The sequence below is a fragment of the Babylonia areolata genome, chromosome 23 (genome assembly GCF_041734735.1).
Source record: "Babylonia areolata isolate BAREFJ2019XMU chromosome 23, ASM4173473v1, whole genome shotgun sequence".
In the NCBI taxonomy this organism is placed as follows: Eukaryota; Metazoa; Mollusca; class Gastropoda; order Neogastropoda; family Buccinidae; genus Babylonia; species Babylonia areolata.
The window spans coordinates 8,024,515-8,168,693 of NC_134898.1; the positions used below are offsets into that span (position 1 = coordinate 8,024,515).

The window sequence follows — 144,179 nt, forward strand, 5'->3', positions numbered from 1 at the left end:
TTTGTTGTTGTTCTCTTATTATTATTCTTGTTATGATTATTCTTATATTATTCTTATATTATTATTATTATTATTATTATTAATAATAGTCCATCAATCCAGCGAAAACCCAAACGTTGCTGTGCACCCTCAACAACAGAACCGCGAGCAAATCACCACCTTCTGTGTCACTCGATGGGATTCAGATCGAGAAAACTGAATGCCTACGCTACCTAGGAATACACTTCGACAGGATGCTGACCTTCAGAAAACATACGGAAAATACTGTTCTCAAATGCAAAAAGGGCCTTTCAGTCTTAAAAGCAATGGCAACCAAAGGTATTGAACAACGCCACCTCTTCCTGCTATACCAATCACTCGTCCTCAGTGTCATCGACTACGGACTTGGGCTAAACAACACCGTCTCAAAGCAACCTCCTAAAATCCAAAATGAAGCTATGAGGCTGATCCTTGGAACAACAAAAGACACGCCCACAGAAACCATGCGATACCTGCTTGACCTTCCTTCAGTGCAGGCCAGAAACAAGTTAGAACAGGTCAAGACCTACTTCAAAGCATTAGAAAACCCTCAAAACCCACTGCATGATGCAGTCAAAGAACCAAAAGGCAGCCGCCTAGGACGAGGAAGATCATGGATGGGGCAAGCAGAAGACACAATCCAGCTAGTATGCCGACTACAAGACCTGAAAGAAACAAAAGAATGGGAGAAAAACCCCGAAAACCTCAACCATCTGTTCAACACAGCCATTTCACCAACTCTAGGAAGACATTGTCGGGAATGGCCAGAGGGCAAAACTGATGCGGAAGTGAAACTACTCATAGAAGAAAACAGTAAAGAAGAGGACATCATCATATACACAGATAGCTCAGTCACCAAAGACCAATCCGGTTGGGGATTCACTGCGAAACAAAATGGAAAAACAGTTAGGGAAGAGAATGCTGCCCACAAAGTCACAACCTCCAGCCTAACGATGGAAGTTGAAGCTGTGACACATGCCCTCCAGTGGCTATCGTCCATCCATACGCCCGGAAACCAACATGCCATGATTCTAACCGACTCAATGAACCTCATACAGAAAATTGAAAACGGAATGGGAAGCCCAGAGTGGCATAAGGCAATGCGCAACTTTCAGATTAAAAAACTCACATGGTCATACTGCCCGGGACATGCAGGTGTTAAGGGAAATGAGCGAGCTGACAGGCTTGCTGGTAACGCAACACCAACGAGCGGCCTACATCTAGGAAAATCGGAAATCCTCAGAAAAGTCAAAGAATATCAAAAAGAACAGGTACAAGGCCATCACACCATCGATCGCCTCAAAGAAATAAAAGCAGAGAGAGGGAGTGGCCGTAAGTCTAACATGAAAGGTTAGAGCACGATGCTTTGCTAATCAAACAAATATCGGCATCATTTCCAAACCAACATTGCGCAAATTTCTTCAAAACGGAACAGAGTCTCTGTGGGCTTTTCCAAATGCAATAGACTGAGCAACACACTAGGCGCCACGTTCTTGGCATCAGAGATCTTTTCCCATCCCTCTTGCGGCCAATCAGTGGCAGCCTCTGTGCGTGTGTGTATGTGTGTGTTTGTGTGCATGTGTGGGTCTGTATTTTTGAGTGCGTTTGTGCATGCGCGAGAGTGTAAGTGTACACAAGTGTCAGTAGAGTTCTGTGCACGTGCGTGTGTGTGTGTGTGTGTGTGAGTGGGAGGTGGGGGTGCGGGGGAGGTGGGGTAGAGGATGAGGTATGTGAGTGTATGCATGCCTACACTGTGGGAGCAACAGGACATTGGAACGTATATATATATATATATATATATATATATATATATATATATATATATATATATATATTGTACATATGTGTGTGGAGATATGGGCACATGTGTGTGCGCTTGTACAAGTAAGTGTTCATCTGTGTGTGTGTGTGTGTGTGTGTGTGTGTGTGTGTGTGTGCCATGGAAGCTGTGATACGTAGACTAGAAATGAGTGTGTGGAGGAGGGGGGTAGAGAAGGTGCAGGGGTAATGTGTGTGGTGTGTGTGTGAGTGTTGGAGCTCATGTACGTTTTTTTGTATTTGACTGTGCTTTCATATCTGTGAAACTGCATGTTCGGTGCATATCTGCTATGCATGTGTGGGTGTATATGTGAATGTGTGTCTTCATGTTTTACATCTATTTGCTTATTTATCTTTTATCATTTATTCACCTTTTTTTTTTTTTTTTTTCCTTCAAGGCCTGACTAAGCGCGTTGGGTTACGCTGCTGGTCAGGCATCTGCTTGGCAGATGTGGTGTAGCGTATATGGATTTGTCCGAACGCAGTGACGCCTCCTTGAGCTACTGAAACTGAAACTGAAACTTCTTCTGATAATGATGATGATGATGATTATTATTATTATCATTATTATCATATAATGATTATGATTATTATTATTTTATTATTACTGTGATGTTGGTGTTCATCTTCTTATTATGACTATTATGATTATTATTATTCTTTCTCATCGCATCTCATCTATCCCTTGACCCGTGGGTGGGTCGTTGGGGCACCATGGATGACTGCCTGGTCAGCTCGCGCCACCTGCCTTGGTCCTCAGCGGCCCTTTGAGTTGTGGCAAATGGCAGGCCCGTCCACTCTTTGATGTTGTCCTCCCACCGCTTTCTCTGTCTGCCTCTCTTCCTCCTTCCTTGTACGGTACCCTGCAGGATGGTCTTGGCTAGGCCGTCTGATCGTGTGACGTGTCCATACCAGCGGAGCTTGCGTTCCTTCACTGTGGTTAGCAGGTCTTTGAATGGGCCAATGGCGTTTTGGACTCTTCTTTTCACTTCCTCATTTGTGATGTGGTCTCTGTATGTAATGTTCAGGATCATTTCTGCTTGCGGTTCAGTCGGTTGAGAAGGACCTTTAGCATGACCTTGCTGGGGTGGCTGATTAGGCTGATAGTGCGGTAGTTTTTGCACTGTTGTAGATTGCCCTTCTTGGGGATTGTGATGACCAATGATTGTGTCCAGGTGGTTGGCCACTCTCCCGTCTGCAGGATCTTATTACAGATGGTGGTGAGGGCATCAATCACCGCTTCGCCTCCAGCTTGAATCAGTTCGGCGGGAAAGTTGTCGACGCCAGCTGACTTCCCTGCTTTCAGTGTCTTCACTGCTGCCTCTACTTCTTCCTGGCTGCCGTTGTTGGTTGATGGGGGACAGTTCAGAACTGAAGTGTCACCTTTGGTGTCATGGTTGTACAACTCGGAGCAATATTCAGTCCAGCGCTGTAGGATGTCTTTTTCTTCAATGAGGCATTTCCCTGATTTGTCCTGGATGGTGCTGACTCGTCCTTGCTTGGTTGTTGTCAAGTTTTTGACAGTTGCGTACGCTCTTTTTGAGTTGTTCTTTTGCAGGTTGTCTTCAATCTCTGAGCACTGTTGTTCTATCCAGTTTTCTTTTGCTTTTCTCATGCTGGATTTGACCTTGTTGTTGGCGGTCCTGTATTTGTTTGTTCCTTCAGGGGTGCCTTTCTTGTTCTTCAGTGCTCTTCGTTTATCGCATAGGTCGAGGATGTCAGGGGTGACCCAGGGCTTCTTCACTGGTCGTTTTGTGCCCAGAACTTCAGTCACTGCAGTGTTAAATTATTAATTATTCTTTAGATTATTATAATGATGATGATGATGATGATGATGATGATCATGATGATGATTATTATTATCATTATTATTATTATTATTATTATTGTTCTTGTTCTTGTTGATGTTATTGTTATATAATTACTATTATTATATTATAATAATAATTATTATTATTTTCTTCTTCTTCATCATAATCATCATCATCACCATCATATTATTATTATTATTATTATTATTGTTGTTGTTGTTGTTTTTATTATTATTATTATTATTACTATTAATATTATTATATTTAATAATTATTATTCTATTATAATAATACTAATTGATATCATCTTCATTATCATTTTTTTTATATTATGATTATGATGATTATGATGATGATGATGGTGATGATGGTGATGATGATGATGATGATGATCATTATCATTATCATTCTTCTTCTTCTTCTTCTTCTTATTATTATTATAGTTTCAGTTTCAGTTTCAGTAGCTCAAGGAGGCGTCACTGCGTTCGGCCAAATCCATATACGCTACACCACATCTGCCAAGCAGATGCCTGACCAGCAGCGTAACCCAAAACATGAAGACATATTCAGATATACACCCACACATGCATAACAGATATGCACCGAACATGCAGTTTCACAGATATGAAAGCACAGTCAAATACATATAAACGTACATGAGCTCCAACACACACACACACACCACACACGTTACCCTGCACCTCCTCTACCCCCCTCCTCCACACACTCATTTCTAGTCTACGTATCACAGCTTCCAGGGCACACACACACACACACACACACACACACACACACACAGATGAACACTTACTTGTACAAGCGCACACACATATGCCCATATCTCCACACACATATGTACAAAGATATATATATATATATATATGTATATATATATATATATATATATATATATATACGTTCCAATATCCTGTTGCTCCCACAGTGTAGGCATGCATACACTCACATACCTCATCCTCTACCCCACCCCCTCCGCACCCCCACCTCCCCCTCACACACACACACACACACACACGCGCACGTGCACAGAACTCTACTGACACTTGTGTACACTTACACTCTCGCGCATGCACAAACGCACTCAAAAATACAGACCCACACATGCACACAAACACACCAACTGTATGGGCTATTAGTGCCAGCAGCGTACCGAGTGATTCTGATCAATCTGGTGGTAGTTGATAAATGGGGTATTTGATTTGTCGGCAGATTGATGTGTAGCTGAATTTACGTAATTCGGTAAGGGAACTGAAAGTGACGTTGTGCTTTGGGTTGTGGTCACCAGGCGTAGTAGCTTCTATAAATAGAGCTTGAAGTACTGGGTGGATTGTTTCAGAGGTTGGTTGTGAGTTAGCCTATTATTTAGTTATTTATTTTGTTTTATATACATACCCAGAGGGTCTGGTGGGTCAGGCGGGTAGTTGGTTGATGACGGAAAGGACTCGAGAGCAGTGGTTGAAGGAGAGTTTGAGGAAGCAGCCAGGTCGAGAACGAGTAGCGACCACAGAAGAAATGGCAGAGTCACACGATCAAAATACGGTGAAGAAGAGTGTAGAGCAAAAGCCCACAATAGAGTCCGGGAGTATGGAAGTAGGCTCTGAGACGATGTCCCAAGCCAGGAAACAAGTGCTGCAAGAAGAAATGGAACAGGCAGAGTTCAGGAAGGTGAAAGAGAAAGCAGAGATGGAGATAGCGCTCCTCGCTTTACAGGAAGCTAAGAATAGGGTGGCAAGGGAAAAGGAGGAGGCAAGGAAAGAACAGGAGAGGAAAGATGAGCAGTTGGCGTTAGAAAGGGAGAGGGTGGAGTTGGAAAAGAAGAGAGCGAATGAAGAGGCGGAAAGAGAAAAGGAGAGGGTGGAGTTGGAAAAGAAGAGAGCGAATGAAGAGGCGGAAAGAGAAAAGGAGAGGGTGGAGTTGGAAAAGAAGAGAGCGAATGAAGAGGCGCAAAGAGAAAAGGAGAGGGTGGAGTTGGAAAAGAAGAGAGCGAATGAAGAGGCGGAAAGAGAAAAAGAGAGGGTGGAGTTAGAAAGGGAGAAAGTAGAACTTGAAAGAGAACGTCAGAGGAATCAGGAGGACAGAGAAAGGGAAAAGCTGGAGTTGAAAAGAGGCAAACATCAGGCAGAGATGGAAGCCATAGATAGGAAGAATAAAAGAGGGGATAGGAAGGATGTAGCAATGTCACCGATGACTGATGACTGTGACGTGGATGAGTACCTTAGGCATTTTGAGAGTGTAGCTACACTATGCCAGTGGGAGAAGTCTGCGTGGGCATGTCGGTTGGTAGCCGTTCTACGTGGGAAGGCTAGAGAGGCTGTGCTGCAGATGACGCCGGATGATATGGCAATTTATGAGGAGGTCAAACAGACCTTACTCAAATATTTCAGGCTGGACGCTCATTCGTACCACAAGAAATTCAGGGACATGAAGGTTAGGGCCGAGGAAAGCTTTACTCAACTGCTGGAGAGGTTGAAGGCATGCTTCCGTCAATGGTGTACGTCAGCCAACAAGGATCTAAATAACGCTACAGACGTCTTGGATCTGTTCCTGCAAGAGAGGATATATGAGCAACTACCAGGAGATGTCTGCCAGCGGGTTATCGAAACAGAACCCGGATCGGCCTCGGAAGTGGCTAATAGAGCCACGGTCATCATGGATGCTAAGGTCACCACCAAAGGGATTCTTGCCGAAAGGAAAGAGAGATCAGGAGTGAAGGGGAAGGATAATGATACGGATAAGACCAAGGAGACTACCGTAACTGTAGCGGAACAGGAAGTAGGTAGTGAGGATGGGAATAAGAAAAGCGACGGGAAGGATCGAAAGACATCATATGGCAGGAGTGGAAGAGACCTCGAGTGCTACACCTGTGGAAAGAAAGGACACATTGCAAGAGTGTGTCCTGAGAGGGACAAGAAGGGAACGAGGACAGACGCGACGGGGGGAGTAAGAAGGGTGAAAGCAACTGTACCGGAGGTTGAGGAATCCAGTCTAAGAGGACCACCTGTACTCTGCATCCAGTGTGCAAAGAAGCCTTACACGCCAAGATGTACTGTGACCGTCAACGGCACAGCTGTGAAGGCTATCAGGGATACAGGAGCTACGCACACAGTTGTGGCCAGAGATTTGGTTTCACCCAACCAATACACGGGCCAGACCTGTGTGGTGACTTTAGCTGAAAAGGGAGCGAAGCATGAAGTGCCGATTGCAGAGGTAGAGTTCGACTCGCCTTTTATCAAGGGTAGAATGGCCGTGCTAGTTTTCTGCGACCCTGGAGTTGCAGTTCTTGTGGGAAACTGGGCTGCCAAACATTGGGGCGATGAGCCTATCAAGGTTCCTGTCTACGCGAACTCAGAGTACGTCATGGCTGTGCAGACCCGTGCCCAGGCGAAAATTGAGCAACAGGAAGCCAAACCATTGCCGGTCAGATTGGGCATTGAGGATATGACACAGCAGCAATTGGTGTTGGTGGAGAGCCAACAAGAAGACGCATCGCTTGATGCAGCGTGGAAAGCAGCGGAACAGGAAGTGGAAGTTCGCGTAGGGGATGGTCATGCGTCGTTTCGAGTTGGCAAGAGAGGAGTGTTGGAAAGAGTCTACCGTTCGAAACACCAGGAGACTACGCAAGTTGTGGTACCCAAGCACTTACGACAACAGATCATGCAGTTGGGACATGATGCGCCTATGGCAGGACACATGGGAGTGAGGAGGACGAAGCAGAGAGTTGCCCGAGACTTTTATTGGCCGGGTATGTGTGGGGACATAGCGAGATACGTCAGGTCATGTCCACAGTGTCAAAAAACTGTGGATAAGGGGCAAATACCACCAGTACCCGTGATGAGAACGCCCATTCCTGAAAACCCGTTCGACAAGGTGGGAGTGGACATTGTGGGACCCATACGCCCAGCATCGTCACGTGGGAATAGATACGTGCTGGTGCAGGTTGACCATACCACCAGGTATCCTGACGCAGTGCCACTCAAGAACATAGACACTGTGACTGTGGCGGAGGCGCTGTGGGGACTGTGGTGTCGCACCGGAGTACCTAAGACGGTGCTTACAGACAGGGGGACCCAGTTCACCAGCAACATGATGGGAGAAGTCCATAGGTTGTTGGGGATCAAAGGAGAGACTACTACACCTTACCATGCTCAATGCAATGGAGTCGTGGAACGATTTAATGGAACACTCAAGAAAATGATCCGGAAGCTGGCCATGGACAAGCCTACTGAGTGGGACAGGTGGATTCCAGCTGCGCTCTTTGCGTACCGTGAGACACCGCAAGAGAGCACGGGGTTTGCCCCGTTTGAGTTGCTCTATGGCAGGCAGGTGCGAGGACCTCTATCCATTTTGAAAGAAGGATGGACTTATCCTTCCTCTCCAGACGCCAGGAGAAGAGGAGGAAAACTGTACTGTAGCAGAGTATGTGGTTGACCTCAGGAATCGCATCGCACAGACCTGTGAGATTGCACGACAAGCAGTGAAGAAGGCTGCAGGAACTAACAAGCGGTACTTCGATCGCAAGGCCAGGCAGAGGACTTTCGACCCAGATGACCGAGTGTATGTGCTCCGCCCCACCAAGCATAACAAGCTTGAGCTGACGTGGCAAGGACCATACCAGGTCGTTGAGAGACTAGGGGAGGTGGACTACAAAATCCAAATGCCCCAAGGCACGACAGTGTGGCATGCTAATATGCTTAAGAAGCACGTGCCATGTGAAGAAACCAACCAAGAAGAACCAGCCATGCAAGCAATTGTACTGGAACCAAACCCAGAGGGGGAGGAGTGCTCGGTGAGGAGTGATGACATACCTCTTATTCCACTGGAGGCAACGGAGGGTGTCGATGATGTGGTCATCGAGACTGAGGATCCGGAGTTTGCGGAACAACTTCGCGTGCTTGTGGAGGAGTTTGACGATGTGTTCACCGACTTACCGACGTGCACCATGCTCGAGGAGTGTAGGATCAATCTATGGACAGACGTGCCAGTGCGTTGCAAGCCTTACCCAGTGCCGTTCTCACAACGAGAGGTGGTGGAAAAGGAGATAGATGCGATGCTGAAGCTGGGGGTGATCGAGCCATCGACTTCTTCATATGCATCACCCACTGTGCTCGTCAAAAAGAAGGATGGCAAGGTCAGGTTCTGTGTCGACTATCGGACGCTCAATAAGGTAGTGGAGTTTGACACAGAGCCCATTCCTGACATCGACTATCTGTTTGCAAAACTCGGAGACAAGGTGGTACTGAGTAAGATCGACCTGGCGAGAGGGTATTGGCAGATCCCGGTCGCAGAGGAGGATCGACCCAAAACGGTGTTTGTGACACATCAAGGGTGCTACCAATGGCGAGTCATGCCGTTTGGATTGTGCACCTCAGGAGCAGTCTTCACGCGCATGATGCGGAGGCTTATCCTTCCTCTCCAGACGCCAGACATCGACAATTTCATTGACGATGTGTTGGTTGCCACAGAAACCAAGGAGGAGCATCTTCAGACGTTGAGGAAATTGTTTCTGCGTCTGAGGGAATGTCATGTCTCGGCAAGACCATCCAAGTGTGAGCTGGGATGCCAGGAGGTGGAGTACCTGGGACATCGCGTTGGGGATGGAAGATCCAACCCACGCTTGAAAAGATGCAGAAGATCAGGGAGGCGCCCCGACCGGAGACGAAGAAGGAGGTCAGAAGCTTCTTAGGATTGGTAGGCTACTACCGGAAGTTCATTCCCAGATTTGCTGACATAGCCTTGCCCCTCACCAACTTGACGAAGGGCAGAGAACCCAGGAAGGTGAGATGGACGGACGAATGCCAGGAAGCATTTGATGCGCTGAAGGACAAGTTATGCTCTGCGCCAGTGTGTAGGTTACCAGTGGCCAACAAGCCATTTGTCCTACAGACAGATGTGTCGGAAACTGGTGTAGGAGCCATCCTTCTGCAGGTTCATGACGGAGAGATGCATCCAGTGGCGTGTGCAAGCAAGAAGTTACTCCCGGCCGAAAAGAACTACCCCATCATTGAAAAGGAGTGTTTGGCACTGGTATGGGGAGTCAACAAGTTTGCCCGCTACCTGTATGGGACAGAGTTCGTGGTCCAGACAGACCACTCGCCACTCCAACACCTGGAGAGAGTCAAGTCGGCAAGTGGGAGAGTGATGCGCTGGGCCTTGCAGCTCCAACCCTTTCAATTCAGGGTTGAAGCGATCCCAGGAAGCCAGAATGCAGTAGCAGACTATCTCAGTCGATATGGGTTGTGATTGTGCTGTTGCAAAAGGAGTGCTGATGGATGGATACTATTGTGATTGTAGCTGTCCATTTTGTGGTACCAGTAGAAGGGTTGGTACCGTAGGAGGGGGGTGAGTTATATCAGTACGTAGTGACAGCGCTGTCTACTTGCTGTACGTCTGGTACGATGTCAAAGGTGTTGATATCATAGGAGGGGGGTATGTCAGGACTGAGACAGTGCTAAGCGCCAAATGCTAGTGTGGTTGTTGCCAAGTTAGGCAGCGAGTGCAAGAGTCTAGATCTGTAAATAGACTTGTGTATAACCAATCAGCTGTAGTGTATTTTAACCAATCAGAATGTAAGGTGGATGAACGGTCAACCAATCAGCTGTAGTGTATTTTAACCAATCAGCTGTAGTATATTTTAACCAATCAGAATAGGTTTTCGTTGTCTGGGACGTTATCTTAGAGTTCTGCGTGGGGAGTAGTTAAAAGAGAATACCTATGCATGTGCTCCCTGCGGAAGGCAGGCGTATTTTGCTCCATGTGTTTAGGATGTGACTTAGTGCATGGTGGTACTGTGTCCAGAGGTGATGGACTATTCCTTGTTTTCCTTGTGCCTGAAGCACTTGTTAGAAGTGTGCTGAAGGATTGTGTTGTTTGTTTTGGGACTGGGGTACTACGCATTGCTGTGGGTGAGCTACATCTTGCGTTACTAGCACGACGTTGCTGTGCGGCGAAGAACGGTGTTATTCCTTTGTCACCAGAGACTGTGAAGCACGGGGTGTGAGCCAGTTCCCTTTTGTGTTCGTCGTCCTGGGAAAGCATGGCCAGCTGGCGTCGGCGGACGTTGGATGCGTGAAATTCCCATTGTGCATCTCCGTTCCTGTACATAGCCCCATAACCTTTTCTTCTGGCTGGATTTGCCTAATCATATTTTGTTTTACCGTCTAGATCTATCCCACCCCTGTACATTCTCCCTGTGTGAGTGGTCCAACGTGTGGTAGGGGAAGCTGGATTGTGAATGTTCTTTGATTGGTGACCTATGTATGTGGTGGTTGAGAGGTTATCAACCAGGCATTGAGATTGTTGCTCGCAGGATTGCGTGGAAAGATTGTGGGTTTAGTGTGGAGTGTGCTGAAGTTACCATTACGTCGGAAGCGAACGAGAAGGCTGAGTGTTGAGTGTGTGATTAAGTGGGCTGTGCACGTGTTGTATGAAGGGAAATAAAAGGTTAAATTGCTTATTTTGTTGGTGTGATTGTTGGTGGGAGCCAGCCTTTAATTTTATTATTTACTGCCTGCCACTCCAGGTCGTCAAGACCTGACACAATGCCACAGCTGGATGAAGAGCCACAACATGTCTTGGATGGTGGGTCACTTTTGCATCGACTCCCATGGCCTCAAGGCTCAACTTTTCATGAACTCTGCACCATGTACAGAGATTTTGTCAAAAGACACTATACCGACTCCATTATTGTTTTCGATGGATATGGATTAGGCCCTTCAACAAAGAGCATGACCTATCTTCGACAGACAGGAGGAATCATGGGCACAGCAGTAAATTTCACACCTGACATGGCTGTCTCAACAAAGAAAGAAAGAATTTCTTGCTAACCCAGTCAATAAACAACGTTTTTTCATGATGCTTAGTGACAGGTTACAAAGCCAGGGACAAAGAACAGTCCACAGTGATGTGGATGCAGATGGTCTGATTGTTCAGACAGCTGTCAGGTGTGGAGAAAGTCGGCCCATTGTTGTTGTAGGGTAAGATACAGACCTTCTCATACTGCTGTGTCATCATACCAGCCCTGTGTCCCACAACATCACATTCAGGTCTGGCACACAGTCAAAGACTAAAAAGAATTGAGTATGGAACATTCAGTGGCTGCAACAGGTGCTTGGAATGCAGACTTGTAGACGGTTGTTGTTTGCACATGCCATAACAGGTTGTGATACAACCTCACGTTTGTTTGGGATTGGCAAGGCAGCAGCACTGAAAAAACTTCTGGATGACAGAATCTTTCAACAGCAAGCAGAAGTGTTCTGTAACAGTGAAGCATCTATTTTTGCTGGAGAGCGTGCTGTTGTTTCCTTCTACAATGGCAGTCCTGCCGACAGCCTTGATGTCCTTTGGTACAAACGATTCTGTGAGAAGGTGTCAATGAGATCAACATTTGTTCATGTTCATACACTTCCCCCAACTTCAGCTGCATTGAAATACCACTCCATGCATGTTTATCTGCAAGTGCAGCAGTGGCATGATATTGACTGTGGAATGAATCCAGAGGATTGGGGGTGGTATCTTCTCAAGGGCTGTCTATGTCCTCATCAGACTGATCTCCTGCCAGCTCCAGAGGCTTTGCTTCACAGCATCCGATGTAACTGCAAAACAGACTGTGACTCCAGGCGATGCAGTTGTAAGAAGCATGGACTTTCTTGTTCAGTAACTTGTAAGGTGTGCAAACTCACCAGTGCCGGACCTGACTGACATCACTGATTTTGACTGATTCCGTAAGTCTACATTTTGTATGTTTATTGATGATAACTGTCTGCAGTTAATGTTTATCTTATTTATTTAACATGTAATGTGTGCAGAAAGCAAGATTTGCGTCTTCTACCAATGTAGAATAAAATACATGAAATTGAAAATGTTTGTTTGCTTTTGACCCAAAAGAGTTGTCTTGTTTTCTGTATGGTATCTGTTGTCTGCCTGAGGTGTTCCACTAACAGAGGTATAGGTCAGTATCAGCGCAACAGCAGTCAGTCACATGTACTGTACCGTGCTGAATGCTTTCCTCTGGTGACCCCTTTTTCCGCGCTTGCATAATCTTCGCATGTGCTTGCCTTGCGAATCTTTGTAAGGTGCTCTCACACAGGCAGAAGTAATAAAAATATTCGATTCTGGACATTAAAAATCAAAATCTACCTATGTTCCCGCCCCCCTATAGTGGTCAAGTTTATATCAGTGTGATCAGTATGATTTATTCTATTTTATCGTAAAAAGAACGGTTTTGTTGCAGACATTTTGACCTAACGCAAATTTTAATCTAAATTTCCTGGCCTCTGGGCCCTCTTCTCTCTCTTTTATCCTCTCTTTTCACTGCTCCTGTCCCCCTGCAATCCACCTTCACACACACACACACACATTCTCTCTCTCCCCCACTTTTTCTCTCCTCCAGTCTCTGTCTCTCCCTCCCTCTCTCTCTCCCCCCTCTCTTTTTCTTTCTCTCCCCTTACACACACTGACCAGCACACACACTCTTACTCCTTTTCATCTTTTGGCAAACCACAACCCTTCTTTTCCTCCCCTCCACAACCCCCCCTCACCCCCAGTGTTTAACCGCCCCCCCCCCCTTCTTTTCCTTTGTAAATATTGCTCCCCTTTTTCTCTTTTTTTGTCCTTTTTTTCTTTTTGATTACATCTCACAGTTTTTAGTTTTACCTCTGTCTTGGTTTTGTCCTGTCTTTTCTTCCCCATTCTTTACTTTTCTCCCCATGAAGAAGAGCCTAGGGCCCAAAACATAGGGAAATTCTTCCATCAAAGGACCAGTCACCACCTACAGGTCAGTTTGACCCATTTAGTCCAGGACAGATACAAAAATGGTCAAAATGTCTGCAACAAAACCATTCTTTTCACGATAAAATAGAATAAATCATACTGATCACGCTGATATAAACTTGACCGCTGTAGGTGGGCGGGAACATGATTAGATTTTGATTTTTAATAATTATTTCTCACAAATTTGGCCATGAGAGAGCGCCTTACAAAGATCCGCAAGGCATGAGCAAGTGAGGGTTACGCAAGCGCGGTATAAGGGGTCGCCAGAGGAAAGCGTTTAGCGCGGTACAGTACTTGTGGCTGACTGCTGCCGCGCTGATGCTGTCCTATACCTCCGTTAGTAGGTCACTGCGGCAGATGACAGATACCGTACAGAAAATAAGAGAACTCTTTGGGGTGAAAAGGAAACAAAATTTTTTATTTCATCTATTACGTACTAAATTGGTAAACTCAAGTTTGCTTTTATGAATGTTTTACAGTTTCTTACCAGTCCTGACATTTCATAAAGAATGAAATCGGTATTATACTGACTGCAAAGGTGAATTTAAGAAGGCAGCACGGGATCATTTAGTTCGCAGGAACAATTATGTTGACATTTTACGCAATGCACAACTTGGAAATACTTCATGCTCTGCTTATCAACGTGTAGTATATGAATATCTCAATACCTGTTTACTAGGTTTGTTTCAATGAACATTGTTGGAGCACTGTCCAGACAGTTAATTCAGAAAGCATGGAAGGCAGATGATGGCAAAATCGACCAACATCATGTCTCGATGTAAAAAGAACGGTATGAAATATATATTTTTCTTTGGAAATGAAGCGGTATTTGCAAATGTGGCTCACGAACCCTGCCGCAGTAGACACGTTGGTTTAGCATGGGAAAGAAAATGTATCTGGCTGGAGTATGAAGGTGGCAAAATGAAGTGCATCAGATAGTCATGAAGAGCAAAGACTGCCTGGAAAATGAAAATGGGTCAGTCTCCAGAACTTTGTTGGAAATGGGGGTCTCTCAGTCTGATTCAGTATAAACATGTGTTTACAATGATTATTCAAATGTTTCACATGTTATCAGGATTGCAATTCATTAGAGAAATGTCTGGAACAATTTTGTGAGAATATGGTTTGTTCTTGTGTCTTAAATGTGTTGAAAATTATTAAAAACATCCAAAATTTCGGCTCCATTTTGTGACATGGCAATGTGTCTAAACATGAAGTTGTCAGAAACAAATAAGTACAAACCTGACTAAAATCCAGTACATACAGACCTGATCTATATTCATTCGTTGTGATAATGAAACATTGGTCATCAGTAAAAATGGTACATTAAGTTTGAGATATTACGCAAAAAAACCCGCGTTACAGACGTAAACAACCCATTCCTCTTGACGTATTTTTATTCATTCAAAGGCAAGCACATTCATGAATACGCTACACGTTCTTTACTTGCAACAGGTGGTCAACACATCTATCTTCTGCAGCACATACACTCACTTTCTGAAAAAAAAATGACTGTTCAACTATTTAAATGCAATCGACGTCGCATATTAATTTTCAGTTCCGCTTTTCTGTGTTACTTCAGTGCATGTAAACGACCCAATAAAAATATACATGTAAACAAATTTAGAACTGTTTCCACATAAATCATGCGGATTCATTGCGGGAAAGCGTAAATCGGTTTGACAAACACCCTTCAGTCGTGTGTGTTTGAACACAGATTCAGAGAATGTGTTGTTTCCGACAGCGTGTGAGATGTACATATGTTACACGGAAATCTCTGATATGTTCATTCGCACCCCGTGGTTGCTATATTAAAAACAACAACAACAACAACAATAAAACTGTGTATGTTAATTTTGTCGTTGTTATGGTTTGTTTGTACTTTATCTCTGATCCTATTAAGTTTAGACACAATCACTGTTTCTGACACATGGCGAGATGCGGTAATATACGGATACTGGCGTAAGATTTCGAACCAAGTCAACGCATGTAGTTCAGTAAGACTGTTTTCAGTTGAAGACTTTGTTGCATCAAAAGTTCCAAACAAGAAAGTTCAAAGCAGAAAATCAGCCCCTTAAATTACCTTGATTTTGGTTTTTGCTGTCTGGTGAAGTTTTACCATGAAATGATGTAAACTTGTTTATCAGTTCACAAGACAGACGAAGTGTGGAACGAAACACTGGGGAGAATTGATGTGAAAATGGAGTGCCTGTAGTGTTTCTGAAAAATAAAATCATCCAGGGTGGGGGAGTTAGTTCAGGTATTTTGGGTTCCATGTCACATATGTCATAAGGTTTTAGGTATTCATTAATAAAATACATAATTTTGCAAAGGCTTTGTTTGAATGCATTGCATTGGCTAAGGATCACGTGATAGATTCATTACTATCATTATTATAAATCCAGTAATTCAAACATCTGCGTCGGGAAAGTTAGTTTAGGTAACTTGGATTCAATGTTACACGTGTTACAAGAAAGTTTTACATAATCATTTATAAAATTTATGATCCATTGTTATCATTTTGATTATTATTTATATCCCACGCTAAATCGACGTCTACTGCGCCAGGATTCGTGAGTCACATTTGCAAATACCGCTTCATTTCCAAAGAAAAATATGTATTTCATACCGTTCTTTTCACATCAAGACATGATGTTCAATTTTGCCATCATCTGCCCTCCGTACTTTCCCAGTTTATTGTCTGGACATAGCGCCGATAATGTTTATTGAAACCGAAACGGGTTAACACATATTTAGATATTCATATTCTACACGTTAATAAGCGGAGCATGGAGTATATCCAAGTTGTGCATTGCGTAAAATATCAACAAAATTGTACTTACGAACTAAATGATCCCGTGCTGCCTTTGTAAATTCACCTTTCCAGTCGGTATAATACGGATTTCATTCTTTATGATATGTCATGAATGGTGGGAAACTGGAAAACATTCATAAAAGCGGATTTGCGTCTTCTACCACTTTAGTATAAATTCATGAAATTGAAAATGTTTGCTTCCTTTTGACCCGAAAGAGCTCTGTTCCTAGCTTATTGTTCAGATTCAGTGACCTGCTCACAGATCGTAACCTTCGCCTGTGCTTGCCTTGCGACTCTTTGTAAGGCGCTCTCGCACAGGCAGAAGTAATAAAAATATTCGATTCTGGTCATTAAAAATCAAAATCTACCTATGTTCCCGCCCCCCTATAGTGGCCAACTTTATATCAGTGTTATCAATATGATTTATTCTGTTTTATCGTAAAAGGAACGGTTTTGTTGCAGACATTTTGACCGAACGCAAATTTTAATCTAAATTTCCTGGCCTAATTGTTTCGCCCTACTATCGTAGTTAACAACTTCGCCATAGTTGGCAACTTCATAGTTCCCTACTTCCGTTGTCGGAATGTCGGTACGCATGAAGCTTTTCAAGACGCTTACAACCAAGTAAGGTACGCTATTTTTATCTTCGGGAATACACGAAACTGTCAGCCAGATACGTTTTCCAGTCATTTCCTGTCACACAGATAGTTTTTCCTGTCATTTCCTGCTTGCAGACGAAGAAACTCAAGACATCGAAAATCATAAAAAATAATTATATATCGCATCAAAATGCAGTAAGTTTGGAAGTGCTGCATACAGACTACAGGATGACACAAACAGCAAAGACTGCAAACATCTGAGGAAGAAAACATGGGCACGGATAACGCTTGCCGTGAACGCTGACTGACGGGCAAAACTGGTAAGCTGCCAAGTTCAACTTTCGAAATCAATGATGAGTTGTGTTTACATGTGTTCAATTTTAGTATGACCTAATTAATGTGTGTTTGTTTCACAACAGCAGTGGAGGTAATATAAAAGCTTCTTGTAGTGATTTGAATGACACAAAGTATGGAGTACGGAGTAAAATGCCACGGAAACATCAAACAAAATCATTATGACTTAGATAAGTGAATTGGAATAAATGAACTTGATGAAACTTAAAGCTGAACAGAAGATCGTTTCAGAAACAAGCATGAATCTTTGACAACAATAAGATGCTTTGTGATGGGATCAGTGGAAGGAGGGGTAGTTTGAATACATGAAAAGGTAATCCTTCTCCATGTAAAAAACCACCACCACCACCACCTTGCAGTTGCACACTGATAAACTCCTCACAAGTGATCTACAGGAACTCACAGTGTTGAACCTGCTGGAAAAATAAAGTTTACAAACTCGTCCAGCTCAAAACAAAAGTGACTTTAAAAAGTAGAGCAGAGCACAGTTTCTATTTTTGTGTTTAATGATACTTTGTTTTTGTTGCTGTTGACTGTCTAAAATATTATAAAAACTTCTCAGTTTAAGATCATAATATGTATTGCTCATTATGACTGAATTATCAATACCATTGGTATGTTTATACATTTTTGATAGCTGGTTATGCTTCAAAACTATCTTTGGATGATTTGTTTCCCCAGTCCTCATAATTGAGCTCGTACAGATAAGATAAGATAAGATAAGAATAACTTTATTATCTCCAACTGGAGAAATTTGGTCAGGTGCATTATCACAACATAGACAAGTAAACAACATGGGGACCATAACTGTAAAAGCCAACAACAGCCCCTACAAATATTACGAAGATAGCTCGACCTGACCGACAAGAAGTCGATCCCACTTGTCGGGGCTGTGTGTGTCACCCTGTGAGATGTGCTGGGTTGGGTCCGGTGGGGAGCGGACAAGGGGCTGGCCCTTGGTGCTCCCGGCAACCCAGTGTGCACCCTAGGTGCACCCCAGTACGGGTAGAATGGGGGTAACCACCCGTGGGCACCAGCCATACTGTGACCCGAACCCCAAGGGTCACTGGTGCGTTGACCTCCATGAAGGGAACAACCTGGCCAAGTCGGAGGGAGGTCAGGTCCGACTTGGGTGTCAGTCCCGCCCGAAGACGAGCGGGCTGACTGCCCGGAACCGCCTGACACGCACGGGCCTCCCCCAGCAGGGGAGACCGGCCGGATAGCGGGAAGACCTGCAGAGCAGGTTGCCACGCGCCCCGAATCCCCTCCCGTGGGGAGACTGGGGTGGCTTGGTCCGGGGTGGGCAAAGTAGAGATCCCCCCCCGGAACCAAATTTTTCTCCCCCCCCAAAAGGAGGTGGGGGAGGGGGGTCGACAGAGAAGGGAGGAGGGGGAACAACAATGGGGCACGTGAGGGCCGTCTCCGAGTGGGGACCCGGGTAATGGCCGGGCGCGGCCTCCCCTTGGGAGTCCGCGCCTAGCTGCGAGTCCCCACAGCACGGAGATGACTTGCCATTCACCCTTCTCCCTGCCTCGCGCTGGGACACCTCGGGAGGCGACGCTCGTACCTCTTTCCCCCCGGTCCCCTTCATGACCGTTTTACTGGTACGAACGTCGCCTCCGCGATCAGCGTCTAACGACGCATCGCCGCGGTCCGTATCGGGAGGAATCATGAGCTCCGGGCCTGGGAGAGTCTCTTACCGAGTCTCAATCCCAGCATCATGATTCCCTGCCTTCGTGGTATGGCACACGAGGCATGGAACCCGCGCTTAGGCACCCAGCGAAAATCCGACCCCCAACAGAGAAAGGAAAGACAGGATCGACTTAGAGGCAGAAAAAATCGAACGAATCGAGGGTGCCGAGTCGAATCGAGTACACAGAATGTAAGAATACAATAAACACAAGCCGCATGCAACAAAATAAGGCCAAAAGGATACGCTGAATAGCCGAAAAAAGCGTAAGACGAGACAGAGCGTAAACCTGACAAGATGGCGTGGAGAGCCTTGGCCAAAGGAATGATTAAGCGCTTATAGTTTTTAGAGGCGTTTGATTGGCTGAGAGCGGGTGGGCCCGTCTTTTCACCGTTAGCCGCGCGAAATTTGGCCAAGCAGAGCAAACCAATAGGCCTAGTTTGCATCAGTTTGACATGGTACAGTATATGACACCAAAAAACTCCTCACAAGTGATCTACAGGAACTCACAGTGTTGAACCTGCTGGAAAAATAAAGTTTACAAACTCGTCCAGCTCAAAACAAAAGTGACTTTAAAAAGTAGAGCAGAGCACAGTTTCTATTTTTGTGTTTAATGATACTTTGTTTTTGTTGCTGTTGACTGTCTAAAATATTATAAAAACTTCTCAGTTTAAGATCATAATATGTATTGCTCATTATGACTGAATTATCAATACCATTGGTATGTTTATACATTTTTGATAGCTGGTTATGCTTCAAAACTATCTTTGGATGATTTGTTTCCCCAGTCCTCATAATTGAGCTCGTACAGATAAGATAAGATAAGATAAGAATAACTTTATTATCTCCAACTGGAGAAATTTGGTCAGGTGCATTATCACAACATAGACAAGTAAACAACATGGGGACCATAACTGTAAAAGCCAACAACAGCCCCTACAAATATTACGAAGATACAAATGTAAAAAATATCACATACATCGTTTCATACATACATCCACACACTGCAGGTAATAACTAGTATTCTTAATGTAAAAACCGAAAGAATTAAGAAACATTATTTGAATATAATTATAAACATAGCCTACTATACTGCACACTGATTATAACAGACAGATAAGTATAAAGATGAATTGCGGAAAACCACAACCAGATAATCAGCACACACCTGCACCCCCCCCCCCCCCCCCCACCCCACCCCACGCGGATAACTTGATTAAACAAGAGTAATAAACATATTTATGTTCTCAAATAAAAGCATTTCACATATTCGCTTTTAAAAACATTGCAATTAATTATTACATCGTAATTATTAAAGAGATAAATTTAGAATATGGACGTTAGCATTAGACATATTCCATTGTACATTCATCCTGCATATTGCACATGATTCTTCCTACATATTGCACATTCATTATAACCAATTGTCACGTTTTAAGCTCAGTAAACACACACACACACACACACACACACACACACACACCACAACTAGAACAAGGTTTGACTTGATTCTGTCACTGCATAGCCTAAGAAAAAAAACAACTGAAACCTGAGACTGGTCTTTGGTGATCCAATACCAAGCATAGCATGTACTTGCACAGAAATTGTGTCAAACTAATGAATAATAGATCAGAGGAAAAGGGAGAAATAATTCTGAAATGTGACATTTTTAAGGACTGACAATCAGTGTGATTACTGCAGTTGTTATTGTTGCTTGACATGTACTATATGCAGATAAAGTTTTAAGTTTACCATCAGTCTCGTTTTCTATTTCAAGGTGACCCCATTAAAGTGATGACAATCTGGTTGGTCTTGTGTGTAAACCCTGATATGACTGATTTTCCTTACATAGGGAGTGAAAGAGTAGTGCAAAACGCTAGAACAACATGCAAGACAATTTTTTTTTTTAAATTAAAAATTTTTTTAAAAAGACCAAAAAGGGTTGCACAGACATGGGCAAAACCACCAGACAAATTTATATCAAATCATGAATGGAAGCATCAGTGCAGTTAGTTAGTACTGCATGTTTGTGGATTTTTCAATAGAAGTATCAAATCAATTTATATAACAATCTTGGTGCAAAACATTTTGTTTTCATTTCGATATAATTCAGTCTAAGTTATCATTTGATAATCATTTTAAAAGCCAATTAAATATTGGTTCAAACTTTACAATAGTGCCTGACCAGCGTGTATTGATCAGTTATTTGGAGAAAATGGGAATGTTTTGATTCAAAATCTAAAGAAGGATATAGTTGCTCTTGGCAGTGACATATTGCATATATCTGGGATGCCTTGATTTGTGTCAAAGATTTATGATCAGTTCTGTGTATAACCTAATCTAAATTGATAATAATGTATTACAAGAATAGAATTGGTGTGCTCTCTTAATGTTATTCATTTGAAAGTTAAAGGTTTATTTGTGTTTATAGATCATGTACACGACCATAAGTACATTGGTACTTGCAGGTACTGAATGTGTTATTTCTAAACACACAACATATTTTTGGACATCAACTGAGATAAGGAATGTTTGCTAATGCAAAATATTTTTTTAAACTGCAGTTGAATTCCAACTCACACTCATTCTCAGTCTCTTGCATACAGTGATACATACACGATGTGCACACACACAGTGAAAAAGACACACTCATTAATAATATCTGACATTTAATTTTACAACATTGATTTCTTTTTCAGTTAATGAGGAGTATGGGGACACTGTGGCTGAAAAAAACAGCAAAACATCAATAACTTGCATGTTTATCAATGTATACAAATGTTACAAGACACAACTCTGACTCACACATTTACAACATGGAGAAATATGTACAGTTTATGAAGACTAAATATGCAGAAAAAAAAATTCTCACAAAACAAAATCATTGGAATATAAGCTGATAATTGTTAGATATGAAACTGGCACACAGTGAACTGTAATTTTCATGCTTGGTCTTTTCTTGTATACAATGTGTAAGCTTCATTTTTTGTCAGATGGATAGCACTAATTCAGTGGACATAACTCTTACTTTCTGTGCCATTTAAGAATAGTTTATTGTCACTGCTGTCATTGTCTTTTGATGAAGCCTTCAAGTATAAAATATTACTGAATCAGTAAATGATTTAATCACAGCAAATCACACTTTTTGAGTGCAGCAGTAAGTTTACCTTACTGTATGCATAACTCGATCATAACACTAATATTTAATGCATGATCATGTTTGCAGAGAGAGTAATACAGCCATTTGAAAATATGATGGAAGTGGGTATTGTGAAGACCCCCAAAATAGATAAATAACTATGTATGTAAAGGTGGGGGGCTGTATGGGTAGAAGGTGAAGAAGGAAGGGGTAGGATAAGATAACAGGCAGAGGAAAGGTGCACAATCCACTCTCTCCTCGTACCACAGCAGGGTCTTTTAGTAAGATGAATTGAGGTGTTTATTTCCCTAACTTTAAACAGCACACCCAGAACACACACAATATCAAAACCCAGGTTAAATCAATACCAAAACATATGCTAGACATCATTGCATTGATGAAACAGAAACATCATTATGTTGTCTGAACAAGTAAACAACTCCACAGATAACCTTTCTCCATTCTGACACTCAATGTCTAGCCGTACACTCTGTTGTCAAAGAGATCAAAGTAAAGATGTAAAACAAGCTTCATTTAGCTTACCGTCAACAATCAGTGACATAAGATAATGTGCACCAAATATATGACTGACCAATACTAACTCCAGTGTTTAACTCCTGTCAAACCACCATACGATGATAGCTGTTGCATCAAGTACGTGGTAGACAATTACAAACTCCCAGTGTTACTCATGTTAAATCACCATACAATAAAGTAGGTAGCGGCAGCCCCCATGGCCGATGCCGGGGAAACCGATGAACGCCTAAAAAATCGACTAATTTTGAAGTGCATTTTCTCAAATTTGATTTCATTTTGTGAAAAACTATCCAACTGAAATAATTATTTATCATCCATATTTTTAATTTTTATTGTGTTTGCTTTATGCAATGCGTGAATGAGTTCGCGGATAGAAGAAAAAGAAGTGTACTGTAACGCAAAATAGTGATCCTTGTTCAATGGCGGCCGGCGTCTTTCTGAGCGCGACACAGTTAGTTTCAACCACATAGTGGAAAAAATCGCATCCGTTGTTTTCCATTCATTGGTTACTGTTCGAAAAACTGGGAGCCGTGAAAGGCAAAAGTTAAAGGAGAACTTTCGTGTGGTTTTTTCCAAGCCTTGGGCGAAGTAGGGTAGTTAGATCTGAGCGCAAAGATACGGGAATTTTTCGGCTATCTTTCAACGCCTCGCGCAGTTCGAAATTGAAATCCGAGCCTGCGTGATACTGTATGAGCGGTAAAGAGCATTTTCTGCTGATTTCAGTGGTATCCGAAACTAAGATTTTTGATCCATGAGCAATTTGCTCAAGCGATTCAAAAGCAGGTACCCCTCTTCGTCAGCTGCGTCGGCCCAATCAACATTCGACACAGGAGAGCGGCACTTCATCTAACACAAAAATGGCATTGTTTCTCCAGAAAATCTTCAGTTTCATCGGTAAGTTTTATATCATTTTTGAAAACGAATGTCTTTAGCACTTTCATGCACAATATTGAGCTGAAATTCTTTGAATCAGGATTTTGATTGATGTCAGTAACTGAGCAGCTTGGATCTATTTCATCAGTGTTTTCGTAACGTGACACCGTGTTTCAATCGGAACACGATTTATTTTTTTCTGAGTAAAACACACAAAAACTATTGACACAGAATGATAAATGGACATGTTAAAACGGAGCCCATGAACTCCAATTACTATTATTTGATTGATTTTTGCTTTAGTAAGCAAAATGTTACCTGGGTCTAAAACCGGAAGTGCTCGGGACAGCATTAGCGTCGTCTGCTACAGACTCGGTGAGTGTTAAATAAGTGCGTAAAAAATTGTGATGTGGTTTCTTTTTCCATAAAATGAGCATTTCATTCAACATCACACAAAAGTCTGATATTCTAGTTGCATTTTGCTTCGATAGCTGTGAAACTTTATATTAATATATACAGATAGATACTATGCTCTCACATTCCAAAAAGAACAAGTACACCAATTCATACTAACCTCCTGCTTCCCGCCCCCCCCCCCCCCCTCCCCCTGCAAACTTCACTTTAATAATTTGCTGAGAGTTTGTATAGTCATTCCCCTCACTTGTCTCTGAGTATCTCCCACCAATGGTAAGGAGAGGGGAGGAGGTTGTCAATGGTTGTGACAAACTTGGCACTGAGCCAAATCATTGACCACTTGCTTGGGCTGAGAATCCCTGACTGCTGACAGTGATATAACCCACCACCTCCTCCATCCAGTCATCCCCCTTCCCCATTTCTTTCCTGTCAGTGGAGTAGGTGTGTGTGTGTGTGAGAGAGAGAGAGAGAGAGAGAGAGAGAGAGAGAGCAAGTTTGCATTTGCACATGTATGCTTGTGAGTATGTGTATGTATATCTGAGTATGAAAAAAGTGTAATGTGAAGAGATATATGATTAATTTGAACAGTGCAGTCAACATCCTCTTTCTTAAAATAATTAACACCAATTTTTAACAAACTAAAATTTGTAAAAAGAAAATCAGTACAATAACACCCATAGCCTAAGCTGCACATCAGGTTCAGTCAAACTATATAACACTATTTGGGATCCAGCAATTGAGAGTATGATGTGTGTGTGTGTGTGTGTGTGCGCGTGTGTGTTCATGAAACCCATGATATGCTATGCATCTCGACTGCATAAAACAGAAAACAAAGGGATGATTCATGAAATGATAAAATGCAAAATACCATGCACATATTGTGAATGAAATATTCACTTTGATATATATATATATATATATATATATATATATATATATATATATATATATATCTAAGACATGCATTCTTACCTGTTAGTATGCCATTTTATAATTCTGTTATCACAGTGTTTTCCTCCCACTAAAAACAAACCGAAATTGACAAAATCCTAAACATATATTAAACTGAGAGCTCTGTTTATGGTTTAATGTTTTAAATTGAATATAACATTTGTTCTTTCTTATGAGCTGATCTGTGTATCTAACATGTTGCAGAAACGGCTGCTCATGACACGGCATGCAAGACCTATTCAATGATCCAAAAAGGCCAGTATGAACATCTCAGGTAGCGAGCAGCATGTTATTGCTGATGCCAGGAAACCTGTGAGTGCCAAAAAAGAGATTTTTTGGTGTGCATTTTCTCTCTTGTGACTCGAATGCCATTTTGTGAAGAAATAAAGATGCATCATCCACATTTTATTTCTTATTTATTGTGGTTCTTCTACAATGAAATGCATGACTGAGTTCATCACTTCATGGATGGAAGAAAAAGCTAGAGAGCTGAAAGAAAATAGATTCATATATCTGTCATTTTTGCAAACAACATGTAAAAATTGTTGTTTTATGTGGTTCGATTCTGATAGAAGAGAGAGGGGAAAAGACAGGGGGGATATGGGATCAACTAATCATGCACTCACTCGCTCCAGTCTCTCCTCACATCAATAGCAGGGCCACATGGAGTGGTTTTTATAGAGTGTTTACTTTACAATACAGCACACAGTAAAAAGATCATCCTACACCTAAAGCAGCACCTATAAGCAGCACGGTAAAATTCACCCTAAACCTAAAGCAGCACACCTGGAACACAAACACACAACCAAAACCCAGGTCAGATAAAATCTCAAATATCTGGATATCACTGACATGAAAGGCCTTCACCCTTTCAGCACCTTTCATCACATGCCCACCAGTATGCACTACTCTCACACAAAGATCTATGTGAGGTACAAGCTTCATCAAGCTTACCTGCCACCAGCAGTGACATACCAATTACCATACTGTGTACAAAACATATCACTGACCAATACAACCCTGTGTTCCAACTCATGTTACCCATCATTCAACTTAACTGTGTGCTACCATTACCAAACAAATCTCTTTGTCTTCACAAAGTATGCCACCGACACAAGTACATGAAAGGAAATCATTACTTCCAACATACCTCTGGTAAACAGCAATATGCAACCATATAGCACTGACCCTCAGTGCTCTCATTGTTAACCAACTCATTAATCTCATTAAAATGTGCTTTCCCACTTTGTCTGAACAAAGTAAACCACTGACACATAGCACAACTCCTACACATGTTACCACAACTACCAACAAATCAAACATGTGTTCCACAACACTTGCTGTTACCCCCATGTGCACACACACATGAAAAACCCTCAACACACACTGACAGTGTGTTAGCCCATAGATCTGTTCAGTCCACACTGAACCAACACCACCTATTATATACAAAACAAGTAAGTAATACATCAAAAAATATAGAACAAGATATCTGTAACCAAATAGAAGGGGGGGGGGGGACTCAAAAGATTTAGGCCAGTACTTCTCTCAGTGGGTAGCTTTCACACATTAACCCCTTTTCTTTCCACAAGCCACAAGATCAACTTAAACTGGCTGTCCACTGACAAAACAGTTTCCCAACACAACTAAGTTATCAACATAACATAAAACCATTACAAGTCATGTACTCACAGCCCAACAGGGATTTCCTTGTTCCTCACATCACTGATCAGTCAGTCACCCTGTGTCAGTCAGTTCTTCTGGGAGACAGCTAAGAACTGGCTGTGCTGACTGGTTTTATCCCTTCCCCCAACATACTGTGTATACTAATGCAAGCTACAGAATGATCTGATTCGCTACTTCAACCCACTTGTCTATACACATTCTATGATGACAAGTTCACCCGTTTACGTCACAAAGAGAATGGGGAGACGGGACAATACAACTCTCGGCATGTTAGCCGGCTTGATCAAAGTTCGAATTAGCATAACTTTTCCCTAGCTTTCGTTCCGAAGTCCCACCATCTACGTCGGCTGCGTTCGTGGAAGGAGATAAGAAGGAGGGGGGGGGGGGGGGGGGGGTGAAGGGATGGGGAGGGAAGGGGGACAGAGTGTGGGTGGTGGGGGGTGACACTGCTGGCACACTATAACAAACTTAAGTAATATTTGCTCCCTCCTGGGAACCTTTGTCATGGAATGCCCCATCAACCAACCCATTCTGTATAATGTTCTCAAGTTGCATTTGTTAAAAAATTTGCAGTAATTTTGCAGAAGCTGATCAGCCAAGACCACTGGTAACTTACTGTGGCTGTAACTTCAATATTTTTTTCAAAAACAAAAATTTTGAAGAAGTCTCATCCACAATGTGCACCCCTATATATGAGAAAATCAGGTATTATTCCTTTTCTGCAAACTTTAGATGGAAGTTTTAAGGTTGATTTTAATTTATTTTGAAAGCTGACATTTCACTTAATACACACACAAACTTTCCTGGTCCTACTTGTGACAGTTACTGAAATATTCATCTTTGCAGCATGCTACCCCAATAAACAGTCTTTTTTCCACTGGTCAAATTGAAGATTTTTCAAAGTTTGAGACTCTGATACTTAAAATTCAATTATCCTGCCTGAAAAAAATTCAGTGCACTTTTTTGATGTATTCTGCAAGATATTTTATTATGAAATGCAACTGTCTATTCTTTTCAGTGCTGTAGACCTTCAAAGTTGCTATTCTGTGCAGATTGACATGTCTTGATTTTCTATTTCCCCCTACTATGACAGGCATATTTTCCAATTTCTTTGCTGCTGAAGTGTTATTTTTTTCTTGTGCAATATGCCATTATCATATGGTTTTTAGAAGTATATGAGTTTTCATTACAGTACCCTCATAGACAGTACAGTATGACTTTGAAAATGTGAAAATATTAAGTACTAATAGCATGTACGCATCGTCACATCTTTAAAATGGAATATCTTCAGAACCAATCAAGATATTCACTTACTCTTTTTTTTGATTTTCTTATATTATCATGTTGTTTGCCAAAAATCACATTTCAGTCATTGTAATGAATATTTAAATTTTCACTGCCGCTACCTAAATAAAGGAAATTTTCTTCCTAAAATTATGTTTAAGTAACATACTTACCGTGACCCACTAGTGCAGACTCCAGCAGGGGTCTGATTCCTGTCCTGTGCAAACTACTACCCGCCTATGTGGAGAAAATGAAAGTAGCTACGGCCGATAACCTCCTGAAGTAGGTTACCTCCCCTGTGTATCCCTGACTAGCACCCACTTTTTATGGCAATTCGCCGCAACCAGCGCAGAGTGCAGGGAGAACAGAAAGCGGGGAGGAACGGTAGGGTCTTAAATGTGGGTCATGGTAAGTATGTTACTTAAACGTAATTTTAAGAAGAAAATTTCCTTTTAATTACACATACTTAACCGTGACTCACTAGTGCAGAATGGCATGACAAGGTGGAGGGCTCATCTGTTCTATTGTCAGAGTGCTGCGATGGCCTGTTGTGTGACCACTGCAGAGGCAATGCCTCTTGAGCCATCATCCCTGAAGCGATAGACGTTCCTCAAGTAGAATTCAATGACGGTAGCAGGGTTTTTCCAGCAAGCAGCCTCCATGTCTTGTAGCCATGCTGAGTAGGCAAAGGCAAGGGAAGAGGACCATGCTCTGACTTCGTGAGCTCTGGCTGAGGGGGCATGCGCTAAGGGGTCTGAGTTTGAGTGGGTGAGCTGGTGACACAGCTCGCCAGGGGCGATAGGGCTCAGAGATAGGGTGTACTGTGTCACCTAAGGATATTGGTGGGGGCAAAGAAGACTGAGGCCCGCAGCTGTATTGTGGGAGAGGTCTGTGGACCACAGCTGTGCTGATAAATGCAGCACAAAGAGAATCGGGGTCAGTGTGTTGAATCCACACTTTATTGAGAGCCCTTCCAATCAAAGGAAGGGAAGGAAACACGTACCCTATAGGGTTGTCTCACTTGAGTGCGGTTGAGCATCAATGCAAGGAGGTGCACATGTGGCTTGATCTGATGATTCCACATCGGTTGTGGGCCGATAGTGGAAGTGATTGATATATGTGGATGTGACAAGGCTGTGTAATTGCCCAGGTAGGTACCATCACGAAGGGGCATACAGAAGGCTTGGTGGCTTCTCTTCCTGAGTGTGGCAACCAGCAGAAAGTTGTCGGCAGTCAATGGTTGGGTTGGATTAGGCTGTGGGAGTGCCCTTCATGTGCCTCCAGGTCATTGAGTCTCATTCTGTGGTGGAATTCCTAATGGAAGAGGGTTTCCATGGGGAAAATTTTCGCGGAAGGTTCTTTAGTGAGAAAGGGGACCAGATCCACGACAGGCCTCTGGCTGTGTGGTGCGTACTAAGTCTGGAATGGAGCCGAGCGGGGGCAGGGAGAAGAGTGGCATAAGATGTGTTGTACTGGCCAGTTACATCAAATCAATGATCTGACATACGTTTACAGTATGGCCAACAGCAAAGTGAGAGCTGTATTATCAGTGGTTTCTTAATTGCAAATGGAAATCATTTGCAGCTTAGTCTTTCATGAAGGACTATGTCTCTCACACTAGAACTCAAATTGCACTGGGACTTCAGTGCTGTAGCTTTGGGGGCTAATTAGCCTTTGGGATCCGTCCCAATGGTGACAGTTCTAAGGCCCTCTTGATCGAGGGAGTGGGGATGCACCTTGGGCAAAACACTCTCTACTATAAGCAGTTGCCTCCTCTGCTGTTCTGATGGTCATTGTCGTACATGACTGATTATCATATACTGGTTCTAGGAGGACACCAACCAGCATGGGTAAATCAGGAAACAGCTGCTGTGTGCTTGAGGGATGAAGGTGTCTACCATGCAGGTTCTGCTGAAATGTTAGGAAGCTGGAAGGATGTGACGGGGTCTTGTGGTGCAACCGTATGTCTGAAAGACATGGTGCTTGCTTCCAAAGTGACAACAAAGTCATCCTCTGACAGGCCCTTGACTGAAGGCTGGGGCTCCATGATGGGATAGCCTGTCTAGGCTAGAAAGCCCTGGAAGTGTCTCATTGGAAAGAGCATATGTTAAGTTTGCGCGAGACAGTTGTCTTCGTATGTAGTAGTCCTCCAGAATGGAGTGAAGAAACTCTATACTAAGATGTGTACAAATATGTACATAGGATAGAGATGATGTCAGGGAATGTGGAAGAATGCATGCACAAGCATATATGTAGTAAACATGGATATGCTCAAGTAAATGGGAATGTGAACTGAAAAAGTAATGCAAAATGTCAAACAGATACGTACCTACACATGTGAAGATTGTGCCTGAATGTAGATGCACAGTCCTGAGCCTCATGTGCAGAAGTGTGCAGAAAAATATGCGCATGTATTGTTGAGATAGAAAATCTTAATGTATAGAGAAAGAAGTGTAATGGTACCTGTCGATATGGAGAATGTATGAACATATCGCTGAAACGCACGTACATATGTATATATATACCGAGATATGTGCGTGCATGGATTTGTGCGTGTGCCCCCCACCCCCACCCCCCTGTTTTTAAAAATTATTATTATTTATTTTTTTGTATTTATTTTATTATATATATATATACATATATACACACATACATATATATATATTTATTTTTATTATTATTATTTTTTTAAAGAATACATCATTAACAATAACAAATGTATTATTGTATCTGTTTTATTTCATTGTTATTGTGTTTGTCAAGAAAAAATGGTAAGTGGGTTGGTTCCTTGCAGAGCAATATGTGTCTGCAATTGCTAGGGGGTGAAGAGCCCAAAAATTTGAGTGGCACATAGCCTGAGAAACAGAGGAAGGAAAATAGAGGTTGTCAGCAGCTGATAGGAGTTGCTGCATAAAACCCTCAGGTAGGCAGCAAGGTCCTTTGAGAATGTAAAAGAACATCGCTAGTGGTCAGTAAAGGGGGCTAGATTGACTTGCTGTGTAAGTGCAAGGGAAGTAACTGCATAGCCTACTGCCCAAGTTTCAAAAGCGGAGTTGCCTCCCTTGGTGTCGCAAAAGTTGGCGAAGGGGAGGAGGCCTCTTTAGCAAATATCCCCTTTATTATGCTTCCGCACTGTAGAGGGAGAAATGTAATGTCACGTGTGGGAGTCCATGGTTCGATGCCACCATAACCGACTGATTGTCAGTTGGGGCTTGTGTCTGAGCCACCACTGGTTGGGTAACAGCAGAGTCCAGCGATACGTGACTGGAACAACCTGCCTGAAACCGCAATAGCAGCAGACACCTTGGACACCTTTAAGTCTAGGGTGCCCCCCAATCAGTAGTTAATTAGATAATAGGTCCCCTAGCCCCCCCCCCCACCCTCCTCTTCCCCACCCCCTCTCTTACCCTAATATTTTTGGGTTTTTTAAATTTATTTTTGGGGTCCTGCTGTCTTAGATCAGCAAGGGACCGGCTAGCTCGGAAGGGCAAAAAGTGAAGTGATAGTAGCCTGCCGGAGAACCCACTTAGAGTAGGACTAAGTTTTCATCCTCACTAATAGGTCTGTCACTTTCTGTAGCTTGTTTTTCTTTCATCGCAACCCAACAACAATAACGGCGTAAAAATCAAATTGATGATTGTGGCCGTCAACGCAGTGAAAGTGAAAGTGTTAGAGGGAACTGCCACCGCCGAGGTTGGAGGGACCGTGCATGCACCCGCGGTGTGGGCGAGGGCAATGCCAGTGCAAGGGAGGTAACCATGGCGCTAGTGCCGAATTGGGGTTGCCTCCCTTGAATTTGAAAATTGGAGTGAAGGGGAGGGTGCGTGCATGTCCCCTAATGGGTCACCTTCCTCCCTACCTAGAGGGAGGGCTTCCCTACCCAAAATGGTCCGGGTGTGGACTCCAGACGGTCAGGGTGTGGCGCGCGATCTGTGGTCACGGCCTTGCTCACGGACGTGGGATATATATATAGCGGACCGAGTGTGCGAAGTGGAGGACGTTAAGTCCGTGTTGGATTCCCCGAGAGGGAGCTCACTCGCTCCTTGAAATTGTGGGCATGGGGAAAGAGATAGAGGAGGGCGACTTGCACACTGCCGACTGGCAGGGCCGAGAAAACACGGAAGCAGAGGCAGAGGAGGCGGTGGAGGGTTAGTGTTGTAGACAAAGCCCGAGGTTGAGGGCCCAGTGTCAGATCATATCGTGTCGCTATGAAGGCCCTTAGGCCTGTAAGGCCTATTGCCCGCTGAAAATGGGGGGAAGTGAGAGACCCCATAATCGTATTGAGAGATTTTTATAATCTAATAGTGCCCAAGGCTTATTAATGATGCAAGGTTGAATTTCTGCCCCCAAATACTGTACCTGTACTTGTACCTACCGAGGTAGAGGGCTCTTACGATTGAGATTGCGCCATAATTTTAGCTCGATTGGCAAAACGAGCTAAATAAGATTGTGACCTGATACAAAACTTCGTCAGATACAAAACATGAGTACCAAAGAATCGATAGACAGACAGAAATATGAAAAAACTTAGCCTTATGAAGAGCACAGGATCAGGAGTCAAGATGGCTGCCGGAAACAGAGGGTGCTAGTCATGGATACACAGGGGATTAATTTAACCTACTTCGGGAGGTTATAGGCTGCAGCTACTTTAGTTTTCTCCGCATAGGTGGGTAGTAGTTTGCACAGGACAGGAATCAGACCCCTGCTGGAGCCTGCACTAGTGAGTCACGGTCAAGTATGTGTAATTAAATACTGTTTCCATTAAGACTGAACAAATCTGTACTTTGTCTCTGCAAAGTATCTCAGTGTTACAATTATTACATGGGAATCATATAGTTACCAAGTAATTTGGTAAATATATAGCAACCTGTGTGCACCAACATAGGACTGCCTCTCAGTGGTCTCAAATACCCAAACCAGTACTCCATTTAGTCAAGTGTTGGCTACATAGGCCACTTTTACTTCAGTCACTAGTCTCAAATGCAATTAAGCCACACACACACTGGCTATACTCTCTCACAAGTCATGGTATCTGTGTCAACACATTCCAGCTATATTAACTGTGCAATACCACATTAGCCAAAAGTGTCTAGATGTTCTTGTGATATAACATTACATTTCAACAGACACCAAACTGTTTTCAAAAGACCATAAAGTAAATTGCCAACAAAACAATACAAGCATTACTCACAACCCCCATGTTTCAAGGTTTACTTTATATTCATTTAGCAGACCACAATCCAGCTGAGCCAGTGTGTTAGTCACAGAATCCAATACCAGGAATCAAGCATTCAACTAAGTCTGAAAAATAGATGCTAGTTTGACACTCACAGCCCGCATAGTACTGTCTTTCCTGTCCGGCTCTCCCGGCCTGCTGCATGCAAGGAAAAAAGAAACCCCACTTGCCTATCCATTTTATCCTCCTCACCAGTTGGTGCTGTATGCAAACTATCTTCTGACCCAGAACCTTCCCAACTGGTTGAAGTTAACAGACCAATCTGGGACCAACAGTGCTAGACTTGCACATCCAACTAGTAGGGGGCATTAAATATAAATCCTGCACTTTGTGATAGAGACATAATAATTGACATACATGTACAATAAGTCCTAATGAACCCATTAAGCGAGGGATCCACTTTTCCAGTTGCTTGTGGCAAGCGTAAAAATTAATTAAAATTAATTACGAAGACCATTTATACCACTCACACGCGAATGGGTGACGAAAAGAGTAAGGGAAGGAGGAGGAAAGATCGCCCAGCCCTGATTCTGTTCTAAACAGCTCATGATAAACACACCATACCATGCGGTGACCATTGAGGCAGATGCCATCCTGCCAGAGATCTACATGGATAGCACACACACTACTGGTAGTGTCATGTGTGGTAAATATCAGAATCAGAGAGGAAGGGTTAACAAAGGAGGAAACAGGGTTGTGGGTGATGGAAAGGAAAGGGAAAAGGACAGGGGACTGTAAACATTTGTGGCCTGGCCTCTGAGGAGACACCATCTTTAATTAGTATTTTATGATAACTTGCTCCCTCTGTACTCCGCCAAGGGAAGGGGGGAAGGGAGACAGGGTATGGGGAGGGGTGTTGATGGGGATAGATGCCATGGAAGAGGGAGGGAGAAGAGTAGGGAGGTAGGAAGAAGGGGTCCATCAGTAAGCAGTGTGTGCTGGGAAAATCCTACGCTTCCACCACAGGTGCCTGACACACTATAACAACTACATAAGTGAAGGGCGTATGGGAGGTAGCTGTTTCCAGTGGGCACCTGCACAAAAAAAAAAAAGAAAAGAAATGAAAGCATTCTATCATTGCTCAAGGTTAATCTTATATATGCATGTTGTCATTTGACATTTGCTAGATTCAGTATACAATATAACTGTTATTTGAATGAAGTGGTGGCCTAGTTGTAATGCACCTGATTAGTTTGGAGTCGCATGGACCAAGATGGCTGTAGCATGCACTCAAAAGAATCCATGGCAGCAAAAGGGTTGTCCCTGGAAAAATCATGTACAAAATCTACTTTGATAGTAAAATCCACTTGAGACAGGGAAAAAATACATGGGTGGCACTGCACTGTGTGTGTGTGTGTGTGTGTGTGTGTGTGCCCACTATCTAGGATTAAGAACATACTTTCCTGAGCCAATACTTAAGAAAATAAATAAAGTCCAACAGCAACACACAAAATCCACACCAAACAACTGATAATAATAACTTCAGCTTCACTTACATAGTTACAAATACATGCACTCTTAGTTTCTCTTTTGATGAATACTGAAGATAAAATGATTATAAAATGTTTCAGCTACTGCTCCTTGTTGACCAAACAGTGGGGGTGATGCCATCAACAGCCAGACCACACCCACAAGGACTGCTTTTTTCCACAGTTGGTCTAACCCCAGGCAGCGGGTGATCAGTGGCTCACTTTCTTCACACACAAAAAGAAAAATGACTGTCAGTGTATCAAAGCGAAGATGATGATATAATGAAAGAATGGATTATGCTTGATTTTTTTAAACATTCATTAGGAATTCTATGTTCCCCTGAACATGAAATTGCAGCCAAGAAATGCAGGCTCTGAAAAAAACCATAGTATACATGAGCTCTGAAACATGACAATATGAAATCAATAAAACATTAATAAACAGGCGTATCAGATGTATATGTGAGTGAAAAGAAGTCGTCCCATCCCCTTGTTTATCTAACTTTGTGGAATACATTTTACAGCATACTGTATATTAATAATCTGCAGGAGCAGAAATCAGTCTGATGTCAGTTTAACAATTTCTAACATTTTCATCAAAATATTACATACATACATATAACCACACACCTACACACACTCAGTGACCAACACAGTCAGTGACTAACACCTGCGTGCACATCATACACTAACACACACACACACACACACTGTCACACACGCACGCACGCACGCACGCGCGCGCACAAATTCATTTAAACTACCGATTTCCTTACCACATATGACATAATTTCAAACTCACTTATACTGGATTCAGGATTGGGGTCATCAGCTAGGTTACTGATCATGTATCCAACTGTTGCAAAGCAAAATACAGTCCAGTGGAGGCATATTTCCCTCTTAAGCTGTAAATAGTGGGCTCAACCTCAATACCCTGACATGAACAGATCCAGCTCATCTTGTCACAATGCTGATGAATCTCCAGTCTGCATCGCAGGCAACCTGGCAAACAATAAAATTGCAATAATTTATTTTCTGTAGTATAATCCACACACAATTCATGCTTTTAAAAGTTAACTCTCTCCATACGAACGGCGAAAGAGACGACGTTAACAGCGTTTCACCCCAGTTACCATCATCAAATTATTGCAAGCGGAAGGCTGTTATACTGAAGAGGTGAATGTTGACAAAGAAGACCACAGTTCTGACAACGGAAGCTAAAGGGATGGGGGTAGGGTGGTGGTGGTTGGGGGGGGGGGGGGGGGATGCTCATGAATCTATCTGTGAGTGCGCTGAATAGAATAGATGGCTGAATAGTCCAATCTGCGCACAAAATGTTCGCTGACAGTTGGGGCAGACACACTCTGGACATCCGAGGGGTTTGTGTAGAGGAGAAGAGAGGACTGGCCGTACTGAGTGAGTTAACAGACCTTTGTAAATCAACAGTGGACAATGTGGAATCTGAAACATTCATATCAATCAATTATAATTTGCTAACAGATGGTTAAAAACAAAAACTGTCATTTCAGATATTTTCATAAACCTTCAGCAAAAGATTGTTTCTTTGGAAAACACACGCTATAAATTCTTTGTAAAATGATTATGAATATGGGCTTCCAAAAATACAAGACACAGCTGGAGGGTTTGGGTGTGAAGTGGGCCATTATATTTTTATGATTTATTATTGTATGTGGTGTGTGTGTGTGGGGGGGGGGGGGGGGGGGGGAGGGGGGGGTGTAAGTGTTTAAGAGCACTGGTAGGAGTGGGGAGAGGTTGATAAGATGGATAAGAGCTGAATATGTGTTAACAGTATTTCTAAAATGCCAGAAACAAATTGGCTGTATAATCAGTTTTTCATAATTATGATTATGCACATGGTGGTGTGTGTCCATCGATATTGATGATGACCATCGTTGTCATCCAGCTGGGGGATGGGGATAGGGTGGTGGTGGTGGGGGGGGGGGGGATGCTCATGAATCTATCTGTGAGTGCGCTGAATAGAATAGATGGCTGAATAGTCCAATCTGCGCACGAAATGTTCGCTGACAGTTGGGGCAGACAAAGACAGGCATATCATTGTCAGGGAGCTTGTTTGCCTGTGACTTTCTGGCCTGCCTCTTCTGAACAGCTGCAGCAGTCCTGTTGGCCTCGCACAACTTGGCACCTTTGTGCACAGCAGCGCACCATTTGTCACGGTCCACTGCAGATTCCTCCCAGGAGTCGGGGTTGATATCAAACGCTTTCAGAGAGACTTTCAGAGTATCTCTGAAGCGCTTCTTCTGACCTCCATGTGATCTCTTCCCTTGTTGCAGCTCGCCATAGAAGAGCCTTTTGGGCAGCCGATGGTCTGGCATGCGCGCCACGTGTCCAGCCCAGCGAAGCTGGGACTGCATCAGGATGGTGAAGATGCTGGGAAGGGTGGCTTTAGCAAGCACCTCCGTGTCTGGGGTCCTGTCTTGCCACTTGATGTTCAGTAGCTTCCTTAGGCATGTTGTGTGGAAGTGGTTCAGCTTTTTGGCATGTCGTTGGTACACTGTCCAAGTTTCGCAGGCGTACAGTAGTGTGGGGAGAACTACTGCTCTGTAGACCTTTAGTTTGGTCTCAAGACCAATGCCTCTTCTGTTCCAGACATTTGCATAGAATCTACCAAAAGTTGCGATGACGTTCACTTCATCGTCGATCATCGCATTTCGTGACAGTGTGCTGCCAAGGTATGTGAACTGCTCCACCGCACTGAGTCTCTGACCGTTGACTGTGATGTTGGGCTCAACGTGGGGTTTCCCTGGGGCTGGCTGATGGAGAACTTCAGTTTTCCTCGTGCTGATGGTAAGGCCGAAGTTCCTGCTGGCAGTGGCAAACGTGTCGACGCTGAGTTGCATGTCAGCTTCAGATCCAGCATTGAGGGCACAATCATCAGCAAACAAAAAGTCTCTGATGATGTCTGTCATGACCTTCGTTTTTGCTTGAAGCCTTCTGAGGTTAAACAGCTTGCCATCTGTACAGTACTTTAGGCCAATTCCAACATCGCCATCTCTGAAGGCATCAGTAAGCATTGCAGAGAACATGAAGCTGAACAGTGTTGGAGCCAGGATGCAGCCTTGCTTGACACCATTTGTGGCAGGAAAGGGAGCAGATGTTTCGCCATTGTCCTGGACTCGAGCCTGCATGCCTTCATGGAATTGGCTGACCAAGGAAATAAATTTCCGAGGGCAGCCGTACTTGGCCATGATCTTCCACAGTCCCTCTCTACTCACGGTGTCGAAGGCTTTAGTGAGGTCGACGTAGGTGGAGAACAGATCAGCATTTTGCTCCTGACATTTCTTTTGCAGCTGCCTTGCAGCAAACACCATGTCAGTGGTTCCGCGCTCTTTCCGGAATCCACATTGGCTCTCAGGCAAATGACCTTGGTCAAGGTGTGCTGTGAGGTGGTTTAGTAGGATCCTGGCAAGTATCTTGCCTGTGATGGAGAGCAAGGAAATGCCCCAATGGTTATCACAGGCTTGTGGGTTCCCCTTTCGCTTGTACAAGTGAATGATAGATGCATCTTTGAAATCCTGGGGGATCATCTCTTCTTTCCACATGAGTGAGTACAGCTGATGGAGCTTCTCAGTCAGCACAGTGCCTCCATCCTTGTAGACCTCTGCTGGTATGGAGTCTGAGCCAGGTGCTTTGCCACTGGATAGCAGACGGATTGCTTTCTGGGTCTCAAGAAGTGTTGGTGGATCGTCCAGTGCTTCGTTGATGGGGACTTGTGGGAGACGGTCTATGGCTTCATCATTTATGGAGGAAGGGCGATTTAAGACACTATTGAAGTGCTCAGCCCAGCATTTGAGAATTTTCTCCTTCTCGGTGATCAAGGTGAGGAGGGGGGATGATCCTGAGGATGTGGGGCCGTAGACTTCTTTTAAGGCATCATAGTACCTCTTCATATCGTGCCTGTCAGCATATCCCATGAACCCATGAACACACTCAAAGTGTCCTACAATGTCTTGCATTTTAAATGAAATGACACCATACTACAGTACATGTCACGACCAGTATGCCAAGTTCACTGAAGCAGCTTGAACCAGTGTTAATAATTATTGGCTGCAGTCCACACACACACACACACTCACACACACACAGTGACTGTGGTTTCTATACTTACTTGTACTTATACTTGTATATTGCGGTGTTGAAGGCCTAACCGGCCTGTTCACCGATCCAGAAAATATCTCCCACTTGTTATGCAGCATGCGTGGCATATTAATGGTGATAGGCTGGGTCGTACAGTTTAGGCAGGCTCTTCCAATGCGTGTCCAGTCTGTTTTTAAAGGCGTTTACTGATGGGGCGGTCACCACACTATCAGGGAGGCCATTCCATACAGTGACGACTCTCTGGGAAAAATACCCAGCACGCAAGCTCAGCCTGCAATGACCCTTGGCCAGCTTGAGGGTGTTTCCCTGGGTGTCCCTGCCTTGAAAGAGGTGCAGCATGGGTCGATCTGTGTCGTATATTCCGTGTACGTACTTGTACACGTCTATCATGTCACCTCTTGTTCGGCGATGTTCCAAGCTAGGCAGTCTCAGACTAGCGAGACGCTCTGGGTAGGAGAGCTGCTTCAGGGAGCCTATCAGGCGGGTTGCTCGCCTCTGTACATCCTCTATGTCAGTGCGTAGGGTCTTGTGTCTTGGCTGCCAAACTGAATGACCATATTCAATGACTGGTCTCACCAGGGACTTATAGAGCGAGACAAAGGTTTCTGGCGTGAGATGGTCGAAAGACCTTCTTATGACCCCTAGGACTTTGTTGGCTTTTGCTGTTGCATGTGCCACATGATTTTTGAAGCTTAGGTCTTTGTCCACCAGTACACCCAGGTCTCTCTGTACGTCACTCTCCTCCAGCCAATGTGTGCACTCCACTCCCAGAGGATCCCGTCCTCTCATGCAGTAGTGGGCTGCTTCCTTAGGGTTGCCCAATCTTAGGACGCTGCATTTATCTGGATGGAAACGGAGTTGCCAGTCCATGGACCATTGCTGTAATCGATTTAGGTCCTCTTGAAGCATACCCCTCGACTCACTATCGTCACTGCATGAGAAAATCTTGGTGTCATCTGCAAAGAGCTCGACATGACTATGGACATGACGTGGCAGGTCATTGATGTAAATGACGAAAAGTAGAGGCCCTAAGACGCTGCCTTGAGGGATGCCGCTCGTCACCTTTGCCTGCTCTGATCTTACGCCGTTTACTATAACACGCTGTGACCTGTCAGAGAGAAAGTCTCTTATCCATTCAAGGACCTTTCCGCTGATGCCATGTGCTTTCACCTTGGCCACTAGTCTGCGATGAGGCACGCTGTCGAAGGCTTTCATGAAGTCCATGTACACTGCGTCCACCCCTCTGCCTGCATCAATCATCTCAGTCCAGATATCCAAAGTCTCCAGCAGCTGAGTTGTGCATGATCGTCCCTGCGTAAAGCCATGTTGTTGCCTGCTGATCAGTTTATTTTCTTGTAGATGTGCTGTGACCTGTTCACGGCCAAGTGTCTCCAAAATCTTGCAGAGTATGCAGGTTAGGCTTACTGGCCTATAGTTATTTGGGCTGAGACGACTGCCTTTTTTGAAAATTGGTGTAACGTTTGCAGTTCTCCATGTGTTGGGGATTACTCCAGTGTCCAAGGACCTCCTGAAGATCATTGTAATAGGGGTAGCAAGGACGTCAGCTAGTTCTACCAACATGCGCGGAGTGATTCCATCGGGTCCAGGTGCTTTACCAGTCTTCAGGTTGGCGAGGTGCTTCCTGACGGCTTCTTCTGAGATAACAACATCGAACAGCTCAGAGTTAAACTGGTAGTCTGGTATCTCTGGTAGGTCACCTTCCCTCTCTGTGGTGTAGACACTCTGAAAAAAGTCATTCAGGAGATCTGCTTTCTCCTTGTCCGTTGTTGTTTTTGATCCGTCTTCCCTCTTCAGGTCAGCAATGCCAGTTCTGGCCTGAGTAACTGAAGACTGACGTACCTGCATATTGAGAGAATGGTAATGTTTTCGACTGACAATTAAAATAATTCTGGAATAGTCACCTGATGACGCCTGCATGGGGGTGCTTATTCCACCCTCCGTCATTTGTAATGCCTCTCATCGCAAATTACTTTCGTTTTTTACCGACCTCGCCAGCTCCCTCTTGTTCGCGTGTCAATTTTCCCATACAACAGAAAGCGTTGGTCACTCGCGTAATTGTGCGAAATGCTGTCACCTGATCCACACTGATCCAATCTGCCACAGCATTTTGAAATGTTCCTTTTGCGTAAAATCGAAGTGTCAGGCAAATTTGCAAAACGGGGGTGAGCGATTCTCTCGGTTCTTAATACTTCGATGTCGTCTCCTGTTTTTTCGTGCTGACCAAAAAATACACGTCTTGGAAATCGAAAATTCAAGTAGATTTGTGCGTCGTTTAACATTTTTTATTGGGTATGCATGGCGGTCCATTGGTACGCGTTCTTTGATTGCACGCATGTTTTGTCGCTTCAACACCAACACGCCATTTTGTCGGATAGTTGGCAACTAAAGGATTTCCACCACCTCCTTCGGAGATGCAAATGTAGGAGCCAACTTCGGTCGTTCGGAAGTAAGGTTTCATGCATTCGTCACTTTGAGATTTAGTTGTCAACTTTCGTTTAGTTGGCAACTGTATGCGTTTAGTAAGGTTTCATGCATGAGACCCCAGGGGTCTTTTACTAGACTGTTAATATGAAGATCTGCTGACATGAGTTAAAGAAAAAAAGCTATACGCTGGCATACAAGATCCTCCAAGGATCTGTAGAGGGAGGGAGCCGAAAAACGCACACACACACACACACACAAACAACAAAAAAACAAAAACAAAACAAAAACAAACAAACCAGAAGAAAAAGAAAAATAGATTGACTGACACCATTGCAAAATGGACAGAATTCCAGACTTTTACACAACCGACAGACCAGAGGAATCTGGTGCACAGTTCTGTGCGGTGCCCCCGCGTGACTCCTCACAGCCGGAGTTGAGGGGGGAGAAGGCTCCTCACGAACAATCTTAAGAGCCCTCCTTGAACACCAAACACCCAGGACTCGCCCCATCAAACAACAGAAAGTTCCGCACAAAACTTAGACTCAAACCCTGAACAACTTCAGGATCAGGATCAGGATTTGGGGCGTTGTTTTATACAACTTGGCCATTTTTGGCTTTTTATGCCCCTTCAGATTTACTCCTTTACATTGTTGGTCAGATCGTTGACTAGCTCAGTCATTTTATCCATCAAAGTCATATTTCGCTTTTGTCAATAACTCGTGTTTATGAGGTTCTTAAAAGTATTTATACTAGGTGCACGTTTGATATTGTTTGTTAATTTGTTCCAATAATTTGTTACTCTGTTACTAAATGTAAATTTTCTGAGATTTGTTCTGGAATACTGTTTAAATATTTTGTCTGTACTGTTTCTTGTAGTGTCTACCTTTGGAGTACAAAAAAGCATGCTTTGTTTACATTGTCAAACCCATTTAATATTTTGTACGTCTTTATCAAGTCCCCTCTTACTCTTCTTGCTTTAAGTGATGGTAGTTGTAAGTACTTTAATATTTCTTGATATGAATAATCTTTTATGCTATAGACCAGCTTTGTTGCTCTTCTTTGAGCCCTTTCTATGGCTTGTGACTGCTTTATTTGCATTGGGTACCATACAGTGTTTCCATATTCTAGGATAGGTCTAACTGATGTTTTATATAACCGTAAAAAAGTAACCTTATCTGTAAATGTAAATGCTCTTTTTATTATTCCAATCATTCTGTTCGCTTTGTTTATACTATCTGTTATATGTTTGTCAAATGATAAATTTTTGTCAAATGTGACACCTAAGTCTTTTTCCTCATCACATTTTGATACTTTTATTTCTTTGTCTCCGATTTTCATTTTGTAAATCATGATAGAATTTTGGAGAGTTGTATAATTTTGTGTCATCTGCAAAAATTTTACATGTACTCTTTAGTTTGCAAGGGAGATCATTTATGAATAAAGTAAATAGTACAGGTCCTAATATACTACCTTGTGGTATGCCACTTATAACATCAGCTTTACCGGAGAAGAAACTACCAATCCTAACCCTTTGAGTTCTTTTTGTTAGAAAGTCCCTTATCCACCCAAGTATGTTTCCTGTTAATCCATAAGATTACAGTTTCTTTAGTAGTCTTTCAAGTGGTACAGAGTCAAATGCTTTTTGGAAGTCTAAATATAACACATCTATGTTTTCTCCCTTATCTATCTCTTTTGTAAAGTCCTCCATCACTTCCAGAAGTTGAGTCACACATGACCTATTTTTGCGGAATCCATGCTGGCACTCAGCATACAATTTATTATCAGTCATATGCCTAACAGTAGCCTCTCTTATGAATGATTCTAATAATTTACATATGATAAATGTAAGCTCACTGGCCTGTAATTCCCTGGGTCTGTTCTTGTTCTTTTTTTGAAAATTGGTATAACTGTTGCTGTTTTCCAGTCTATGGGCACAGTCTTCTCCTCAATTGATTTGTTAAAGAGTATGTATAATGGGACTGCAATCTCTTCACTCATCTCTTTTAGTATTTTTGAAGGAATGGCATCAGGACCACAAGCTTTGTTTGGATTCGGAGTTTTAAGTTTCTTTTTTTATAGCTTCAACTGAAATATCTACACTATCCAAAATCTTACCATTTGACTTTGAAGCTGCACTTAGAGAAGGTACAGTACTTATATCTTCTTTTGTAAAAACACTAGAAAAAAATGAATTCAAAATATCTGCATTTCCACTGCCTGTTTCTACTGTGTCTCCATCTTTAGTTATTAATGGACTCACTCCTGTTTTCATTTTAGTTTTTGATTGTACATATCTCCAGAAAGCTTTAGGGTTGTCTCTACATTCATATGACAGTTTCTTTTCAAATTCTTTTTTGGCTTCCCTTATTTTTTATTTTTTAATTTTTTATTACATACATTACGTGCCTTTATATATATTTTGATAGTCTCTCCTTTGTTTGGTAACTAGGAACGTTTGGTACAATTTGCGTTTCTTTTTTACAAATTTCAATGTGTTTGCATTCATCCACCTTGGTTTCTGTTTATTATTATTTTTGGTGGTTTGCTGTGGGACATTTTTTTCTATTGTAGAATGTAGAGTGGTTTTTATTTCTTTCCAACATTGTTCCACACTGACTTCATTTGGTTTTTGCCAGTCTATCATCTTTATTTCTTCTCTCATTTGTTTAAAGTTCCCTTTCTTAAAGTTATATGATTGCTTGGGTTCTTCGCATTCCTGGTCATCACCTAAGTACAATGAGAACATAAGCACATCATGGTCACTTTTACCTATAGGGGCTAGATGTTCTGTATCTGATATTTTGTCTTCATCATTAACTATTACCAAATCCAGTATATTTGCTTTTTGTCCTTTTCTTTGTCTTGTTGTTTGCTTTACTACCTGAGTCAAGAATGCATCATGTAAACTATTTATGATTTTCTGTCCTCTTTCACCAGAACATGTGCCTTTCCAACTGATATCTGGGAAGTTAAAATCACCTGTAATGCAGACAAAGTCAAACTGCTTCAATCTTTGCTCACTCAACAGATCAAATATTTTTTCTTCATTTTCAATTGTTGTACTTGGGCTTTTGTATATAGTTCCAATCAATACCCTCTGTCTATCTTTAGTTGTAAAAGTAATCTACAAGCTTTCTTCAAAGCTATTTTCCATTAGTGTGTGTTCTTTAGCATTTATGGTATCCTTAACATACATTACTATGCCCCTCTTGGGTTTCTCATTAAAAAATAGTTCATAGCTTGGAGTTGAATATTCTTGTAAGTTTACATCTTTTTGGTTCTTTGCTATAGATTCTGTTACAATAATGGTATGTGGTTTACTCTGTTCTATCAAAACAAGTAGTTCATCTTTCTTGCTTGACCCCAAGAGTGCAAGTCAGACTATATCTAAGGTCCAAATCAACCACCAAAGTACACGGGGCCGCCGGTTCACTGCAAGCGTATCTGCCTTCCACAACTGGCATCTATGTCGTTTTGTTGTTGCTGTTTTTTCCCCTGTCCGATTGCATGCTCTTACAAGTCCGTTGCGCCGATGGCCAAAAGTGGCCCCTGCAATGTATTTGATCCTATGCTGATCCATCGGTGCTTTTGGACTCAGTGTTGTGATGGTTCGCTTCGTTGTTATGCTGGTTTCCCAGTACAACATTACAAGTTCTTTTTTGCATACACATGCATTTGATTTTTAAATAATAACAGGGCGGTCTTGTTTATCGGATTGGAATTCGGATGCAGAATACCTGTGGTTCGTGAAGCAGACGATGTCAATTAAGTTCTAATCCACTTTTTTTGTGTTTGCATGATTATCGTCGGCAACACCATGGATGCACCTGGAGATTAGATGTAGATGGATGATCAGACATGACGTACGTAATGCGATCAGGTAATGGGACAATGATGGAACAGTTACAGATTAAAAGCGCTTTTTCTCCATTATAACCTACCGACATGGATTTCTGTAGCATGATGTGTCCACTTGATCCCCTGCATGCGCACGAGTATCAAGTGTATGTAAAATTTTTGCAGACGACACTAAACTTTACTGTTCACCAAGTTCACAACCCATAATGCAAAATGACATTGACTCCTTGATAGAATGGTCTGAAAAATGGAACTTATACTTTAATGCTTCCAAATGCAAAGTATTACACATTGGTCGAACTAACCCAAAACATAACTATGTAATGAAAAACGACGATGAAATAACCAATATTGTGAAATGTGAAGAGGAGAAAGACTTGGGGGTGACGTTTGATAAAGACTTACTGTTTGACAGACATATTAACCAAGTTGTTAACAAGGCAATTCAAAGGCTGGGTATTATTAAACGTACTTTTTCGTTTGTTGATAAGGATATTTTTCTCCGACTTTATTAAGCTCTTGTAAGACCTCTCTTGGAGTATGGTCTCCCTGCCTGGTGTCCTAGACTAATACGTCAATCAATTACTATTGAAAGAGTGCAAAGACGTGCTACTAAACTGGTGCATGAAATTAAGGATTTGTCTTACGAAGAAAGACTGAAATTCCTAAAGTTACCCTCAATGAAAGCAAGACGAAAAAGAGGAGATTTGATTCAAGCCTATAAGATCTGTAATGGTATAGACGATACGAAAAAAGATCACTTCTTTGATTCACTGCCAGATACTAATATGGAAACAAGAAACAGTGTTGATAAAATTTATAAACAGAGACATAACAATAACACAAGGAAATTTGCTTTCACTTATAGGGTTACTAACGACTGGAATAAACTAACCACTAACATCAAGTATGCTTCCAATACCAACAACTTCAAGAACCTTATCGATAATCACAAAATTTTAAAAGACATTTGGTTTGACTTTGATGGTCCAAGATAATTGTAACTGGGTCTACTTAGACTGAGACAAGACAGATAACGACATAGCATAAAGAAGGCCGTGAGGCCTTGTGCTAATCATAAATGAGACGGGGCGTAAAAAGCCGTGAGGCTACGATGATCAACATCAGCCCCTAACCTGAACCTGAACCTGAACGAGTGAAATTCAGGCACAATTAAATATAGTCCGCACATGATGACCTGGGAAGTCTGAACAGTCTGTATCCATCTATTATCCTTCATATGCCTAAACACCGGGTATCCGTTCAAGTTGTCAATTATTTCTTTCGTGGACTCTTGTTCATATACTATCCACTACCCAGTTCAGCTGCATGCATGTCTCTCACCCCCATTCCCACAGCTAATCTCCTTTTCCCCCATGCCTCTCGATCCCATGTCTGTCATGGTCTACTGGCTCTACGGTACAACTCAAGACTTTTTTGACTCACTTGTGTAAACAAAGTGAGTCTATGTTTTAGCCCGGTGTTCGGTTGTCTCTGTGTCTGTGTCTGTGTGTCTGTGGTAAACTTTAACATTGCCATTTTCTCTGCAAATATTTTGTCAGTTGACACCAAATTAGGCATAAAAAGGATCGGGCAGGGAAGACTAAGTGCAGAAAGTGCTTTCAAACGCCAATTGTTTGAGACGTTGCTGCAAATACTTTGTCAGTTGACACCAAATTAGGCATAAAAATAGGAAAAATTCAGTTCTTTCCAGTCATCTTGTTTAAAACAATATTGCACCTCTGGGATGGGCACCAAAAAAAAAAAAAAAAAAAAAAAAGAAGCCTAATAATATGCAAACTGCATTTACTGTTATATTTATATTTTTTATATTCTCTAAACTTGGCACTTTGATCTGATATTCTGACCCAACAACAAGAGCAGTCATTATTATCATTTTTTGTTCAAACAGGAACTTCTTTTGCTAAGCATGGAAGTTTTATTTATTTTGCAAACGTTTTGGTGCAGATAGTAAAAAAAGTGAAATTACTCTGTAATTAATGCTAGGGGATTAATTCACTTTAAACTGATCTTTCTCATCTTAAACATTACATTTTGAAATTATACTCTGAATAAAAAGCTTGGGTTTTTTTTTAAAGTGTATCACAAGTGAGTCTTGAAGGCCTTGCCTCTCTTGTTTTGTTTGTTTCGTTCATGGACTGCGACACCCACGTTTACTTATACACGAGTCGGCTTTTACAAGTATGACCGTTATTATCCCTGTTATGTTCACCTTACGACCCTAAAGTGTGTTATAAGTCATAACAATGACAACTACCAGCACACGCACACGCGTGCGCGCACACACACACGCACACACGTGACACACACACAAACATACACACACACTCACACACATGCTACAGTTGGGGTGTCCCTTGATATTACGGTAAATCAAATTGATTTTCCTCCAATTTCATTGTGTGTGACAGTTCAAACACATATATACTCATACACACACAGTAAAGCATACGTAGGCACAGTGCATACACATTTTTGCCCATCTAAAATCACTGAAGTTAATAGACATTATGACCACACACACACACATACACACACACACACATACACACATGCACACACACATGATGTTGAATGTATGGAAGCATACCAGCAGTGTGTGCATATGTATATAACATTATTTTATGCAGATGAAAATTTAATCAAGTCAGAAAAACAAATGAAATTTGTGTGTGTGTGTGTGTGTGTGCTAATGGTAATGGGCTATGCACTGTGAGTTAATAGCAGGTTATCTTTCTTCTCTTTTTTTTAATTTATTTTTTTTATCCACTTCTTTCTGGACAGGTATATAGTTGACAGATCCATAATTACAGCTTTAGTCAGATGTTTGAACATAATTATATGTCTGCAGGAAGAACAGTACCGTACCAGGATCAGGTAGCCACCAGTTTAGGTGGCACTGTGTTGATCCTTGTCAATACAATAGTGTGTCAGGTTCAAAGGTGTGGGTGTGTTAGGAGTGAAGATTGTTTTAGTGGGAAGGTGTATTCAGAAAAAAAGACTGCATTAGATATGGATTCTGGTAAGAAAATGTATAATGTTTGCTATGCTGTGTAGATAGCCAGAACTGCAAGTTGCGAGGGATTACTCACAAGACTGATTGTTGATACCATATGATAAGAAAGCTAATGGTATGCTTCACATCTGTGTGCTTGTAACTTTATAGAAATTAAGATTGAAGTTCTCTGCATTGTGCAGCACATATGTGCTGGTTATCAACAGCTGCCAATTTTAAAACTATGCTGGAAATCATATATTTTTCTGCCATAGTATGATAGTATGTAATTTCATAAATGTGTAGTTCATTCTCTACATTTTTTAAATCCAGGTGTATGTATGTAAATCTTTTCAAATACATATATGATGTACGTTTCCACATTGCAGAAGCTGACTAGCACTAACCAAAGATCAATTCTACACATCCATTTTTGAAGAGAATTTCATTTATGTGTGTTTGAGTGAGATCTTATTTTAGTAAAGAATGAGTGCATGTTTTGAAATAGTATGTGAGAGCATAGTGATGATAGTGTAGACTAGAAACAGAGCTAGTATGACATTCACATGACTAATTTGTCTAATTACTGGCAGATGTTTTCTGTTTACTTTGATTAGGATTTATATTTATAAAGATAATTTATCTAACATCCAGTGTAGAACAAAAGAAACTAACCTTTTTATGACTGATGTTAAATGTCAACCGTGTGTGGTTGACAAAAAACAATATTTCACTGTTCATTTTATTGGTGAGTGACAAAATTGTTTTATACAGGAGGCACAAAGAAATACCTGTACACAGGAGGCAGGAGAGAGACAGAGGAAGAACAAAGCACATTCATCCCTAAAACCATAGACAGCAAACCCAGTAAGAGACACACACACACACATATATATATATTTCTATCTATCTGTCTATCTGTGGCAGTGTCTGCCTGTGTGTATGTGTGTGCGTGAGAGAGGGAGAGAGAGAGAGAGTGTGTGTAAGTGAGTTTTGATAACTGTGGAATGATTGGACCATTTTGTCTTCTGGTATGTTCCAACTTGCATAAAGCATCTTCCCTGATTAAAATCCATAGATGGAAAATATTGTACAAGTTTTAGAGTATTATTACTGTTGTAGCCGTGTACCTGAGTGGTTTATTTATAATGAAAGGGTATGGTACAAAAGAATTAACTGAATGTTGATTTACTGAATTAAAGGATAGTGTCCACTTCGTCGCCGGCAGCCTGATGATCTGCTGGCAAGCTCTGCCGGCAAGGGCTGAGATCAGCCAGAGAGAGGCTGTCATGTCATCCAGGGGCTGTAGCTGGAGAATCAGTCCGGCCTCACTGATGAAGTCGTCGACCTCACTGCCGCTTTCCTCTCCAGATAGCGTCAGGAGTTTGGGCAGGAAGTCGGTTGAAGCCATTTTGATGGGGCGACGTTTCTTTTCGTGGACTTGTGTACCTGCTGCACTGTCTTCTCTCTTCTCCAATGTTTAACTATCCCCATATGACTGTTAATACAACCTCTTGTCCCTGTATGATCTTAGCTCGCAGCGTCATGTATGTGATAGAGTTAGAATGGCAAGGGCTGTGATTTATTATTAAAGATTAAAAAAGAATTAATATTCCTTGCTCACAGCACCAAGTTGTAACAAGGTACACTTGGTAGTAAAGGGCTGTGGTTTAGGGATGGATTTAATTTGGATAAAAGAATTGAAACATTAAAGGGAATAATTTTGGATCTATTTTGTAATGGATCTTTTTCCTGTCGTAAGAATATTTTGAAGGATCAAAATCCTGTTGGATCAAAATCCTGTCGGCGACGCCACTTTTGTAGCCGTGTACTGAGTGGTTTATTTATAATGAAAGGGTACGGTACAAAAGAACTAACTGAATGACGATTTACTGAATTAAAAGATAGAAAAGAATACCCGCACACAGGCCAGGAACATATAGAGGCCAGTCACAAAAGGGGTTTTTCTATTGTTTTATTTACAATAGTTATAAGAAAATAAGAATAAATGGAGAGAAGAAGAGGAAAACAGGGATAAGGAGAAGAAGAGATAAAACAGTGCACTGTTAAGACACACGTAAACAAAATAATGTCATTAAGCACATGTCAGCACAAGTGAATAGTATAGCACATGTATACATATTGCATGGAAAGACTTCCACTCAGTGTGGGATAAGCAACAACATAAGATAAGCTAATGCATATGTGTGAAGACCAAACACGGACATCAAATGACATTTCTAATACATTTGAATAGTGCAGTTACAGTGATTGAAGCTATGCTGATTTGGTGAAAGTACACTGACAGTATAGATTAGGTAAAGCTTATAATGTGTTAAAATGACCCAAATGATTTAGTTTATCGTGTAGCACTATACTGGAATAAGCCATATAGGAGAGGGCATGGTAACTAAATAACAATTAACAGACTGTGATACATGTCAGATGGTTTTAACCAATAACTGATATTAATCCAACGCTGTCTTGTAAGCACGACAGAATAGTACACACATCTTTGAGTACCGAGAATCAGTGAAACACCGTAGCATCATAACTGATATCAGCATGTAAAATAATACATGAATAATAAACAATATAATAGAATCAGTGGCTTTGATATGATACTGGCAAACCAAGAGAACAAATAGTCTGCGCTCAATACGAGATTGGAAGAACTGTCATGGCTTAACCATTAAGTGGTGAATGAAGTTACACAAGTAATCCATTGCATAAAGCCAAATTAATATCAACATAACTAAGCTTGTACTCGATGTTTAAATCTCCTCTGCTGAAGTGAAGTGGGATAAGTAACCTAACCTTATCAGTGACAACAAATGAGAAAGAACACATCATATGCATTCACTAGAACATTCTGGAACAAACTGTCGGTGTCCAGAGACGTCATTGACTGTGATGTTAAAAAGAATCAAATGGAACACTGCTCCAAGCATATGACGACATGGCAATTTTCTAGATCAATCATAGCCGAGCTGTGATGACATGTCAAAGCAATAACTGAACCAAGTAAACCAAACTAACCGTGAAGAGTGGAGAGGAGTGGTGGCCAGGTCAGCAGCGGTGCCCCAACGGTCTGAACCCAGACTACGGGAGAGGTGAAGGTGAAGGTGAAGAAACCAAACTAAGGCAATATCAACATACTCATATGAACACAAGCAATGTGTCGGACAATTTACATATCATCAACGCATTCTACACACTAATACTTATAGCGATACGTAGCGAGACATTGTCTGTTGGGGCTGCGACACACACTGTGGGTGACACAACAGTCGGTGGTCAGCTTGCTGGCTATCGCCGCAAACGGGTTCTGGTGAAAGTGACCAGAGATCGCCCACTCCATCAATTTATGCAAGTTAAGTGGACTGCAAAGACCATTGCGTGTGCTGCGAAGCAGATCGGGTAAAATCAGGCTAAATCTGATAAGAATTGTGTCCAAGTTGTTTCAAGGTGTTCAGTAATAGATTTCTAAATGATTCCTGAACCGATCTACATTGGATAGGTCGCAAAAGAAAGAGCTCAACACCTACTTTCTAATGAGCATAAAGTGAAGTGCTGATTACTTACGATGAATTTATAATCTTAATTTAAGTCACCTGAACTGATCAGTTTTAAAGAGCTCATCTCAGAAAATTACAAACTGCGATAAATCAGTTTAACGTAGGCAAACATGAATGGTATAGATTTAAAGATGGAATTGTGACGATTCTGCCAGTATATAATACTTGCAGTTTACTGTCTGACAAAAGAGATATTAATTAAATATGCTGCGTCAGAAACATAGATTCCAGCTCAACCAATGACGTACAGCAAACTGGTTGGACAAGTTGTGTGGCTAGAAGCACAAAATGACGTAAGCTTAGCGTCAGATGAAATCTTTAGACTGACGAATGATTAAACTGAAATCAAGTATGTTTCTAACTGATTAAAGTGTGTGTGTAAGCGCAACAAATATTATATTGGAGTGAACGATACAGAGACCGGATTTAATAGATGTTTAGAGAATAGGTTTAGAATGGGCTTTGCATTCCAACCGGGATTGGCGTCACACATTCTGCATGGGTCGTTGAAGGCCAGCGGTTAGTTATGAAAAAAGCGTCTGCTATTGCTCAGTGTGCGAAACAGTTTCTGAAGACTGAGCTGAGCGCTTGGCTACACTATAGTCATTGATAGATATGACAGAATGAATGAGTGGTACATTAACTGGTTATGTTCAAAGCTAGTACACTGTGCTCAGTAAAAAGTTTATAGATTTCTCCATGCCCCATCATTTTGCTGAACTTTCAAATTATTTGATGGTTCTCATTGAATGCTTCTGAATCTTGCAGCTAACTTTGATCTTGCCGAAGACAAAAAACAAACAAACCCCCCCCCCAAAAAAAAAATCAACCAACAAACAACACCAGCTCACTAAGCATCCTAGGTTGTTGTTGTTTTTTTCTTGTGAATTGTTATTAGAGTCCTTGTGTGTTGTATGACAGAAACTCAGATGACAACTCTGTGTTATATATTGTATTACTTTTTATCACAACAGATTTCTCAGTGTAAAATTTGGGTTGCTGTCCATGGGGAGAGTTCATCTTTATTGTACAGCCCCCCCCCCCTCCCCTCTTCCCCTCCCCCCTTTATGTGTGTGTGTGGCTTTATTCTTTCTGCAAGTGTATTCACTTTACAATCAAAGTGGAATTTTCAACAGGGTTTTGACAGGGACAACGTTTTTATTGTCATGGGTCCTTTTACATGTGTTAAGGAACCTTGGTTCATCATCTCAGTCAAGCGACTGCCACCCAAACTACTGGAGTTCTAATAGAAGGGAGGAGTAAAAATAACAGTTTGTATATGGGACTCAAACCTGTGTACACTCAGATCTTAGGCGCATCACATACACACACACACACACACACACACACACACACACATACATACCTACACATATCGTTTGTCTAACATAGTTGTTGAGGACCTCTGCACTGGACTCAGTATCTGAATATGTGTGAAGATGGCTGATCAATCCACTTTGGGCACAGAATGGCCTGCCACATGTTGGGCAAAAGTGTGGGCATTTCAGTTTGTGTGCAGGCTGCTCTGGATTTGCCATAGTTCCTTCCTGTGTAGTGCCTCAGCAGTTCTTTTGCCTGAGATATGACAACCTTTGTGGATGGGGCTGCACTATGTTGAGCAGTCCTGTGCAACGGTTTCCCAGGTGGTGGTGTCAGTGACATGTAAGGGAGGCCATCAGATTGAAGCACAATTTTCTGTCCTGCAATAACATGTTTTTCCTGTAACAGTTCCTCAGAGAAGTTGCTTGGCGATGCACTCATCTGACATTCTGAATGTGTGCCCTGTCCATCAAGTCTGGCAGTGAGTGGACAGATGGCATTTCAGCCCAAGAGAACTTCCATGTCTGGTATTTTGTCCTGCTATTCAGTCCTCTAGATCTTTCAAAGGCAGGTCATGTGTTAGACGTTCAGCTGCCAGTTGTGCTATAGTCTGTTTCATTACTGTATAGGAGGGTAGGAAGCACTGTTTCTTGCTAGAATTTTAGGTTTGTTTACAGGCTGATTCCTGGACATTCACATACATTTACACACATTCTACCAAAGGCAGAGCTGGTTTCAGAATTCCTACTGTCTACTTCAGCATCAACAGTCACTGGTCATGAGAGGGTGCTGCCAAAATATGTGAATTGGTCTTTCACCTATAGGCTCTGCCTGTTCACTGAGACTGGGTTTTGTGTGGGATGCATGAGGAACTGGCTGGTGCATAACACCCATCTTTATGCTAAAGGTGAGCCCAAAGTTGTCACATGAGGCACAGACACACATACTGCTAAAAAGTAAAATAAAGGATACTCTTTCAGTCTTTGGCAAATGTATGCATTTCACAAATCATAGAATGATGATGTCAAAACATAAGATAAGGGGGAAAGCAGCTCCTGTCTGTATACTTTTACATACTGATGTGTTAATTCTACAGTACCAGGTGTACCAGTGGATCTGAACGGTGTCTGGAGTATACAGAAAAACGTCAGCTTGGTCAGCCACAGCTCTCGAGCCCCTGATCGCCTCAACCACAATGTCAACAAGGGCTTTTACTCCAGACATGGCGGTATGAAAGGTTGGTTATTTCACACAGTAAGAGTTGATTGTAATCTTACTGTTGAAAACTTACTTACGTTGGGGAGGTGATGTATGTGTACTTCTTTCCTGTATGATACTAGTACCCTGTAGAACTATCAATTATTCTGATATGATTTTTTTTTTTTTTTTAAAGAAAAAAAAAAGCATTCTCTCAAAATTAGATTTGGAAAAAAAACTCACCAGAATCTACACGCATCATTTCTTTCTATTTGTTGACTTTCTAAATTTCAGGTACTGCCGACACCTTTCTCCTGAGAGGAGTAATGACTGTTTCAACAAAATCATAACCACCTTGACAACTGTAGTTTTTTTTTGTACAATTGACATTTTTTCAACCCATTATATAAATTCAAATACAGACATACAAGCATGCATGTAGACACTCACATTTACAAGTTTCAATCTCCATCTCTTCATCTTTCCACCTGCATCAGCATGGGTCTCTTTGTGGCCAAAATGCAACAGCAAAGAACAGTCCAAGGGAGATAATTTTTCAGTACAAGATTGGATTTTACAGGAAAGGCAAAGCATATTCTCTCCCTTGCACAGCCACACCTCCCACCACCAGAGTTATTTCCCTTCCTATTCTGTACCTGGCCACATCAAGATTAAAAGAGTAATAATCAATTTTGAATTCAGTTCGTAAATGTCACATTCTGGTTGGTGCAAGTGTATGGTTTGATTAATAAACAACAGTCTTTGTACTGTTTCATACAGCTATATGATTTTTTTTTTTAATTCAGCTAATGCACAATGGAAACGATTTGCATGTTTAAAATCCACGCAAGAAAAAAAAAAGACTTCACAGTGGCTTTGTATGTGCTCATGGCACTTATGTCCTGATTTTGGATGACTGCTTGACAAAGATGTCCATATGAGGCCGAAGGAAAAAGGAACATCATTGGAGCACTTATATTTTGGTCAAAATCTTGATTTTTTTATTTGTAGTAGAAATGTTATGGTTCATTTGTTTTAATACAAAGGTTTCAATGAATGTCTGACGTCTTCTTGTAATTTACATTGTTATGACTATTCTCCCATATATTTTTTTTTCTTGTGCCAACAGATCCTTTAAATCATGTGCTTTCCCCCAAAAAATCACATTGATTTAGACTAAAAGAAATTGAAAAAAGAGCACTTTTTCCATGTAGTTCTCGCATCAGTGTGCCACACATGCTGTCCTGCCTGTTGATGTGTGATGATGCTGAGCTGTGTTTTTCTCTCTCTCTTTCTCTCTCTCTCTCGCTATATACATGTGTGTGTGTGTGTGTGTGCGCGCACACGCGCGCGCATATGTGTGTGTGTGTGTGCGCACACGCGCGTGTTGCTATAAACAACAAACATTTACCATGCAAGTCCTATACTGGTAGAAAGGAAGTAACTCTGCATTATACACCATAATGTTTGTCACAGTTTCTAGGCCCTTGTTAAAGTTCCCTTTCATCCTGCTGATATGACAGTTGACTTCAAGAAAGTGAAAAGTGGTCAGTCATGAAGCAATTGTGATACTTGACTTTACAATTGAGCTTTAAAAGGCAGTTGCGGAGTGAAGAGTTTTTAAGAACATATAAAAACTGTTGTATTTATTTCAGTAAGAAAAGGTTTTCCTCCAGAACTTATGATATCAGTCAACATTTTAAATGCTGAAGGCAAAAAGTTATTATTTTGAGAGATGAATTTCATGCCTTATACGTTGAAAAATATATCGGTATCTTGATTTTTTTTGGTTTCTTTTTATGCTGAATGTGTATGAGGTATAATAGATAACCAACTGAATGATCATTTCATCAGTAGTGTCACAGTTACTGTGTCATTCAATTCAATTGTCATGTGGTAAGACTACAACTGGCAATGATTGTCACATTCTAGCCTTCAGGGTTTTTCACTGCTTGTTTTTGACACCTTTGTATACAAAATGAGTGTATACTGTATGTATCAACCCTATTTCAGTCATCCTTTTCTCAGTGACTCTATCAATCCTTTTTCTGCCATCTGTTTCTGCATCTCTGTTTTCCTTGCTTCTTCATATATATGATGGTGAATTTTTAAAATTCTATAATCTATTTAGCATTTCACCTGGGTTTTTTTTCAATGGAATTTGTGTAATTGTGTGTGTGCATATGTGTGAGTGTGCATGAGTGTGTGTGAAATGTTGGAAAATGTATGAATATTTATGTGTTTTATTGTATGCTTTTTATGTTTTAGCAAAAGATTATTTGTTTTTGTTTAGTATTGTGTTTTTACTCTGATGTTTAAACCAGGCCCCTCTCTTTCCCTCATTCTGTCTCTTTCTTCCTCCTTCCTGCTTCTCACTCTCTCTCTCTCTCTCTCGGTCTGTCATTCAGGTCATATCTGTATCCATAAAAAAAATATCCAAATCATTCAGGTCATATTTTGGGAGTGTTTTGGTGGGTGTTGGTGAATTCTGTTGCAGTATTTTTGATATAGTATAGTCAGTAAAATTTGTTTATGGATGTGTGTATTGTGCATGTGTGAGAGAGCAGGAGTGGGGGGCGGGGATGCGGATGAGATGGACAGAGTTATTATGAAGGTCATATTATAAACATCATATTATTTTGTCATATATGTGGAAACATTTTTGGTGTGCATATTCAAGTTTTTTCATGCGGTTGATATGCTTTTAATTTTTTTTTCTGATTTTATATAAATCATATAATCATTTGAAGTCCCTCCTTTTATCCCCCCATTCCTCTATTCTTATTTATTTTATTGCTTTGCTTGTGTGATGCATTCATTGATGGTGTTTCAGTCTTGTGTAATGTGCAGTGGTGCGAGAGGATGAGTGAACAAACAACACAGTTTCCTTTGTCTGTTAACATCGGTGCAATTAAATTTCTTTGCTGTTCATGCGTGTGTGCGTGTGTGTGTGTGTGTGCGCGCGCGCGCGTGTGTGTGTGTGTGTGTGAGATGACTTTTGGGATTTATCTTGAATTGCAGACATAAAAAACATATATTAATCTAGCCCATTCATTCTTTCATTATCTATTTATAATTGATATAAATAATGAAAATGAACATCTTTTGATACAGCTGTTCCACACTAGGAATGCATGAATGACCCAACCAGTTTCTCTCTCTCTCTCTTCCATACAGTAGATTTTAAGGTGGCATTAGTAGGAATCACTCTTTGTATTTTTGTGATATGTTAGTATAGTGCTACTGACTGCATATAGGATAACACTTATGGTAAAGAAAGCTTACAACTGTAATTTTGATGATTATTGTAAAAAAATCTTCTCTGTTGTATCTAAAACTAATGTGATATTTCAGGGGGGAAGAATGCCAAACCTCCAGAAAAAACAGGTATGTGTACTGCAGTGACAGTCAAATGAAGTTGTTCAGTTTTATGTTGTTATTCATCTTTTATCATGTGTGCAATGTGTTTGTTCAATGTATTGGTGCCTGAAAACATTACAAGGGTTTAGTTCATGTGTACAGTGTGTATGCTCCATGTACTGGTGCCTGAAAACTTTGAACAAGTGATCATTTCAATGGAAAATAAAGCTCTTAGGTCAAGTCCAGTACTAGGGATGTTCTGAAAGTCCTTAGATTAAAAATTCATGCACACAGTAGTCTCAGTGAGGAAACAAAATTTTATTTTCTTCGCAGTAGCCTTTTCAAGCCATTTAGCTCATAAGGAACTTCACCCATTAAAGTTTACATTTCTGTAATGAAGTTCCAAATGTTTTGGAGCTTTGATTATTTTGAATTATTGACAGGTTTATGAGAAGTCCACTTCTGTTTGGAAGTTACTTTTGGAAAGAACACATCTTTCAAAACAAGTGTTAACATCTGGTACAGTGCATTCAAACACGATGGAAAACCCTTAAACTGGAAAGATGATTCCTGTCTAGGCTGATCTGCTCCAGCAAGCATTGCAGTCAGTAAAAAGGTGACAAGCGAGAATGCACTGATCACTTTTAGAAATAGACAGAACATAATATTGGATACTGAATCAGCTACAGTGAATTTGATTTGGCACAGATATTTTGGGGCGCACAAGCATTGTACCCATTGGTGCCCCGTTGTTTTTATGAGCAGATGAGGATGCTTGTGTAGACATGCACTCCAAGTTTCAATATGGACATTTCAAGGCTATTTGAGAAGTTGCCTGCGATTAGACTTGGTTCTATCATTCATATTTGGAGATCAAACAGCAGTTAACTGTTTGGGTGTTCCCACATAGTTCCACACCTGTCAAATACTGAACAGCTCAGAGCATTGGCAAGAAGATGGTGGCTTTGTTCTTTGGATAAAGCTGGACATGTGGTTAATGTTCTTCTAAAGGAGCACAACAGTATGCTCTTGGCATTTGAAGCTTTGGGTTACAGCTGGTACTGGTGGATTGATACACATCAACACCTTTGCTTTCAAAACAAACAACTATCTGGCAGCTGAGGTTGTCCATGCTTACTGACCCATCAAGTGCATTCCCCGGACTTTGCTCCCAGTGACTTCTTGTTTCCATGTTTCAAAAAGCAGGTGCAAGGAACCCACTTTGAGTGTCCAGATGCTCTAATCTGAGACTTAACAATGTCTGTCAAGGGTATTGACCAAATCACCTGTGTAATATGTTCAAAGTGCATGTGTCACAGCTCAAGGGAAACAATTTAAGAAAATGGCAGAACCAAATACAGTAAACTCTGGCTATACTTGCCATTCTGAGGAGATAGATTTAGAGTGCTGGTATGTCTGATGCCTGCTATAGCCGACCGATCGGGTATAGCAGCCACTTTTGGCCTTGTGGACGCCATATCCGATATCTCTGGATATTACAGAAATATTCTGGTTTATCCGATGTCAGACAGCAGGCACTATATGCACATGCATATTAATTGTGTATTGTTGGTATAAGCAATTATCTCCAATGTGCTCTGTGGTTTGTGGTGTGTGTGTGTGTGTGTGTGTGTGTGAGTGTGTGTGTGTGTGTGTGTGTATGTGTGTGTGTGTGTGTTTAACATTTCTCATTCTCATAAATCCTGGCTATAAAGTGTTATTTATACTTAGCATTGGGCCAACATGCACTTTGTAAAGTTCTGTGTTTGCATGTGCAAATTTCAATGCAATGTTTTGTTGTTGTTGTTTATCAGTGGTGGCTGCGGTTGTGATACAGAGAACGAACGAACGAATGGTTTATTCATATATAGGCCATAGCCCCTCATGAAGGGGTATTAATTTGAACAGCAACAAAAGACAGTAACATAATTTGCTGAGAAATAAACAATGGAAATACGACTATGAAATGAGTGTTTCTCCAAACCTGAAAGCCTTGTTCAAAAATAAGGAAAGATTACGTATGACATCAGGTCTTGTGCATGACATCAATAAACTCAATCTGAACAAACTAGGATGTGTGTAATATTTAGGATGGATAAATTTAGCTCTAATCACATTAAGTTTTGGACAACAGAGAACAAAGTGTACATCATCTTCTTTTGCCATTCTGCACAATGGACATAACATATCACAGTCATTATGAAATTCATATCTGGAACGGTGCACTTTCAAGTCAGAAATACCAAATCAAAATCTTGTTGTTACATATTTCAACTGTCTATGTATGTTCATTTTCAAATATTATTTAAGATCATGATTACAACAGAATGTTCTATACAAACTAAATCGTTCACTTGTATTAATGTGATTTTTCCAGTTCTGCCACCTGCAATCAATCAAATGTTGATGAAATAAACGTATAAAACCATTCATATTGACACCACCTTGATTTTCCCAGACATCACCAAAATCATTCTCATACAAACAAATGCGGACATTTGAAACCCAGTTTTTCTTTCCATTCATATCCAAGTCATACAACATTCTATATGCTTTATAAGGTAATCTAAAAGCATCCATCTGAATTAACTTGAGCCAGTAACGAATACAGCTAACTGCAGAATTTACATTTATGGGATATCTGTCTGTCTCACCATAAACAAGATCATTCAGTGTTTGCATATCTAGACATAAATACTTTTTGATTGCACATAAATGAACGGACTCAGTAAACTGAAGCTTTCTCTAACCCCCATATTTTGGAACCATATCGTAAAACTGAATGTACCTGTGAATCAAATAGTTTGAAAAATAGCTCAAAAGAATTGTTATTAATACAGAGAGAGAGAGAGACAGGCAGACAGACAGGAAAAGGAGGATTGAGAGAGAGAGAGAGAGAGAGATTTTGCAAGTGTGTGTGTCTGGCGAATTTTGTTATGGTGTTGAAAAACATTAAGGACACAACCACATCAACAATAAAAACACAACATTGAAATACATGTAATCGTCACAGTGTTTATAAACATTAAATTCTAAAAGACAGAATGAATATGTGGGGTACATATGTATTTATTTCGTCTTTTACAAAGTCAGTCACTGAAATGAAGCAGAATACAGGCCCAGTATAGTGATTTAAGAAGACTTGGTATGTGCTAATTTTTAATGAAATCAGTCACTGGCATGAAATAAATGAAGAAATTAGGTGCAGTAATGCTCAGTGAAATCAGTCAGTAAACGAAATAGACACTATAGGTCTAATACACTCAGTAAAGAGGGATGTGGACATTGCATCTTAGTTAGTCATTAAGCAAAATATAAATTAGGTCCAACATACTCAGTAAAGAGGGCTCTGGAAACGTATTTTTAAGATAAAGTATAATTTAGGTCCAATACAATCAGTAGAGAGGGTTGTGGGTATGTACACCATTTTTGCCAGATTAGTCATTAAAGCAAAGTTGAAATTGGGTTATATACACAAACTAAAGAGGCTCTGGGCCCTGAACACGAGGAATATGGGATGGAGCAAGAGGTCAGTTTCTGGGTCAAAACTTACAGTCCACCTTCTTGTTCTCATTCTTCACCCATTACACCTCTTGCCCGAGACTAGTTAAAATAATGATGGGACTCTCCTCACTGATGATTACTGGTGCAGAAATTTGATAGTTACACGTGGCGATTGATGGTGCAATACGGTCATAGTGGTTGCACAACATCAAGTACTCAAGACCTCCGCTCGTGCTGAGCTGGAGTGGAGAGAAGAGAAGCCACCGGTATTCAAAGTCTTGGCCACGTGGCGCCATTTTCTTGCTACTGGGAATTGGGATCAGCATGCACACCCCTCGCTGCAGCAGCACGGCACTGGCGTAGATTTCACAGGTAGTGGTCCACTTGCCTAACTTTCGCATTTCCCTCACATGGCGTGTCATGTCACCACCGTCAGTGTACTGAGCAAACACCACTGACCAGGGTGCTGGTCAATCAAGTCACAAACTGATTGCCTAAACTCGGCATGGAAGCTCTCTGTGCCACAATGTTCTTTGGAGAGACAGTGGAAGAAACAAAATTTAATGATATCACCACTGACGCAGTCCACCTGTGTTTCCATACTGGATAGTACAGGATCAGTTAGTCATAGACAGGGTAGGAGGGAGGAGGAGTTATGTCACTGAGCGTGACAGTGTTCTCTTAGAGAAACAAACGGAGAAGCGGCAAGAGGTGAAGGAGAATGGATAGGCGGAGGAGAATGGAAAGATGGCGGAGGGCAAGGAGATGAGTTGTGAAGGGGGTGGAGGAGGGGGTGGAGGGGTAGGGTGAGGGGACGAAGCAAGAGGAGGGGGTGAAGGGGAAGAAGGGGTATGACGAGGAGGTTCGTTTCCTTTGAAGCATGCATGTAGATGACAGTTGCACCTATGCGATCTTTTCCAGGAAAGAAGGCAACAAAAGATTAATGTATGGATACCGAAGTATGGCAATGGATGATATGGAGGGAAGAACTGATGGAAATCGTGAAATCCATACATGCTACACCACATCTGCCAAGCAGATGCCTGACCAGCAGCGTAACCCAACGCGCTTAGTCAGGCCTGAAATCGTGAAAGGATAGATGTAATGACACAGAGCATAAGCGAGAGGAGGAAAAGTGACAGTGGAGGAAGTTTAAAACACAGGTTACATGGAATTGTATTTTATATTTATTTTGCTTTGCTTTTTGTTTATTTTGTTTTATATTGTTATGTCTCTTTCTTTAAGTCAGCTTTGAGTGAAATAGGCATGGCACTACACCTGAAAATGAGAATATTTACTTTAATATTTACTTTAATAACACTTTCAGGTGTCTGTATGTTTGTGTGACATAAACAACGTAATGTCTCAACAGCCTGTCTAGCAAAGCAGTATTTTTAGACCATAGTTAAAGCCTCAGACCTTGAGGTTAAAGAATGATGGGCCTTCACTGCTTGTGATATCTGACAATAATCAGAATTATTAGGTATTCCTGGGGACGGGACTAGGCATCATCAACAAACAACACACAACTGGTTTTGGACAAATAACACACTTGAGCATATTACTGACCCCTTTAAAAACAAATTCCAACAAAACAAAGACGCCGGACAAAAACTTATTCACGAGGACCAGACAGGGTTTATAGCAGGACGGTACATAGGAGACAATATACGAACATTGTACGACATGATAAGCTACCTAGAAAAAAGAAATCTGCCTGGTCTTTTAGTCTCCATAGACTTTGAGAAAGCCTTTGACTCTGTCAATTGGAATTATATTCAAAATGTTCTGAAAGCGTTTGGTTTTGGAAAGGATATTAGTCAATGGATACATACCTTTTATAATAATATCAAAGCCTATGTGATAGTTAACGGAAAAAGGTCTCGAAGCTTCCCCATAGGCAGAGGGTGTAGACAAGGGGATCCACTATCACCATATTTATTTGTATTGTGTGCAGAGATACTAGCGTGTAAAATTCGGGAAGATGAAGAAATTAAAGGGATACAGATTTCAGACGTAGAATTCAAAATAAGCCAGTTTGCAGATGACACTTCATTCACGCTTGACGGAGATAGAAAATCTTACAATAAGTTATTTGATACATTAAATTCTTTTGAAGAAATTTCAGGTTTAAAATTAAATATTGAAAAAACAGTTAATGTATGGTTAGGTAGAAATAAGAATTCAAATGTAAAGTATTTAACAGAAAAACGTATGAATTGGAATCCTAAGAAATTTAAAATCCTTAGCATTTGGTTTATGAATGATTTATCACACTTGACAGAATTTAACGTAGAAGACAAACTAATGGAAGTTAGAAATTTATTCAAGATTTGGTCTAAACGATCGTGTACACCACTAGGAAGGGTAGCTATATTAAAATCCCTCATACTGTCTAAACTAGTGTACCTGTGGATGTTGTTACCAAACCCACCAGACAGTGAAATTAAAAAACTTCAGAATATGTGTTTTGAATTTGTATGGGACAAGAAGCCGGACAAAATAAAACGAATACACTCAGTTCACAGTATTGAAAATGGGGGCATTGGATTACCAAACATACACGCATTTATACAAGCACTGAAACTGTCCTGGGTGAGGAAACTCTATGTAGGAAATTTCAAATGGAAAAGAATATTACAAACCACTTGCCCGGAAATAGCTAGGTTAAACTGTTATGGCTCAAAGAGGTTCTTAAAAGATAATTATAATAACTTTTGGAAAGACGTTATGAAAGCTTATGACAGTTTCAACACACATACTGAACTAGATAACAGTAAAGAGTTATTAGCTGAACCCATCTTTTTCAATGCTAAATTTAGAATTGACAACAATCCTTTTCATTTTAAGAACTGGACTGCAAAAAATGCATTTTTCGTGCGTGATATTCTGGATGAAAACTGCCAGTTTTTAAGGCAGGAAGACTTTTTTAAGAAGTGGGGAATAAGAACGAATTACCTAAATTACCTTAGTTGCATTCAATCAATCAAAGAATACATCAGAAAAAGAAATATAATATTAGAGAATCATGACAACAATGAAAATAGTAAGGCGTTAAAAACCATTTGTGGGGTAAAAAAGGGAACACGGATTTATTACGATATAATCTTGGAGAAAAACGAAATTTTTGACATGAAAGCTTTTATGAAATGGGAAAATAGGTTAGGTACACAGATTGACTGGAAGAAAACATTGAAAAAGATAGATAGAATCAAAGAAATAAAGATGAAATGGTTTCAGCTTAGAATATGTCATGGAATTTTAGTATCAAATATCATCCTAAAAAACATGGGTGTAGTTGACGATGACAAATGCAATTTCTGTTATATTGAAAAAGACACAGTGCAATATTATTTATGGTTTTGTCCAGTTACGCAAACCTTTTGGCAGGACTTTAATAAGCTATTGAGAGAGAAATGTGAAAACTGTGAACGACTGTCATTGAACTTTGAATTGGCATTGTTTGGAACTGATGATAAAAATACAATGGATGATACTTTAGATTTAATGTTATTATGGGCAAAATTTTTTATACACAGGAGTAGAATCAATCAAATAAAACCAACTCTGCAAGCATTCCTGCTTGACCTCAAGTATAGATACAAGTTAGAAAAGCATATACACACAATGGAAATGAATTACTGTGATTTTGTTAAAAAATGGCTACCATACTCTGTGTTGGTAATAGAACATTGAGTAAAATGAAAACTGCCATCATAATGCAGTATATGAATGATGCATGTTTGATAGAATTTTTAACAATATCAGAAATGAGTATACTGCAAAATTTGACATGTTTGTGCATCAATTTTTGATAAAAGAAGTAAGCTGCCACAGGTAATGGATAACATAATTATAATAATCCTCTAATAACACACTTTATAAAAACAACAACAAAAAACAAAAAACAACAGCAACTGGTGCTCCTTGAAACTATTTCAACATGTATACATGCCATGATGTGACATTTGGTATCTTGTTTATCTTGTTCTTTATTATTTGTTATTGTTCTTCATCTTATTATTACTATTATAAGTATTATCATATTGAAAAAACCCTTGTATCTCAACAGATTAATGATTTTTTTCTTCTTTTTTTTTTCGATGATCATTGATGGACCAAATGTTTTGCTATGTGAATGTTGAATCACATTAATGTCGTGAAAAGTCAAAATATAACCTTGTGTACAAGGGGAAAAAAAAAAAAAGAAAAAAAAAAAAAAAGACGCCGGACAAAGAAAGGCAGAACTGACAGCAGTATGATCCATTTAAGGGAGATATGCCTTATGAACTGCAGATCCCTTCAAGTTTCACAATATTAGTCAGTTGTTATAGCACTGTACCAGATGGACACCATTGCATGAGTATATTATTTTTAACGTAATCCTCTGCAAGTTGAATTATCAGTATGCCTGTTCCCAACCCTTGTCCTGTACCCAAGACTGTGCAAGTGCTAATTGTCATGCCCATTTGCCACACCCTTTTTCAGCCAAACCACTTTGCCGTAGATTTTCATAATAGCTTTTGACACTTAAATCTACTCTTTGTAAAAATCATATCCGCTCATCCAAAAACTGTTAAACATTTAGTACTTCTGTGCAATGTAAAAAAACCCAAAACTTAATTTGAGCTTATAGACATGCAGTGGTAGAGCAGTTTTTATACAGCCGAGGAACATCTTGAGCTCAGAGTGCTGTCAAAACAGATTAAAATCTGGCATTTCAATGGCAACTACTGTGCTTTTCTGGGATGTGTTAAATCAAGAAAAATACTTGTCATTGAGCGATGGAAGAACATGTTATGTACCAAGTCAAGACATACTGAGTAGCATGCGCATTCCATTTCATAAGACAATTTCAATATCTGTGTTCACTTTCTCACCATGGTTTGAGCTGGATAAAATGTACAAGGGTGAAATTGCAATCTCTGTCAGCTTAGAAAGAGAGACAAAACAAGACAAGACAAAATGGTGTATCGTACATCGGCCTCAGACCACTATACAAACACATGGGAAAAGGGTGGGGTGGGGGTTAGGGGGCAGGGTCTGGATGCGGTTGGGTGTCGGAGGGGGTATAAATAAATTTATACATACCAATAGCAAGAACATTGTTACGATATGAATTGGCGTGCTGGCAAATCTCAACAGAATCAGAAAAGCTGATAAAAACTCGTTGGGGATGTTTTTTTTTAGTTATTATCAATGATATCGTTCAGCCGGTAAAAACTTAAGGGATGACAAACTTCTTTAATGATCACACACACAAACACACACACACACTGATTTTAATAATGATAATAATAATAATCAATAATTACAATGATGATGATAATAATATGATGATAATAATATGTGGTGTGTCCATCGAGATCGATGATGACCATCGTTGTCATCCAGCTGGGGGATGGGGGCAGGGTGGTGGTGGGGTGGGGGGGAGGATGCTCATGAATCTATCTGTGAATGCGCAAATGGCTGAATAGTCCAATCTTCGCACGAAATGTTCGCTGACAGTTGGGGCAGACAAAGACAGGCATACCATTGTCAGGGAGCTTGTTTGCCCGTGACTTTCTGGCCTGCCTCTTCTGAACAGCTGCAGCAATCCTGTTGGCCTCGCACAACTTGGCGCCTTTGTGCCCAGCAGCGCGCCATTTGTCACGGTCCACTGCAGATTCCTCCCAGGAGTCAGGGTTGATATCAAACGCTTTCAGAGAGACTTTCAGAGTATCTCTGAAGCGCTTCTTCTGACCTCCGTGTGATCTCTTCCCTTGTTGCAGCTCGCCATAGAAGAGCCTTTTGGGCAGCCGATGGTCTGGCATGCGCGCCACGTGTCCAGCCCAGCGAAGCTGGGACTGCATCAGGATGGTGAAGATGCTGGGAAGGGTGGCTTTTGCGAGCACCTGTGTCTGGGGTTATGTCTTGCCACTTGATGTTCAGTAGCTTCCTGAGGCATGTTGTGTGGAAGTGGTTCAGCTTCTTGGCATGTCGTTGGTACACTGTCCAAGTTTCGCAGGCGTACAGTAGTGTGGGGAGAACTGCTGCTCTGTAGACCTTTAGCTTGGTCTCAAGACTAATGCCTCTTCTGTTCCAGACATTTGCATTGAGTCTACCAAAAGTTGCGCTTGCTCTTGTAATCCTGACGTTCACTTCATCGTCGATGGTCGCATTTCGTGACAGTGTGCTGCCAAGGTATGTGAACCGCTCCACCGCACTGAGTCTCTGACCGTTGACTGTGACGTTGGGCTCAACGTAGGGTTTCCCTGGGGCTGGCTGATGGAGAACTTCAGTTTTCCTCGTGCTGATGGTAAGGCCGAAGTTCCTGCTGGCAGTGGCAAACTTGTCGACGCTGAGTTGCATGTCAGCTTCAGATCCAGCGTTGAGGGCACAATCATCAGCAAACAAAAAGTCTCTGATGATGTCTGTCATGACCTTCGTTTTTGCTTGAAGCCTTCTGAGGTTAAACAACTTGCCATCTGTTCGGTACTTTAGGCCGATTCCAACATCGCCATCTCTGAAGGCATCAGTAAGCATTGCAGAGAACATGAGGCTGAACAGCGTTGGAGCCAGGACACAGCCTTGCTTGACACCATTTGTGACAGCAAAAGGAGCAGATGTTTCGCCTTTGTCCTGGACTCGAGCCTGCATGCCTTCATGGAATTGGCTGACCAAGGAAATAAATTTCCGAGGGCATCCGTACTTGGCCATGATCTTCCACAGTCCCTCTCTACTCACGGTGTCGAAGGCCTTAGTGAGGTCGACATAGGTGGAGAACAGATCAGCATTTTGCTCCTGACATTTCTCTTGCAGCTGCCTTGCAGCAAACACCATGTCAGTGGTTCCGCGCTCTTTCCGGAATCCACATTGGCTCTCAGGCAAATGACCTTGGTCAAGGTGTGCTGTGAGGCGGTTTAGTAGGATCCTGGCAAGTATCTTGCCTGCGATGGAGAGCAAGGAAATGCCCCGATGGTTATCACAGGCTTGCCGGTTCCCCTTTTGCTTGTACAAGTGAATGATAGATGCATCTTTGAAATCCTGGGGGATCGTCTCTTCTTTCCACATGAGTGAGTACAGCTGATGGAGCTTCTCAGTCAGCACAGTGCCTCCATCCTTGTAGACCTCTGCTGGTATGGAGTCTGAGCCAGGTGCTTTGCCACTGGATAGCAGACGGATTGCTTTCTGGGTCTCAAGAGGTGTTGGCAGATCGTCCAGTGCTTCATTGATGGGGACTTGTGGGAGACGGTCTGTAGCTTCATCATTTATGGAGGAAGGGTGATTTAAGACACTGTTGAAGTGCTCAGCCCAGCGTTCAAGAATTTTCTCCTTCTCGGTGATCAAGGTATTCCCATCTGCACTGAGGAGGGGGGATGATCCTGAGGATGTGGGGCCGTAGACTTCTTTTAAGGCATCATAGAACCTCTTCATATCGTGCCTGTCAGCATATCCCTGGATCTCATCAGCTTTGTCACTCAGCCACTTATCCTGCATCTGGCAACTTTTGCTGAACAGTCCTGCGAATGGCATCGTACGCATCCTTTTTTGATGTGGACTTTGGGTTGCTCAGGTAGGCTTGATGCAGACGGCGTTTCTCATCCAGAAGCTGCTTGATTTCATCACAGCTTTCATCAAACCAGTCTTTGTGCTTTCTGGTCATGGGTTCCAGGGTCTCTGAAGCTGTACTATAGATCAGCTCACGCAGGGTCCTCCAGTCAGACTCCACATTCTGGTTGTCCAGAGAGGCGGATTCCAGACGATCTTCCAGCAGCTCTACAAAGGACTGTTTGATGGTGATGTTTTTCAGCTTAGCGATGTTGAGCCGTTTTGGAACCTTCTGGCCTTGGGGTCGTCTCTTGGGCTGGATTCGAATATTCAGCTTCGAGACTACAAGGCGATGGTCTGTCCAACACTCGGCGCCGCACATGGTCTTTGTTACACGTACATCTTGCCTATCCCTTTTCCTGACGATGACATAATCGATGAGATGCCAATGCTTTGAGTGAGGGTGCATCCATGACGTCCTGTTACGGGTAGGGAGGCAGAAAACTGTGTTGGTTATCAGCAGTTCGTGCTCTGCACAGGTCTGAAGCAAAAGCAATCCATTTGGGTTGCAGTGACCCACACCGTGCTTTCCAATCACTCCATCCCATGAGATGTAGTCAGAGCCAACTCTAGCATTGAAGTCCCCAAGAATGATGAGCTTGTCTGCTTTAGGGATAGCAGCAATGACAGAGTGAAGGTCCTCATAGAACTTCGCCTTCACTTCATCCGGGTTGGTCATGGTTGGGGCGTAGGCACTGACAATGGTGAGGTGCTTCTGGCCAGATGCCAGTGGGAGTTTATGGTCATAAGCCTATCGTTGACTCCCTTTGGGATTCCAGCTAGCTTGCTGACAAGTGCTGTTTTTACTGCAAAACCAACGCCAGCCTCACGTTGCTCTTCGCTTCCTCGTCCACTCCAGAAGAAGGTGTAACCAGATCCCTGTTCACAGAGCTCGCCTTCGCCTGCAAGCCGAGTCTCACTCAAGGCTGTGATGTCAATGTTGTATCTGGCGAGTTTGGATGCAACTAGTGCCGTTCTCCTTTGGGGTCTGTCTGCGTTATCTCTGTCCAGGAGAGTCCTTATGTTCCAAGCACCAATAGTGAGAGGAACGATCCTTGTTTTTTTTCTTTTCTTTCTTGTTGTTTCGACCGCTGATGTAGGGTCCCCGCCAGCCGCGGTATGCTGGCCAGGGTGATATGGAGCAGGCAATTTTTAGAGCACCTTTTCTAGCCCCTTCCTCATGCCAGGGAGGTGAGCAGTGCATTCCTAAAGAGGGCTGCTCAGACGGCTGCCGAGCTCCATCGCTGCTCCTGTCGATGAAGAACGACCCTATGGCCTGAGCCGCCTGCGTGCAGGTCTGCGGCTGCGACTGCCAGTGTACCCACACCTGTCGTTTCGTCACTCGCCTGTCGCCACAGGACTTGGGGGTGATGAAATGATGAAGGATGAAAGGTCATTTTGGATGACTGATGACTTGCGCAATGAGTTTGTTTAAAGTGAAGAGGAGTTGCGCAACGTCGACCTCACTCTCTCGTCCGGGTCCACCAATTTCCAGTGGTAAGACTAAGTCGAGACGACTGGAGGATGAGCACGGATGCAGTGGATGACCAAGATATCCTTTCGGTGTCTCATCTTGCTCTCTGCACTCCACAGTGCGTTGCTGTAACCGCCTTCCTCTCCGTTGAACCGATAGGTTTCTTCCGCAGATTCTGCCGGATCTAGACTTCGCATGCATGGGTAGACACACCCCGGGGGCCAACTGCGTGTGGCATGCACACAGCACGGTGGAGCTAGATGGCCGTCAGTGGCTCTCCTGAGCCAACGCCCTTTTATGGATCTCCATAAGGGTGTCTAGCCACCCGCCTCACCAGTCCCGGAAGGGAGCGGTGGGAGTGCCAGTTTAGTCGCCGGCAACCCGACCCTGAACAGGTTGTACTGGATTGCAGGTTACCAGTAGCAGATCTAATGACCTGACCTGACCTGACCTAAATAATAATAATAATAACAATGTGTTTAAGATATACATTTGACATTGCCTCAGCATTTCAATCATGTTTACAGTGTCATTATAATGTTGCACATTCATCAATATCAACAAATAAAACATATAAAAGGCGTGAAATTAATGTCGTTGAAAGCATCTGTTCAGAAAGAACAAGTCATATGAGATCTTTTCTTGATACCATGAAATGTATATTGAGACAGATTACGCCTCTGTGGGTCATAGTCTGCATGGAGCAATATGTAAATGGGAACTTTCTTTGAATCTTAGAAATTTTGTTCTTAGAACTGCATGCACCAAGCCTGATCTGAGAGAGAGCAACTCTAAAGCAGTAAATACTGGTATTCATTTTGATTTTCCTCTCTCAAAGACAACCTTAAATCATCGATAATGTGAATATATGTCTCTGTCTCGAATAGCTCTGGACCATTCCCGAATAAATATGTCGACCAGACGCTGTTTGAAAATATTTCGGAACAATTTAACATCCCTAATCCCTTATCGGCTACACAATACCAAAACCAGTTTGACATAAAATTTCGGTTATTTGTGTAACCCAGCAATTTTTTTTTTCCTTTTTCATCTAAATACCGTATCATGTCATAAGCTTTTCGTAGAAGCTTAAACCAGTACCTAAGGCAGTTTATATACAAGTTCATACAATGGATAATGCCTCACTTCGCCATACATCATCTTATTGGGTGTGCGCACAGGAACCCCTAAAAATCTTTTGCATGCCATGATATGGACATTTTTGATATTATTCAGCCGTTGCATTCTCCATATTTCAGAAGTAATATTGGTTTTATTTTCATATAAACAATCTTAATGAAGGTATTGGGTGACATATCTTTATATTTTGGAAAGGCTCAGTTTAGGCTTTATAGCGCTTTCTTGCCTTTCGTTAACAAATGATTAGTGTCCCGTTTGAGACGGATTTTGGTGGTGAAATTAAAACCAAGATAACAATATTCGTTCACAATTTCGAGTGGTATGCCTTCATAAAGCCATTTTTCTCTTTTACCCAAGAATCCGCCTTTGCAAAAGACCATAAGTTTTGTTTGTTTTTTATTTACACTGAGTATCATACTTTTAGACAGTTTAACTGTGTTTGCAGACCAGAAGGAGTGGATGACAGGAAAAGAATATCATAGGCAAAAAGTAATGAAACAAGTCCATTGTTCCAGGGAAGCTTGTGAATAGCATGCTTTCCATTTGTTGATACCTGATCTGCTAACTGGTTCATAAAAAGAAAAAAATAAGTTAGGGCTTAATACACATCCTTGACGAACACAAACAGGACAGGCAAAATAATATGAGAGCTGATAGTTTATTCTTACACATGACATCAAAGAATCATACACAGCCCTGAGCTGATAGTTTATCCTTACACATGACATTAAAGAATTATACATAAAAACTTTCCTTTCCTTTTATTCCATTTTATATGCATTCTAACAGTCTACCATGTCGAATAGAGTCAAATGCTTTCATTAAATTCCACAAAGCAACATATTGGGCTTTTTTTTTTTCTTAAAAAAAAAAATTATCAGTTTTTTGTTTAGACTATTCTATACTATAGCAAAGAAAGTAGAAATGTGATGATAGCAGAGTGATGTTTTGGAAAACCAGCTTGACATTCATAGATTAGCTTATTATATTCTAGCCATAGATACAGTCTTGAATTCAGCAAGTTGCGTAACATTTGGATATGATACTAAGGAGGGACACTCCTCTGAAATTATCTGTATCTTCTATATCACCTTTTTATGGATTGGTATAACAACAATCTTTTCCCATTCCTGTGGATATTCACCCTTATTAAACATAGTATTAAATAGTTTTGTTAAGAAGGAAATCATTTCTTCCCCACCGAATTTCAACATTTCTGCACTTATACTATCAAGACCATTTCTGCACTTATACTATCAAGACCACTTGCTTTGCCTGTTTTTTAATTGCAAGTTATACCTCTGTACTGTAATAACTCTATTTAAGATTTGCTCTTCAAACCGATTAAACTGTGGAAGTTCATGACTGTTGTCATCAGTATTATTTCCAAGAACGTTCTTAAAATGTTCATGCTATTTATCAATCGTTGTATTGTTGGTAAGTTTCTTGCTATTTTTTCCACACACCATATTTTTTTTCTTGCCAAAATAGTTTTGGATCTAAGGAATTTGAGCCGTGAAAAGCGGTCTTATCTCCAGGAAAATCACGTTTCTTCATTTTTCTCAAACGTTTATATATCTTTGGTGCTTGAACGTAATTTTCTCTATCGCCCGCATCCCATGATTTTTGAAAAATGTAAAATTTTTCTTGTGGTATTTTTCTTTGCTTTTTTTTTACATCCACCATCAAACCATTCTGAGTGTTGTTTTGCTTTGCCAGAATAACATTTAGCAGCCATACAACTACCAGCATCATTTAGACATTTGACAAACATCATGTACCAGAGTGTCACTTGCTGTTTGCACCATATGAATATCACAACTTTTACAGTTTCTAACAAACTCGGCATCTTTCTCTGCTTTCCATACATTTTTCATGAACATTCCAGAATTCTTTGCTGATTCCTTCTTTTCTTCTTTCATCATATCATTTTCTTCCAGCAAACATGTCAAAACTAGTGGCAAGTGATCAGACTCTGACACATTATGAACATCCAATGAAACAGCATCCGCACTAACGTAAAGATCATTAGAAATGAAATAATCTACTCCACTGCATCCCGAACAAGATACACAAGTAAAACTTCCATCAAAACCTTTCTCACACGGTCCATTGAAAATAATGCAATCAAACATGCTACATAATTCCAGCAATTGATCACCAAAAGCATTGTGGCAGTCGTCGTGTGATTCACAGGGAAAATCACTCTGTGTGCGCACCATTGAACTTGAAAAATTGGTGTCCACAGAGCAGTAGTTAGCACTGCAAGTTCTGGCATTGAAGGCACCAAACATCAAAACATAAAAATCATTATACATATTTTGTAATTGAAGATAACAACCTTCCAGCAGCTCTATACCATATCCATCTAGATGTGTCTTCCAGTAGTTTGAATCCTGAGTGGGAATATAACATCTTTATTGGTTTCAAATACAGTTTTACTAAACTTAATAACTAGTGTTTTCCGTTGTGACCCGAATGTGCTTAATATATGGTGACAATATTTTCCTGATCATGACAATAACTCCACCTTAATACCTATCATAGTCTGACGATTTAGAACCCTTGCATAAAAGAAAGTCGCTGAATAGGTCAGATTCATATTCTGCAACAACAAATGTTTCCGTTAAATAAATAATATGCGATTGACTATAATCAATGAAATCACTATCGTCCAGTTTTTTGAGCAAGCGGTTTACATTCAGTGATTCAAATAATTATTGGTCAAGTACGTTTGTAAGTAAATGACGGAATGTCATTTCATGAGCCATGGGAGGATGTAACAGGGTGAAATTGTAATTTTTGCCTGCTTAGAGAGAGAGAGAGAATGTTCATGTCCCTGCGAGCAGTTAGAATGATTCATGCTTTAGTGTGATTATTTCATGTGCAAAATATTATTTATGTAGGATTGATGTGCTGCATCTTGATATCCTTTTACAAAGTGAGTTCTACCTTTCCTTTGGTAACCAGTAGCTGTAATGTCGTCAGTTCTCAGTTAGCTAGAAAGGGGAAAGGCAACAGCATCGTGTGTGGGTCTCTGTCAACTTGATTGGAGTATTGTTTTTTCTCTTCATGGTTGAGTTGCGCCAGTCCTTTCCCCTTTAACCACTCACTTTCCCGTTCCCTTTCCCATATGCCATCACGTTCCCCATCTTGAATAAAGGACTTTGTAAAGAACCTGAAGACTGAACTGAAGTGGTCAGAGGACCCTATCCAACCGGACCCAGGGTTGGAGTTGAAAGCTGGTAAGAATGACTGGAACAGATGGTAGAGATCAGTTATTTCTTTTTTTGTATTTGTCATCTTAATCTTGTTTGTTCTTAACAAAGAAATGATACTGCAGTGAATGGTTGTGAAGAATCTGATAATAAACTGAACTGCCTTGGAGACACCTCCCAGTGTATGACTCATGTTTGTGGCTCATGTCTTGTTTGTAGATGTGGGATCAGCATGGTCACTACCTCGAGGCAGCAGCTTGTCCTTCTCCTATACAGCCCAGGAGACAGGCAATTGTTCAAACCCTGCTTCATCCCGTCAGTCTGAGAGACGTCGGCAGTCTGAGGGGCCAGCTGGACCCTTGGATGACAGGGACTTGTGAGCAGACAAGTTTTTCCCATCCAAATGGATGAATATCTTATGTATATCCTTGGTATCTTAAAGAAGTTTGGTTTCACATTTTTCGTTCTTTGAATTGGTGTTTTGTGTTTTTATTGACCCAAAAAAGTGTGTGCCCTGTGCTTGTTTAGGTCATGAGCTAGCACATTTCATAATATCTTGTGGTACGATCACACATTATAACAACACTGGTATTATACACCAAAAAGTGAAATGCAAACAGCAAATAAAACAATGAACTTGGAGATAAACAGAAAAACAGCGGTCATATAATATTATAATATTCCTTTTTTGATGAATTTCCCAGCTTTTAAACACACTCTCCCACCTGCTTTCATTAAATTACAAAAATTAGAAACTGATTTTGGAATCAAATATTTCTTTGCGATGGTCTCATTATGAAGATCTGCAAATTTTGGGCATTCCATGATAAAATTAGATTCGTCCCCAAGAACATCCATATTGCAGTAACGACAGATGCGCAATTCATGTGGAATGTTGTGACACCCACCAGTCTCAACTGGTAATTTGTGACTACTACACCTGAACTACATTAACGATATGTAATAATCCGGTAGGTTGGAAATATACTCTCTTCCAACAGAAGTCTTAAAAGTTTCTATAAAATAAACATTTATTACTATTTTCTAAGACAATTTGCCATATTCGAATATGATTATTTTGCAGTTCCTGCTTGGTTTGAAATATAAACTTTTTTGGTTTAAAAATGATTGTGAATCCCAGACAGAATCAAATCCAGTTTCTGTTAGACTATTTCTTATACAATTCAACCATGGGTATGTAAAATTCCTTCTTTACATAGCTCAAACAAAATACTGTAGAATTTGCAAGAATATTTCTGTGTTGTAGATGATATCAGTCCAAAACCTGATAATTCTTGTCTTCACTAGCAATGATACAGGATAAATACCTGTCTCCTGATATATCATATGAGTCAGTATTTCTGTTCAATTGGAATAAATGCTTTAAAAACTGTAATTGCAACTTCTCGAAAATATGTACATTTTCATATCCCCAAATTTCACACCCATACAACAAAACCGGTATTACCTTGGTATTAAAAATTTCCAAACAAATTCCATGGACAATTTTTGCTTTCTAGTTGTCTCTAGCAGAGAATACACTGCTTTCATTCCTTGCTCATAAACGATTTTCTTTCCTTGACTAATTGGATTTTCTTTCCAAGATTTTATTGGACAATTTGAAGTCTTTCTTCCTGTTACCTTTCTCCAGTACTCCCTTGGTTTACTTTCCCTAAGCCCACAAAGCTCTCTGTGCCATTTGTGTTTTGCTTCTCTCTCTGATTTCATCAAAGCTTTTTTTTTTTAATATTCTTTGCTTTTAAGAATCAACAAGAACAGAACAAATGTACTTGTTTATGTCATGAACAGAAACATTGTCCTGATCCAACAAATTATTCAGCACATCAATGTCATATTTCGCTAAATGTTCTTGGTACAGAGTAAACTTCTCATTATCCCATTTTTTAAATTTTGTCAGTGTAATTACAATCCAAATGAGGTTCAGTACAACACGGCTGATCGGTCATACAAATATGACTCGTTTTCGATTTTGCTTTATCTAAAAGATCAACAGACACATCATTCTCACTGTTTCCCATTCCAACTGATAAACACAAAGGGCAATGGCCATCGGATAGCACTGCATAAAAAAATCAACTTTAAAGTCTAGCACTTGTTCCATCAGAAATGATGACCCAATCATTTAGTCAACCATGGTGCTACCATTACTTGTGCATATTCCAACATCAGCATCACACCCTACCCTGCCATTGAATATAAATAGCGATAATGTTTTACACATGTCCATTAAGCTATAACCGTAGTTGTTCGGTCTTTGTCTATCTTGTGATGTTCTTTGACGAGGTCGAACATAATCTTCATAGTATTCTTGAAGCACGTCATCAAAAACTAAAGTATTAAATTGACCAACATCTATATAATCATCAAGACATTTTGCATATGCATTAACTCACTCAGTACGGCCAGTCCTCTCCTCTCCTCTACACAGACCCCTCGGATGTCCAGTGGGTGTCTCAATGACCCAACCTTTAGCTTCCGTCGTCAGAATTGTGGTATTCTTTGTCAACGTTCACCCCTTCAGTGTAAGAGCCTTCCGCTTGTAATATTTTGATGATGGTAACTGGGGTGAAACGCTGTTAACGTCGTCTCTTTCGCCGTTCGTATGGAGAGAGTTAAAGTCACACATCAGAAGTGTGTAATAATTATCTTTTAAATCATATAGTTCATTTTCTAACTTGGCTGGAATATAAACACACCACAGTCTTTTTCATATCCTGTATAAATTTCTTTAATAAAACCCATGCATAACAACCACCTGTGTAAGATAAAATATCTACATCATTATGTATACTACGTTTCACTGCAATACCAGTTCCGCTCGAACGACGGTTAGAAAGACAAGTACGGTTAAAAAGCTTAATACCATAACCCAAATTTTCAAAACAACATGACACAGAAGAATTTTCCACATCACTAGTCTTTGTTTCCAAGAACACAATAATATCCAACTGCTGTATGTAATCTGTAAACTCTTTGTACTGCAGATGCGATCGTAAGCCGCACACATTTAAGGACATATAATATAGTAACTGACGGTGTTTTGTCCGTGGCACTCCATTGCATGAAAGTTTGTTTGTTACCTTATCTTCCCGAGAAGATACATATGAACAGTTATTTCCATTGACAGTTGTTACTGGAACACTAGGTATATACGGTGTATACGTTGAGGAAACAGCAGAATAATCAGAAACATTATCAACAGAAGAAACGTCTGCGTCACTAACAGGTGACAAGACACAATGAAGTCAAGGAACGAAACGGTGGGCAACACCGACGTCATTCTATGCGATGATGAGATGACCAAGGCCAAGAGCGTTGCTGACCCCAAACTTTAACAGATCGTCCAGTGTATCCACGTACCACACCGTTGGGGAGTCTCCACTGCGGCTGTTGTCTGACTTGCTGCTGTTGGCGCTCGGGGCTGTCTTCATGTGGCAGGCGATCTTTCCGTCACCGCTCCACCCCAGGGTTCTGCTTACATATCTTAAGATGTTTAGACCTTAGCGGGGTCAGGTCGTCAAGAAGGTACACATCCTTCAGCTGCGACTTTTTCTTCATCTCCTATTTCTTCTCCGTTACCCTTGATTTTGTTTTCCAGGTCACAAATTTAACAAGCACTGGACGGGCGGCACTTCTGCCTTTCCGTCCAGTATGGTGGATGACAGTTATGTCCTCAACTGCCACACTGGCACCAATATTGTCACACAATTTTTTGAAACATGTTCTCTATGTTTTCAACCATCAGGTTTAGTAATAATGCTGAATGGTGGTTTGAAATTTGTTTGCTTATGTGAGAGGACTGTTGGTTGCATTCAACGGGCGCAATAGCTGAATGGTTAAAGAGCGTTGGACTTTCAATCTGAAGGCCCCGGGTTCGAATCTCGGTGATGGCGCCTGGTGGGTAAAGGGTGGAGATTTTTCGGATCTCCCAGGTCAACAAATGTGCCTGAACCCCCTTCGTGTGTATACGCACGCAGAAGATCAAATACGCACGTTAAAGATCCTGTAATCCATGTCAGCGTTTGATGGACTATGGAAACAAGAACATACCAAGCATGCACAGCCGCGAAAACGGAGTATGGCTGCCTACATGGCGGGATAAATAAACAAAACGGTCGTACACATAAATTGTTACATGTTTTAGTGTGTATGTGTGTGCCTGAAACCTGATTGAATGACACGCTGGGAACGAATGATGAGCGCCCAGTAGCAGCCGTCAGTCGGCTCTACCCAGGTAGGCAGCCTGTTGGGCAAATGACCCCGTGTTTGTAAAGCGCTTAGAGCTTGGTCTGCAACCGAGGATAGGTGCTACATAAGTATCTGTATCAATGAATCATAATCGAGTATTTAGCATCATTGGACAGGCTAGCATGAAAAGAAGACTTTTAGCAGTACTAATTTCTGTTTGTTGCACTATAATGGATTTCACTTAATCAGGTACAGGAGCTGGCTTGTGAATCAGCTACATTTTTGCATTATGAAAATTGGGCACTAAAATTTATTCTTTAATGCTTTCTTCTCAGAAAATCCGTTGTGAAAGGCTCCAGGATAAACTGTATCAATTAGTCATTGCCCAATATTTTGTTCTTCTTGTTTACAGTTGGTTGAAAGAGGACATGCATTAATGGAATAAACAAAGAAGATTCCAGAAAACAACTAAGTGAAAAGAACATGGATTAGATGGCTTTCAAGTTTACTCTGCTTGACCCTTAATGAAAGGGCTGAATCTGAATGCTGTTTCACTTAAATCTTATTTAAACAGATATGCAGTCTATTTTTGTCTACACGTTACACTTACAAATGTAAACATTTAAGTTTGAAAATGTGTGTGTGTGTTGGAAGTTCTGTTAATTGGGACAATAGATGCTCAATGTAATGCTTCAAAGCATATTGTCTTTCAATTCCTATAATCAGTCCTTACATGGTGTCTTTGCAATGCTGTGCAGTTCACAGCACTGTGGGCCTGGTCATTTCAAAGAGTATCAGATGAATGTCTTGGAAATTAATCTGTGGCGAATTGCAAGCTAGAGCACATTCCCAGTGTGACCAGAAGACATACTTCAGAGACACCCTGACTGCTGCCATGCATAAAGTTGGGAGGTAGTTTGCTCAGAAATCATGAGCATGGTTTGGCACAGTCTTCAAGCAGAGAACTGAGGCAGTCAACATTAAGTGTGTTTATGAACAGCCAAGGTCAGCAGCAGTTGCACATCAAAGATCTCACAGCTGGGTTGTTCTGACCTCATAGCCCCAGTCTTCTGAAAGCTGGCACTGGCTTTTCAAACATGTCCATCCCCCCAACCCCCTCCATTGAATCTGAGCAGTGGTCTGAGTGCTAGTCTTTAAGAAGAAATGATAAACCTAGCGCTTTTTGCATGCATAATACACTTGGTGCACGTAAAAGAACCCAGTTCAACAAAAGTGTTTTCATGTTGAAATTATGTAGAAAACCCCCCCACTGACTCTTGGTATTTTCGTTATCGATATTTTTGTTTATTTTCTATAAATGTGAACAAATACAGACAGCATTGTTTCCAGGTTTTGTTTGATAATGTACAGGCAGAATGTGGTTAAGAATTTGGATCTGGACTACCATATTTTATGGACTGAAGGGCGATACTTTTTTGCCTCAGCTTCAACCATGCACCTTAACATAGTGCACTTAATGTATGGTTAAAATTTGTCGAAATACTATTGTGAATCTGATTCAAGTTTGACTTTGGAATGCAGAAGTATGACAGGTGTGGTGATGTAAATGAAATAAACTTTATTAGAATAAAATCATCCCACAAACAACTGACTAGGTCGAACAGGACAGATTCGAGAGGTCGGAGATGGCATAGAAGACAAGAAATAAGATTACACATGCAAAGGAAGATTTGATGATAACATCAGGGCTTCAACATTGCTTCAACATGGCTGTGATAGCGACAGCGAGCAACCCATCAATGCTTGACTTCTTGTCTTGTTTATCATTTTACTGTTGGCTTTATAATATGCTGCGCCTTATGTACTGTAAGATGAGAAATTCTTTAACTTGGAGGATGTGCCTTATAATCCAAAGTGCCCTGTAGTCAGTAAGATATGGTTCATTTAACTGGGTTACTGGGTAGTGTATTTTATTTCATTTAGGAAAGTATGTTTAAATCATGTTAGGGCATTGGTTTATTTAGCACATTTTGCTATTTTAATGAATGGTGTTCAGCCTGACATTGTCCTTTCAGGATAAAAAGAATTGTTTCCTGTATCTGCCAACAAAAAGAAAAAAATCTAAATTTTACTGCAGAGATTGTTGCAGTTATACTCACCAGCTGTTCACTCACTCTGATCCATTGTAGCTAGCTGAAACCAAGCAGTAAACATGAAAAATACTGTGATGAAAAGTGGAATGAATTCGCACTGACTACATCTTACTTCTTTACAGACAATTTTCTTCTTCTTTAGTATATATGTGTGAAGCATTTCTTTAATTTGATACTTAGCTTTGACATTTGTTATTATTTGTTACAATGGGTAGCATAAAACATCCACGGACTCCCGATACCACAACCACCACTAGAACATGTTTGTGAACTTATCGTTTATTTTGTGGAAGTTATATTTCACATTCTTACAGCCATGTTATTCAAACAGTTTCCACAATACATCATTGTTTTAAACAGTGGGAAGAGATCAGCTGGATAATGCTCAGATCTTGTCAGCTGGTAAAGACCTGCTTTATTTTGCTTTGCTTTATCATGTTTACCATTTGTCTTGAATCCTGCATCACATAGAATGATAAATGAAATATGGTATTGTATTCATTATTATCATTTAGTCCCCTTTTGTAATTAGATTATCATTTAGCAAAAGGTGTGTGTTTGTGCGCGCGCGCATGTGTGTGCGTGTGTGTGTGTGCGTGTGTGTGTGTGTGTGTGTGTGTGTGTGTGTGTAGGAGGAGGAAGGAGGAATTTTGTTTAATGTCCCGTCACACATATCGGTGATTGAAGACATTTTGTTAAAGTATTTATGAATACATTTGAGTATTATCGGTTAGAAGGGGTGGGAGATGTGAATGAATAGAGAGTTTGGGGAAACTGAGCAAATGAGGGTGAAATGAGGCTGAAATTTGAAAAAAAAAAAATCTTAATACAATTACAGGAAATTACTTAAAGGACTTCGTAAAAGAGAAGTCGTTAAACTGACAAGTGAAACAACTGATAATGAATGCAAAAAGTCAAAAACATCAACGTTCTCAGTCACTTGTGAAGACACACTTTCGTGTACGTAAGGCTTCATCAAGCTACAGTCAAAAATTATATGCTTAATTGTCAGGTTACAAAAGCATATGCTCTTGACAGAACAATACTTGGTCCATAATGAATTTGATAATAGTCTGAGAGTTAAACTTAGAATTGGTCTGCGAATCAGACCAAAGTCTGAGAGAGTCAACTGACGAGGTTTTAGACTTGAATTCTAGCACCTATAAAAGTCTCTTTCTAGTATATTGCTTATTTCCTTGTATGACAACGGGCAGTATACTTTTATACTATCTGTATGATTCTTTGCTCCCCTTTTTGCTGCCCTGTCTGCTTGGTCGTTATAAAGGAATCCAGTATGGGATGGTATCCAACAAAAATCAACATTTCCACCCTTCACAAATAGGGAGTGCAATAAATCCCTAATTTCAAACACTAAATCTTCTCTTTGATTATTCTCAAAAAGGAGCAAACTTTTAAAAAACAGATTGAGGATCAACACAAAATAGGATATTACTTATCATCACTGGTATTTCAACAAGATGATTTAAAGCCATAAGAATGGCCACCAATTAAGCTGTAAAAATTGAATATCCCTTACCTAAATAATATGATTTTTCTGTTTTTAGGCCAGGAATGACAAAAGCAGATAATGCACTGCTATCAGCCAGAACCGAACCATCAGTGTAAACTTTTAAATGATAATCAAAATTTTCTTCTAATTCAATTCAGACAGGTGCTGCTATTGTATGTGGAGGTTCTCCTTTTGTTGTGTCAGAAGCACATTTGTTGGCGTGCTTGTGTGTCTGTGTGTGCGTGTCACCATTTGTAATTAAATTTTCATAGAAACAAAAGGTGTGTGTGTGTTTGTGTGTGTGTGTGTGTGTAGATTAACAGTCAAGTTGGAAAAATATACTTCAATAATTTTGGCCAGTTGTATTATGTAACAATACTGTCAGCAGATCCATTTCAGTATGAAACCAAAGAGACAACCGTCATCGAAAAATTAAGACGCAGAAGAAACAAAAGAACGGCACCGAACAGGATACAAACTATTCAGCCCCCATGGTGGAATACTGACACACAGAGAGCCTGGATAAAAAAAACATGCGCCTGTCAAACTTTGGCAAAAAGAAAGAACAAAACCATCTCCGGACAAAGATATTGAAACAAAAATGAAAGAAAAAACTAAACAGTTTGAAACCATTGCTCAAGAGGCCAAAAATGACAAGTGGAAACAGTTTTGCGAGGCACTCAGTTATGACTCAACATTGACAGAGTTCTGGCAATTTTATCGTCGCATGGAAGGGAAATCGTGCACAACAACAACCCCAGACATGGTAGACACTGACGGAACCAAGCTTAAGACAAACGAAGAAAAAGGATCCGCCCTGCTCAAACGTTTCATACAACAGAGCGATCAAAGAAACTAATATGAGAAAAAGAAATATGTTGAGGAGTTAAACCAAACCCTTATGCAGACTGGACCTGATGATGACTTGACAATAGATGATCTAAATGAAGCAATAGCTAAATGCAAGAAAGAATCAGCCCCTGGCCCAGACAAAGTTCGCTACTCGGACATCAAGGTACTATCGGAAGAAGACAAGCAAACTTTTCAATCTATATCAAAACAGTTTCCACAATGGACATGTGCCGGAGGACTGGACACACAGCTTCTTAAAACCCATACCAAAACCAGGAAAGGACCATCATCAGGTAAGCGGCTACCGGATCCTAACCATGCAAAACATTGCTGGAAAGCTCATGGAACGCATGATAGCCAGGAAACTTGCAAGGGATCTTGAACACAGGCACATTCTCCCTTCAAATCAAGGTGGTTACAGAACAGGCAAGTCCACATGGGGAAATGCAGCTGCTTTTGCATATGAGGTGTATGAAGGATTTCAAAGGAAAGAAGAAACACTAGCAGTAGCAATCGACCTTGAAGATGCCTACAATAAACTCCAGTTTGCACACCTCATGGAGCTGCTACTAAGGTATGGAGTAAGTTTGACACTGACAAGATGGATAGCAGCAGCGCTTCAGGAAAGAACCGTCGTCCTACGCCTTGGAGATTGGATGTCTGCACCTTCTAAAGTATCCATGGGACTGCCACAAGGGTCTCCGCTCTCTCCTGTCCTCTACAATGTCTACACGAAGGGCCTTGCAGACTTAAATAACAATGGAATAGCTCGGGTGCTTACTCTTGCGGATGATGGCCTGGTCTTCAAAACTTCGAAAGATGCTCAGGAAAGAACCAAAGCCGTCCAGAAACAACAAAACAATATTGCTCAATGGTGCAAAGACACAGGATCTTCCATCAATCCAGTGAAAGCCCAAACGTTGCTGTGCACCCTGAACAACAGTACCGCGAGCAAATCACCACCTTCTGTGTCATTCGATGGGATTCAGATCGAGAAAACTGAATGCCTACGCTACCTAGGAATACACTTCGACAGGATGCTGACCTTCAGAAAACATACGGAAAATACTGTTCTCAAATGCAAAAAAGGCCTTTCAGTCCTAAAGGCAATGGCAACCAAAGGTATTGAACAACGCCACCTCTTCCTGCTATACCAATCACTCGTCCTCAGTGTGATTGACTACGGACTTGGGCTAACAACACCATCTCAAGGCAACCTCTTAAAATTAGAAAGAGTTCAAAATGAAGCTATGAGGCTGATCCTTGGAACAACAAAAGACACGCCCACAGAAACCATGCGATACCTGCTTGACCTTCCTTCAGTGCAGGCCAGAAACAAGTTAGAACAGGTCAAGACCTACTTCAAAGCATTAGAAAACCCTCAAAACCCACTGCATGACACAGTCAAAGAACCAAAAGGCAGCCGTCTAGGACGAGGAAGATCATGGATGGGGCAAGCAGAAGACACAATCCAGTTAGTATGCCGACTACAAGACCTGAAAGAAACAAAAGAATGAGAGAAAAACCCTGAAAACCTCAACCATCTATTCAACACAGCCATTTCACCCACTCTAGGAAGACATTGTCAGGAATGGCCAGAGGGTAAAACTGATGCGGAAGTGAAGCTACTCATAGAAGAAAACAGTAAAGAAGAGGACATCATCATATACACAGATGGCTCAGTCACCAAAGACCAATCCGGTTGGGGATTCACTGCGAAACAAAATGGAAAAACAGTTGGGGAAGAGAATGCTGCCTACAAAGTCACAACCTCCAGCCTAACGATGGAAGTTGAAGCTGTGACACATGCCCTCCAGTGGCTATCGTCCATCCATATGCCCGGAAACCAACATGCCATGATTCTAACCGACTCAATGAACCTCATACAGAAAATTGAAAACGGAATGGGAAGCCCAGAGTGGCATAAGGCAATGCACAGCTTTCAGATCAAGAAACTCACATGGTCATACTGCCCGGGACATGCAGGAGTTAAGGGAAATGAGCGAGCTGACAGACTTGCTGGTAACGCAACACCAACGAGCGGCCTACATCTAGGAAAATCGGAAATCCTCAGAAAAGTCAAAGAATATCAAAAAGAACAGGTACAAGGCCGTCACGCCATCGATCGCCTCAAAGAAATAAAAGCAGAGAGAGGGAGCGGCCGTAAGTCTAACATGAAAGGTAGAGCACGATGCTTTGCAAATCAAACAAATATCGGCATCATTTCCAAACCAACATTGCGCAAATTACATCAAAACGGAACACAGTCTCTGTGGGCTTTTCCAAATACAATAGACTGAGCAACACACTAGACGCCACGTTCTTGGCATCAGAGATCTTTTCCCATCCCTCTTGCGGCCAATCAGTGGCAGCCTCTGTGCGTGTGTGTATGTGTGTGTATGTGTGGGTCTGTGTTTTTGAGTGCGTTTGTGCATGCGTGAGAGTGTAAGTGTACACAAGTGTCGGGAGAGTTCTGTGCATGTGTGTATGTGTGTTGTGTGTGTGTGTGTGTGAGGGGGAGGTGGGGGTGCAGGGAGGTGAGGTAGAGGATGAGGTATGTGAGTGTATGCATGCCTACACTGTGGGAGCAACAGGATATTGGAACGTATATATTATATATATATCTTTGTATATATGTGTGTGGGGGTGGGAGATATTGGCGTGTGTGTGTGTGTGCTTGTACAAGTAAGCGTTCATGTGTGTGCGTGTGCCGTGGAAGCTGCGATACATAGACTAGAAATGAGTGTGTGGAGGAGGGGGTAAAGGAGGTGCAGGGTAATTTGTGGTGTGTGTGTGTGTGTGTGTTGGAGCTCATGTACGTTTATATGTATTTGACTGTGCTTTCATATCTGTGAAACTGCGTTTTTGGGGCATATCTGTTATGCATGTGTGGGTGTATGTGTGAATGTGTGTCTTCATTTTCTATATTTATTTGCTTATGTATCATCATTGTTGTCTTATTTATTTAATTATTTATTTATTATTATCATTATTATTTTATCATTATTTTCATTACTACTACCTCTTTTTTAATATCATATTATTATTTATTTATTTGTTTATGTAAGCTTATTTATATATTTTTTTTTTCTCTCAAGGCCTGACTAAGCGCGTTGAGTTACGCTGCTGGTCAGGCATCTGCTTGGCAGATGTGGTGTAGCGTATATGGATTTGTCCGAACGCAGTGACGCCTCCTTGAGCTACTGAAACTGAAACTGTCAGCATTAAAAAAATGTTTTCATAGGAAAGGGAATTGAGTCATCATGTATGTTTTCAACATAAAGCTTTTATGATATTAGCTGAACTTGGTTATAGGCAGTATCATGACTGGTACAAAATTGAAACAGAAAACTGATGGAAGTTGCTTTCATTCTTTCCAGACGTGAACAGTGTCAAGTAAACTTGTTGGCATGCCTGGTATTTAGAATATTGTTTGGTTTGTATGATTATACTTATGTTTAGTTTCTTTTTATCCTCCAATGAAAAAGTGATGGAATTATCAATGTCAAAGGATTCTGACCATGAATGTAACTTACCTTAACCTAATTTTCTTTTCCAAATGTTCTTATTTGTTTGTTGTTGTTGTTTTTTCAGGTTCTACATGACCGATATTTGTAGTTTTTCAGCCCTGTGGGCAATAAGCAAAAAAACAAACAAACAAAAGCTTATTACTGTATTTATGCATTTGACTGATTGATCGACTGATTTATACATGGCCATAAAATGTCAGATATGAATAAGAAAAAAAAAGAAGAAGAAAGAAACCAAATGGTAGTGAAGGCATCGAAAGATTTCAAAATGTGAATGAATGAAACCGATCGCATAATGAAATAGAATAATTTCCTAATAATGATTAATGATGATAATTCGTAACTTTTCTATGGCGATATATTCATTACTAATTCTGCTCAAAGTGCCTTACATCATACAGACATATATAAACATAACATAAAAACAGAAAATGGCAATGTTAAAGTTTACCACACACACACACACACACACACACACACAACCAAACACCGGGTTATAACATAGACTCACATTGTTTACACAAGTGAGTCAAAAATATCACAGCAGCTCTTTGTCAATCCAGTGTGTTCACAGTTGAGAATCAAAAACCATAATCCATCAAACAATAAAAAGCGTCAAAGTAAATAATGCATAGATTAAAATGAAATACATTCCATAAAACACATTTCATAAACACACACACATGCGCGCACTCACGGACGCACACACACACACACAAACACACACATACGCACACACACACACACTCCCAGACACATTAGATATCAGCTGCGCTAAAACAGGACTACATAAACATTACAATATCACAAGTATAGAACTCCGATTGGCGACCAGACTTTGGACTATCCATTCTGCTGAGTACAGAAATGTTAGTGGAAAATGTGTGTTTTCAGTTCTCACTTAAAGAGCATTTCTGAGGGACGATGGTAAAGAATTACAAACTCGGGGTACTTGAGCGCCAAAAGACTTTTTTCCCTGTGCATTTTAAATTAGTTCATGGGACTTTAAGGAACCTTTCAAAACTGGATCTTAGCGTTCTGCATGTTTTGTATGTTTCCAGCATACAGGAGAGATGCGAAGGAAGAGATTCATCAAAATGTCGGAAGGCAAGTGTCGCTAGTTTATAGTGAATGTGTGACTCAAAATGAAGCCAGTGTAACTGATGCAAAAGAGGTGTGACATGATCAGACTTCTTTTTTGTTAGGACAAGTTTTGCAGCATTGTTCTGTATTTTCTGTAATCTATTAAGAGCGGATTATGGTAAACCTGCTAGAGTAGAATTGTAGAAATCTAGACTGGACAGGACAAAAGAGTGAGCCATGTTTTTCTCTGTTAAGTATGGTCTGACTGAGGCTAGTTTGCGAAGATGGAAATCACGTGAGGTGAGGGATAGGGTGGCGTGGAGTGTGGGAGGGGGGAAAGGCTAGTGATGTGTGCTGAGCTGTTTGCATCCCGTTTATCAATTAACAATGGATTCTGCCCACTGAGCTGAATTGGAAGGAGTGGCAGCCGTGGTAATATAAACATGCGGCGGGCGGTTCTCCATCTTACTAGAGGCAGGCAGCATACATTTCACTGCTGGACAGTATTAGAGTGCAGGCATTTTCAGCAAAATGGTTAATCATTGTTCGGCAATAAACTGCGACAATAGGTATAGGAAAGAGAACTATTTGTTAAAAAAAATAAACAAACAAACGATCTTTTATTTTTGACATCTCTCTCTCCCTCGCTCTGTGTCTCTCTAGGTCGCTAGACCCCCCGCCCCCTCTCTTTCTCTAGGTGTCTAGACCCCACTCCCCCCCTCTGTCGGGGGGGAGGGGGGGGGGGAGAAAGTAGGAAAAAATATGAGGTTGGAGGTCCCAGACAAATAAAAATGAACAACAAACAAACAACAGCCAAAACAGTGTGTGTGCGCCATCATTTGCGACTTGCTAAAGAACGCCAAGGTCTTCGGACACGGAAAACTTGATTTCGGAATCAGCCAATGGGAGTGAAGTAGGAATAGGAACCGAAAGGGAAATAGGTTGAGACTTTTTGAAGAAATGGCTTCAATTTTATCACATTTTGATTTAAGTTTGTCATTTGATATCCAACTTAAAAAGCATGTAAAGGTGATGAGAGCAAAGGATAGTCAGCAGGAACAGCAAATTTCAGTTGCTGCATGTCGTCGGCAAAAAATTCATATGCGACTGAGTGACTGTAGATTAACTCAGAGGGAGAGTGTACATGAAAAACAAAACTGGGCCTGGCAGAGAACCTTATAGAATACCAAATGCGAGTGCTGAATTTTTCAGTGGTGATCTTTTACCAGAACGAATTGATTTCTTTCTGAGAGGTAAGTTGAGTGCCACAAATTCCAAAGTTGTTATCGAGCCTGTTCAGTATAATTTCGTGATCAATCGTGTCGAAAGCGACTGAAAGATCAAATAGAAGTAATATTTAAATCTTGTCCTCATCAAGGGAGGTTAAAATGTCATTCACGACACAAAGGATAGCTGTTTCTCTACTACGTCCTGTGCGGTAGGCACACAAATGTGGGGAGTGAAGATGGTTGCAATCGAAATGAGAAGAGAGCTGGAGGACTACTTTCTCAAGGAGTTTTTAACAAGAATAGAGGGTAAGAGGTAGACTGATAGTTTTTGAAAACATTGGGATTTAAAAGAACTTTTCTTCTTTGGAAGAGGTATAACAATGGCGAATTTGGATTAAGGAGGGGCATTTCCACACGACATTGATTCATTTATAATGTTGGTGATGGATGGAAGGCGATAGTCAAGCTGGTCAAGCAGAAGCGATGTGGGAATGGGTTCAAGATTGCAGGTGGTTTTGAATGATTTCATGATATTCCGAAAGAACTCTTCAGATACAGACAAGAACTCAAAAATACCAGGTACCGTGATACAGTGTGGAGGAGGGATCAGGGCTGTGAGTGGAAAGTTGTCCCTGATGGCTTTGATTTTCAGGAAGATGAGAAAGGTCGTTTGAGGAAGGGAGAATAGTATCCATCGTTGTTCTTATCATAGAGTTGACGGTATGAAACAGATAAAATAAGAAGAACTTTATTATCTCATTAAAAGAAATTACACCAGGTGCGGAAAAACAAACGTAGACAATTACTCAACACAAAACATTAACCATGACTTAATTAAAAAGAAACAATAACATATAAGACATTCATATAAAAAGTATTGTATATATTCACCTAGTCGAAATGTTGTAATTAATCATTATTGTAAACACACTGAAATACACCAAGGCTAACATTGCATGTATCATATTGCACATGAACTAATATAAGATAAGAATGATTTTATTATCTCATAAAGAGAAATTACATCAGGTGCGCGCGCTCACAAACGGGTTTCTGCATGAGAAGGCGGCCGCAATCGTGACTGAACAAATCGTGGATTTAGAGCGATACACAAAATCGACGACCTTTTGTTTTGCAGTGTTGTATAACTGTTGATGTATAGGTATTTGGAATTTGGGCCATTTTTGCTCAGGGCGGCGACATTCACGCTATAAAAGCTCCAGTTTGGACGCTACTGTGGGATACTTCGGAGCAGAACGACGCTGTATAAATTGAGGCCGACACACGGATGCATGTTCATTGGCCAGTGTTTAGGTCAGAGAGGGAGAGTGGGGTGAAAGAGGTAATCAGAGATCGTTTGAGATGGATCTTTTGTTGATTTTCTGAATTGAGCGAGTTGATCTTAAGTGACAGGCGTTCAGTGTTTTGGTACACTGAGACAACACAAGGTACACACATGGTCATGCCAAAGGAGATATGGACATCTTTGTCTTATACCACACACCACGTCAAGCGATTTTGGTATCGGACTGCCATTATTGTACTACGTTTAAGTAAGACAGAAACCCATTTTTGAAAGACTGGTCCAAAACCAAAGATGGAGAAACATTTTGATGCGGATTCAAATACTTTTGAGTAATCTACTGATTACAGACATCCCGCTTTATTTGTTGTATTCAGATTATTATTCGTCTGGTAGCTGTTATATGTTTCCACCCTTAATTATCTTCATTAACTGAAGTATGAACAGCAGACGAGAGCCTTTCTGCTAGTGTTTTTGCGGGTAGTTTGTTTTCTGAATTAAGAAGGATATACAGCTCTCCAGTCATTCACGTTATCTCTTTCTACATTGTTTCCTTTGTGTATTAAAGTTGTATTTGCTTTTGTGTGTAAGAAAAGTTCACCTTTGTGGAAAGATTCAAAAGGAATTCGTCAGTTTTGCGTTTTTTACACCAGAAAATTTTCTCTTCTGTCATTGCATCATTTTTAGGGGCAGGCCCATTTTCATCTTCGTATGTGCATTACTGGTTTCTTCTAAAGTGACTGGACCATCACATAATAAAGCAGCATCCGTTCCTTTCACTTTTTCCATCAACGCATTGGTTGTTTCCCTTACATCACCTGCTGTTCCCTGGTTGTGTAAGTTGTTTTGTTTTTTGGTTTTTTTTAAAGTAAGACACCTCTTCAAGTAATAAATGTTCTATATTCACCAGTTTTTTTTGTTTGTTTTTTTACCGGGTCTTGTTTTGACTTTGCCGCGAGCTTTTTTAAAGCTGCAAAAATATTTTGTTTCATTCACCTTCTTTTAATCAACTTAACTAACTTGTGCCCCTTTCGCTTTTCAAGAATTCCAGATTATCATGTTTTAATTCTAAAAACTGGGCCTGTTTCTTTTTGTTAGTGGGATCGTTTACCAGGTATCTGTCAACTTCCTACATTTGCAGATGTAATCATTTCACGTTATCCCGTTCTTTTGTAAATACCAAACTCACCGCATAAATTACTAATACAAATTTTACACGATTCCACTTTTTTTTTTTTATAATATAAGATTTTCGTCGACAATATTGGCTAATTGTTTATATAAAAGCTCTATCAATAACTTTTTAAAAATCCGAATTAAAAAACAAAATTGAATTTCTGGTATTTTGGACCTCGGGAAAAGGCACTTGATTTGATTAAGCTCAATTACAATAATGATAATAATAATAATGAATATTTGGATGCCCCGTCTCCGGAGAGCCCAGAGCGTTTATAAATACAATTACACATACATACATTGAAGCAGATACATTTCATAACAATCATTTACCTATACGCATCACAAAATAAACAGGTTACACACACACACACACCCACACATACACATACACACACACCCACCCACCAGGCATTCATACTGATACAGCCCCATTCCTCTCTCCACCCACCAACAATCGGAGACACACAGGGCGGAAAAACTAATCATAACAATTGTCGAAAAGAGTTTTGAGAGCTTATTTGAACGAGGACAAAGACTGAGCGTGTCGGACAGAATAAGGGACTTTGTTCCAGATGCCAGGTCCAATGAAAGAGAAAGCACGTTCCCCATGGAGTTTCTTTTACCAGGAGGAACGCAGAGACTGAGACGGAATATAGATCTGGAGGAGTTCCTGAAGATAAGGAGCAGAGCCAGTGATAACATTATAAGAAATAGTAGCAATCTTGTATTGAACTCAGAAAGAAACAGGCAGACAGTGCAGTTCTGCGAGGAGGGGAGAGATGTGGTCACGTTTGCGTGCTTTGAAGACAAGGCGAGCAGCACAATTCATCACTTTTTGAATGTTTTCAACGCACTTCTGGGGAGACCTGCTAACAGAGAATTGCAGTAATCTGACCGTGAGAGAATAAGGGATGTAACCAGGGTCTTTGTTGCGTGAACAGTCAAAAATGGTCTGATAGAAGCTATTCTGCGGATTTCAAGGTAGGCAACTTGGCAAATATTTGAAACATGATCTTTCATTGACAGCTTACCGTCAACTAGAATGCCGAGCGAGCTTTGCTGGAAAAGGGGATATTTCTCTGTCTTTCAAGAGGCAGACATGACGGAAGTTCTGACAAGTTGGAAGGGTCAACAAGAATTACTTCAGTTTTATCCTCATTCAACTGTAACTTGTTTACGAGGGTCCAAAGCTTCACATCATTAATACAGGATCGCATGGAAGAAAAAAAAAATCAGACTGAGATCGATCACCAGAGTTGTATTTTTCAGTGTCATGAGCAAATATATGGTGTTGAATGTTGTGATTGGAAATCACCTCGGACAAAGGTTGGGCGTACAGATTGAACAAAATAGGCTCCAGAACCGGGCCCTGGGGCACTCCATACAGAAGAGAAGATGGATCAGACTTATATCCCAGGACTGAGACAACCTGCTTTCTTTCAGTCAGATATGACTCTAAGAAGTGAAGTGTCGTATCCTGAACACCAAAGCGAGGATTCAGACGCTCTAACAGAATACTGTAATCGATTGTATCGAAAACAGCACTTATATCGATAAGCGTCAAAGCAGAAATCTGATTAGAATCACTGCAAAGCTGTCTCTGTACTGTTACTTGGTCTGTAAGCAGACTGAAAAATGTGCCAAAGTCCATTTTTTTCAAGGTGGGTTAGAAACCGAGACAAAACAATTCTCTCGAGTAGTTTGGACACAAAAGGAATATTTAAGACAGGTCTAAAGTTCTTCAAGACTTTGGGATCAAGGGAAGGTTTATTTAGAAGTGGTTTAACCAAAGCATTTTTCAAACAAGTGGGTACACAATACCAGTGGACAGTGAAGTATTCAAAATGTCGGTAAGAACAGGAAGAATTTCATCAATGCATTCCTTGTTCTTCTTCTTCGTTCGTGGGCTGCAACTCCTACGTTCACTCGTATGTACACGAGTGGGCTTTGACGTGTATGCCTGTTTTTACCCCACCATGTAGGCAGCCATACTCCGTTTTCAGGGGGGGGGGGGTGCATGCTGAGCATGTTCTTGTTTCTATAACCCACCGAACACTGACATGGATTACAGGATCTTTAACGTGCGTATTTGATCATCTGCTTGTGTATACACACGAAGCGGGTTCAGGCACTGGCAGGTCTGCATATATGTTGACCTGGGAGATCGGAATGCACCCCAAACATAAGGATGTTGGGAGTGGATCATGATCACAAGTCTTTGGAGTCATTTTAAGAATGGTCTCACGGACAAAGTTTTATGATACAATGTCAAAATGACTTAACGGGGCGCCATTAAACAGGTGGTTAACATTAACAGGCAGAGCAGGGGGACCAGGCTGTTGGTCCAAAGAGTTACTGATAGTGGCAATTTTGGCACTGAAATAGTCCGAAAACGTTTACCTGGGCCAGCTGGTGTTTTGAGTAGAGTAATGGCAGAGGACTCTACTTCGGCCTGCCTGTTAGCCTGAACTGTTCCCTGTACGTAGTACTGTATACACTGGTTTTAGCATTTTCAACTGGTATTGTTATCTTGTGTTTGGCAGCATCCATTATCTGCTTGTACACTGTCAGTTGTATGGTCCGAGTTAGGAACTGTCCTATGTTTAACATGAAACACAGTAATGTAGCACACTGTCTGATTTAAAACAATAATCCAATCTGTGAACTATAAAAAGGATTTGTTCTGTGCCAAATAAAATCTTTGTCGCTAGGCTAGAGTGCATTCCAAAGACCGGCCAGTTCTTAATGTTCTGACTGTATGTTTGAACGCTTTGTGGTTCTCCGTGAAGGAGATATGAAATGCCGAAAGAGTTGTTAAGGACACGGCTAAAAAAATCACCAAACTTTTCTTGAAACTTCCCGAGGAATGTTTTTTGTCAGATGTTTCATTTAGAGCACACACACTGACAAACATAAAATTATAAAAATGTGACACTGGAACTGCAAACACTCTGTCTTATACTGCTTTCAAACTAGCTTTTCCGGGGAAATGCTTTCCTACTGAAATAAGTTCGCCTCGACGTCAATTTGTACCTACTTTAAAGAAAATAGTTCCACCCCACTGTTTCTCACAAACGGGTATATGTCCCACTGCAAACAGATGTAAAAAATTTGCTCTGTAAAGTTACGAAAAATCGATATACGTTTATTTTTCAATCCTCTTGCATTTGAAAAAAAATGCGTTAACATTTTGAATGAAAAAAATACACATTTCGACTACATATCATGCTTTTATGCCGTATAGAGTAACAGAGCGAAATGAACTCCTTTAAAAAAAAATATATATGTACATATTCATCTGCAACATGGAGGACTGACAAAATATTCACACCAGCCGCCGTGGCGAAGTGGTTAGCGTCGCGGACTGACGGCTGGGAGGACGCGGGTTCGAATCCCAGCGGAGGTGGGTTTTTCGGCCCGTGCCCGGCTCCTACCCAGAGTTGAGTGTGCTGTGGGCTTAAATGGGGAGACGGGGACCACACAGTCACGTGTCATCCACTTCAAGGATGCGTCTTTGGGTGTGTTGCTCTAATTACCTGACCAACACTGCAAGTGTCTGTATCTCTCGGGCCTGGTTAACGCCGGGATATCATTATGACAGGAAGCGTAGAGTACAGCCTTGTCACGCAGTCCCAAACCAAAATGGACCTCCATAGCAACATCGTCATCATCATCGTCATCCTCCTCCTCCTTCATCGTCATCAATATAAACAAAATAGTCTCAAAGTCTGTGGCCTTTCATGCCCTGCTCTCATGGTGACCTCAGTTTCGATACCCCTCCATTTTCTGTGCTTGGGGTGAGTCCTGTCAATGTCGTATCGGCGGATTCGTCGGGGGCTGTTGTTTGAGGGACGTGGTGGCGGTCTCCACTCTGGGAGGGACGCTCACTCAGTCTGGCTCCGCGACTAAGCCATTATTGTCGTTAGTAGGGGGCTTAGTAGGTGGTGTCCTAAGTACGTAAAAATCAGAACAGGCACCACTGAACACCACCGAAGTGACTCAGCAGCAGTGCAGGGTCTCCTCTGGTGTGTGGCCTCCTGGCGACCTAACATCGATGGTTCCCTGTGGACTGCCGACGCTGGAACTGCAACGGACGAACCCGGGTGTGGCCGTGTATGGGGGAATCTAAATGAGCGGCGTGGGAGTAATGCCACTGAAACGGTGCACAGATGATGGGGCAGAAAAAAAAAAAAAAAAAGAAAAAAAAAACCTGTTGCAAGCAACAATATGCGTTCTGCAAATTCACATATAAGTCTGGACCTTTACATGCCAGTAAACGTATGGATAATTATTATGGAAGTCCATTTTTTATGTGCACCCAGTTAATCAAACGATTTTCAGGTTTTGTGGCGTCATCTAGATTACCTCATCGATTGCACACACACACACACACACACAATACCCATTCTCATTCCCAGTCGGTGTGGAAATTTCCGTAGTGTTAGAAGATGGACGGGGGATGCGTCAGCCTTGGGATGGGGACTTGAAAACACCCTCTTTTACGACACAGCGCTAACAACTGGAATCGATTGCATGATAAGGTTGCCTCTTTGATGTCAGGGGTGGTAATTGCCCTGCCCCCCCCCCCCCCCCCCCCCCTTCCCCGCTACAACCTTCTAGCAGCCGCGGGCCTCTGCGCTGCTGCCTGCCCCTGTCTTCTTCCCGGCACTTCATGCGGGGCTCAACCACTGACCATTATCTGCACGATTGTCTCTTTGATCTCTGCCCATATACTGTCGGTGTAATCATCAATATCAACGGGGGTGTTTCTCCCTCTTCTTTCTTTCCCCACACTTTTTATTATTATAATTTTGTTTTATGAATACCACATAAGCTGGGAACGTGAATATTGAGTTGGTAAAGAAAAATAGGGTCGTGCTTGCTGAGGATTATTCGTCGATCTACCCTGCCCCAATGCAGTTTGGGAAATGCCATAATGAATATGATGGTAGCCTATATTTCACCATGGAGATTGGAAAGCAATGATATTCCGAAATCGCAATTAACCAAAGTAACAATAATCTGGCAGTCAACATTCTCCCCAGTTCTATGCTCCGGTGAGTGAGGAGGCCGAGGAAAGTTTAGCTGTAAACAATTTTATTATGGTCAGACGTCAGCTCAACACTCTAACCATGGAAGCTTGCGACATTCCCACTTTTTCAACAATCTGATGGAGCAGTAGTTGACCACCAAGAGTACTGTGGCACCCCTGCATTTCTTTCACATCATCTTCCCCATTGGCCAAATTGATGCCCTCAAATGAGCGTAGGGTAGACATTTTGGGAGGCATGCTCAGCTGTCTTCTTCTTTATCATTATTATTGTTGTTGTTGTTGTGATTCTTCTTTTTATTCTCCTTATCATTATGCTGTACCATCATCTGTTTTTATCATCATTATTGTGCAGCACGATCATCTGTACCATTTATCTTACTATCATCTTACCATCTGTACCATCATCTTACAAATACCCCGGCGTTTATCAGGCCCGAGAGATGCAGACTTCCAGTGCTGGTCAGGAAATTTGAGCAACACATCCAAAGACGATGCCGTCTGGAGAAGCTGATCGGAATGGAGATAAACCCAGTCATCACCCGTTGGGTTCACAATTTTCTGACCAGGCGACCACAGTGCGTAAGGATCGGCACCATCAAATCCTCCAGACCATCACTGGTGCACCCCTTGGCTGTGTGATGTCTTCCGCCCTGTTCACTATTTACACGGCGGACTGTCGGTATGCCTCTACCAGCGCCATGCAGGTCGAGTTTTCAGACACCTCCCTCACTGGCTTCATCTCTAACGATGAGACCTCGTACGGAGTGAGGTTATATAGCTGGTGCGGCGGTGCGACAACTTCCTGCAACTGGACGTCAGCAAGACTTAGAAGATGGCCCATTTAAGCCAATATCGCACTCATCTCTGGGTAGGAGCCGGTCGCAGGCCAAAAAAACCCCAAACAACTGACCTTCGCTGGTAAGCGAACTCGCGTCCTCCGAGTCGTCGGTCCGCGACGTAAATCACTTTGCCACGGCAGCTTGTTGTCTTCTTTATTTTGTCTGCATTGGTAGATGGTGAACAGCCTGTCTTCAGCTTTCAAGAGAGGGTGTATACCGTCACTGGCTTCTATGTTTCAAACATATTTCATTTCTGTTCTTGTAACGAGGGCAATTGAAATTGTTCGACTTTAAACATCTCAGACTATTGTAACGTCGAGCTTCACAAATCAACTCTATTTTTTGCCAAACTGTTTAAACGTCAGCCATTTTTTCTGAACTAGTATGAAGACACAACGAAACCTGACACCTCAGAGCAGATCTACCGCTGCATAGCATGAGCATGTCTTTCTACAGTACTTGCTGTGTCCAAGGCCCGTTGTGCACAAGGCCTTGTAAGTTGAAAGCCCACAATGTCCACGGTCTTTATGTCTCCAAAGCCTGTTTTGAAAAATCGTAAGCAACTATTTTTAAAATCCGGAATGCATTCCAGTGTAATGAATACGTGTTACGGTTGTTGTCTCCTTCGTCATTTATCAGATGGATTCCCCCGTCTCCTCGACGAAGGCGGCAGTACGTCGCAGGTCGTCCAGTCCTCCGTAGAGCTTCCGGGCCGTTGGGACTGGGTCGGGCCAGGTTTTCTCTCGGAGCACTTGGTGGAACGGGCAGAACTGCAGCAGATGTTCTGTTGTCTGGCTGCCTGTTCTGCAGGGGCACTGATCTGTGTCGCCGATACGGAGTTTCGTGTATAGGTGGTGTTTCAGGGAGTCAGCAGTCTCGTTGTCAAGCACGTTGCAGTGGGAGGGAATCCACTGCAGGGTGACTGTGTGACTTGAGCAGAGGGAGGCGAGAGAGGAGGACAGATCGTTGAGTTCTGGATCTGTTGGACCAAAGGGCCTGCAAGATGGACAGGGCGTCGGTCAGGAGGACAACATTGTGGTGGCGTAGGGGCTGACCGCGATGTGGGCCGCTGCTGTTTTCAAGGCTTCTGCTTCGTCTCTGTAATTGGTGGAGCACAGGCCGGTAGCGAGGCAGATCTATTCTTCTCTGCCTCCTGGATACTGAACATAGACTCCTGCCCCTCCGTTCCGAATGGCATCTGCCGCAGAGCCGTCGGTATAGACATGAGTCTAGAACTCTTTGGGGAACTGTGTGGAGGTGTTCACGGGTGAGGGACGCTTTGGGAATCTTTGGGGCCAACACCAAGGATGCTGCACTGGATGAGGGGAGGAGTTCCTTCGCTCCAGGCAGGGACGGCAAGACACTGGGGTATCGCTTTGGGGGCATGGTCAAGGATATATTGATGTTGCCGTTCTAGGATCCTGCTCTGGTTTACGAAGCTCCCTCTCTTCAGCCGTCCTTTTGTTGGCTGGGACAGTCTGTCCTTCATGGGGTGGCCTTGCAACCTCTTGAACTTAGCAGCCTGGGCCAGGCGTCTCTGTGGTCCTCAAGGGGCTGGAGCTCTGTGATGGTTTCAAGCTCCTGATTGGCGTAGACCTCATGACCCCTGTGATGATACGGGTAGCTTGATTCTGAACCTTGCTGATCCGTTCATGCCATACTCCAGCACTGGCCTGACTACCAGTGTACAGCCTCCTGAGGGTCGTGTTGTCTGCGCCCCATGTTGTTCCTGCCAGCTTCTTCATGAGGGCAAGTCGTACTTTTGCTTTTGATTCGGTTTTCTCTGCTTTCCTGTTCCACGTCAGGCGTTTGTCAAACGTGACTCCCAGGTACGTGGGGTTGTTCTCAGCAAGCAGAGTTTGTCCATTGATGCACAGGTTGGCCTTCTGTTCTTTGGGTGAGAGGCTGAAAACAGTGTAAGTGGTCTTTTTGGCATTATTTGTCACCAGCCACTGTTTTGTCTAGCTTTCGAGAACATTCAGCACCTGCTGTAGTCTGTAGTTGGCAGTTGTGAGGTGTTCTTCCGAGCACCATAGGACAAGATCGTCTGCATAGATGGCTCCCTGGAGTTTCCGTGGCACGTCTTTGACGATGTCGTTGATAAAGAGGAGGAATAGTGTAGGGCTGAGGACACCTCCTTGAGGAACTACTTCTCTCAGTGTCTTCTTCCGATTGTATGCTCCATTGACATGGACTCGGGCATTCCTGTTGTTCAGGTACTGCGAGATCCACTAGTACATACAGCCAGTCACACCACTTCTGGAGCTTCCTCCGGATGCCACCCTTCCAGACTTTGTTGTATGCCTTTTCCATGTCTATCCACACCGTTAGTGTATGCTGTTTGTCCTGGAAGCCATCCTCGATCTTCTGGGCTATGTAGGTCACTTGGTCCTCAGTGGAATGATGTTGGCGGAAGCCTGCTTGCTCTGTAGTGATGATGTTGTTCTTCTCCAGGTGCCAAACTAGGCGCGAGTTGATCATACGCTGTAGGAGCTTGCACACGGAGCTGGTGGGGCTGATGGGGCGATAACTATCAGCCCTGGCTCTGTCTTTGCCCCTATTGTGGATGGACACCATGTCAGCTTCTCGCCAGCTCTGTGGAACATGCCCCGTCTTCCAACTGTTGTTGAAGAGAGCAAGGAGTTTGGCCTTTGCTTTGGTGCCAAGGTGTTTTAACATTTCGTTGGTGACTTTGTCATGACCTGGAGATTTTTTGTCCTGCAAAGACCTTACGGCTTCTTCAAACTCCCTCAGTTTGAAAGGCCTGTCTATATATTCAGGTTGGTCTTGGTCATCCTGATGATTCTTCATTTCATCATGAACTTGTTATTTTCTGTCCTCTGACACAGTGATATTGCTGATCTGCTCATAGCTGTCTATGAAGCAGTTTGCTGCCTCTCTCCCTGTCACCATCTCCTGGTCTTTTTGAAGCGTGACAGGCGCTGACCTTGTCTCTTCGTTGTTCATGGCTTTGGTGAGTTTCCATAGTTTGTTGCCATCTCTGTCAAGGTTCAGCTTTTCTGTTTTCTCCATCCAGCTTGTTCTTGCAGCTTGGATGTAGGCCTTTCTGTATTTAGAAGTGCAGGTTTTGAGAGTAATCGTGTTACGGTGATTTACTGCAATGTAAATAAATACTTATGCTCAACTATTTACCAAAACACTCAAAATACCACGAGAGGGCTGGTGTAACGGACTGGGTTTACTCCCTTCTCATTCCTACCTGCGGAGGCAGCTTTGGTGACTTCAAATTTATTCCCCGGGAGTAAATCCAAATTGAACCCGCCCCCTTCCTCTTTTTGAAGAAATACTTCAAAAGGCACAAAAAGGTTCAAATCAAAGGAAAATGTGAAAAAGAAGGATGGGGTCATTTTGGGATATCCCAGAATTACCCCCCTATTAATCCAGATTAACCCCTGGAGGGTAATTCTGGTATTGCTCAGATTTACTCCCGGGGTATTTCTGATATATCCCAGATTTACCCCCGGGAATCCATGGATACCCCCAGGGTAAATACAGTTCAGAAACGGGGCGGGGGAGTGGGGGGGGGGGGGGGGGGGAGTAATTTCAGTGTATACGAGAACTACAACCCCTTCAAAGTCTGTGTGCGGGTGGGGTGGGACGGTGGAAGTAGTTCTCTGATTAACACAGACACATGCACGCACGAATGCACTCATATCCCCCATCCCGTCCTCACACACATGTGTGCGAGCACAAATACATAATGTATGCGCGTACACACAACCGCGCGCCTGCGCTCACGTGCACACACACAAACACAAAAACGCACAACCACCACCACCACCGTCATATATCACATAGAATGATCTTTATCAAGCGGCTCCCATAGTTAGGGTGTGAATGCTTATTATATGAAGGCAGGTGGTTTTAGTATAAAGGGGGATAAAGTAGCAGAATCCAGAAATATCCTCGGGGATAGATCTGGGATACCGTTAAAATCAACTCCACGGGTACAAATGACGGGGGGTTGTAAATCCAGTACGTTACACCATGGTGAAAAGTTTACAGAACAGGAAGGCGAAAGAGAGAGTGAGAAAGAGAGATCAAAGGAGCTGTCCAAACATCATTACTGGTCTTCCGCAAAAATGGATATGTTTTATAGCAGTTTCCTTAATCTGTCATTCTCACTTTCGTAGTCCTACCATAATTTCAACCATTCAGTAGTCCTACCATATTTTCAGCCATTTTCAGCACCCTTAACTTTCCAACACCTCTCCTTCTTCGGAGAAAAAGACAAAAAGGCAGACAGTCAGCGCCGGCACCTCTTTCTTCTCCCGATCAATACAGGTCGATCTGACGCTGCCATCCAACTTTGCTTTCTCATGCTGAGCCGCGGGCGGGTTGCTGCGACGATTCGGGCGGTGAGATTGATGGAAGGGAAGTAACTTCTGTTTTGATCCTTTCTTCTGTCGCCAGCGGTGGGTCATGGGGACTAATTAAGAGGAGTCAAACCATAAAGCATTCTGCCATCAAGCTGCGAGTACAGAGAAACGGTAGAGGTCCATGATTCGTTTGCAAGGAGACAAAGGCTGAGTAATGAATGACATCAAAAGGAGCATCACAGCGCTTCAAATCTGCACCCACCTCTTTTATGTCTCTTTATCGAGTCTTCCGAAAAGAGGACAGCTTTTTCTTTCACGGTCTCTGAAGACAGTTTTCTGTTTTATTCCCCTGTTACATTATTAGCGCTCCCGTTCCCCTTTACCCCAAGACAGACGCTTGAGATGGGACAGGAAGAGACTGGCGGGGGAAAAATGTTGGTCGGTACTATCAGAGCTGAGCAGTGGTTGAAGTTCAGGCCGTGCTCAATGACCATAAAGTGGAACGTCTGCTATGAGTCAGAGACACGTCACAGAACATCCATTGAACTTTTGTTTCTGAGATTTGCCTTCATTCATGTCTGTTGGCTCACGTCTGGGGAGAAATAGCGAACATTGAACACTGAAATATGCAATGTCATCAGCAGCTTTTCACCAGTAGTAACATGGATTAGCAATAAACAAGCAAAGAAACAAAACGAAAAGGAACGGAACTCAACGCATTTGAATGAAACGAAGCAAAACGTAAGTTAAAACAAACTGAAGTCAAACGCAGCACCACTTTCGTAAACTTTCCTCTCCAAAATGGATGAAACCTAACGGAATGTTCTATATTATGTTTGTATGTGACAGATGAAAGCGAACAACAAGCAAAGCCTACCCGCCTTTTGCTTTTCCTAGTTGACTCACTTGTGCAAACAAAGTGAGTATGTTTTAACCCGGTGTTCGGTTGTCTGTGTGTGTGTTTGTGTGTGTGTGTCCGTGGTAAACTTTAACATTACCATTTTCTCTGCAAATACTTTGCAGGTTGACACCAGATTTGTCATAAAAATAGGAAAAATTCAGTTCTTTTCAGTCATTTTGTTTAAAACAATATTGCACCTCTGGGATGGGCACACACAAAAAAGAAAGAAAAAAAAAGAAGCCAAATTATATGCAAACTGAGTTTACTGGGTTTTTTTCTCTCTAAACTTGGCACTTTGATCTGATATTCTGACACAGCAACAGGAGCAGTAATTTTTATCATTTTTGTTCAAACAGGAACTTCTTTTGCTAAGCATGGAAGTTATATTTCTGGTGCATGTCTTTGGTGCAGATAGTAAAAAAGGGAAATTAATCTGTAATTAATGCTAGGGGGGTTAATTTGCTTTAACTCACTCAGTACGGCCAGTCTCTCTCTTCTCCTTTACACATACCCCTCGGATGTCCAGTGGGTGTCTGAATGACCCAACCTTTAGCTTCCGTCGTCAGAATTGTGGTATTCTTTGTCAACATTCACGTCTTCAGAATAAGAGCCTTCCGCTTGCAATATTTTGATGATGGTAATTGGGGTGAAACGCTTTTAACGTCGTCTCTTTCGCCGTTCGTATGGAGAGAGTTAAACTGATCTTTCTCATCTTAAACATTACATTTTGAAATAATACTCAATACATAAAAAGCTTGTGTGTTTTACTCTCAGTGTACAGGGCTTTCACTATGTTCATTCGCCCAAGTGGTCTTTTTCGGAAAATACTAAAATCAATACCACGAGTGGACTTTATAGATCTGTTGGCTGATCCCTGAAGGTCATGGGCAAAAATCAATTGCGTACACATATTTATACATATTCAAAGTGCGTGCTCATATTCCTCGCGAACGCAAAGGACGCCATTTTGTTTCAAGTTGTTGACCTGCCCGTTCAATCCTATATTCAATTGACAACACACGATAACATGTGATGGAAAGTTGAAGAAGGAGACCGTTAAATATTTATTCAGAGAAAGATTTGTGAACGCCTCATCACTTACTGGATTATGCCCCAAACTGTCATAAAAATATCGATAAAATCAGTCAGAATTCACAGTTTAAAATAATAAACCATGAGAGTTAATACCCTTGATGAAACGTAAAAATTTCCAGTCTTGACTTTCCTCAAAATTAAGTCCTTTTCATTTTATACGACGTTTAAAAGTACTTGTACTTGGCTGTACATTTTATTAGTTTAACAGAATACTCATTTTTCATATCAACTTTAAAACTATAAAACTAGAATGAACATAAAAGAGAAATAGTATCGACCGTGTCTACATTTAAAACTATAAAACTAGAATGAACATAAAAGAGAAATACTATCGACCGTGTCGTACATTCCCGGCGAGTGTAACTGAACTGGTACATCTGTCTAGATCCAGAGAAAACGGCTAAATGTTGCAGTGTGATTGCCGCGATAGCCACGTCTACTTTACCGCGGACTTAAAAAAAGAATTTTTAATTGCCCTTAAAGATTTTTTTTAATGCCCAAGATACACCAGAATAATATGATTTAAACAGTCTTCTCACTGCGAATACCACAATCGATTTATCGCCTTAAAAAAGCATGTTTAAATATTACATTTTTGAGCGTCAGTTTTAAGGAGCCATGATAGTGAATTGGTTTAGACAGTTTTTTCTCACCCGAACACGCGGGGTTCGAATCTGCCTTCAGGACTTTTTTTTCTTTTTTCTTTCTTTTTTTTTTTTTAATCCGAAGCTTTATAATAACAAATACAGAACACATTTTAACGATTAGGTTTTAAAAAAAAGTGTATCACAAGTGAGTCTTGAAAGCCTTGCCTCTCTTTTTTTTCTTTCTTCTTTCCTTCCTTTATCCTTGTTTTATGTTTTTCTATTTCTCATTTCACAAATCATTGCTTCATCAGTTTCACAATGACCAGCTGCACATTTCTCAACTGCTACACATAAACACAGACTCTAGACCTCGTGCTTATGAGAGAGAGAGAGAGAGAGTGGGAGGGGGGGGGGGGCATGAGAAAATTGACCAAGAAAAGTATACCTTTTCAGATCGACCAATATCTCAGATCCCACTGTTCAACGATTAGGACTGGATATATTTACTTTGATGATATCAATTAAAGGATACTTATAAAACACACTATCCAGAAATCTGCTCCAGGTGTTTTATATGTAGCGAAGTGCTCAGCTGGCTACTAACCAAAGTTAACTCACAGCACATGTCATAAAGCAGACGACAGTTTCACTGCAGTGACGGTAGCCAACCATTGACATGAGGAGGTAACTCTTGTGGTGTAAGGCTATTCAGATTCGAATTTGAAGCTGCAAGTGTCTGCCGGTCACTTCCCGAGGTGCTGCTCTCAAGCACATAGAGCATGTAGAACACAGTCAGCTGCCTAATATTCTACTGTAAGTACTTTGTTTTAGCTGTGCTGTTTATTTGTAAATTGCAGTTTCAACACATTGCTTGCGTTCATATTATAAGCATCTTGACAGTGGTGTAGGTTGGTAGGGTAAGGTGATCTAATTTCGACCAATCATGGATCTAAACCTGACCGCTTTACACAGTCACCTTCTCACGGATCAATTCACGGCAGCAGCCCGGGAAATCCTTGTTCATTTCATCACCAACGAACTAAACGATCATTTTGACCAATGAGAACATCACGGAACCCGATGGTGACGTATAGTGGCGCGAAAATCTCCCCATGTGTGTGTGACTTACTTGACAACAGTTTTGGCGCCAAATCGCTGTGACGTCAACGCACTAGTTTGGCAAGTGTCGCGTTACCATTTAAGAAATAGTTGATTCGCCAGCTTTGTCTCACTTACTTATGAATGGAACATGAATCTGGGAAGTAATTACGTTATATTTCAGCTGGTTTCAAGGCTATTTTTGTCCAGGCAGTAATAGACAAAGTCTGTCGAGGTTAGATCCATTATTTCAGTTGGTGGATCTAATAATCCCGACCAGTTCAGACGTGAAGTGGACTTTATTTGTGTGTGTGTGTGTGTGTGTGTTGTTTCTAGTTAATATGCCCACTTTCTTGATCATATATATATATATATATAGAGAGAGAGAGAGAGAGAGTGGTCACACACACACACACACACACACACATATATGTAATATATATGTGTGTGTGTGATCCCTATACCAATTCGTACACACTGCACAACACACAAACGCGCGCACACGCACACACACGCACATTTACAACAGGGGAGTGAAACAACCTGCCTGTCGGCGATATCACGTCAACTGACTTCAGGCAAAGGTTCAGAGCCAACACCACTCGATACACTCCTGTGCGGAACCCCCACTAACCCCCTCCCCATTGCAGTTACTGTCAATTTCAGCCCCAGCAATGTACATATCCAAATGCAGATTCACATATTCAGAACTCTGGTCGGCATTAGATCAACATGGTCGGGTTTAGATCAGGCTGGTCGGATTTAGATCCGGCACACCGACGTTCTTCAAGGCTTCTGAAGAACTAAAATTAGGACACAGAAACATGACAGACATTCTACAATCACAGTCTGCGAACTAAATTGATATGCTGTCAGTTGATGTAGTAATGCCTTGAGAACTAAAATAGTGACCAAATCCATCGGGTTTAGATCCACCCGGTCGAATCACACCAACGTTTTTTAACAGCTTCTGCAGAACTAAAATAGCACACGGCTGCAAAAAAGGCGTTGTATTCGATCACAGACAGTCTGGCAAAAGTTACTGACTGTGGGAATCAAATAACTATGCTGTTAGTCTACAATAATGTGTTGAGAACCAAAGCAGGTGACTCAGCCAGTGGGAATTAGATCACTTTACCCTAAACTATGTCAGAAGAATTGCGTGGTTGTTCAGTCACATGCCATGTTTACTGTGTTGATTGTTTGACATGAATTATGATCCTGTTGCTAGGATGTGCTCCTAGACAATCTAGTTGGTGATTTGAATGTCACAAGTTATTGACGTAGATTCTTGTCACAGAAATCTTTCATTCTCCTCAAACTGATGAAGGTTACTTATCCCTGTTCAGCAGAGGAAATTAAAATGTAGAGCACCAGCTTTTAGCTGAATGCACTTAATGGTCAAGCCATGATAGTTCTTCCAATCATTGTATTGAGCACTGACTACTATCTGGTCTCTCAGTTTGCCAGTATATTATCAAACCACTCATTCTATTCTCTTTTCTATTATTCATGTATTATTTCACATGCTGATATCAGTTGTTTCACTGACTCAGTACTATAGCTTCACAGTTACAATGTGCTCAGTACCCTAAGATGTGTGTAGTATTCTGTTGTGGTGATTACAAGATAGTGTTGGATTAATATCAGTTATTGGTTAAAACCATCTCATATGTATCAGTCTGTTATTTATAATTTAGCTATCATGCTGTCTCCTATACGGCTTACTCCAGTAGATGCCATTTGATAACTGATTCATTTGAGTAACTTTGACATAGTACGGGCTTTACTTAAATCTATACTGTCAGTGTACTTCCACTAAATCAGCATAGCTTTAACCACTTTAACACTGCACTATTTAAGTGTATCAGATATGTCATTTGCTGTCAGTGTTTGGTCTTCACACATATGTTGTTGCCTACTCCAAACCAAGTGATAGTCTTTCCATTGCAATATATGATGTGCTTACTATTCACTTGTGCTGACATGTATACTTATGATATTTATATGTGTCTTTTATCAGGCATTGTCTTTTCTTTTCTTCTTCTCTTGTCTTTTATCAGGCATTGTCTTTTCTTTTCTTCTTCTCTTGTCTTTTATCAGGCATTGTCTTTTCTTTTCTTCTTCTCTTCTTCTTATCTTTTCAATAGCTATTGTAGAAATAAAACGATAGAAAAACCCCGTTTGTGACTGGCCTCTACATGTTCTTGGCCTGCGCGTGGATCTTTTCTATCCTTTAATACAGTAAATCAGTAATTCTTTTGTACCGTCCTCTTTATAAAAAAAAATACCACTCGGTTCATAACAACAGGGCTACACATAAAACACGTGGAATTTTTTTTCCTTAACACATTACACCAATGTTGAGTATGCACACTAAAATGTGACTAGCAAACCACACAAACACAGACTGCATACACACATTTAAACATACATTCAAACATACATATGTACATACCAGTCACCCTCTGTAAACACTCATACATAGTCATACACAAATACACAAACATACGCACACACACAGCCACATCCACGTGCGCGCGCACACAAACCCACACACACGCACGGGCGCGAGCGCGAGCAAACATACACACACACACAAACTCACTCTTTGTGGATTTGTCAAAAACTTTTGATTGCGTTGACAGAAATAGATTATTGCACTTTCAGTGTCAAGAAGCCTTTGTTCTGTGTGAGATGAAGATTCCAGGGACAAGTGCTGGTATAAGTGGTGTGGGAAGTGGAATACTAAAAAGGATGCTCCCCCTTGGACCACTCTAGTCTAGGGGTTGTGGTCCATGTCATTTAGCATGTGCCTGTTTGCTTGCCATGCTTTATAACAAAATTTGTTTTGCTTGGCTGCATGTTCGTGTTGTGTGTGGTCACTGCCATCGTGTCATGGAGTGCAACTCTCGTGGGGTGTCCATAGCGGAGTGAATCCTCCGAGCTTGCATAACCTTGCTTGTCTCAAGATCCGTCCTTGCGCCTCCCCGTGATAGTGCTATAGACTGGATAGCTCGCGCCCCAAGGCTAAGCAAGGCGGTTCGAGAGAGGAGGAGCTTCCCCCTTGACGTATGGCATGCAGGCCCACCAGTGTGTGGACACGCCCTGGTGCCCACGAACATGATCCCCCTGCTATGGGGCAAATAGCAACCCTCAGGAGTCACACCCAGGTTTCTTGGGAATTAGTCCAGGGGAGGTGGTGAAAGAACAGATATGTTTAGAACCCAGCTCCGAACGTAAGCATTCAAGCTGCCTGGACAGCTCAGGGCGTCAGCATGGATGCAGAGGATCTGGATAAACATATCAATAGTAAGTCGACAGGGATCTTTTGGTTATCACTGATTGTCGTTCAGCCGGCAAAAATTCAAGGGTTGACGAACTTACTTAATGATCACACACACACACACACACACACACACACACACACACACACACACACACGTTGAGAATAATACTAATAATAATGATAATAATAATAATAATAATAATAATAAACGTGCTTATAATGTACATTTGACATTTCTTAGCATTTTATCATCATGTTTGTAGTGTCATTTTAATCTCACAGATTCACCAACATCACAAACATATATAAGGTATGAAATTAATGTAGAAACATCTGTTCAGTAATCACCATTGATCATATGAGATCTTTTCTTGGTACAAAGAAATATATATCTAGACAGATTACGCCTATGTGGGTCATAGTCTGCTTGGAGCAATACTTATGCAAATGGGAACCTTCTCTGAATCTTTTAGAAATTTTATTCTTAAATCTGCATACACTGAGCATTAAAACAGAAAATGCAATTCATTTTCGGTTTTTGATACACAAAAGCGGCAGCATCTTTTCTGGTTCGAATTGGTATAACGATGAATATTATTATTGAGAGGAAGTGCACCAAGTCTGATCTGAAAGAGAGCAACTCTAAAACAGTAAATACCAGCATTCATTATGTATTTTTCTCTCTCAAAGACACCCTTAAATCATCGATAATGTGAATGTATCTCTTTATCTGGAATAGCCCCAGACCATTCTTGAATAAATATGTCGACCAGACATTGTTTGAATATATTTAGGAACAATTTAACATCCCCAATCCCTTGTTGTAGCCACACAATACCGAAACCAGTTTGACATAAAATTTCTCTTATTTGTGTAACCTAGCAGTTCTTTCCCTTTTCATCTAAATACCGTAGCATGTCGTAAGCTTTAGTGGTGACCGTTGCTGATCCATTTCCAGAAGTTTAAACCAGTACCGAAGGCAGTTTATTTATGAGTTCACGTACAATGGATAACGTCCCAGTTAGCCATACACCAACTTGTTGGGTGTGCGCACAGGAACCCCTAAAAATCTTCTGCATGCCATAATATGAACATTTTCGATATGATCCAATCGTTGCATTCCCCATATTTCAGAAGAGTAAAGTAATATTGGTTTTATTTTCGTATAAAAAATCTTAAAGAAGGTATTAGGCGACATATCTTTATATTTTCGGAAGGCTCTGTTTAGGCTTAATAGCGCTTTCTTGCCTTTCGTTACGAAATGATTAGTGCTCCGTTTAAGACTGATTTTGGTGGTGAAATTAAAACTAAGATAACTATATTCGTTCACGACTTCGAGTGGTACGTCTTCATAAAACCATTTTCTCTTTTATCCAAGAATCCGCCTTTGCGAAAAACTATAATTTTTGTTTTGTTTTTATTTATACTAAGTTTCATGCTTTCTCAGCAAGCCTTTAGACAGTTTAACTGTGTTTGCAGACCTGAAGGAGTGAATGAGAGCAAAACAACATCGTCGGCAAAAAAAGTAATATAAACAATTCCATAATTCTGGGAAGCATTTGAATACCATGCTTTCCAGTTCTTGATACATGATCTGCTAACTGGTTTATAAAAAGAGAAAATAAGTTCGGGCTTGATACACATCCTTGACGAACACCAACAGGAGAGACAAAATAATCTGAGAGCTGACAGTTTATCCTTACAAACGACATTAAAGAATCATACATAGCCCGAAGTGAACATAAACACTTTCCTTTTATTCCATTGTTTTTCTTTATACATTCTAACAGTCTATCATGTCGAACAGAGTCAAATGCTTTCTGAAAATCCACAAAGCAATATAATTATAGTTTTTTACCTTCTTTGTTCAGAATATTCTGGACTATAGTATAGAGAGTAAAAATGTGATGTACAGTAGAGTGATGTTTTCGAAAACCAGCTTGACATGAAGAGATTAGACTATTATCTTCTAGCCATAAATATAACCTTGAATTCAACACAGTTGTGTAATATTTGGATATGATACTAAGGAGGGACACCCCTCTGAAATTATCTACATTTTTCGTATCACCTTTTTATGGATTGATATAATAATAGCTTTTGCCCATTCCTGTGGATACTCACCCTTATTAAATATTGTATTAAATAGTTTTGTTAAAAAGGAAATAATTTCCTCCCCACCTAATTTCAACATTTCTGGACTTACACCATCAAGACAACTTGCTTTGCCTGTTTTTAGCTTTTTAATGGCAAGTTTCACTTCCTCTTCTGTAATAATTGTATTTAAGATGAGCTCTGGCTCTTCAAACCGATCAAACTCGGGAAGCTCATGACTGAATTCATCAGTATTATTTCAAAGAACATTCTTAAAATGTTCACACCATTCATCAATCGTTACATTGTTGCTAAGTTAAAAATTGGTTTTTTTTTCCACATCCCATACTTTTTCTTGCCCAAATAGTTTTGGATCTAATGAATTTGAGCTGAGAAAAGCGGCCTTATCTCGCATTCAGAGACTGCAGAAATCATAATGAACACCAAACAAGGTCTCCGGAAACTCGTTCCAACATCAGTCATGACTTCAGATTTCACCATCCAAGACCTAAATGATGACACCAGGAAAGTGAAGAATAAAAAGACTCCTGGAAAAGATGGCATAACAAATGAGATGATAAAACATCTGAGAATATATGCAAAACAGTGTCTCTTGACTATCTTCAGTCTTAGAACACAGGCATGTTCCCCCACAGCTGGAAGAGAGCTACCATCATTCCTGTACTAAAGAAGGGAAAAGAAAAGACCAACAAGGCAAACTATCGACCTATTCAGCTTGTAAAGCTGCCTTGTCAAGACCATGGAGCGGATGGTGAACCGAAGACTCCAATACCATCTGGAAAAAACAGCCTTCTTAGTCCAGCACAATCAGGTTCTCAACGACACAGAAGTTCTGAAGACCAAATTGCCTACCTGACCCAAGATATTGAGAACACTTTCCAGAAAAGGATGAGGATCCTTGTCTGTCTTTGTGGCTTCGACAAAGTCTGGAAAGAAGGGCTCCTCTTTAAGCTTCTAAAGAAAAAGGTTTTTGGAAAGATGAATGGCTGGATCAAGGATGATATTTTCCAGAGGACAGCCAGAGTGAAACTGGAGGGCCACAAAAGCAACGTGGTTAAGCTGAGAGGAGTACTCAGGGAAGAGTGTTTGCGCCCACACTTTTTGTCATCTTCATTGACAACATAGTACACCAGACGCATTCCAAGAGCACTCCATGCAGATGACCTGGCGGTATGGACGTCAGCTGAACATGCAACCACAGTGGCACGCAGAATGCAGACAGTGTTAAACTCCTCGCCTTACTGGGCTCAAGAATGGATGGTGACCATCAACAAAACAAAAACGGAAGCCACCATGTTTTTCCTCTCACCCTAGAAGGAAATGTACGCCCTCACTATTGACGGACAGGAAATACCACAGCAAGAGACTCCGACCTGTCTTGGTGTGAAGCTTGATCAGAAGCTGACATGGTCTTCCCACATCAACAGCATGGAAGCTAGGGGAGTGAAGAAGATGGCTGTGATGAAAAAAACATGCTGATACCAAATGGGGAGCAAACTCAAAGATCATGACCCAGGTGTACACAAGTTCTGTGAGACCCTAACTTGAGTATGCCTTAACATCCTGGTCAATAGCTGCCAAGACAAACACAGCCCGACTCACCAAGGTCCAAAATGCAGGCCTCCAGCTAATCACAGGAGGAATGAAATCAGTGCCCATTTCTGCAATAGGAAAGATGACACGGCTGCTTTTGCTGGCAGAATGGCGCAGCGAAAAGATCCCGCATCAATCAGAAAGATGAAGAGATTGCAATCCCATCCATTGCATGCAAAGCTCCAGGAACGAACAAAAATCACACTGAATACAAAGTCTGAACCACCTTGTAAAAGCGAACCAACGACACCTACTTCCTCCACAACAACAGGTGGAATCCCCACAGGACTATGAGGAGTGGCAGTAAGAGGAGCTGAACATAGTCCTAGATGTTCCTGGAGTAGGCAAGAAGGATAGCCACATCAATGCAGAACCGAGGAACTTGACCCTCGAGATGCTGGACCGTGACTATCCATTTGACATATGGACCCATGTCTACACAGATGGCTCTGCTGAGAGTGCTGTAAAAATGGTGGAGGGGGTCTTCTCATTAGATTGCCAGATAGCAGCCATGTCACAAAGTCCATCCCAACAGGTCAGCTGTCCACAAACTACAGAGCACTGCTTCATGCAGCACAAACTCTGAATTCCAGAGAAGAGCTGCCCATGCACACAGTCATCCTGACGGACTGCATATCAGTGCTGCGAATTCTCCTTGCAGAAGAAAGCCAGATCCTGCGAGACATCAGGCAGGCACTGGGGACATTGAGCAAGAGGACAGTGCTGACCCTCCAGTGGATCCCATCGTACTGTGGAGTCAACGGAAATGAGGAGGCCGACAGGCTCTCAAAGGTGGGCAGCAAAATGGAACGGACTGTCCATTTTATCTCCTATAGAGAAGAACGAGCAGTCCTGAAGAGCCAGTTCAGATATTAATGGAGAAACAAACACCAAGCTGGATCGGAGGAGGATGCTGTCTGGACTTTAAACAGAGCACAGCAAGTAGTCCTCTTTTGATTGGGAACTGGATATTGTAGGTTCCTTTCCCACCTCCACATACTGAGACTGTCCCCTGTTGATGAATGCCCGTGCAGCGCGGGTTCACTGACACTGGAGCATTTGCTACAGTTCTGCCCAGCTTTTGGTGCACTGAGGAGGAAAACCTGGCCCTGTGCGATGGAACTCCACGAGAAGCTCTGGGGACCACCTGCTGCACGGTGGAAGACGGCGGACTTCGCGCTGTAGACCGGATTGACCATCTGACAGCATGACCAGGGGAACGCAGAAGAAGAAATTGCACTTACTATCAGAGAAAGGTGTATGTGGAAAAATTTTGTCACCTCTGCAAAGTATATAGAAGAATTTAAAGCGGCTCTCAAAGTGGGCACAGAACAACTATTTTGTCTAGCGTAAAGCAGGTGTGTACTTTGAGTCCTTTGTTGTTCTCCACTTTCTTTCTGAATTGGGAAACCAGCTAAACTCATGTGGTACACACAATATTGACTTGTGAAGTGATCACATCGGGGTGTTTTTGTTGATGCATGCAGACGATTTGCTTTAGTTTCTGATTCTGTTGCCTACTTGCAAAAGAAAATTACATGTTTTGAACATTACTGTGGTAATAGTTGACATGGACAAAACCAAAGCATACGTTATGGTTTTAAAAATGGTGTTTTTTTTTTTTTTTTGTTTTTTTTAAGAAGAACTGAAAAATGGTACTATGCAGGCAAACAAATCAGTTCAAGCGAGTTACAGTCATCTGGGAGTTATTTTTTGGGTCTACTCTTAAGTGGTCACGATGTGTCGAAAATGTGTCGTGTAAACCAATGCAAGCTGTCACAAGCATCAAAAGATTGTATTTTAAACATAGAAATATACCTGTCATCACCATGTTTAAAATATTTAATGCCAAAGTGAAACCAATTTTGATATATGGGTATGAAATATGTGGTTTTGAAAAACTTGATGTTGAGAGAGTTGTAAAACTATTTTCGGTGTTGGAAAGGATGTTAAAAACAGTATAGCGATTCTCAGTATACATTGATACGTCTACTAGGGGGATGAAATATTGAACTGGACGTCTTGCCATACCTGAGTACAGGTACCCCAAACAGTGCTATTCAATGCTGCTCCAACATGACAGCAGGCAGAAGGAACTGAGTGACTCTTGTATTTTACGTTCACATGGATTTGGCTATGTATGGGAAATGCAAAATGTTGGTGACATTTCACAGTTAACCAATGCATTCAAAAACTCATCACTGTGATTCTTATCGTCAGAACTGGCACAACATTCATTTCCCATCCAGATTATCTGAACTTTCATCCCGAGATTTGTTGGTCTTTTGACATAATTATATGGAGGAGTTCAACCATTTGATAGACTGGAGGAGAGGAGAAACATAGTCATATATAGAAACCCTGCAGCTGGGTCTGGCAGCATCATACTGATTTCTTTTGAAGTCTTACCGATAGTTGGGAAAGACGGCCAAAAGAGAACTGCGGTTATCCAATCATGGGAGAACAAAAGCGCAGACAAGTGTTTTGACCGCATCAGCAGAGAGACAGTGGCAGATAGAACTGATTCTACGCAGTTCCAGATATGCATTTTTACAGATGCTGTAACATAAAATTCGGTAATAAGAAACGTGTTTGATTTATCAACGCATCTGCTTTGAGAAAACATTGTTATGAAACACTGTGATGCAAATCTACAGCAGGCAGTGCAGCCTGAACTAATTTTTTCAGCTAAATTATCGCTATGGCCAGAATCTATTCTCACAATATGGACATGCAAAGAACCGTTGTCAGTCATGACTGCTTTCTTTTCTTGCACGACACCCTCTGTGTGGTTCCCACAACGTGCCAGAGAGGGGAGAAGATTGACATAATAAAACTGGAAAACACACCAACGTCATCTTTCATCAACAATGACATTTCAGCTCTGCAGTGTCTGTCCCCCCCCCCCCCCTCCTCCGCCCCTCTCCACTGTCTGTAATGTCTGCTTTGTTTCCTCTGTCCCCCGCTCCCTCAACCCCCATCCCCCACTATGTCTGCATCATTCCCCTCACTTCCTACCCCCATCCCCTCAATCGCCATGGGGCACATGAATGGGGACAGTTACCTCCTCTGGCCAATGCTGACGAAGATCGCGTAGGTCGAGAAGGGGAAATGTTAGACAGCAATAAATTGTCCCAAAATGGCCACTGATTACACGCAGCTTCGTTTGAAGTGACGCTTTCTGCTTATGATTGATGCACGCAGCACAACGCCTGTGGTAGGAGTGGGGGTGTTGGAGGGGATGTGCCAGTCTGAAGCAAAGGTATTGTAACGGTGGAAATGTATGAGTGTGGGACATGCTTACAGAGTATATGACAAAATGTGGAAAGGAGCCTGTGGGTAATGAACTGACAAACACGTTGGTAAAACCGCGAATAAACACACACACACACACACACACACACACACACACACACACACACACACACACAATGGGGACATAGGGTTGGAACAATGAACGGGCACATACGTAAGAGAGTGATTAAATCATGTTCATGATAGACAAAACACATTTCTTACATAATAGTAGAATTCCTTCAAACAGCAGCAAACTGATAAGGGGCAGAAAAAACAACAAAAACTAAAACAACAACAACAACCACATCTGCTTCATTTCATTAATAATGCGTTCATTTGTGTGGTTTTCCATAGGCTTTGAGAGGAGACACAAAACAGAAATATGTTTGTAATTCGACGGATATGTATAGTCACTGGTTTTGTAAATAGATATTACCCTTGCAAGCTTTAAGAGATTTTGGAAAATAGTTTTAAGTGATGCATAAATCATAAATGGAAGTTAGAGTTTCAGCAATTACTGAAGCTGATAGCTTTAGTATTTTTGCCGGCAGTACCGTCTCTCCCTTTTGTATTTGTTTGTTTCAGCTGGGAAAGGGCACAGTATGCTTCATGAACGCTCAGTAGTCGAATATGTAAATTATGAGTAACATTTTTAGAGCCACAGAAATCATGAAGAATATCTGAGTTGTTTTAAAAGTTTTAATTGTGGAACTAGCGATATTACAAATGTGTGAATTGGAGTTTTCAGCACATATATTTTGGTGCGTTGTAGTATGTGTTTTTGCGTGTTTCTCCGATAATTGATTGATAGCTTTCCAGATTTATTTACTGTCTGATTTGGAATAAATTAGTTCTTGAAAGTATTTTTTCTTTGCTAACCGTTTCAATTTGTTCACACATTTCTTAGCTTTGTTTTGTTTCAATTCTTTACGATTTCCTGTGGCCAACAGAGTCCCTTAATTTCATTTTGTATTCTGCATCTTCGGTTATCCAAGGTTGTTTTGGGTTGGCACAATGGGTACTGATGGGAGCGTGTTTATTGTGTAATATTGAGAAATCTTTGGTACCAAACATCTAGGCCTTCATCTGAGGTCCTGATTTGATAGGTCCTGCGAATATCTCTTTCCGGGGGAAGAATGAACTCCGTAGTCGCACCTCCACGCCACGTCAATGTGGGTGTTCCTTCAGTGGGACACGGGGCAGGATGGACACGACTTGTCATGACTAACGCGGCACGGGCGCGGATGACTGGCGCGATAACAAAACTAGATCTTGGCCTCTCCACTCAAGGAGGGTCGCAGGCTAGACCAATCATGATGGAGGAGGTCCCGGCCCCCCAAACGTGCGGCATGCAGGCCCACCGGTGTGTGGACATGCCCTGATGCCCACGAACCAGACCCTCAGCTATGGGTTAAATAGCCGGACAGATGGAATTCGTAAGCTGTAACAGGCAATCGTCTAAGAGAAGGAAAACTCGACAGAAACCCATGAACTGCTCTGAAGTCGGAATGTGCTGGCTAAGGCCAGCGGGCAGACCTCCTACAGAGTCACAAACACAGGAGAAGACCAGGCACTACGCATCACACCCAATATGGCCACGCAGACAGACACAGATGGTATGGTGCTTGTCCCGGGGTTCTCCAGACGGTGACAGCGCCGGGCCACCAGCCTCAAAGGGGCCCAACCACAGCTGCTGGAAGAGCAACACAAGAAGAGAGCAGGAAGCAGAAATGAGTCAGCCAAGTGAGTCAGCCGGAAACACCAGCATCCTACATTGTCTTTGCACAATGGAATGCTGAGGGCCTTCGGAAGAAGAAGCCTGAGCTACAAGAGTTCTTGAAGAGGGAAGGGGTGGACATCATCTGTATCCAGGACAGATGCTCATCGCTTCACCCTCAGAGGATACGAGCTCTTCCAGCATGACCGCGCCAGTTGACACAAGGGAGGCATCATCACCCTTGTACGCAACACGATCCCTACAATAAAGATTGGGAGATCAGATGGCGGAAATGAATTTCTGGCTATCAAGGCAGTCATCCAGGGAAAGAAGTAACAGCCATTAACTGCTACTGCCCACCAGACAAAGATCTCCAATTACATATGTGGAGTGATGGTCTAGAGGTAACGCGTCCGCCTAGGAAGTGAGAGAATCTGAGCGCGCTGGTTCGAATCACGGTTCAGTCGCCGATATTTTCTCCCCCTCCACTAGACCTTGAGTGGTGGTCTGGACGCTAGTCATTCGGATGAGACGATAAACCGAGGTCCCGTGTGCAGCATGCACTTAGCGCACGTAAAAGAACCCACGGCAACGAAAGGATTGTTCCTGGCAAAATTCTGTAGGAAAATCCACTGCGATAGGAAAAACAAATTAAAAAAACTGCATCAGGAAAAAATACAAAAAAAAGGGGTGGTGCTGTAGTGTAGCGACGCGCTGTCGCTGGGGAGAGCAGCCCGAATTTCACAGAGAGAAATCTGTTGTGATAAAAAGAAATACAAATACAAATACCCTTCCTCTCAACAGTCAGAACTTATCCCTAACTGGTGACTTGAACAGCCACTCACCAAGCTGGGGATACCCTGACCTCATCAGCAGAGAAGAGCAGGTGGAAGACTGGATGATCGAAAACTTCCTGATCCTGGTCAATAGGCCTGACGACCGGCCCACCTGTTTCTCACGTGCTTGGATGACCACTAGCACACCCGACCTCGCAATCGCCACAAGACAAGAGTGGTCCAACTGAAAGAGGGAGAGAAGTTGTTTGCGGGAAGAAAGGCAGCCACTCTGCTTGCAGACAAGACAGCCTTCTCGACGTCCCAAGGGAGAAGACCTTCGATATCTGTTCAAAAACCAAAGGAGGAGCTAAGAGCTAAGGAAGCAGACATCGACTCCTAGCATGACCTCTGAACTAACCATCAGTGAATTGAACTAAAGACGAAGAACTCGCCAGGCAAGGATGGGATCACCAACGAGATGATCCGTCACCTTGGAGACCACGCCGAACAGAAGCTTCTGGACATCTCCAACCAATCCTGGAATACCGGGGTGTTTTCAATCAGCTGGAAACAGGCCATCATTGTCCCCATCCTCAAGAAGGGAAAAGACACACACACACACACACACAAAAAGCAAAAGAAAAAAAAAAGCAAAATCAGCTACCTTATCAGTCTCTTTAGCTGCCTCGGCAAAACCATGGAGCCAATGATCAACTGACGCCTGCAATACCACATGGATAAGACTGGGCTCATCTCACCCACACAGTCTGGCTTCAGGAAGAATAGGAGCACTGAAGACCAGATCACCTTGCTAACATAAGACATCAAAGACGGCTTCCAACAGAAGATGACTCTTGCTGTCTTTGTTGACCTCAGCAAAACGTTCAACAGGGTCTGGAAGGAGGACCTTCTCTTGAAGCTGTTCCAGAAGAAAATGTGTGGCAAGATGTTCTTCTGGATCCGAAGCTACCTGTTCAACCAGACCGCCCGGGTCAAGCTAGGCCAGACTAGTCATTCAATGAAGATCAGGAAAGGGGTGCCTCAGGGCAGAGTTATTTCACCTACCCTGTTCACCATCTTCATTAACGACATTGCCGACCAGCTGACCACCCACACCATTTGGGCTCTGCACGCATATGACATGTCATCTGGATCAAAGTGGGGCAAGTCACCACTGCTACCGTCAGGATGCAAGAGGCCCTGAACCACATCTCAGACTGGGCAAAAGAGTGGCTGGTCATCATCAACAGGACCAAGACAGAAGCCACCTGCTTCTCCCTCTCACCCAAGAGAGAAAAGTTCACCCCAGGCATCGACGGTCAAGAAATCCCCCAGCAAGACACCCCAACCTACTTAGGAGTGAAGCTGGACAGAAAGCTCACCTGGACCCCTCAAATTAGCTCCATGCACAGCAGAAGCCTCAGGAAAACGGCCTTGATGAGGAAGCTGGCAAGAACAAAATGGGTGGCCAACACAAAAATACTAAAAAACAGTGTATACCGCAACAGTCAGACCCCACATGGAATATGCCGCCAATGCCTGGTGAACTGCTGCTAAGACCAACCTTGATAGCCTGACCAAGACACAGAATGCTACCTCAGACCGGAGATTAGAAAAGAGAGATAAACCACTCGCGGCAGGCCCCTTCTTACTGTCTATAACAGTGCTGAAGCCGTTTTGGGGCACACACGCAGTGCGGAAGGGTGGGGGTAAATCACCCTCTCCTTCCGCACCCGAAGGAAACTAGTCGGTTCTGACGGTTCAGCTGCAGTAAAGCGAAAGTTAAGTTATGCCTGGAATTTCCCACGTGTAGTAAGATTCGCTGTATACAATGAAAACCGATTCATTTTTGCTTGGTTTTTAGCACGTTTGAATCTGCTTGAAGGTAGATAATATAAAAAGAAAATAAAGCAGCTCCCCCCCCCACCAACTCCCCCCCCCCCCCCCCCCCCGTCCCCCGCCCTGGCCCCCCCAGCGCACTGTTGCACATGAGAGAGACAGTTGTAAATTATTGAACTGCGTTTTCGTAACGCTACTTTTTCTTCACACTTTCTGGTTTACATCACCATTTCTTCAACAACAAATATATATATATATATATATATATATATATATATATATATCAAAACATAAAACACATATTCAGCTCTGTCTCTTTTCTAACATCTGTCTATACATACATACATACATACATACATACATGAATACATACATACATAATTTCATATAGATCTATCAGTATGTAAATCTAAATCTATCTATATGTACATAATCATATATATAATTCATATATATACGAACGCTTCATGTTGCCCGAGCAGACCGTTGTATTGTGCTCTTTCTCTCTCTCTAAGTCTCTGTCTCTGTCTCTCTCTCTCGGGAGTTTTACATGGCTGTTAAAAGCATCTACGATTCTGTACTTGTATGTGTTCGTGACAGAGGTATTTATTCAGACTTTTTTCAGTGTCCAAGAGGGGTTAAACAAGGTTGTATGCTAAGCTCACAGCTGTTTTCCTTTTTCATCGGTGAATTGGCAGTGGAGTTATCAAAGAAGGGGAGACATGGAATACAAATGATACCTGGCGCAACAGATTTGCTCTTAACGCTGTTTGCTGATGATGTTGTTCTCTTGTCTGACACACCCATAGGGTTACAAAATCAATTAAATGCCCTTACGCAAGAAACAGACAGACTACAACAAACAGTGAATCTCGGTAAGACCAATATTATATTTTTCCGCAATGGAGGTCATCTTTCGACTCGTGAAAAATGGTGCTGTGGTGATAGGGAAATAAAAGTAACCAATACATATAAATATTTAGGAATGTTATTCACAACAAAATTGAGTTTGACATCTGCGTGGGATGAAGCAAACAGAAAAGGGTAAAAAGGTGTAATCCAAATTATAAAATCACTCAGGAGACTGCGTTCGACTGACGCTTTCCCTTAGTTTGGGCGGGGCAAAGGCAGCTCATGAATAATGAATGCGTCTCGCGGCGCAGGCTGCCTGGCTTCAGCAATTTCTGCAAGTGGTTTATCTCTCTTTTCTAATCTCCGCTCAGACTCATCACAGGCGGCGTGAAAACCACTCCAGTGTTAGCAATGGATAAGACAGCAGGCCTCTGTTCACTAGAAGATAGGACACAAGAAAAACTCCTAAGGCAAGGTGAAAAACTGAAGATACTCCCTTCACACCCCCTTCTGAAAGCCCCCACAAAGAACCAACTGAAGCGACAGAGCCCAAACCACCTCATAAAGGTTCTTGAGAGGAAACACCACCATCCTCTGTTGGCAACCAATCAGCCAACCAATCACCCTCCAAGACTATGAGGACTGGCAGGCAGACACCTCAGCCGCCATGCTCAACATCCCAGGTGTCAAGAGCAAGGAGTGCCACATAGCAGCTGAACTAAAGTCGCTGACTCTGGAAGCACTAAGCACTAAGCACCAAATACCTTCCCGATACCTGGGCAAGAGCATACACAGATGGGTTTGCTGAAGAAGCAGTGAAAAACGGAGTGTGGTGTATATTAGACTCCCTGACGGCAATACCATTAGCAAGTCAGTGTCTATAGGCACCCTGTCCACCAACTTAGTGCTGAGGCCTGTGCTTTGCTACTCGCAGGCCAGACTTTCAGCCAGCAAGACACACTACCCACCAACACAGTGTTCCTGACTGTCTATCCCGCAGTCTCCAGGCGCCAGGATGAGAGCAGATCTTAAGAGACATCAGGCAAGAACTGAATCTCCTCAAACAGAAAACTGCTGTGGTGCTGCAGTGGATCCCCTGCCTCTGTGGCATAGGGGGCAACGAAGAGGCAGACCGCCTATTCAAGGCAGGCAGCAAATTAGAGCAGCCAGCCCACCCAGTGTCCTACAGCCAGGTGAAGACGATACTGAGAGACAGCTTCAGGAAAGCATGGCGCCAACTTCTAGACATCGGGCCAGAAGACGAAAAAGACGGCATCCATGAGCTGGACAGAGCGGCACAGGTCACAATCTTCAGACTGCGAACAGGACACTGTCAGCTCCTCTCCCATCTCTACCGTCTGAAGATATCACATACTGACCAGTACCCTTGTGGCACAGGCCAACAGACCTTCTCCCATATCCTGCAGTCCTGCCCCACCTTCGATGCTTTGAGACGCCAGGCATGGCCCAGCCTGGTGGAGCTCCAGGAGAAACTGTGGGGACCAGTGGGGTCCATGCGACGGACCGCGGACATCGCTGTCCTGACTGGACTGAAAATCTAGTGTAGCCAGAGAACACGGAAGAAGAAGAAGATTTGATAGAAGACAGACATGAGTTCATCAAGTCCAGCAAGAAAGAAGAATTGTCGAAACACGATACTCGATAAACCTGTGGCAGTTTCTAGGAACTGTCATTCCTCTTTACAACTATGTAAAGAAAACAGGGAAGTGATGACTGCAACCAAGAAGAAATATGATCTGTTAGTGTTTGTGATTAGCTATGATTCGTGTAGGTTTATCTGTCAGCTGAGTAAGGTTAAGTGATTTATGATAATAGTAATGATAATGATTTTTTTTTAAATTGCGCTGAATCTTGTGCAGAGACCAATTAAAGCGCTTTCGCACCAGGCATTCACACGCATGCATAACTCCTAAAAACTGGAGAAACTGAAGACAAGGAAGAGACAGTGGAGGGAGGCTATCTTGGGAAGAGGTTGGTTTTAAGGCCAGACTTTAAAGAGCTGAGTGCAGAGACCTGACGAAGCGAAAGAGGAAGTTCATTCCAATTACAAGGTCCACAGACAGAGAAAGAACGGCGGGCAACAGTGGAGTGTTTGAATCTGGGTATGCGTAAACAGAGTGGATCTGAAGCCGATCGTAGAGAGCTAGATGGAGTGTAGAGGTGAAGGCAGCCATAGAGACAGGAAGGGGCAGATTTGTGAATACATTTATAACATATAGTGCTGATCATGTAATTTATTCTGTTTGAGACAGGGAGCCAATGACGATGTTGCAAAAGAGGAGTGGTGTGCTTAGATCTTTTCTTTCTGATGACGAGTCAGGCAGCAGTTTTTTATGTGCTGAAGGGACTGAATGGATGAAGCAGGCAAACCAGACAATAGAGAGTTACAGTGGTCAAGACGAGAGAGAATGAGAGAAACGACAAGTCTAGATGTTGCGTCGGTGGACAAATATTTCCGAATGGAACTGATGCGCCGCAGGTGACAGTAGCAGGACTGGCATGTTGATTGCATGGACAGTGTGTTGTCAAGGACAACGCCGAGGTTCCTGACCGAACTGAAAAGAGGGATGGATGTACTGCCAAGTTTGATTGTGTCAGTTGTGATGGAAGAGAGTTTGTGTTTAGTTCCTATGATGATTGCTTCGGTTTTGTCCACGTTCAATTGTAACTTATTATTTGTCAGGTCAGGTCATTAGATCTGCTACTGGTAACCTGTAATCCAGTACAACCTGTTCAGGGTCGGGTTGCCGACGACTAAACCGGCACTCCCACCACTCCCTTCTGGGACTGGTGAGGCGGGTGGCTAGACACCCTTATGGAGATCCATAAAAGGGCGTCGGCTCAGGAGAGCCACCGACGGCCATCTAGCTCCACCGTGCTGTGTGCATGCCACACGCAGTTGGCCCCCGGGGTGTGTCTACCCATGTATGCGAAGTCTGGATCCGGCAGAATCTGCGGAAGAAACCTATCGGTTCAACGGAGAGGAAGGCGGTTACAGCAACGCACTGTGGAGTGCAGAGAGCAAGATGAGACACCGAAAGGATATCTTGGTCATCCACTGCATCCGTGCTCATCCTCCAGTCATCTCGACTTAGTCTTGCCACTGGAAATTGGTGGACCCGGACGAGAGAGTGAGGTCGACGTTGCGCAACTCTTCTTCACTTTAAACAAACTCATCGCGCAAGTCATCAGTCATCCTAAATGACCTTTCATCCTTCATCATTTCATCACCCCCATGTCCTGTGGCAACAGGCGAGCGACGAAACGACAGGTGTGGGTACACTGGCAGTCGCAGCCGCAGACCTGCACACAGGCGGCTCAGGCCATAGGGTCGTTCATCGTCGACAGGAGCAGCGATGGAGCTCGGCAGCCGTCTGAGCGTCTGAGCAGCCCTCTTTAGGAATGCACTGCTCACCTCCCTGGCATGAGGAAGGGGCTGGAAAAGGTGCCCTAAAAATTGCCTGCTCCATATCACCCTGGCCAGCATACCGCGGCTGGCGGGGACCCTACATCAGTGGTCGAAACAAAGAGAAAGAAAAGAAAAAAACAAGGATCGTTCCTCTCACCATTGGTGCTTGGAACATAAGGACTCTCCTGGACAGAGATAACGCGGACAGACCCCAAAGGAGAACAGCACTAGTTGCATCCGAACTCGCCAGATACAATATCGACATCGCAGCCTTGAGTGAGACTCGGTTTGCAGGCGAAGGCGAGCTCTGTGAACGGGGATCTGGTTACACCTTCTTCTGGAGTGGACGAGGAAGCGAAGAGCGACGTGAGGCTGGTGTTGGTTTTGCAGTAAAAACAGCACTTGTCAGCAAGCTAGCTGGAATCCCAAAGGGAGTCAACGATAGGCTTATGACCATGAAACTCCCACTGGCATCTGGCCAGAAGCACCTCACCATTGTCAGTGCCTATGCCCCAACCATGACCAACCCGGATGAAGTGAAGGCGAAGTTCTACGAGGACCTTCACTCTGTCATTGCTGCTATCCCTAAAGCAGACAAGCTCATCATTCTTGGGGACTTCAATGCTAGAGTTGGCTCTGACTACATCTCCTGGGATGGAGTGATTGGAAAGCACGGTGTGGGCCACTGCAACCCAAATGGATTGCTTTTGCTTCAGACCTGTGCAGAGCACGAACTGCTGATAACCAACACAGTTTTCTGCCTCCCTACCCGTAACAGGACGTCATGGATGCACCCTCGCTCAAAGCATTGGCATCTCATCGATTATGTCATCGTCAGGAAAAGGGATAGGCAAGATGTACGTGTAACAAAGACCATGTGCGGCGCCGAGTGTTGGACAGACCATTGCCTTGTAGTCTCGAAGCTGAATATTCGAATCCAGCCCAAGAGACGCCCCCAAGGCCAGAAGGCTCCAAAACGGTCAACATCGCTAAGCTGAAAAACATCACCATCAAACAGTCCTTTGTGGAGCTGCTGGAAGATCGTCTGGAATCCGCCTCTCTGGACAACCATAATGTGGAGTCTGACTGGAGGACCCTGCGTGAGCTGATCTATAGTACAGCTTCAGAGACCCTGGGACCCATGACCAGAAAGCACAAAGACTGGTTTGATGAAAACTGTGATGAAATCAAGCAGCTTCTGGATGAGAAACGCTGTCTGCATCAAGCCCACCTGAGCAACCCAAAGTCCACATCAAAAAAGGATGCGTACAATGCCATCTGCAGGACTGTTCAGCAAAAGTTACGCCAGATGTAGGATAAGTGGCTGAGTGACAAAGCTGATGAGATCCAGGGATATGCTGACAGGCACGATATGAAGAGGTTCTATGATGCCTTAAAAGAAGTCTACGGCCCCACATCCTCAGGATCATCCCCCCTCCTCAGTGCAGATGGGAATACCTTGATCACCGAGAAGCAGAACATTCTCGAACGCTGGGCTGAGCACTTCAACAGTGTCTTAAATCACCCTTCCTCCATAAATGATGAAGCCATAGACCGTCTCCCACAGGTCCCCACCAACGAAGCACTGGACGATCCACCAACACTTCTTGAGACCCAGAAAGCAATCTGTCTGCTATCCAGTGGCAAAGCACCTGGTTCAGACTCCATACCAGCAGAGGTCTACAAGGATGGAGGCACTGTGCTGACTGAGAAGCTTCATCAGCTGTACTCACTCATGTGGAAAGAAGAGATGATCCCCCAGGATTTCAAAGATGCATCTATCATTCACTTGTGCAAACGAAAGGGGAACCGGCAAGTCTGTGATAACCATCGGGGCATTTCTTTGCTCTCCATCGCAGGCAAGATACTTGCCAGGATCCTACTAAACCGCCTCACAGCACACCTTGACCAAGGTCATTTGCCTGAGAGCCAGTGTGGATTCCGGAAAGAGCGCGGAACCACCAACATGGTGTTTGCTGCAAGGCAGCTGCAAGAGAAATGTCAGGAGCAAAATGCTGATCTGTTCTCCACCTATGTCGACCTCACTAAGGCCTTCGACACCGTGAGTAGAGAGGGACTGTGGAAGATCATGGCCAAGTATGGATGCCCTCGGAAATTTATTTCCTTGGTCAGCCAATTCCATGAAGGCATGCAGGCTCGAGTCCAGGACAATGGCGAAACATCTGCTCCTTTTGCTGTCACAAATGGTGTCAAGCAAGGCTGCATCCTGGCTCCAACGCTGTTCAGCCTCATGTTCTCTGCAATGCTTACAGATGCCTTCAGAGATGGCGATGTTGGAATCGGCCTAAAGTACCGAACAGATGGCAAGCTGTATAACCTCAGAAGGCTTCAAGCAAAAACGAAGGTCATGACAGACATCATCAGAGACTTTTTGTTTGCTGATGACTGTGCCCTCAACGCTGGATCTGAAGCTGACATGCAACTCAGCGTCGACAAGTTTGCCACTGCCAGCAGGAACTTCGGCCTTACCATCAGCACGAGGAAAACTGAAGTTCTCCATCAGCCAGCCCCAGGGAAACCCTACGTTGAGCCCAACATCACAGTCAACGGTCAGAGACTCAGTGCGGCAGACTTGGCAGCACACTGTCACGAAATGCGACCATCGACGATGAAGTGAATGTCAGGATTGCAAGAGCAAGTGCAACTTTTGGTAGACTCAATGCAAATGTCTGGAACAGAAGAGGCATTAGTCTTGAGACCAAGCTAAAGGTCTACAGAGCAGTAGTTCTCCCCACACTACTGTACGGCTGCGAAACTTGGACAGTGTACCAACGACATGCCAAGAAGCTGAACCACTTCCACACAACATGCCTCAGGAAGCTACTGAACATCAAGTGGCAAGACATAACCCCAGACACAGGTGCTCGCAAAAGCCACCCTTCCCAGCATCTTCACCATCCTGATGCAGTCCCAGCTTCGCTGGGCTGGACACGTGGCGCGCATGCCAGACCATCGGCTGCCCAAAAGGCTCTTCTATGGTGAGCTGCAACAAGGGAAGAGATCACACGGAGGTCAGAAGAAGCGCTTCAGAGATACTCTGAAAGTCTCTCTGAAAGCGTTTGATATCAACCCTGACTCCTGGGAGGCATCTGCAGTGGACCGTAACAAATGGCGCGCTGCTGTGCACAAAGGCGCCAAGTTGTGCGAGGCCAACAGGACTGCTGCAGCTGTTCAGAAGAGGCAGGCCAGAAAGTCACGGGCAAACAAGCTCCCTGACAATGATATGCCTGTCTTTGTCTGCCCCAACTGTCAGCGAACATTTCGTGCGCAGATTGGACTATTCAGCCATCTGCGCACTGACAGATAGATTCATGAGCATCCTTCCCCCCACCCCACCACCACCCTCCCCCCATCCCCCATCCCCCATCTGGATGACAACGATGGTCATCATCGATCTCGATGGACACACCACCACCATTAAGAGTCATCCAGTTTTGAATGTCCAGGAAGCAGTCGGAGGTTTCTTACCGGAGCAACGACAATTTTTCAGGGGTATCACTCTTCTGGAGTTGAGTGTCATCAGCATAAGAATGATGACTGACATTATGGTGGTTGATAATTTAAGCGAGAGGAGCAGTATACAGTGTAAAGAGCACTTGGCCTAAAACAGATAACTGTGGGACTCCCTGTTAGATTTTAACGGGTTCAGACTGGAAACTATCAACAATGACAGACTGGAATCGATCAGTGAGATAAGATTGGAACCAGTTGAGAACAGTGCCATTGATACCAAATGTAAAATGAAGGCGGGAAAGAAGGATTGAATGGTCTATCGTGTCAAAGGCGGATGACAAGTCGAGGAGAGTTAGAAGGGAAATTTGTCCTGAGTCGGACGCTAGCAGTAGATTATTCAGGATGTGGAGGAGAGTGGTTTTGGTGCTGTGGTCAGCACGATAGGCAGACTGAAAGGGGTGGATGAGATTGTTGATACAAAGGTGGTTGTTGAGCTGCTTCAGGAGAGCTTTTTCAAAGAGTTTGGACAGGAATAGAAGGTTAGAAACTGGTCAATAGTTTTTCAAAATGTTTGCGTCAAGGTTGGGTTTCTTCAGAACAGGCCGGACGATTCCAGTTTTTGAAAGTGGATGAAAACGTTCCAGTGAGAAGGGATGAGTTGACAATATTGGTGATTGTGGGGAGAAGCTGTGAGACACAGTGGGAAAAGACCGAGGTCGGTATAGGATCGAGCTCACATGATTTTATTGTCATTTCTTTCAGGATTTCATGGACTTCTGTTTCAGATAATGGATTAAAGGAATGGAGAAGAGTGCCGTTGAATTGAGGATCAGGATCAGCAAGTTGGAAAGGCATTTGGTCCAAGCCGGTTCAGATATTTTGTACTTTGTCGAAAAAGAAAGAGAAGACATTGGGAAGTTCAGATAAAGTGTAGGCAGAAGGAAGAGGAGTCTTTTTGCAGTACTGAGAAGATTTGACATGATAGAGTGAAGAGATTTGGTGGATGTGGAATCGAGAACTCGAGAAGAAAAGAAGTTTGTTTTCGCTGATGAGGTCATATGTTTGACTTTACTTATTTGTTTTCGGAAGATTTGATTGTGAACTTTCAGTTTTGTTGATCGCCATCACCGTTCCAATTGGCGACGTTTACGTTTTGCAAGTCGAATGTCTTGTGTGTGGCATGGGGCGGAAGGCCTATCAGGGAGCATGTTGGTAGTGGGGGGTGCATGTTCATCAAGCAGTTGAGAGAGGACAGTGTTGTAATGTGTAGAGACGTCAGTAGGGAAGAAATTTTGGAAAGGCGTTCAGCAGCTTGAGAAGAAAAAGTGTTAATGTTGATGGATTTCAGGTTGCGTCGAGTGTCGTCCATTTTTTGGTCCTGGTAGGTTTTGAAATATTAAGCGAAGGGGGGAGTGATTCTGGCCTTATGCCTGTTTCAACCCCCCCACCCCCGCCCCCCCGCCCCGCCCTTAGCCTCCAGTTCCAATTACCAAAATCAGAGAAGAGAAGCAACCCACTGTTCAGTTCTCATTAGGGAGGGGGAGGGGGTGGGGTGATTCTGGCCCTATGCCCGAATGATAATAAAAGCAAAGGGAATAATTCCTGACCTTATACCTATATATACTCTCCCCCCAATATTAAGTTCACATCATAAGGCGTAGTGATTCTGGCCTTATGCCCGATTTGCCCACATCTTAGCCTCCAATTCTTCTGTTACCAAAATCAGAGAAAAGAAGCAACCCAGTGTTCAGTTTTCATTAGGAGCGGGAGGAGTGATTCTGGCCCTATGCACGTTTTAACCCTCCCCATCTCCCCATGATCAGAAAAGCGAAGGGAATAACTCCTGGCCTTATACCCATATACAATCTCCACCAAATGTTCACATAAGGGGAGGGGGTGGGGGAGAGTGATTCTGGCCATATGCCCGTTTTGATCCACCCCCATTCTTCTGTTAAGGTCAGAGAAGGGATTAATTCCTGACCCTATACCCATACACACTCTCCTCCCCAATGTTTAGTTCACATGGGTGTATGGGTGGGTGGATTGATTATGACCCTATGCCAGTTTTGATGCCCCCCCCCCCCACCCCACTCCCCCCTCCCATTCTTCTCTTAGGGCTAGGGAAGAGAAGTGAAGAAATTCTGAACATGTACCCATATACAATCTCCATCCAATGTTCAGTTTTTATAAGGTGGGTGGGGGTGATTGTGGTCCAAAGCCCGTTTAACATCCACCCCCACCCCCCGCATACACAATCTCCACCAAATGTTCAGTTCTTATGGGGGGAGAGGGGTGAAAACGGGCACACGGCCAGAAACCCTCCCCCACCCTCACCCCCCACCACCTAATGAGAACTGAACATTGGTTGGAGATTGTATATGGGCATGTTGTAGTGTGCCGGCAGTGTCACCTACACCACCCATACTGTCCCCCTTCCTCCTTTTTCTCTTCCAATCTCCCTCACCACTCCGTCCAGAGTTCACATGTTTGAGGCTAGGCCAACACTGTCCAACCTCTCCCTCCTTTCACCTTTATGCTAGTGTGATCTTCGATTGAGGCGGCTAATGTGTCCTGAGTTGTATCGTCTCATCTCACGCATTGTCACGCAGTATGTTAAACTTATCGTCACAGTGTGTTTTCACAAGTGGGTTGAAATGAACGAATAAGATGAAACCATTGAACTGGACGAATCAGAATGAATCAGTGAATCTGTCAATCATTCACTTAGCGTCACTAGGACAAGCCAAGAGTGTTTACTTTTGTTTAACCAACTGGGAAAACTATGGTTCATAATTAGTATGCATAGTATGCTAGGGGAAGGGATAATACCAGTGAACACAGTTAATTCTAAGCTGTCCCTGAAAGAAATGGAACCTGACACAGATAACTGAAATGGTGCAGGGAAATCCTTGATGACTCAGAAACCATGGTTTGTAACAGTAAACAGCCAGTGTAAGTTGATCTTTTGGCTGGTGAAATGAAAAGGGGTTAAGATGTGAAATCGAGCCACTAAGTGAGGGAAGTACTGGCCGAAATCTCATGAGTGTGAGTGAGTGCAAGTGTGTGCAACATCAATCGATCCATCATTCTCTCTGTTTCCTCTTACCCGAGAACCCCCTCCCTCTCCTCCCCCTCTTTTTTTTTACAATATAAAGAAAAAATTCTTCACTTCTTTAATTTTGCAGGGGGGTGGGGGTCAAAACGGGTATAAGGCAAGAATCAAATCAACCCCCCCGCACCCCCCCCCCCCCCCCCCACACACACACACACACCAACTTATGTGAACTTATTGGGGGTGTTAAACGTCCCCTGCCATGTGCCATGAGCACTGAACACTGCCAGGAGATTGTATATGGATATAAAGCCAGAATTTCTTCACTTCTGATTTTGGTAAGAGAACATGAGGCGTAAGGGTGGTGGGGGTGGTTAAAACGGGCATAGAGCCAGAATCACCCCCACCCCCCCTCACAAGAACTGACATTTGGGTGGAGACTGTGTATGGGTATATGCCCAGAATTTCTTCGCTTCTTTTCTCTGATTTTTGTAATGGAAGAATTGGAGGTTAAGGGGGATGAGGGTGTTAAAACTGGCATAGGGCCAGAATCACTCCCCCACCCCCACCCCCCCATCCCATCCCCCTTATGAGAACTGAACACTGGGTGGAGATTGTATATGGGTGCAAGGCCTGTTGCAGTACAAAATGTCAAAAAGGTAGAAAATGTCACAAAGTACCGAAGTACTCAGGATACCCTGATAAATAGTCAAAATTTGCAAATTCGTCAAACTGACCACTCGTCAGTGGGGCGTATCGTTGTGCCGCCGAACCGCTATGCCGCCGACCCGTTGTGCCGACCCGTTAACGGATTGTCTTTTGTCACAAAAAAGTTTGTTTGGGACAAACATTGGTTGTTATGATCTTTTATTTCTTTTTGAGTGTGATTGGGCATGTGTCTGTGTGTGTGTATGTGTGTGTGTGTGTGTGTGTGTGTGTGAGAGAGAGAGAGAGAGAGAGAGAGAGAGATTGTTTGACAATGGGTCTGCGGTAATATGATTTTATTCCCTTTCGGTACCAGGGCATTTTACATTTGCAGTACATTGGAAGATTGTTTCTGCCATTTCCTTGTTTTGGGCTATAGATACTAGTGCAGAAATGATCTGTACAAGAAACTTTCCTTTAAAATTCGTTTCTGGCACACTTTTTTCTTTTTGCTTGTTATTGGTTTTGTTTCTCATTAAAAATGTAGAAAATTGAAAGTATTACATTTGTCCTGAATACATATTTTTTATCATTTAGTTTGCATTTGCACGAGCCCGCCTCTAAATGGCGAGTTTTAGTGTCATTCAGTGTTTACATCATAATATACGTCATTTGTGAAAACTGCTACTGTCATATATCACTTTTCACGCGCATGTGATGAAAAGCGAAAGGGAATGAAGCGGGATAGCGGCATAGCGGGTCGGCGGCATAGCGGGACGGCGGCATAACGGGTACCCCCCGTCAGGGGCACTGGCCACTGGTCATATGCATTATTAAAGATACAAAAATTCTCTGGAGACAATAAATAAGCTGTTGAAGAGTCAGAATCAGATTTTAGGTCAAAGTGATCACTGGTCATTGTCACTGACCACATTTCATCTGCATTGTACAAGGTACAGTAGCACACTAGGGACAGTAATAAGCTGTTGAATAGTCAAAACCTGCTGTTTACATCAAAGTGACCACTGGTCGATGGCACTAACCACTGGTCATCTGCATTATACAAGGTGCACACATTTTCTGATAACAGAAATAATCTGTTAAGAGTCAAAATTATATAATTTTAAGTCAAAGTGACCTGTCATCTAGATTGTACAAAGTACAGTAGTACTAATGACACACTTATAATCTGTTAAATAGTCAAAATCTGCAATTTACGTCAAATTGATCTCTGACCTACGCTAGGATACGAGTTTTAAAGTCTTTGGTTTAACTCATCTGAGGATCGAACTCGGGAGCTTCTACTCCCCAGGCGGACATCTTTACCCCTTAGTGTCTGTGTGGTAGTGGTCATCGCTAACTCACCTTTTCAACTGTACTTTACTCAACTGATCAGTCAAACCCGACCGAAAACGCTCTATTCATGTGTGGCAAATTGTCCCCAGTTGACATAGATATACGACAATGTAGAACAAAATGTCACAAATGTGACAAATTGTAATGCTTTGACATTCTGCGCTGCGACCACCGATACAAAATGTCGTAACTGCGACATTTTGTACCGTTTTGACATTTTGTACCGCAACAAGCTCAGAATTTCACCACTTCCCTTCCCTGACATTAGAAGAATGGAGGAGGAGGCATAGTGTCAGAATCACCACCCCCTACCTCCTTATGGGAACTTAACATTGGGGGAGAGTGTAAATGGGTATAAGGCCAGGAATTGTTGCCTTCACACATCTCTGATCATAGTATGAAATGATTGGAGGTGTTGGTGTGGGTGGGGAAAAAAGGGGGGGAGGGGGGGGGGGAACGGGAATGGGATCAGAAGCACTCCCCCTGCGCCTAATGAGAACTGGAGTTTGGGTTGATTCTCTTATCTAATCTTGGTAATAGAAGAATTGGAGGCTAGGGGGGGAGGGGAGGGGGGGGGGGTTAAAACGGGTATGGGGTCACAATCACTCCCCCCAACAGAACATCGGGTGGAGATTGTATATGGGTACAAGGCCAGAATTTCGTCATTTCTCTTTGACCTCAAAAGAAGAATGGTGGTGGGGGTGATCAAAACAGGCATAAGGCCAGAATCACTACACCCCCTCTCCCTGTCGGAACTGAACATGGGGTTGAGACTGTATATGGGTATATGTCTAGAATTTCCCCCCTTTCCCCGCCTCTTTTATGACTCTGTTAGGCCAGATTCATTCCCCGTCTGCTGATAGCTTAAGTAATTGGAGGACGGGTGTGTATATGGGCATTGGTCCAGAATAACTCTCCCCCTCTTCTGTAGAATTAGTATTGAGGGGGTGGGGATTAATATGGACATAAGGCCAGATTCACTCCTACCCACACGTACACAAAGAGGGGGGGGGGGGAAGGGGGGTGTTGATTCTGGAACAGGGGTGGAGTGATTCCAGACTGTTTCAGAACAACTCCCCGGGGGTCCGTTTAGGCACGTGCCCATAATCAACCCCGGGGAGTCGTTTCGGAACGGGGAGTGGTTTCGGCACATTACACCAACACATGACACAAGGCGGCGTTATCTCACATAAGCGTTTTTTGTTTTTTTTAAGTGGTGGCATAAACGCAGCAATATAATTAATAACATGACAAAATCAATTATCAAATAGATCTTGTTATAAATTAAAGAATACCTTCAACATTCAAGAGTGCGCATGCTCACGCAAACCATACACACGCACACACGCGCGCGCGTGCGCGCGCAGACACACATACACATACACTCACTGTGCTCAAGCGAACCTGTGAGCTGATAAAAAAACAAAAAGCAACAAGAGAGGCAAGGCCTTCGAGACTCACTTGTGATACACTTTAAAAAAAATCTAATTGTTAAAATGTGTTCTGTATTTGTTATTAGAAAGCTTTGGGTTAAGAAAAAAAAAGAGAAAGAAAAAAAAGAAGTCCTAACCAGAAACTGCCTTATCCATTACACTATCGTGGCTCCTAAACTGACGTTCTAAAATTTAACATTTGAACATACTTTTTTAAAGGGCGACAAATCTACTGCGGTATTCACAGTGAGAACGCTGTTTAAATCATATTATTCTGGTGTATCATGGCCATTCAAAAAATCTTTAAAGGGAATAAAAAATTCTTTTTAATGGCTATCACGCTATCACACTGCAACATTTAGCCGTTTTCACTAGATCTAGATAGATGTACAAGTTTAGTTACACCCGCCGGGAATGTAGTACGACACGGTCGATTCAATTTCTTTTATGTTCATTCTAGTTTTAAAGTTGATATGAAAATTTAGTATTTTGTTAAACTAATAACATGTAGACCCAAGTACAAGTACTTCTAAACGTCGTAAGAAGTGAAAAGGACTTCATTTTGAGAAAAGCCAAGACTGGAAATTTTTTCGTTTCATCGTGATCAGTTCAAGGGTATTAACACGCATGGTTTACAGTTTTTAACTGTGAATTCCGACTGATTCTGTGGATATTTTTATGGCAGTTTGGGGCATAATCCAGTTAGTGATGAGGCGTTCACAAATCTTTCTCTGAATAAATATTTAACGGTCTCCTTCTCCAACTTTCCATCACATGTTATCGTGTATTGTCCATTGAATATAGGATTGAACGGGCAGGTCAACAACTACAAACAAAATGTCGTCGTTCGCGTTCGCGAAGAATATGAGCACGCGCTTTGAATGTGTATAAATATGTATACGCAATTGATTTTTGCCCATGACCTTCAGGGCTCAGCCAACAGATCTGTAAAGTCCACTCGTCGTACTGATTTTGGTATTTGCCGAAAAAGACACTTGGGCGAATGAACATAGTGAAAGCCCTGTACACTGAGAGTAAAACACACAAGCTTTTTATGTATTGATTATAATTTCAAAATGTAATGTTTAAGATGAGAAAGATCAGTTTAAAGCAAATTAAGTCCCCTAGCATTAATTACAGAGTAATTTCCCTTTTTTACTATCTGCACCAAAATGTTTGCAAAATTAATAAAACTTCCATGCTTAGCAAAAGAAGTTCCTGTTTGAACAAAAAATGATAAGAATGACTGCTCTTGTTGTTGTGTCAGAATATCAGATCAAAGTGCCAAGTTTAGAGAATACAAAAAATATAAATATAACAGTAAATGCAGTTTGCATATAATTAGGCTTCTTTTTTTTTTTTCTTTTTTTTTTTGGTGCCTATCCCAGAGGTGCAATATTGTTTTAAACAAGATCACTGGAAAGAACTGAATTTTTCCTATTTTTATGCCTAATTTGGTGTCAACTGACAAAATATTTGCAGAGAAAATGTCAATGTTAAAGTTTACCACGGACACACAGACACACACACAGAAAAACCGAAAACCGGGTTAAAACACAGACTCACTTTGTTTACACAAGTGAGTCAAAAACAAAACGTAAGCGTACATCTTGTTCAAAGTATTGTATTATTTGGTATGCTTACACATCCAATGAATAAGATTTCTATTAAATAAAGCATTAAGGAGTGGGAATGTGCCAGATAAGGGGTAGGTCTTAATCGTAAAGGGGAGTCTGAGAATGTTGATAGAAGTATTGGTTCGACAGTATCTTGGATGCTATTTGCAGTAGGTGCTCTGTAGCTTATATGGATGAAACCAGTTGGAGAAATTTCGCCCATTTGTTGTTTTGTTTGATTGAGGTCTCTGTGACATAGGAGGGGCACTTGCTCTGTGTTCGTTTGCTTTGAGATGATTAATGTTCTGTTGTAGGGGGTCGGCGTTTTGGAAGTGTTGGGGGTAGTTAGGTGGGCAAGGAACGGGACCACGAAAGTTAACATGAAGAGAACCGAGTCGTGCAGGGCCTGTTCTGTTGCCATTCGCTGGCGCTACATGTGTTGGTTTTCTCCACAGAGTTTTGATATTGCTGTGCCCTTGGCATTGGAATGTTTTACGTCACTGTAGAGGCCTGTGTCAGAAGCAAATGTTACAAAATTACCAATATATGGCAGACTGTTGTTGTTTTTTCACATGCAGATTGTATATTTCGATTTGACGGTACACTGGGATTATTAAAATGGTGTTTTCCTCTTGCAGGCAGAATGGAACTGAATGCCACTCGTGCCTGAGGGAAATATTTAAGACAGGGCCCTGTATCATGGGATACTGGGCCCACTCACATGTTGGTTTTTTTATTTTTATTTTTTATTTTTTTTATTTTTTATTTTACAAATGAACGTGTGCCTGGCAGTATATAACACCGCCTCCCTCGCTGACTGCCCATCAAACAGCATACTTCTCCTCACACTTCTACTCTGTCCCCTTCCGACACTCCGTCCTGTGTCCCCCTCCACCCACCTCCCTACCCCCTCCTCCCTTGCAGCGCACAGTCCGTTACCTCGTCTGCATCATCATCAATAGCCGCTGGCTGGCGCCACATCAAAGGGCAGGGTGTTTTGAAGCGGGCGGCACATTGGCCATAGCCAGCAGAGGCCGTGCCCCCTTTCCCTATGACATGCCCGGCTCGGGCACGTGGTGTGCCCTCAGGGGGCAGGGGGTAGGCCCGTTATTGACTACACAGTGCGGTGGAACAGCGTTAAGGGCACAGGTGTGTGGGTATGGTTGTGGGTGTGAAGGATAAGCTGCATCACAGGGAACGTTTGACAGATTAATCAGTTAATTTGTGTGTGTGTGTGTGTGTGTGTGTGTGTGTGTGTGTGTGTGTGGTCTTAAGACCTAATAATATAACACAGAGATAATATTCCGTTCATCGGAGAATCGCTTTAGGTTAGTGTGCCGCTTACGAAGTATTATAAATATCAGTCACCCTTGCCGCCAGAGGAGACAGAGGAGCACCCAAGAAGAGATACAAAGACTCCTTGAAGAAAGCTCTCGGTGCCTGTCACATTGACCATCGCCAGTGGTCCGCAGTAGCCGCTGATCGAGAGACCTGGCGACGCACCATCCACCAAGCTGTCTCCTCCTTCGAAAACAACCGCAGGGCCAGCCTTGAGGACAAACGCAGAAGGAGGAAGAACCACGACGCTGCAGCCGCGAACCCAGACCAGACTTTCCCTTGCAACCGCTGCGGCCGACTCTGCTTTTCCCGCATTGGCCTTGTCAGCCATGAGCGTGCCTGCATCAGACGTGGACAACGCCCTTCCTAGATCTTCGTCAGCGAAGCCAGGCCATGACCCTTGCCGCCAGGGGTGTGTATGTGGTTGGGGGGAGGGGCGTGGGGGGATGGGGGGGGGGGGTGTTTGTGAGTACGTGCATGGACGCGTACGTACAGGCGCAAAATGAGAGAGAGCGAGGAGAACGGTTTTCAATTTTTTCAGAGGATAATACAATGAGGCAGAAAAAAAGTTATTAGGCGGGAGTGAGGTAGCGGAGGAAAAGCGGGAGAGCGCTGAGTGAATGAGAGAAGGTGGAATCAAATAAAATAAAAAAATAAAAAAAAGAAAGAAAGAAAAACAATCGAGGGCGTGCCTCCTCTGTCCATCAGCTAATTACGGGGATTGCGAGGCTGTCAACGCGGGCAAGGCGGGAGGGGGGGGGGGGCGGGGTAGGAGAGGTGTTGGAGGATGGTGTTGGGGGGGGGGGGGGGGGAGAGCAGCGCCTCACTGGCCGGCCCATCGCAAACAGCTGTTTCGCTTCATTGACACGCCGCTCTTTGACGTCGGTGCCGCGTCGATAGACACACACATGCTGCCCGCATACATCAGCCACGGCATGCAAGAACCCACGACCCTATGATGAAGGAATGAAGTTGAGACACTGACAGTCACATTGTGAAAGAACTCATGAGGCCGGAGTAAAAGTGGGGATATTCTTCTTCAATATCAAGAACTCAAAATGCCAGAGTGGAGAGACTCGCCAGCCTTACCATATGAAAACTGGTAATTATACAGTCGTGACGCTCTGTCAGTCTTGTAAGAAATCACGATAAAGGAATGGGAGGAGTGTCTCAAAGTCCTGTAAGAACTTATGGTACAGGAATGAAAGGGAAACACTTTGCTAGCTGTATTCTGTAAGAAAGATTTGATGATGGAGTCTCCCGTCGGTCCGACGGATGAGTAGGCAGGCAGGCTTATCTGTCAGTGTGTGACCTCATATGGGAGAAGAGGCTGATTCTGGATGCGGCGCAGCACTTCCCACAGGTGTTGCAAGGGAAAACGTCTCCAGAAGTTGAGCCCTGCTTCCTTCGCTCACGTTTCTCCTTAATGGCCAGCGTTCTCTTGTTTTCAAACGTCTTTATGCCAACAGGCAAGTCCACATGGGAAAATGCAGCTGCTTTTGCATATGAGGTGTATGAAGGATTTCAAAGAAAAGAAGAAACACTAGCAGTAGCAATTGACCTTGAAGATGCCTACAATAAAGTCCAGTTTGCGCACCTCATGGAGCTCCTACTAAGGTATGGAGTAAGTTTGACACTGACAAGATGGATAGCAGCAGCGCTTCAGGAAAGAACCGTCGTCCTACGCCTCGGAGATTGGATGTCTGCATCTTCTAAACTATCCATGGGACTGCCACAAGGGTCTCTGCTCTCTCCTGTCCTCTACAATGTCTACACGAAGGGCCTTGCAGACTTAAACAACAATGGAATTGCTCGGGTGCTTACCCTTGCGGATGATGGCCTGGTCTTCAAAACTTCGAAAGATGCTCAGGAAAGAACCAAAGCCGTCCAGAAACAACTAAACAATATTGCTCAATGGTGCAAAGACACAGGATCTTCCATCAATCCAGCGAAAGCCCAAACGTTGCTGTGCACCCTCAACAACAAAACCGCGAGCAAATCACCACCTTCTGTGTCATTCGATGGGATTCAAATTGAGAAAACTGAATGCCTACGCTACCTAGGAATACACTGACCTTCAGAAAACATACGGAAAATACTGTTCTCAAATGCAAAAAGGGCCTTTCAGTCTTAAAAGCAATGGCAACCAAAGGAATTCAACAACGCCACCTCTTCCTGCTATACCAATCACTCGTCCTCAGTGTGATCGACTACGGACTTGGGCTAACAACACCGTCTCAAAGCAACCTCCTAAAATTAGAAAGAGTACAAAATGAAGCTATGAGGCTGATCCTTGGAACAACAAAAGACACGCCCACAGAAACCATGCGATACCTGCTTGACCTTCCTTCAGTGCAGGCCAGAAACAAGTTAGAACAGGTCAAGACCTACTTCAAAGCATTAGAAAACCCTCAAAACCCACTGCATGACGCAGTCAAAGAACCAAAAAGCAGCCGTCTAGGACGAGGAAGATCATGGATGGGGCAAGCAGAAGACACAATCCAGCTAGTATGCCGACTACAAGACCTGAAAGAAACAAAAGAATGGGAGAAAAACCCCGAAAACCTCAACCATCTATTCAACACATTTCACCCGCTCTAGGAAGACATTGTCGGGAATGGCCAGAGGGCAAAACTGATGCGGAAGTGAAGCTACTCATAGAAGAAAACAGTAAAGAAGAGGACATCATCATATACACAGATGGCTCAGTCACCAAAGACCAGTCTGGTTGGGGATTCACTGCAAAACAAAATGGAAAAACAATTTGGGAAGAGAATGCTGCCTACAAAGTCACAACCTCCAGCCTAACGATGGAAGTTGAAGCTGCGACACATGCCCTCCAGTGGCTATCGTCCATCCATACGCCCGGAAACCAACATGCCATGATTCTAACCGACTCAATGAACCTCATACAGAAAATTGAAAACGGAATGGGAAGCCCAGAGTGGCATAAGGCAATGCGCAACTTTCAGATTAAAAAACTCACATGGTCATACTGCCCGGGACATGCAGGTGTTAAGGGAAATGAGCGAGCTGACAGACTTGCTGGTAACGCAACACCAACGAGCGGCCTACATCTAGGAAAATCGGAAATCCTCAGAAAAGTCAAAGAATACCAAAAAGAACAGGTACAAGGCCATCATACCATCGATCGCCTCAAAGAAATAAAAGCAGAGAGAGGGAGCGGCTGCAAGTCTAACATGAAAGGTAGAGCACAATGCTTTGCAAATCAAACAAATATCGGCATCATTTCCAGACCAACATTGCGCAAATTTCTTCAAAACGGAACAGAGTCTCTGTGGGCCTTTCCAAATGTTGACTTAGCAACACACTAGACGCCACGTTCTTGGCATCAGAGATCTTTTCCCATCCCTCTTGCGGCCAATCAGTGGCAGCCTCTGTGCATGTGTGTATGTGTGTGTTTGTGTGTATGTGTGGGTCTGTGCTTTTGAGTGCGTTTGTGAATGCGCGAGAGTGTAAGTGTACACAAGTGTCAGGAGATATCTGTGTACGTGTGTGTGTGTGTGTGTGTGTGTGTGTGTGTGTGAGGGGAGGTGGGAGTGCGGGGGGAGGTGGGGTAGAGGATGAGGTATGTGAGTGTATGCATGCCTACACTGTGGGAGCAACAGGATATTGGAACGTATATATATATATACATGTGTGTGGGGTTGGGGGTGGGAAATATGGGCGTATGTGTGTGTGCTTGTACAAGTAAGTGTTCATCTCTGTGAGTGTGTGTTTGTGTGTGTGTGTGTGTGTGCCGTGGAAGCTGCGATACGTAGACTAGAAATGAGTGTGTGGAGGAAGGGGGTAGAGGAGGTGCAAGGTAATGTGTGTGTGTGTGTGTGTGTGTGTGTGTGTGTGTTGGAGCTCATGTACGTTTATATGTATTTGACTGTGCTTTCATATCTGTGAAACTGCATGTTTGGTGCATTTTTGTTATGCATGTGTGGGTGTATGTGTGAATGTGTGTCTTCATGTTTTACATTTATTCGCTTATTTATCACCATTGTTGTCTTATTTATTTATTTATTTTTTATAATCATTTTATTAGTATTACTATTATTATTACTACTACCTTTTTCTATATTATAATTATTTATTTATTTATTTATTTATGTAAGCTTATCTATTATTCATTCCCCCGTTTTTTGTTGTTGTTTTTTTTTTTTTTCTCAAGGCCTGACTAAGCGCGTTGGGTTACGCTGCTGGTCAGGTATCTGCTTGGCAGATGTGGTGTAGCGTATATGTTTTTTTCCGAACGCAGTGACGCCTCCTTGAGCTACTGAAACTGAAACTGAAACTATGCCACTAGAGCACAGCATCCTCCAGCGAGAGCGGTCAAGGGCATCAGTTTCCCAGGAAGCAATGTCTATGTCACAGGCTTTGAGGTTTGTCTTCAAGGTGTCCTTGAAGCGCTTGCAGGGTCTTCAACGTTCACGGTGGCCTTCCTTCAGCTGGCCATACAAAAGCATCTTCGGGATCCTGCTGCCTGTCATGCGGACAACGTGTCCTGCCCAGCATAGCTGGCACTGGATCAGCAGGCTTTCGATGCAGGGCAGGCCGCTCCTCTCTAGGACCTGGAGGTTGGAGACCCTGTCTTGCCACTTTATGCCGAGGATCTTTCGTAGGCATCTCTGGTGAAACTGCTCAAGTTGTTGAATGTGACGGCGATACGTCGTCCATGTTTCACAGCAGTACAACAAGGTGGTTAGCACAACAGCTCTGTAGGTTTTCATCTTGGTGCTGAGCCTGATGCCTTTGTTGTTCCACAGCCTGTTGTTGAGTCTGCCAAAGGTGGAGCTGGCCTTGGCGATGCGCAGCGTCATTTTTGCATCAAGGGCTCAGTTGCTGCATAGGGTGCTGCCCAGGTAGCAAAACTTATCAACTGACTTGATCTCTGTGTCATTGATCTTGATTGCAGGTAAGGGGGGTCGGGGGTGGGGGTGGGGGTGGGGGGGCACTGGCGTTCTGTGAGCTAGCTGGTTGGTACATGGACTTGGTCTTGCTGAGGCTGATGGTGAGTCCAAAGCGTCTGCAGGAGGCTGAGAACCTGTCCATAATGAACTGCATGTCCTCATGGGTGTGTGCAGCAAGTGCGCAGTCATCAGCGAAGAGGAATTATCTCAACAGTGCCTCAAACACCCTGGACCTGGTGTGGAGTCACCGCAAGTTGAAAAGTTTGCCATCTGTGTGAAACTGAATGTAGATGCCCCGGTCACAGTCTTGGAAGGCGTCAATCAGCATGGCAGAGAAGAGAATGGAGAACAGTGTGGGTGCCAGGACGCAGCCCTGCTTCACTCCATTTACCACAGGGAACGGATCTGACATGTCAGTATTTTCCTGTACTCTCGCCTGCATGCCATCATGGAAAGACGCAATCAGCTGGATTAGGCTCTCTGGGCAGCTGAACTTTAGGAGGATCTTCCGCAGACCACGGCGATTCACCTTGTCGAAGGTCTTAGTCAGGTCTACAAAGACCATGTGGAGCTCCTTGTTCTGCTCACGGCACTTCTCTTGCATCTGGCGTACGGCAAACCCCATGTCACATGTTCCCCTGCCTGTGCTTCAGGGATGACTGTGTTGGAGACATGGTCAACCAGTCTGTTCAGTATGATGCGGGCGAAGATTTTGCCGGCGATGCAGAGGAGAGAGATTCCACGGTGGTTATCGCAGGATGTTTTGTCTCCCTTCCGTTTGTAAATGTGGACGATAGAAGCATCCCTGAAATCCTGTGGGACCTCCCCTCTCTCCCAGATAGACTGGAACAGGGTGGTCAGCTTGTCTATCAGCACCTCGCCTCCATACTTGTAGATGTTAGCCTGGATTCCATCCACTCCTGGTGCTTTTCCTGACGTTGTCAGCTTCAGGGCCTTCTGGGTCTCGACCTTGGTGGGAGGGGCAGCTAGCGAGTCACTGACTGGTAGCTGTGGGAGGGCTGCAATTGCCTCGTCTGATACGGACGAGTCCCTGTTGAGGAGGGTGTTGAAGTGCTTTGCCCAGCGGGCAAGGATGTCTTTCTTGTCTGTTAGGAGGGTGGTCTGGTCCAAGGCTCGGACAGGGGTTGATCCTGTGACTCTCGGCCCAAACACAGCTCGGAGACCATCATGGAAGGTCTTCATGTCATGAGCATCAGCAGCGGACTGAAGCTCTTTGGACTTTCTCTCCCACCAGGTGTTCTTCATCTCACGCAGCCTCTTCTGTACAAGTTGCTTGGTTTGCAAGAACTGGTTCTCCTTCCTCTGGCAGTCTTTATCGGAAATGTGATCCTGATGCCGTATATGCAGTGTGTTCAGGAGCTTGGAGATTCCAGAGTCGTTCTCGTCAAATCAGTCTTTGTGGCTCCTCTGTACAAAGCCGAGTGTGTCAGCTGCTGCTGTGTATACAGCATCTCTAAAGGTGCTCCATACCTCTTCTACATCAGTCGATGCAGGAATTTCTTGGAGAGCTACTTGGATTTGCTGCTGCAGCACGTCCTTGGTGATAGGGAGGCGGTGGATGTTCAGCTTCCTAGGGGGTTTCTGCCTGGCTGGTTGGAGCTTGCGTGCAAGTCTGACGTTCATCTTGCTGCATACCAGGCGATGGTCCGACCAACAGACTGCTCCTCTCATGCAGCGTGTAATGGAAACATCACCTCTGTCCCTCTGCCGGACAATCACATAGTCCAGCATGTGCCATTGCTTGGAGCAGGGGTGCATCCATGTGTTCTTGTACTTGTCCGCTTGTTGGAAGAGGGTGTTAGTAATGGTCAGTCCATGCTGCGCGCAGAGTGAGAGCAAAAGCAGTCCGTTGGAGTTGCACTTGCCAGTGCCGTGCTGTCCTAGGACTTTTGGCCACGAGGAGAAGTCCACGCCGACGCGGGCATTGAAATCCCCAAGGATGATCAGCCTGTCCTTTCTGCCTACCACTGAAATGGTGTGGCTGAGCTCCTCATAGAAAGCTTCTTTGATGTCATCAGGGTTGGTCATCGTCGGGGCATAGCAGCTGATGACTGTGGCGAAACGATCCTTGGACAGCTTCAGACGCAGGGTCATCAGCCTGTCGTTTATTCCACGTGGAAGGCTGTCAAGCTGTCGTGCAAGTTTGGCTCGTATGGCAAAGCCCACGCCTGAGGTTCT

The 144,179-nt window shown here is 42.6% G+C and overlaps 2 protein-coding genes across 7 annotated transcripts; both read left to right on the forward strand.

Moving 5' to 3' along the window:
- The first annotated feature begins 5,093 nt into the window (after nucleotides 1–5,093).
- Nucleotides 5,094–10,519, forward strand: LOC143298275 (uncharacterized). The gene is made up of 4 exons (XM_076611092.1): nucleotides 5,094–7,988; nucleotides 8,044–9,252; nucleotides 9,549–9,792; nucleotides 10,461–10,519. Exons 1-4 carry the CDS (start codon nucleotides 5,094–5,096, stop codon nucleotides 10,517–10,519), a joined length of 4,407 nt encoding a protein of 1,468 aa, XP_076467207.1.
- Nucleotides 10,520–16,969: 6,450 nt separating this feature from the next.
- Nucleotides 16,970–78,466, forward strand: LOC143297771 (uncharacterized). 6 transcript variants are annotated; one of them, XM_076610248.1, is made up of 7 exons: nucleotides 16,970–17,167; nucleotides 34,583–34,731; nucleotides 44,901–44,942; nucleotides 48,711–48,803; nucleotides 53,931–54,071; nucleotides 57,386–57,418; nucleotides 74,537–78,466. In XM_076610248.1, the coding sequence occupies exons 3-7, from the start codon at nucleotides 44,921–44,923 to the stop codon at nucleotides 74,695–74,697; spliced, it is 450 nt and encodes a 149-aa protein (XP_076466363.1). In that variant the 5' UTR covers nucleotides 16,970–17,167; nucleotides 34,583–34,731; nucleotides 44,901–44,920; the 3' UTR covers nucleotides 74,698–78,466. The 6 variants fall into 6 exon arrangements, with proteins under 6 accessions (XP_076466363.1, XP_076466360.1, XP_076466362.1 ...); XM_076610247.1 differs by lacking the exon at nucleotides 16,970–17,167 and adding an exon at nucleotides 31,569–31,923; XM_076610243.1 differs by lacking the exons at nucleotides 16,970–17,167; nucleotides 34,583–34,731; nucleotides 44,901–44,942 and adding an exon at nucleotides 47,880–47,963 and having other exon boundaries at nucleotides 74,537–74,693; nucleotides 77,565–78,466.
- The last annotated feature ends 65,713 nt before the right edge of the window (nucleotides 78,467–144,179 follow it).

What these genes read in the sequence shown, in the direction of transcription:
- LOC143298275 (XM_076611092.1), top strand. Translation starts at nt 5,094, where the DNA reads ATGACGGAAAGGACTCGAGAGCAGTGGTTGAAGGAGAGTTTGAGGAAG. An exon ending in TGGAGTACCTGGGACATCGC is followed by an intron (nt 9,253 to 9,548) that starts GTTGGGGATGGA and finishes TTTGTCCTACAG; the next exon opens with ACAGATGTGTCGGAAACTGG. An exon ending in GGAGAGAGTCAAGTCGGCAA is followed by an intron (nt 9,793 to 10,460) that starts GTGGGAGAGTGA and finishes TACTGTGTCCAG; the next exon opens with AGGTGATGGACTATTCCTTG.
- LOC143297771 (XM_076610245.1), top strand. Translation starts at nt 31,833, where the DNA reads ATGGGGAAAGAGATAGAGGAGGGCGACTTGCACACTGCCGACTGGCAG. An exon ending in CAGACATGGCGGTATGAAAG is followed by an intron (nt 54,072 to 57,385) that starts GTTGGTTATTTC and finishes GTGATATTTCAG; the next exon opens with GGGGGAAGAATGCCAAACCT. An exon ending in CAAACCTCCAGAAAAAACAG is followed by an intron (nt 57,419 to 74,536) that starts GTATGTGTACTG and finishes TCTTGTTTGTAG; the next exon opens with ATGTGGGATCAGCATGGTCA.